This window comes from Schistocerca piceifrons, chromosome 2, assembly GCF_021461385.2.
Source record: "Schistocerca piceifrons isolate TAMUIC-IGC-003096 chromosome 2, iqSchPice1.1, whole genome shotgun sequence".
NCBI classification, from domain to species: domain Eukaryota; kingdom Metazoa; phylum Arthropoda; class Insecta; order Orthoptera; family Acrididae; genus Schistocerca; species Schistocerca piceifrons.
In genome coordinates, this window is record NC_060139.1 from 879,932,201 (window position 1) to 880,076,379 (window position 144,179).

Below are 144,179 nucleotides of genomic sequence, written 5' to 3' on the forward strand. Positions count from 1 at the left end.
CTGACGCGAAGACACACACGAGCAGTGCCGACGGCCGGCTGGGGTGGCTGAGCGGTTCTAGGCGCTACAGTCTGGAACCGCGCGACCGCTACGGTAGCAGGTTCGAATGCTGCCTCGGGCATAGATTTGTGTGATGTCCTTAGGTTAGTTAGGTTTAAGTAGTTCTAAGTTCTAGGGGGCTGATGACCTTAGAAGTTAAGTCCCACAGTTAAAAAACTGCCGACGATCTCCGGCGCACGAAGATGCACTGTTCACACCAGCCAAAGGGAAGAGGTGAGGGTATGAGGCAGAGGGGGAGAGTGTTGATGCCAGTGGCAGAGGAGAAGGGAGGCGGAGGGGAGAGGGCAGGGCGTGTGTGTGTGTGTGTGGAAGCCCAGGGGAGGGGGGAGGGGAAGGAGGGAGGAAGAGAGGAGGGAGAGAAGGGAAAGAGGGTGCCCTGGAAGAAAAACACATGGGGAGGGAGGGGAGGATCAAAGTTGGTAGGAGGGGTAAATGGAGGGGATGAGAGCATCATCAGGGAGGGGAAGTTGGCAGAAGCCAACTTGGGCAAGGGTATAGAGTGTGGAGAGATGGAGAGCGGGTGGGATGTGGGACTACAGGCACGGCAGCAGACGGGAGTGGGAAAGGATGGGAGAGACAAGGGGGATCGTGTCTGTTCGAGGAAAAGGAGGAGATGTGGGAATGGAATTAAGTCGTAGAGGATCCGAATAGGAGAGGGCAGGCAGATGCGATAGGCGAGATGGAGCAGATAGTGTTCCAGGATTTGAAGGGATTTGTAGAAGGTAGGAGGGGCGGCGATCCAGGCGAGATAGGCATAGCAGAGGACAGGGCAGATGAGGAATTTATAGGTGTGGAGGACAGTGGAGGGGTCCAGACCCCATGTGCGGCGAGAAAGGAGCTTGAGGAGGCAGAGTTGGGAGCGTGCCTTGGCTTGGATCGTGCGGAGAAGGGGGGGGGGGGGGCCCAGGAGAGGCGACGGTCAAGGGTGACGCCACGTTACTTGAGGGTGGGAGTGAGGCTGATAGTACGACCATAGATAGTGAGATAGAAATCGAGGAGTTGGAAGGAAGGGGTGGTTTTGTTTACAATGATCGCCTGGGTCTTGGAAGAATTGACGTTGAGCAGCCACTGGTTATACCAAGTGGTGAACTGATCAAGATGGGATTGGAGAAGGTGCTGGGAGCGTTGCATGGTGGGGGCGAGGGCAAGGAAGGTGGTGTCATTGGCGTACTCGAGAAGGTGTAAGGGAGGTGAAGGCGGCGGCATGTCCGCTGTATACAAAAGGTACAGAAGAGGGGAGAGGACGGAACCTTGGGGCACACCGGCGGATGGGTAGAAAGTGTAGGAATCCGAGTTATGGATGCTGACATAGGAAGGACGTTGGGAAAGAAAGGAGGCAATCAGATGGACGCAGTTAATAGGAAGGGCGAAGGTTTGGAGCTTGAAGGGGGGACCGGAATGTCATACACGGTCGTAGGCACATTGAAGGTCGAGGGAGAGGAAGATGGTGGAGCGACGGGAGTTGAGTTGTTTGGAGAGGAGGTGAGTGAGGTGAAGGAGAAGGTCATCGGCAGAGAAGGACGGCCAAAAGCCACACTGGGTAGCGGGAAGGAGGCGGTGCTGGAGGAGATGCTGGTGGATGTGTCAGATGAGGATGGATTCCAGGACCTTGCTGAAGGCCGAGGTAAGGCTGATGGGGTGGTAGGAGGAGACAGCAGATGGCGGTTATATAGTCTGGCCAGGGTGGAGAGGAAGGAGGCGGGAGCTTCATGGAGGTGACGACCGCTCGCTCACCGATAGATCTGTACCTACAGATTGGAAAATTGCGCAGGTCGCACCAGTGTTTAAGAAGGGTAGTAGGAGTAATGCATCGAACTACAGACCTATATCATTGACATCGGTTTGCAGTAGAGTTTTGGAGCATATACTGTATTAAAACTTTATGAATCACCTCGAAGGTTCAAATGGCTCTGAGCACTATGGGACTCAACTGCTGTGGTCATCTGTCCCCTAGAACTTAGAACTACTTAAACCTAACTAACCTAAGGACATCACACACATCCATGCCCGAGGCAGTATTCGAACCTGCGACGGTAGCAGTCGCACGGTTCCGGATTGCGCGCCTAGAACCGCGAGACCACCGCGGCCGGCTCACCTCGAAGGGAACGATCTGTTAATCAGCTTGGTTTCAGAAAACATCGTTCTTGTGCAACGCAGCTAGCTCTTTATTCGCACGAAGTAATGGCCGCTATCGACAGGTGATCTCAAGTTGATTCCGTATTTCTAGATTGCCGGAAAGCTTTTGACACCGTTCCATACAAGCGACTTCTAATCAAGCTGCGGGCCTAGGGGGTATCGTCTCAGTTGTGCGACTGGATTCGTGATTTCCTGTCAGGAAGGTCGCAGTTTGTAGTAATAGACGGAAAATAATCGAGTAAAACTGAAGTGATATCAGGTGTTCCCCAGGGAAGCGTCCTGGGACCTCTGCTGTTCCTGATCTATATATATATCACCTGGGTGACAATCTGAGCAGTTCTCTTAGGTTGTTCGCAGATGATGCTGTAATTTACCGTCTAGTAAGGTCATCCGAAGACCAATATCAGTTGCAAAACGATTTAGAAAAGATTGCTGTATGGTGTGGCAGGTGGCAGTTGACACTAAATAACAAAAAGTGTGAGGTGATCCACATGAGTTCCAAAAGAAATCCGTTGGAATTCGATTACTCAATAAATACACTCCTGGAAATTGAAATAAGAACACCGTGAATTCATTGTCCCAGGAAGGGGAAACTTTATTGACACATTCCTGGGGTCAGATACATCACATGATCACACTGACAGAACCACAGGCACATAGACACAGGTAACAGAGCATGCACAATGTCGGCACTAGTACAGTGTATATCCACCTTTCGCAGCAATGCAGGCTGCTATTCTCCCATGGAGACGATCGTAGAGATGCTGGATGTAGTCCTGTGGAACGGCTTGCCATGCCATTTCCACCTGGCGCCTCAGTTGGACCAGCGTTCGTGCTGGACGTGCAGACCGCGTGAGACGACGCTTCATCCAGTCCCAAACATGCTCAATGGGGGACAGATCCGGAGATCTTGCTGGCCAGGGTAGTTGACTTACACCTTCTAGAGCACGTTGGGTGGCACGGGATACATGCGGACGTACATTGTCCTGTTGGAACAGCAAGTTCCCTTGCCGGTCTAGGAATGGTAGAACGATGGGTTCGATTACGGTTTGGATGTACCATGCACTATTCAGTGTCCCCTCGACGATCACCAGTGGTGTACGGCCAGTGTAGGAGATCGCTCCCCACACCATGATGCCGGGTGTTGGCCCTGTGTGCCTCGGTCGTATGCAGTCCTGATTGTGGCGCTCACCTGCACGGCGCCAAACACGCATACGACCATCATTGGCACCAAGGCAGAAGCGACTCTCATCGCTGAAGACGACACGTCTCCATTCGTCCCTCCATTCACGCCTGTCGCGACACCACTGGAGGCGGGCTGCACGATGTTGGGGCGTGAGCGGAAGACGGCCTAACGGTGTGCGGGACCGTAGCCCAGCTTCATGGAGACGGTTGCGAATGGTCCTCGCCGATACCCCAGGAGCAACAGTGTCCCTAATTTGTGGGGAAGTGGCGGTGCGGTCCCCTACGGCACTGCGTAGGATCCTACGGTCTTGGCGTGCATCCGTGCGTCGCTGCGGTCCGGTCCCAGGTCGACGGGCACGTGCACCTTCCGCCGACCACTGGCGACAACATCGATGTACTGTGGAGACCTCACGCCCCACGTGTTGAGCAATTCGGCGGTACGTCCACCCGGCCTCCCGCATGCCCACTATACGCCCTCGCTCAAAGTCCGTCAACTGCACATACGGTTCACGTCCACGCTGCCGCGGCATGCTACCAGTGTTAAAGACTGCGATGGAGCTCCGTATGCCACGGCAAACTGGCTGACACTGACGGCGGCGGTGCACAAATGCTGCGCAGCTAGCGCCATTCGACGGCCAACACCGCGGTTCCTGGTGTGTCCGCTGTGCCGTGCGTGTGATCATTGCTTGTACAGCCCTCTCGCAGTGTCCGGAGCAAGTATGGTGGGTCTGACACACCGGTGTCAATGTGTTCTTTTTTCCATTTCCAGGAGTGTAGTACAATTCTCAAGGCTGTCAATTCAACTAAGTACCTGGGTGTTAAAATTACGAACAACTGCAGTTGGAAGGACCACATAGGTAATATTGTGGGGAAGGCGAGCCAAAGGTTGCGTTTGATTGGCAGGACACTTAGAAGATGCAACAAGTCCACTAAAGAGACAGCTTACACTACACTCGTTCGTCCTCTCTTAGAATATTGCTGCGCAGTGTGGGATCCTTACCAGGTGGGATTGACGGAGGACATCGAAAGGGCGCAAAAAAGGGCAGCTCGTTTTGTATTACCACGTAATAGGGAAGAGAGTGTGGCAGATATGATACGCGAGTTGGGATGGAAGTCATTAAGCAAAGACGTTTTTCGTCGCGGCGAGATCTATTTACGAAATTTCAGTCACCAACTTTCTCTTCCGAATGCGAAAATATTTTGTTGAGGCCAACCTACATAGGTAGGAATGATCATCAAAATAAAATAAGAGAAATTAGAGCCGGAACAGAAAGGTTTAGGTGTTCGTTCTTCCCGCGCGCTGTTCGGGAGTGGAATGGTAAAGAGATAGTATGATTGTGGTTCGATGAACCCTCTGCCAAGCACTTAAATGTGAATTGCAGAGTAGTCATGTAGATGTAGATGTAGACGATAGGTAACACGGTCGTGACCGGGAGCGGTGTTGCGTTTCATGCGGGGTGTAGATATGATATCTTGAATAGTGATCGGGGCATTGAGTTCAGTGTGTATTACGTTGTCCTAGTACTGGAAGCCAGGAGCGAGTGGAGGGGCAGAGGTGTCAGTTCGATTGCGGACATCAGGGAAGAGGGAGTAATCGAACTGGGGATCGTCAGGGAGGGTAAGGATATCGGGGAGGTAAGAAGCAAAATGGTTGGCCTTTCTAAGGTTATCAGGAAAGGAGTGGTCATCATGAAGGTAGGAGGGGGGGGGGGGGGGTTAGATCCGGTAAGGCGGCAGAAGGCTGAGCAGTACTTGGACGAGTTGATAAGTAGGGTAGCATTAAGACGGGTGCATGTCTGTCGCCAGTCCTGGCGTTTCTTGGCCGCGAGCAAGTTTCGGACGTGTCGTTGGAGTTGCCGATAGCGTCGTTTGTGTGTCCCGGCCACAAGTGTGAAGGAAGGCACGGTATAGACGGCGGGATTCACGTAGGAGGAGGATGGGCTGTGGGGGTAAAGTGGGATGGTGCGGGGGGATGGCGACGGTATGGATATGGGCCTCCATGGTCTCAGACAAGGTTTGCTGGAGAAAGGAGGCGGCACGGGTAACGTCATCAGGGTGGTGGAGGGCGAGGGGTGGCTATCGATCCGGGTGGTGAGGGTACCCAGGTAGGCATTCCAGTTGGGACGGGAAAAGTCATAGATTACTTCTTTATTTTTAATTTTCGGTTTTTTACGTTACCTGCATTGCAAATATATCGCAATAATGTTCAATATACATGATGTATCGGGCGGCCGGGGTCGCCGAGCGGTTCTAGGCGCTACAGTCTGGAACCGTGCGACCGCTACGGTCGCAGGTTCGAATCGTGCCTCGGGCATGGATGTGTGTGATGTCCTTAGGTTATTAGGTTGAAGTAGTTCTAAGTCCTAGGGGACTGATGCCCTTAGAAGTTAAGTCCCATAGTGCTCAGAGCCATTTGAACCATATACAGGATGTATCAAAAAGAATCATCCGATTTAAAAAAAATCATAACTATTACGTTAATTGAGATATGTGCGTGAACAATATACTGTTGGAAAGAGCAAACTCTCGAGCTTTACATGGTTCCCGCTAGGTAACAGCAGTGTGCGCCCACTTCTAGTAAAAATGGTGTCGGAACAACAGAAAGCGTTTTGTGTTTTACGTTTTGCGCAGTGCGGATGAGTAATAACTGTTCAGCGTGACTTTCGTACTTGGTATGGTGGAGATCTTCCTACAGCCCAGACCATTAGACGACGACATGAACAATTCCGACAAACAGGCTGTTTGTATAAAGGCAAATCGCCTGGCCGTCCCCTTGTGCCTGACACAGACATCGAACGCGTTCGCCATAGTTTCACAAGGAGTCCGCAGAAATCAGTTCGCCGTGCAGCTCGACAGCTCACCATGCTCTCGATGCCCGTCTGGCGTGTGTTGCGTCGACGTTTACACATGAAACCATACGAAATTCAGCTACTGCAAGCTTTTCGTGAAGGTGACAAACAACAACGTGTGGAGTTCTGTAATCTCGTTCTTGGCCAGATGGAGGATGACAGTTTTCTTCCACGCTTAGTGTTTAGTGACGAGGCAACATTCCATTTAAATGAAAAGGTGAACCGTAACAGTGTGAGGATATGGGGTACGGAACAACCATATTAACCTGTACAACATGAGAGGGACTCTCCAAAATTTAGTGTGTTTTGCGCAGTTTCACTGGAAAAGCTGTATGGTCCAATTTTTATTTGCCGAAAACACTGATAGAGGAGGCACATATCTCGATATGCTTGATAACTTTCTTTTTCCACAGTTGGAGACCGATTCGAACGGCTCCATTTACCAACAGGATGGGGTACCGCCACACTGGCATCTGTAAGTGTGGAATTTTTTAAATCAAAGGATTACTGAACAATAGATCGGTCGCACTGCACCAAATGATTCGGTCTTACATTACTAGCCGCCAAGGTTACCGGACCTGACTGTATGTGATTATTTCTTGTTGGTGTTTGTAAAAGACTCTGTTTGTGTGCCTCCATTACCAACAACAATGAATGAACTGAGACACAGCATAGCAGCATCTGTGGAAACTAACTCAAGACATGCTCGCTGCAGTGTTGGAACAATTTGAATACCGCACTGACATATGCCGTGCATCTCAAGGGGGGCATATTAAACAACTATGAAACAATATTTAAAAATATCTTTTTGAGTTTCCCGTTCATCAAAAAACAAAATGCATTGTATACCTTTATTAGTTTCAGAAATATGGACATGCCAGACCGGACGATTCTTTTTGATATACCTTGAATTGTACTTATTAATGTTTTCATAAAAGGCATAGAAAGAAAAAGCAAAGGAAATGGTGTGATTGCACGTAAATATCCAGGAAGGCATTGTAAGTCGTAAGCAAGAAGTTAATTCTTCTATTATTTTACAGATGGTGTCCGCCCGCGTAGCTGAGTGGTAACATGTTTGCCTACTATGCAGCAGTTGGGTTCGATTCCCGGTCAAATTGGAGGATTTCTTTCGCTCTTGGACTGGGTGTTGTGTTGCTCACGTTGTCATTCATCATCATCGACCCACGAGTCGCCCAATGTGGCGCCACATGCAACAAGACTCGCAACCGGCGCCCGAACTTCCCCGGATGGGTCCTCCCGGCAATCAGTGCTACACTACCATATCATTTTTCTTCACAGATGATTATTTATACGTGCTGGAATGATATTCATCGTAAAACACTGCTAACTACTGTTCACGTGCAGCTGCCGAGTGCTGCTCGAAGGTAAAAACCAAACTAATGGAATGTGAAGTCCTGAACGCTTTAATTGCATTCCCCTCTTGGAGAGTCCTCGTGGCCACTGTAAGTAAATTCCTTTTTTGAAAACTATTTTCAGTCCAAAACTTTCTTTTGCGCTTCCCCTTAATGCCTTTCCTGACTGTATTAATTAAACAGTATATTTAACATTATTTCGGTTTATTTACAGTGTAAGTAAAGGAAAAACTGAAAATAAAAAGTAAAAATATGTTCTAGTATCGGGAATCGACCCCAAGACTCTGGGATTACTGTGCTGTACACTCTTCACTGCCCCATCCGCCGCTTGAAAACTACAGTGCTACATACTGAGACAAAAACAGACATATCACAGAGAAGTTATACAAACAGGTCACAAATTGATATTCTTACCAGTATCGACGGAAAATGTAAAATACACTACTGGCCATTAAAATTGGTACACCACGAATATGATGTGCTACAGAGGTGAAATTTAACCGACAGGGAGAAGTTGCTGTGACATGCAAATGATTAGCTTTTCAGAGCATTTACGCAAGGTTGGCGCCGGTGGCGACACCTACAACTTGCTGACACGAGGAAAGTGTCCAGCCGATTTCTCATACACAAACAGTTGTTGACCGGCGTTGCAGGTGAAACGTTGTGATGCCTCGTGCAAGGAGGAGAAATGCGTACCATCACGTTTACGACTTTGACATTCTCCAGATCTCTCGCCAATTGAAAACGTCTGGTCAATGGTGGCCGAACAACTGGCTCGTCACAATATGCCAGTCACTACTCTTGATGAACTGTGGTATGGTGTTGAAGCTGCATGGGCAGGTGTACCTGTACACGCCATCCAAGCTCTGTTTGACTCAATGCCCAGGCGTATCAAGGCCGTTATTACGGCCAGAGGTGATTGTTCTGGGTACTGATTTCTCAGGATCTATGCACCCAAATTTCGTGTAAATGTAATCACATATCAGTTCTAGTATAATGTATTTGTCCAATGAATACCCGTTTATCATTTGCATTTATTCTTAGTGTAGCAATTTTAATGGTCAGTAGTGTAGTAAACTTTTGCTTCCGCTGGATGAATGTGTGACACTGCAGTGCAAGTTCGTCGCGCAGCTGGCAAGGATAGTGAATAGAGAACATTTAGTCTTTGCGAATTTCATTCAGTGTACACAGTTGGACAGTGACTATGCGTTTTATACTGGAGCGTCAAGAATATACACAGATGACAGCGCTTGAGAGAGGACGTGTATTTGGGCTCAAAGAAGCGGTCGGAGTAGTTAGCGAAACGCTCGACTTTTGAAAAGGAGTGATGCCACTATTCAACGATGCTAGCAGGAAAGGGTGAATCATGGCCGAACACAGCTTCAAGAAGGAAGCAGCCCATCTAGAGAGGACAGATCGTCAGGACCGAGAAATCCTCAGTGAGGCACTCAGAGTCCCAGATTCATCATTATCACCGACCACAATGACCACTAATAGGTGGTTCACAGAAAGGGGGCTGAGATCATATCGCTCCTGCACCGGGTACCATTGACCTCTGTACGCCAACGAGCCCTTTTGCAGTGGTGTCGGGCACATTAGGCCTGTAATCTCACTGAATGGAACAGATTTCTCTTCAGTGACAATTCCCCCTTCAAATTGAGCCCTGATGACAGGGTAAGACGTGTCTGAGACATCCCAGACATTTGTGGAATACCTGTCTGACTACCGCCCGCCATATAGCCCGACAACCACGAGTGGTGGCCCGGGGTATCATATTATTTCATAGCGAGACGCCTTTGGTTGACATCTGCGGCATACTTAAAGCACAGTGCTACATCGACGATATTCTGCGCCCCGTTTTGTTGCCTTCCGTAATATGGTCTCACATTTTAACGATATAATGCTCACCCACACATGGCGAGAGTTTGTACTCTTGTCTTCGTTGTAAAATTTAAAATTTTCCCGGCGAATCAACGGTTCAAAGTGATTTCGGGATTTCAGCCGGTCGTCGTAAACTTCATTCCACGATATTTCGTCTGGAGAACTGCCAGCCACCTACAGGTGAGCCGAACTAGGACTGACGAAGACATCCTCCGATCCGTCTTATATAGTGCGCTGATCGTACTGCCGCGCATGCGTTGAAGTCGCGAGTTCAGAAGGGCCACACCACCCAGCGACAGCGCCCTCGCTGTTGGAACTGCAGTAGTCCGCTGCCGTCGGTATTGTCGCTGGCCGCAGCTATCGAAGTCTTCTGGCGTCTTCGTCTCGAGCAAATTTCGGAGATGACGGGATTCCACGCGTTATTCAGTTGGTAACCACTGTCACGCTTCACTAGATTTTCCGCGATGCGTATTTCAACGAATTCTTTGATAATGGAGTCCCAAAAGGTTGTTACTGTGGGCAAAATCGAAGTTTTGTCATACTCCATTGACTGTCTATTGCAAATACAACGTTCCGCGCCGGCAAACTTACTGGGTTGCAGTAGGCTAGTGCAACGTTGATGTTCCGTACAACGCTCTTCCACTGTACCTGTTGTCTGTATAGGCCATACCATATTGACAAGGTATTTTGTAAATTCCTGCCTTTTGCAGTAACAGATCATCCTTCACCGATCCCAGCAGATCCGAAATCTTGGAAGGTGGACGAAAAACCACATTCACACGCAAAATTATTAAGAATCCTCGCTATTTTGAAAGAGATGTTTCCAACGAAGGGAAGAAAAGCTAGGGACTTGACTGGCGCATTCTCCTCTTTATCCACTTCCCGGTTCCTGGCTTTAGTTGAGAAGGCCCTATTAATTTTCCGGGTAGAGTATACATTGTCTCTGAATACCGTCCTTAAATGCGCAAGTTCCTTAAACATATTCTCTGCATCCAACGCCTTATGTGCCCTGTGCACAAAGGTTTTAAGCACACTCATGGTTTGGGATGGGTGATGGCAACTCGGAGAATGCAAGTACAAATCAGTGTGAGCGGGCTTACGATATACAGAATTTTCCAACGAGCAGTCACTCTTCCGTTTAACCAAAACGTCCAGAAATGGAAGGCAACCATCTTTCTCTAGTTTCATAGTAAATTGAATAATCTCATGGATGGACTAAAGATGATGAAAACACTCCATTAACTTTCCTTCTCCGTGGGGCCACACTGTGAAAGTAAGAGCACTTGAATCTGCGGTTTATAAACCAACTGTGTTTTGGAGATACATCGATGATACTGGCCATCCTGATTCACGTTTTCGGTGATTTCCCCAAATCGCTTCAGGCAAGTGCTGCCATGGTCAGTTCGTGAGGGCACGGCTGATTCTCTTGCCTATCCATCCCTAATCTGAGCTTGTGCTCCGCCTTTAATACCTCGTTGCCAATGGTATGTTAAACACTAATCTCCTCCGTCTCCATGAACTTCTTGCTCCCAAACAACGATGGAATTTTTATGGATGACGATGCACCATGTGACCAGGCCAGAATGTTCGCGACTGGTTTGAAGAACATTCTAGACAAGTCGTTCGAATGATTTTACTACCTAAATTGCCCTACTAAATCCCATCGAACATTTATGGGACACAATCGAGAGGTCAGTTCGTGCTCAAAATCCTGCTCACGCAACACTTTTACAAATATGGATGGCTATAGATTATTTACAGGGGACTTACAACGACTTGCTGAGTCCAAGCAACGTCGAGTGCAGTACTACGCCAGGCGGAAGGAGATCCAACGCTATATTTGGAGGTATCCCAAGACTTTTGTCACAGTACATCTTTGGGCACGCCCAGCAAGAAGGCGAGACTTTGAACATGTCATAATGCATGGCACAATGCTATTGTCCTGCTACACATACTTTAACGTCATAGTACTGTCCCTTCCTACTCACTCAAAAGTCGATCGATTACATCATAGGCTCTGCCCAGTGGTAACACATGTTGGCTACACACTCAAATGGCGCAATATGTACCATATCTCACAACATCTGGCATTATGTAGTAGCCCATAAGCCAGAGGTGCCTCGTGTCTTGCCAAATGTGGAGCATCTCTGTTGTTTATGTGAGAACCATTTTGGCAGCCTATGGAATACCTGTGTTAGAGACAGTACCACCAGTTTCCCTACAACCTTCAGCTGTGGGCTAGCTGCGAAGACCAAAATGCAGTGCAGAAGTGGAACGTTTGTTTCACAGGGGCTGTGAACAATCGTCCAGATTTCTTAGATGACACAAACTCCAGGGGTAACACTGCTGAGGCTTTCTGGATCCATTGTGGAATCTGGACGCCGGTCAGTCAAATATTTACCAAGGGAAATCGCCAAACAGCCGTACGTTTTCAAGTTATTTTATATAGACAAACAGTTTTGGCACTTCAATAATGACATCTTCCGTCCCATATGCACTCCACATACAGACGGGCAGATGTATCGATACTTGCTAATGGAGCCATCAGTATATGGATTCCTTGAGTAAATCTTTGCAGTTTTTTCTTCGGAGACTTGACAACAACTGAGCACACCTGAAGTCTCTTACTTACTCACCCAAGGCATAGAGAATGTTTCCAAGTCGAATTTTTCACTCTGCAGTAGATATCGTTTAATCTTCAGACAGTGGTTGGGCCACTCCCATAAAGTTGGATCCTAAGAAAGATGGTTCTTTCCAGCTCATGCTAGCTATCCTGTGGTGAACATCCAAGACTTCATGTGTCCGCTCATGGTGGAATTACTACTTCTAGTGAGATCGATTGCCCACAAGGCCTACGGTGAAATCCACATGCTTCTGGACGATTTCGCCAAGAAGGCTATTATTACGTCCTTTGGCCTGTCTGAGTTGCACTATGGTCTGAAGAATGCATCTGAAACGTGGTAGTGTTATATTGATGGGTACTTTTCGAGCTGGACTGCTGTTACATGTTCCTAGATGGTATATTAATTTTCTCTGCTGGCGCTCAAAGCTACAAACGACACCTCCAATTAGTTCTCGCTGCCTTCTGAGACGCAGGAGTGACCATCAATGAGGAAAACTCGCTATTACAGAAGCCAGAGGCAACATTTTTCAGCCACACCATCAACGTTAATGGGATCAAACCAACGCCAGACTGTACCGGCCTTGTTCATCAGCTGCCACCACCTTGAACATACCATGACCTTTGGTGGAGGCTCAAGTACCTCTCACCCCACACAAACACTTGAAATGCAATTTCTTCTGGACTATGGATATGCAAACAGCGTTCATCTACTCCAAGAAGTGTCTTGCGACAGCTATGAACCTGACTATCCTATACCAGATGTCCAGCCTACATTCACCATCGACTAAGTGATTCAGCCATTGGGGCAGTCCTCAGCAAGAAGTGACACACAATCCCTCTTTTTCTTCTACAAGAAACTAACTGCCTCTCAAACAAAATGGCCTGCATTCGACCACGAGATGCTCGCCTAATAAGAGGCTATGCACTACTTTCGGTAAAACAGTGAAGGTCGCCACATTGTCATGTACAGTGGCCACAAACGACTGGCGGAAGCCATATGTCACCTCTCTATGACTGTGAACGCACGACAGTTTTGCAATTTAGATCTCATTGCCCAGCACTCCACCAATGTCAGTCATCTGTGTCAAGTGGACAACATTGTTGCTGATTACCTCTCACACGTGATCACGATCTGCCTCATCTCAATCACAGCAGACTGACTAAGGAACAAGAACTGAACCTGACGATTTCTGTCTTTCTCGACAACAATTCTCGAATCTCAAGCCTGAGTGCCAATCAGTTCCCAGTTTGGATGCCAGCATCCTTTGCAGAGTGTCCCTAGAGTCCTCTGTGATGTGTCCCAGCACAGACTTCGACTGCTCCTCCCTACGTCGATGCAATGGCCAATCTTTGGCCGTCTACAGAACCTGGCTCGTCTGGGAGTTCGACAGACGATCCGGCTTGCCACCGAGAGCTTTGTTTGACCAAGTGTCAGGTACGACTGCCATGTGTGGAAGTGGGCATGCTTAGAGAGCCAATTCAGTAAGATGTGTCCCCATTTGCAAGCTACCCTTGGCAGCATCATGTATCACATGAACACTTTTCTTAGATACATTTCGCTCTTGTTGGATGTCTGCTGGAGTCAGACCAGTATAGATATCAAACTTCCTGGCAGATTAAAACTGTGTGCCGGACCGAGACTCGAAGTCGGGACCTAGGTTCGCAGGAGAGCTTCTGTAAAGTTTGGAAGGTACGAGACGAGGTACTGGCAGAAGTATGGCTGTGAGGACGGGGCGTGAGTCGTGCTTGGGTTGCTCAGTTGGTAGAGCACTTGCCCACGAAAGGCGAAGGTCCCGGGTTCGAGTCTCGGCCCGGCGCACAGTTTTAATCTGCCAGGAAGTTTCATATCAGCGCACACTCCCCTGCAGAGTGAATCATCATACCACAGCGTAACATCCACAGAGCACCAGTCTCGTGGAATGGTGGCATCTTACTATGAAGATGGCACTCATGTGCCACAGGAGTGCATGGACTGAAGCCCTTCTCTGTGTATTCCTCAGCGTCTGTGCAGCATTTAAAGATGACTTACATGCCATACTCGAAGAAATATTGTGCGGCAGAACCCTCACGCTACCAACTCCTATGACTGACTCGACACAACTCTTCATGTCAAAAATCACATCCTTAATTCGCTAGTGCCTATCCCGCCTGTTCACTTTGCCCCAACGGCATTCATCCACAGGAAGTTCACAGACTGCGTAATTGTGCATATGTCATGCTCTATGATGCCACTATATAGGTAGTCTTACAACCTCCCTATACTGGGCTGTTCCCGATATTGAAGTGGGGTTGTGAGGTACAGATTATTTCTACGATTGTCTCCATCAACAGATTGAAACCTGCGTGTATCTTCTGCACCTTGGATGACCTAACAGATATTCAAGATAATAACAGTTGTGACAACTCACCCACACTCAGCTCGTGACTCACAGAACCAGTGACTAATACACTCCATGTCCACAGCTTTTGACTGGAGAAAGTCAAGGTCAAAGTGGCCAACACAGAACTTTTGTTTAAAGTTAGTCATGAGGCTACAGACTCTAAAAAATGGTTCAAATGGCTCTGAGCACTATGGGACTTAACATCTATGGTCATCAGTCCCCTAGAACTTAGAACTACTTAAACCTAACTAACCTAAGGACATCACACAACACCCAGTCATCACGAGGCAGAGAAAATCCCTGACCCTGTACAGATTCTCCATCCATGCTAATCACTATCTGACTGACCCACACCTTCCACCTGTCACCAGCTGTGGATTTTGCTGCTGTATTCTCCCAGCATTCTCCAGCAGGTAAGCTCACTATCACCCTGCCAGCTAACTTTCTTCATCTCTCGCCACCCATGGCTACACCACTGCTATTGCCACCACTGACAACGTGTCCATCACCATCGATGGCAGATGCAGATTGCTCCCAGTACCTCATGCTATGACCCTCCCAAAAGTCTCCCCCTGCAGTTCATGGTCTACCATCTGTACTCAATATTCAGGTGAGAGCCATCAACAAGTATTGGTAGTGCTTGCTGCTCGCTGATCTCATAGCACACCCTCCAATGCTTGCACTCCAGAGGAGGTAGGAGGGGGGGGGGGGAATGGGCTTCTGTGGGACATCATCATAAATAGTATCACTGACCAGCACTCTCATGTGGAGGAGTGGAATATCTGTGACTGGGAATGGCAGTTCACTCTAAAATATTTTAGAAAGTGTATGCGTTTTATTGTGTTATCATGTGTGAATAAAAGCTTTACATTCTTACATTGTGTCCAGTGTATTACTGTTATATTACCCTATCCTATAAGAGGAACACTACCTAAATGTATTTCAAATGTTACACAATGAAGAAAATATGATTTAATGGAAGAATTACTAAATTTGGAAGTTAGATTCAATTAAAAATCAACACTTCCTTATAAATTGTACAAGAAATTAAAATTCAGCATTTTCTGCATTTAATGGAATGATTATGATCAACATCATTCAAGACCATTGAACAATAAATGTAAGTACAATTAATGTTTGGTTTTCTGCTCTTGACTGATTTTAAATATACTGCAAAATGCTCAAATATTTTGAGTTAATTTAAAGTACAGCTGAATTCTGTACAAATTGTACCTCATGATTAATGAGTTCATGAGTATTACACACTTTGGCTTGGTTGCAGGATGAGGTGTATACTGTTGCAATTATATACGTTTCCCTTAAGAAAATGCCTTTGTAGCTGAGGTTGCAAAAGGGCTCTTGCACAATGGTTCTCAACTCTGAGGTAGCTGCTTTGAATTCTGGCGGTGGAAAAAATTTCCACTGACAATATTTGGCTGACAAGGGGTGGCAGCAATGTCCTGAATTAAATTCCAAACCTCTTTGGAACATGCGACACTGTTGAGGGAATCTGTCCATTCATGAGGATGGTAAACTTAGTGGATCTCTTGGCTTTGACATTACACGTAATAATTTTGGGTGTCAAAGCCCAAAAAGCCAGTATGAGGATTAATAATGTTGGTAACTTTATTATTAATTACTCTTTCTGACAGTCACTTAGCATCTAGTACTTTTGCACCACAGATAATTTTGTGTGAGATTTCTTTTTGTATTAATGCTATTTACACAGCAGGTGTAACACATTGTTTGGATGAAAGGTGAGTTGGAATACTAACCATTACGTACTTACTTATAAATGATTTTCATGTTTCCAGAATTTCTACTATCAAAAGAGTGTTACTGTTTTTCTATTTTAAAATGTTATGACCAATTTAATAATAACGACATTAACAATATTGCTGCATTGTTCAGAAGTTTCCTCATGAATGACTTTCCCCACAGATGATACATGTAGCTCACCTATGCTCCCTGTAGTGCCTTCGAAATACCTCCAACACAGCCCAGTGTCATGACACTGGAAACCTTGTGCACTAACATATTCCCCCAATGCTCTTCCTTTCACAATTATCTTTGTCTCACATGTCAGTTCCAAACAACCATGCAGTAGTGATTCAACTCAGTGCTTGATTTGATTCTCTTTATCAGCTGATTTTGGTGTGGCGTCATTATCTGGGTGTTTTCTCTTTTCACTATTTTATCAATGATTTTGCTGTATCACTGTGTAGTTCAGAACTAGCTAGATAGATGTCAATTTAACCCGAGGAATAAATTTGTTTATGTTGGTTGATTGAATGACTGGTTGGAGGCAGGGACCAAACATTGAGGTCATTGGTCCCATTGGATTAGGGAAGGATGGGGAGGGAAGTGGCTGTGTCCTTTCAAAGCAACCTCCTGGCATTTGCCTGAAGCAATTTAGGGAAATAATGGAAAACCTAAATCTGGATGGCGAGATGCAGGTTTGAACCGATGTCCTCCCAAATGCAAGTCCAGTGTACTAACAACTGCACCACCTCACTCTTGGAAATTTGTTTATATGGAATTTTTAAGTAGTTATTTTGTGAGCTCTCCAATCAGATAGGTCACCTGGAATACCATTGTATCATGAAACTCTCTGTTGTGGATAGTGGTGGTGGTAGTTTACAGGAAGACTGCTTGTGCAGTTTTCCCTTGAAGTAGTGTGAACTTAAGTGTGGCTGTACTTCTCTTGTAGATGATTTATGTTTTTCATAAAATAAACTTTGTGATAGGAACATTGGGTGTAGCATTCACAACATACCAATAAGTGTTGAATGTACTCTATTTATGTAATGGAAGTTCCATCTTTCTGCTATGGTGTGACTTCTAACTGCGGTATTATGAGTGGGAGAAATGATGATGGGACATGAATCCAATTAAGGCTTGTGTGTGTGTGTGTGCTTGTGTGTGTGTGTGTGTGTGTGTGTGTGTGTGTGTGTGTGTGTGTGTGTGCATGTGTCATGTGTTCATTTGTGTATTATATCCTAATGTGTCTAGTGAGTCTTCTTAACTGCCATTTCCCAGAGATGTTTTTAAAGTAAATTACATGTTACTGGGACAGTGTATGTTATCTAAAATTCTAATCTTGTTTCATCTTTCTGAGATCAGCATTTCTTTCATTATGGTGGCTGTTGACTGTGTTTCAAACGGACAAATGGTAGCACAAAAAGGATATAATGGAGACACAGGGACATCATCATGGTCCTAATGTCAGCTGAAGTGATGTGTGTAGTGTGTGCAGTGAGTTTGATGTATGCAATTGATGTACATATATCATCTGAGGTTTTCCTAGAGCCAAAAGTTTTGAAATTTGATTACTCAAATGAGGTAACTTTTATAATCATGAATTGCTACATCAGGCAAAATAATTTTAGTTATTGGATGAAAATTCATGTGTTCTTTAGTCAATTTTCAGATGAAGTCTGCATGATTAATTGCCCAGCTTGTCGTTTCCTGTTGTATATTACTTGATCATACTTTGTATGGAAGCTTACAAGAAATACATAAAGAGTTCTACTTTCCTCATTTTGTCATTGTGATACACACACCCCATTCTGTACCCTACCTGTAAAATTTCACAATCACATTTCCCTCACCAACCAATGAAAACTGTAGTATTGTTATTGCATATAAAAATGAGTGAAGATTAACATAAATAATTTTCAGAGACTGTGAAAACAGAGTTTGAGATCAAATAATGCTCTTCTTTCTTATATTAGATTGTATGACTCGGAACATTTATAATGTAGCATGAGCAGTCCTAAGAACTGTTTTTCTTCCATGACCGTAACATTTTTCAAATGTTACAAACAATTTCTGGGTATTTCTTTTAGGGGGAGCTCACAAGCACATATTGTATTAATTCACAGTAAACAGTCACTGTAAAACAACTATACTCTTATTTTCTTTAAAAAACAACACTAACTTCAATCACAGAATCACAGTTCAGTCAGTGTTATCCTTTGCCAGCCTTCTTTAGATACTGAGTTAAAGGACATCCCACATACAATTTACTAGTTACAAGAGTTTGCTTTGTAGTAGTACAAGCAGAAAATATGTGATAAATTAACTAGTGTTTCATGTACCAATCCTGTATCTTACATTCCTTTGTTGTGGTCTTACAACTTAACCATTGTGTGGTACCAACATATAACCATACACAATACAAGAGAGGTTTATATTTCACAGTCTTGTATAAGAACATACCAGTTGACAATGGGATTTTATAATGAGAGTAAAAACTTGGAAATTGAACCCAGTTTCACAATAATATAACTGACATTTTTGGAGAAAAAAAAGTAAAATAGCCTTTAGCACATATTTCAAAGATTCACTATTCATATGAACATATAAATTTGCTGCAGGGGTTTATTTTTTTGCTACAGAATGAAAAGTTAAAATGATAGATTTGAATTAAAATAAATCTACTTATTTAAAAATATAGTTTGTCCCCTTTTTCCTTCAACTTCAAGAAACAAGCATGACCTCAAAGGTCTGATGCTGGTCTCCTGCTGATCCAGTCTTTTATGGCTGGTAGTTCACATATCTTCTTCTTAAGAGCAGCTAGATTTGGATAATCTTTTGTAATATCAAACTGAGCTACACAGTTCATGTATTCAGAGATTCCAGCAAAGAAGAAGTCTCCCCAAGACAACTGTAACAAAAGAAAAACATATGTATTAAGTGGTATTTCAGATTTCATATTAATCTCAACAGGACTGCAGTACAGAATGGCAAGCACCATAGGTCTAGAAACAAATCAGATTAATATGTTATAATAGTATAGTTTCTACTCTTCAAAATAATATCCCCATCCAAATATTCCAGCAATCTATTAAATAATTCACAGCTTCATCCTTTGAATTTTACTTATATAGAGCTATCAACATCGAAAATATTTAAATGTATCTTTCATTATTTCACTGCTAGAGTGTGATATATGTAGCTAGAAGATATACATGTATCTTTGCTGCCACTTAGAGAGACATAAATGAGTTAAGTTTTCTGATCAATGAAAAGTTTGATTAAGAAGGATCCGGGTGACATGAAACACAATAGATATATTTTTACAAAATTTGACACTTGCTGACTTCCCTGAACATTTGAGAACATTCACTCTCCATTGTATTTGTTTAGCAGTTAGCAGTGGCATAGCAAACACTGCTGGTGCTCAAGGTATGACACTTTATTGGTGCCTTCCTCCCCCCTCCCCTGCCACTTTTCTCACATTGGTACCTGGGGGCACAATACTTTTCTTTGAGAAAAATAAAAAAATAATCTTTAGCAAAAACCTCAGCACCCAGGGTATGACACTACCCTTCACTGGTGTCCTTCACCCTCCAGAAACACATATAGTAATGTAACATATAGAATTTAATAATAACATATTTTCCATATATTCTTGTTTTTAGTGGAGATTATTTTTTGCCACTCTGGAAGTGGTGCCTAGGAGATGATAGACCTCCTCATCTCCCCCCCCCCCTCCCCCCTTGCTATGCTACTGGTGTTTAGCTAGCAACAGCATATTGTATGATTCATTAATAATTACTATTGGAGAAAATAAGTAAACATTCAATAAAATATTACAGGATTCCACTTAAATTTGTGCATCATGATGATGCAGAAGGCAACAGAAACCACTGAATTAAAGACACATCCGTGTATCCGCAGGACATGGAACCTGTAATTGGAAAAGTGGCATGACGATCTCTCCACTGGCAAAAGATTCCAGAAAAGTCCCCCATTCTGATCTCTGGGAGAGGAATGCCAAGGGAGAGGTGACCATTAGAAAAAGATTGAATAATCAACGAAAGGATAACGTTCTATGTGTTGAGGTGTGGAATGTCATAACCTTCCATGTGGTAGGGAAGATAGAAAATCTGGAAAGGAAAATGCAAAGGCTCAGTCTAGATATAGTAGGTGTCCTTGAAGTGACAAGGAAAGAAGACAAGGATTTCTGGTGAGAAGAGTATAGGGTAATATCAACAGCTGCAGAAAATGATATAACGGTAGTAGGATTCATTATCAATAGGAAGGTAGGGCAGAGAGTGTGTTACTGTGAACAGTTCAGTGATAGGATTGTTCTTATCAGAATCGACAGCAGACCAACACCGACAACGATAGTTCCGGTATACATGCCGACGTCGCAAGCTGAAGATGAAGAGACAGAGAAAGTATGGTATATGAGGATATTGAAAGGGTAATACAATACGGAAAGGGAGATGAAAATCTGATAGTCATGGGGGACTGGAATGCAGCTGCAGGGGAAGGAGGAGAGAAAAAGGTTAGAGGAGGATGTTGGCTTGGGACATGGAATGAGAGAGGAGAAAGACTGAGTTGTGTAATAAATTTCAGCTAGTAATAGAGAATACTCTGTTGAAGAATCACAAGAGGAGAAGGTATACTTGGGAAAGGGCGGGTGATATGGGAAGATTTCATTAGGATTACATCAAGGTCAGACAGAGATTCCGAAAACACATTCTGCATTGTAAGGCGTATCCAGGAACAGATATAGACTCAAATCACAATGTAGTAGCTATGAAGAGCAGGCTGAAGTTTGAGAGATTAGTTAGGAAGAATCAGTACGCGAAGAAGTGGGATATGGAATTACTAAGGAATGACGAGATACGATTGAAGTTTTCTAAGGCTGTACATACAGCAATAAAGACTATTCCAGTAGGCAGTGCAGGTGAAGAGGAATGAACATCTCTAAAATGGGCAATCACAGAAGTTGGAAAGGAAGAAATAGGTATGAAGGAGGTAACGACAAGGAAACCATGGGTAATGGAAGAAAAACTTCAGCTGATCGATAAAAGAAGGAAGTACAAAAAAGTTCAGGGAAATTTAGGAATACAGAAATACAAGTCTGTGAGGAATGAAATAAACAGCAGGTGCAGGGAAGCTATGATGAAATGGCTGCATGAAAAATGTGAAGAAATCGAAACAGAAATGATAGTCAGAAGGACTGACTCAGCATATAGGAAAGTCAAAACAATCTTTGGTGAAATTAAAAAGAAGGGTCGTAAGAGTGCAACCGGAATTCCTTTTTTAAATGCAGAAGACAGAGCGGATAGGTGAAAATAGTACATTGAAGGCATCAGGGTGGAGATTCGTCTGATATGATAAAAATAAGAAACAGGAGTCGATTTATAAGATACAGGGGATCCAGTATTACAATTAGAATTGAAGAGAGCTTTGGATTACTTAAGAACAAATGAGGCTGAAGGGATCGGTAACATTTCAAAGAATTTCTAAGATCATTAGAGGGACTGGCAACAAAACTACTATTTACGTTGGTGAGTAGAATGTATGAGTCTGGCAATATACCTTCTGAATTTCGGAAAAAATTTATCCACACATTTCCGAAGACTGCAAGAGCTGACATGTGCGAAAATTATCGCACAATCAGTTTAACAGCTCATGCATCCAAGTTGCTGAAAATAATAATATACAGAAGAATGGAAAAGAAAACTGAAGACTTGTTAGATGACCATCAGTTTGGCTTTAAGAAAGGTAAAGGCACCAGAGAAGCAATTCTGACGTTGCAGTTGATAATGGAAGCAAGACCAAAGAAAAGTCAAGACACAGTCACTGGATTTGTCGATCTAGAAAGAGCATTCGACAATGTAAAATGGGGCAAGATGTTCGAAAATCTGAAAGAAATAGGGATAAGTTATAGGGAGAGACAGTAATATACAACATGTACAAGGCCCAAGAGGGAATAATAGGAGTGGAAGACCAAAAACGAAGTGCTCGGATTGGTCTTTCGCCCTTACTGTTCAACCTGTACATCGAAGAACCAATGATGGAAATAAAAGGAAGGTTCAGGATTGGAATTAAAATTCAATGTGTAAGGCTATCAATGATACGATTTGCTGATGACATTTCTATCCTGAGTGAAAGTGAAGATGAAGTACATGATCTGCTGAATGGAATGGACAGTCTATTGAGTGCAGAATATGGATTGAGAGTAAATCGAAGAAAGAGGAAAATAATGAGAAGTAGTAGAAATGACAACAGCGGGAAACTTAACAACAGCCTTGATGGTCACCAAGTAGATTAAGTTAAGGAGTTCTCCTACCCAGGCAACAAAATAACCAATGATGGACGGAGCAAGGAGGACATCAAAACCAAACTAAAACTGGAAAAAAGGCATTCCTGGCCGAGAGAAGTCTACTACCATAAAACATAGGCCTTAATTTGAGGATGGGATTTCTAGAACATACCTTTGGAGCATAGTATTGTATGGTAGTGAAACATGGACTGTGGGAAATCCGGAACAGAAGAGAATCGAAGCATTTGAGATGTGGTGCTACAGATGAATGTTGAAAATTAGGTGACTGATACGGTAAGGAATGAGGACGTTCTGCGCAGAATGGAAGAGGGAAAGAATATACGGGAAACACTAACAAGGAGAAGGGACCGGATGATAGGACATATGTTAAGACATCAGGGGCTGACTTCCATGGTACTAGAGGGAGCTGTGGAGGGCAAAAACAGTAGAGAAAGACAGACTAGAACACATCCACCAGACAATTGAGGACGTAGGTTGCAAGTGCTACTTGTGAGATGAAGAGGTTGGCGCAGGAGAAAAATTCATGGCGGGCCGTATAAAACAAGTCAGAATACTAAAAAAAAAAAAAAAAAAAAAAAAAGTTGAAAAGTAAAACAAGAAAATTCTCTCAAGCATTTCGTATTTCTTCTGTAATCTGAAACTATTCCAAAAATTAACTTACATAAAGATTTAAGGGTTTAACTGCCGAGGAAGTTATTATTTTATTTACTTTCTTGATTGCAATTAACGTTGCTATTTCTAGATCTCTTCCTTCTTCCTTTTTTTTGTCAGCTTTTTCTCTTTTTCCCACGTTTAAAATTTCTCCTTGCATCAATTTTCTACTGCTAACTGTCGTTACAGTGTGAATCCTCATCGCAGAACCAAAATAAACACAATTACATAATGCTACATTGTCGCATGCAAAACGACGCTCAGGAAAGCTCATTGTAAATGCCATAGACTAGGCACGAAGCTGCGTTGTTACTCGTTCAGTTGATCGCGGGTGAGCAAGAAAAATTTATAGGAGAAATTGTCCCAATTTTCATGAAGAACTATTTCTTATTTCCTTGTTATAAACTTTAGTACTTAAATCGCAAAATAGAACTCAACCAACAAAACTCTTTCTGTCTACATGAAAATTGTTTTTCCATGAGTACACAAATCTACTGGCCAATATTCAGCTTCTCTGGCACGTAACCACCCTAGTTGGTAGGGAAACTCCTAAACCCCCCATCCGAATCACACACACACATTCTTATCTAACAATTTGTGATTAACCAGTAGCATATGGTAATATTCTTGGTTGATGTACCAACTATATCACCTGATAACTGATACTACTCGTATAATCAACATTAAAAAAAATCATACTACTTTCTCTTGAAACGATTGGATATTTACACATGTTAAAATACCTTAGTCTTTAACTTTTAAAATTATATTAGATTTTTAATTACTAAAGTTTCTGAGTAATTACTGATGCAAAAATGACTTATCCAACAAATGAATGCATGAGTTTCAGTATTAGTAGCATTTAATTGCTACGAAGATCACAGGCTGCCACTTATAAGTTGAGACATAACAACATTAGCATCTGCAATTTCATCTGAAATCTGCACGTAAGCAAACATAACTAGCTTACCAAAAAAGAACAGAAAGGCATAGAGACAGCTGTGGTTTGAATATCTTGAAATGCGTCATCATTTATGAATTTCTCTCTTTTTCTTGGGAGGCAGGGGGAGGCGTTGGCACATCTACATCTATACTCTGCAGACCACTGTGAAGTGTATGGCAGAGGGTACGTTCCATTGTACCAGTTATTAGGGTTTCTTCCCTTTCCTTTCACGTATGGAGCACAGAAAGAATGATAGTTCGAATGCCTCTCAGTGTACAGTAATTATTCTAATCTTATCCTCACACTTCCAATGTGGGTGATACATAGGAAGTTATAATATATCCCTAGAATAGTCATTTAAAACCAGATCTTCAAACTTTGCTAATGGACTTTCTCGGGACAGTTTGTCTCTGTCTTCAAGAGTCTACCACTTCAGCTCCTTCAGTATCTCTGTGACACTCTCCCACGCATCAAACAAGCATGTGACCATTCGTGTTGGCCTTCTCTGTACATGTTCAATATCCCCTGTTATTCCTGTCTGGCACCGGTCCCATACACTTGAGCAATATTCTAAGATGTGACGCAAGAGTGATTTCTAAGCAGTCTCTTTTGTAGACTGATTGCACTTCCCCAGTATTCTACCAATAAACCGAAGTATACCAACCGCTTTACCCACGACCGAATCAAAGTGATCATTCCATTTTCATGTCCCTACAAATTGTTACATCCAGGTATTTATATGAGTTGGCGGATTCCAAACGAGATTCATTGATATTATTTTTTGTAAACCTCCGTCGTCAGTTTTGTAAATGACTCGTCGTTTCTGCTGTGGAGGTCTAGACGCCACTGCTGTAATGGTAGGCTGAGTTTGTGAGTTTGTGAAACGGCTTCTGGTGCAGAACACCGCTAAGACAATTTCTCCCTGTCTATTACACAGCTATGCTCTAGGGTCAAGTAACAGGATAGTAGAACGAAGACTCTACAACATACCAACAAATTAGTAACAAAGTCACAAAAATGTGTTAAAAGATTTACTTATTTTTGTGACTAGTTGAATAATGAAATCTTCAACACTGCATATAAATAACACAAAAAAAGCGTTCAACGGCTAGGTGCAAACATAGTTAAACTACACAGAATATAGCAAATGCAATTTACAACAAGTGTCTCTTCACTTCTAAGACTTCACTAACAACGTTCCCTGTCTAAGTCAGCCTTGAACGATGATTTGTGAGAAAATGAACAAGAGCTGCTCTTCTATCTTCTGAGTAGGCTTCTGTCCATTGTCCTCCCGTCATTGGCGGATTATACTCGGCTGGCAACTGGCCGAGGCGAAGTCAATATCTCCATCCTCAGCACCCCCCATGGCGCTGTCGGAACTTGGCAAGTGGCGAGTATCTATGGCACTGGCACAAGGTCATATCTTTGCGCCTGTAGTGATTTTGCCCTGACTGTGTCTTGTTCGGACGACACAGATTTATTGTCATAGCATAACACGGTTTTTTGTTTCGTGAAGTGCTAACTTTTACATTTCTGAACGTTTAGAACAATTTGCCAATCTTTGCACCACGTTGAAATTTTATCAAGGTCTGACTGAATATTTATGTAGCTTCTTCCGGATAGGACAACTATCCTATCAGATATTTTACTATTAATATTGTCTGCAAGGTCATTAATATACAACTAGAACAACAAGGGTCCCAACACACGTCCCTGCGGCATACCCGAAGTTACTTCTACATCTGACGATGACTCCTGGTCCAAGATGACATGCTGTGTCCTCCCAACCAAAAAGTCCTCAGACTAGTCACAAATTTCACCTGATACCCGATATGATCGTATTTTTGACAATAAGTGTAGGTGAGTCAAATGCTTTTCGGAAATCGAGAAATACTGCATCTACGTGGTTTCCTTGATGCGAAGCTTTCAGTATTCCATGTGAGAAAAGCGCAAGTTGGGTTTTACATGGTTGATGTTTTGGATATCCATGCTGGTTGGCACTGAGGAGGTCGTCCTGTTCAAGATAGCTCATTATGTTTGAGCTCAGTATATGTTCTAAGATTCTAGAACAAATCGATGTCAAAGATACTGGACAATAGTTCTGTGGATCACCTTTACTACCCTTCTTGTAGATCGGCGTGACTTGTGACTTTTTCCAAGATCTATGTTAGATTGTAGTTAGAAGAGGGGCTAACACCACCGCAGATTCAGTATAGTCTCTGACAGGGAGTCCTTCAGGGCCTGGAGCTTTGTTCAATTTTAACGATTTCAGCTGTTTCTCACTGACATTAATACTTATTTTATTCATCTTTTCAGTGGTATAAAGACGAAATTGGGTCAGTTGTCCTTTGTAAAGGAACATTTGAAAACGGAGTTAAGTATTTCAGCTTTTGCTTTGCTACCCTCAATTTCAGTTCCTGTCTCATTCACTAGGGACTGGACACTAACTTTGATCCTACCAACACCCTTCACATACGCCCAGAATTCTTTGGATGTTGTGAAATGTCATTTGACAGTTTTCTGCTACAGTGGTCATTGAAGGCATCACACATTGCTGTTTGGACAGTCAAACACGTTTCTTCAGCATATCCGTATCTGCAGCCCCATGTTTTGTTCTACACTTATTATGCAGTAATATCTGTTTCTGTAGAAGTTTCTTTACAGTGAGTGTATACCATGGAGGTTCCTTCCAATTATGAACTTTTCTACTGGACACATATCTACCCAGTGCCTCGTCAACTATTCTTTTAAACTTGAACCAGAGTTCTTCTACCTGATCCTAACCAGTGCTGATAGTTTCAAGTTCATCACCAAGATACACTATTGATTTTTTTATCTGGTTTAGTGAACATATACATCTTTCTGCTTGTTTTAGCCGTCGTTCGTATTTTGGTAATCATTGTTGACACAACTGCACCATGGTCACGGATATCAGTTTCGATGTGAACATCCTCAAAGACGTCAGGTCTATTTGTTCATATTAGATCCAATATATTTCCATCATGAGTGGGGTTCCAAACTATCTGTTGTAGGTAGTTGTCAGAGAAGGCATTTAGTATTTTTCGCAGGATGTCTTAACATGCCCATCACTAACAAAACTATAATTTTCCAAATTAATTGTTGGATAATTAAAGTCTCCACTGATGATTATAGTATGATTGGGGAACTTACAGACAAATGAATTGAAGTTTTCTCTAAAGTTTTCTGTTACTTCAGGAGATGATTCTGGTGGGCAATAGAACGATCCAGTTATCATTTTATGCCCACATCTGATACTTAGTGTTGCCCAAACAATCTTACATGCAGCTTCAATTTCTATCTTGGTGGATATGAGTTTCTTGTCTACTGTGACAAATACACCACCTCTATTTCGCATTTGCCTGTCCTTTTAATATACACTTCAATTCTCCCCCAGAATCTCACTGCTATCAGTTTCAGGTTTCAACCAGATTTCTGTACCCGAAATCATGTGAGCTCCACTGCGTTTTATGAGCACTTCAAACTCTGGCAATTTGTTGTGAAGGCTTTGGTAGTTTACCATTAGGATTTTAATATTGTCACCCGTGGGAGGTACTTCTTTCGAACTTACACTGATACTTCTGGGTTTCCTACAACTATTATCTGGACTGGATGGAGAGTCACCTAGTCTAAAAAAAAAGCCTTGTATGCAGTCCAAACACAGTCAGCTACATGAGTAGCAGCCTCTGGTGTCTTTATTTATGGGGACTCTACAGTTCTCAGCCCTAGGTCCAAATCCACAAGTCACAGGCCTAGCTTGTCACAGAACCTTCGAAGTCACTGGTTCAGTCGTTTCACTGTACTCAGAACCAGAGGGCCACGATCAGTTCTGGGTACGATGCCGTAAACTGTGAGCTTCATCGAAACTCAACGCGCAAGGCTGTCGTTCTCAACCTTCTCTGCCAGTCACTGGAATGACGCAAGAATAACCTCAGAGCCCAGAGGACAGGCATCATTTGTTTCAGCGTGCGCTACAATCTGCAGTATGCTGCACCCTGTTCCCTCAATGGCTGCCGGAATAGCCTCTGAAACATGTTGAATGAGGCACCCACGGAAAATCACTGAGAGCACGTGTGTCCTTCCTTGTCCCTTGCTGCCATCTCCCCAAGAGGTACCATCATTCGCTGAATGTTTGAACTGCCCACAATTAATAGAGCCCCTTTGTGTTTGCCTCCTCCTTACACCGGACAAAATAGGTTTTCTCAAAACAGGTGAAGTTAGTCTCACTGGCTCTGTTTCAGTTTCAGTGAAAGACAGCACCTCAAACTTCTTGGTTTGGGGGATCGGTTCAACACCCTGTTTCCCGTCCTCCCTGTACAGGACACCTAGATCTACCATTGATACGCCACTCTCAGTCAAGTGGACAGGTAATAACAGATCCTGTACTTCCTGCAGAGGAGACAGGGTCCACAGGAGAAGGTAGTACTTGAGGTACCTCTAGATACAGGAAACACAGGTACACGACTCTCGGGAGCTCTTCCAAAACACTGACTCGCAGCAGCTTATGGACGTCAACTAACTCCCGTGTTTGAGAACAGCATTCACAATTAGGCTGCATTTTGGCTGGTGCAATGTATTACAAGGCAGTGGACAAATAAATTTAAATAAAATCTGCTGATTATTTTTTAATCTGTTGAGGTAAAAAGTTGTGAAGTACCTGTAAGAATGAAGCAACACAAAAACATGATAAAAATTACTGGTTTCCTAAAACGTTTCGATGTTAATTACAGTTGTTAGCAAATTAGAAAATTACGATAAATGCGTATAATATATAGAGCTACTCCTCTTTAAGGGAAAACTAGATATAACACAATATCTTAGTTAGAAAATCTGCTACAGTAACTAAATCACATGCGCCGATTTGCTACAAATTGCTCGTAGATTATGCAAAGGACAATGATAGCTTCGAAAAATACTCAAGACGGACGATTGCTTGCTTTCATATACATGAAATTCAAGGGTGATGTATACTTTGGCTGAATTATGAACCACACACGCTGATATGCCACGAATTAAATTACGTATTCAAAACACTTGTACTGCTAACTTAAGAAAATATAGTTTTGTAAGCGCCCGAAGATAGTTAAGCTAACCTGATTCTCGTCTATTTGTACAAAGAAATTAGAGAAAGATTGTTTTGAACGAGGATAGGCTTACGGTCCTCAAAAATTTTAAAAGAGAACAATTTAATTTAACCCTTAATTTGACGATAACAGTACTAGCTTATCGCGGCACTCGCTAATGTTGGAAATTTTACGATATAGTCTATTACAATACAAACAGGTGTTCATACAATCAATGAAAGATTACGCAGAAGAAGCGGGCGAACAGTGAATTATGTGAATATAGAACTTTAAATCGACACACGATCTTGTACAAACTTTCACACCCAAGGGAAAATTCCTAAGACAGCTTATATATATATATATATATATATATATATATATTAACATCCGTACTTCGCGGATTTTTCACTTAATTGATTCTGCGCACGCTTCTATACTGGCTTGCAGAAGAACATTGCTGTGTAAATTTATCTCGATCAGAGTCGTTAAAATGTGCAGCACCAACAAATCGCGTCTTCTGCCTGTCGCAGCTAACAATGCAGCTAGGTAGCGAGATTTTGTCAGCTATTCTGATAATCAACCATTGTTCTTGTTTTGCCAGTGACTTACAAATAAACGCTACCAGCAGCAATGGACAGATGGGGGGTCTCATCTTGTATTGTAGGAAGTGTGATATTGACAAAGAAAGCAGTATTTGCAGAGCTAAGGTGAGAATTAGAAGGGTCAATTTGGATACTCTGTCAAGAGAAGCGTAAACCATAAGGTAGGATAAAGTTCATCCGAACGCACAGAAAATTTTAGACGATACTTGTTCTACATCCAAGTCTACATCTCTACTCTGTAAACCACCATGAGGTGCATGGCAGAGGGTACGTCCCATGCTACCAGTTATTAGGTTTTCTTCCCATTTCTTTCACGTACGGATTGCGGGAAGAATGATTGAATGCATCTGTGCACGCTGTAATTATTCTGATCTTATCCTCACGATCTGTGTGTGAGCAAAACGTCGGGGGTTGTAGTATATTCCTAGAGCCATCATATAAAGCCGGTTCTTGAAACTCTACTAACAGGATAGTTTACCTCCATCTTGAAGAGCCTTCTAGTTCAGTGCCTTCAGTATCTCTGTGACACTCTCCCATGGATCAAACAAACTTGTGACCATTCGTGTTGTCCTCTGTATATGCTCAAAATCCCCTGTTTGTCCTATCTGGTACTCGTCCCATAAACTTGAGCAATATTCTAGGATGGGACGCACGAGTGATTTGTAAGCAATATCTTTTGTAGACTGCACTTCCCCAGTATTCTACAAATAAACCGAAGTCTACCAACTGCTTTACCCCAACCAAACCTATGTGATCATACCATTTCATATCCTTACAAAGTGTTACACCCAGATATTTGTGCGAGTTGGCCAATTCCAACAGTCACAATTATAGTCATAGGATACTATGTTTTTTTACGTTTTGTGAAGTGCATAATATTACAACTCTGAACATTTGAAGCAAGCTGCTAATCTTTGATCCACTTTGGAATCTTATCAAAATCTGACTGAATATATATGTATCTTATTTCAGACAGTACATCATTACAGATAATTGCATTATCTGCAAAAATATGAGGTTACTATTAATTTTGTCTGGAAGGTCGTTAATATACAACATGAACAGCAATGGTCCCAACACACTTCCCTGGGGCACACCTGATGTTACTTCCACATATGACGATGGCTCTTCATCCAGGATAACATACTGTGCCCACTCTACTATAAAGTCGTCAGTCCAGTCACCAGTTTCACTCGATTTCCATATCATTGTACTTTTGACGATAAGCATAGGTGTTGCACTGAGGGAAATGCTTTTCGGAAATCAGGAAATCCTGCATCTACCTGACTGCCTTCATACAAAGCTTTCAGCACGTCACGTGATAAAAGTGTGAATTGGGTTTCACATACATGATGTTTTGGAAACCATGTTGGATGGCACCGAGGTGGTTGTTCTGTTCAAGGTACCTCATTATCTTTAAGCTTAGAATATGTTCTAAGCTTACTAAAAACTGATATCAAGGATATTGGACAACAGTTTTTTGGATGACTTCTACTATCCTTTCTGGAGATGAGTGTGACCTGTGCTCTTTTCAAAGAACTGGTCCAGGTTTTTTGTTGGCGGGATCTATGATAGATTGTAGATGGGCAAATTCCACTGCAGATTCAGAATTGAATCTGACAGGGACTCCTTCAGGGCCTGGAGCTTTGTCCAATTTTAACAGTTTCAGCTGTTTCTCACTGACATTAATACTTATTTCATTCATCTTTTCAATTGTATAACGATTAAATTGGGGCAGTTCTCCTGGGTGTTCCTTTGTAAAGGAACATTTGAGAACGGAGTTAAGCATTTCAACTTTTGCTTTGCCACCCTCAACTTTAGTTTCTGTGTCATTTGCTGGGACTGGACATTAACTTTGGTATCACTAACACCCTTTATATATGGCCAGAATTTCTTTCGCTTTTGTGAAATATCATTTGCCGATATTCTGCTACAGCAGTACTGAAGGCAATGAGCATTGCTCTCTTGACAGCAAATTGCATTCCATTCAGCATCGCTCTATCTATAGCCTTATGCTTTACTTTACACCTATTATGCAGTACTGTCTGTTTCTCTATAAGTTTGTTTAATGTGATATGTACAGTGGAGGTTCCCTCCCATTATGACCTGTTCTACTGAGTACATATCTATTGAGGGCATGGTCAATTATTCTTTTAAGCTTCCAAGTGTTTTCAGTGTGCCTTCTTTCTTTGGGGAATCTGAAATCTCTCACGTATGCCAACAAACCACAACCAGTTTAAAATAGTCACTTTTTGATTTTGGGTTCATCAAAATATGTGTGCAGCAATATTTGCAGATGACTGTTGTGTGATATCATATTTGAGATGGAATTCCTCTATATTTTGTGTAATATACCCTGTATTGATTATATCTGACAAGCTAGAACTGTATATCATACTGGAATATAAATCCAAGTTTCTGCCTTTTTTGTGAGTGCATATACAAAACTGCACTACTCAAGCAACGCCTAGAACTGATTAAAGAGGTAACTAGTTACAGCCTTCTTCAGTATATTCTAAATCTTGTAGACGCTCGTCAATGGTAATGGAGGGCTAGGATTTTTAAGAAAAGAGATTCTTCCCAGAGTTTCATCTACATCTACATTTATACTCCGCAAGCCAGCCAACGGTGTGTGGCGGAGGGCTGCTTACGTGCACTGTCATTACCTCCCTTTCCTGTTCCAGTCGCGTATGGTTCGCGGGAAGAACGACTGTCTGAAAGCCTCCGTGCGCGCTCTAATCTCTCTAATTTTACATTCGTGATCTCCTCGGGAGGTATAAGTAGGGGGAAGCAATATATTCGATACCTCATCCAGAAACGCACCCTCTCGAAACCTGGCGAGCAAGCTACACCGCGATGCAGAGCGCCTCTCTTGCAGAGTCTGCCACTTGAGTTTATTAAACATCTCCGTAACGCTATCACGGTTACCAAATAACCCTGTGACGAAACGCGCCGCTCTTCTTTGGATCTTCTCTATCTCCTCCGTCAAACCGATCTGGTACGGATCCCACACTGATGAGCAATACTCAAGTATAGGTCGAACGAGTGTTTTGTAAGCCACCTCCTTTGTTGATGGACTACATTTTCTAAGGACTCTCCCAATGAATCTCAACCTGGTACCCGCCTTACCAACAATTAATTTTATATGATCATTCCACTTCAAATCGTTCCGCACGCATACTCCCAGATATTTTACAGAAGTAACTGCTACCAGTGTTTGTTCCGCTATCATATAATCATACAATAAAGGATCCTTCTTTCTATGTATTCGCAATACATTACATTTGTATATGTTAAGGGTCAGTTGCCACTCCCTGCACCAAGTGACTATCCGCTGCAGATCTTCCTGCATTTCGCTACAATTTTCTAATGCTGCAACTTCTCTGTATACTACAGCATCATCCGCGAAAAGCCGTATGGAACTTCCGACACTATCTACTAGGTCATTTATATATATTGTGAAAAACAAAGGTCCCATAACACTCCCCTGTGTTATAATCAGGATAAAATTATTCTACACTTTGTAGAGCACACACTGTTACATACCTTTCCTGCAGCAAGGTAACCTCCATTTTCCTTCACCAATGCATCAAGCCTTCCAAGAAAGAAGGGAAGTGTTTCGTTTAAGGCAGTTGTTTTTTTTCTCTGTTTTACAGCTTCATCAGGTTCCCAGTAAAACTCAGTTAACTCTGCATCAAGATTAGAAAAATAATTTTCTTTTACCAACCACTTCAAAATGAATATACAGACTCATGAAAACAAAACTCATTATTTACCACCGACAGTGAAATTGTGGATGTTTGTAAATTGTGAGCTATTAGTCTTGGAACTTACATTTCCAAATAATTTGATTCAGGTATATGGAACATATCAGAAAGTTGGTAGAAATTTAACATTGTTGAAATGAAGCAAGTTCTGACAATAGTAAGGTAACATAAATGTAGTATACAGCAACAAATACAACTCAGAAGAAAGAATATGTTAATTATTATGTCAATTAGTGACTAACAAACAAAAATTCTTTAAATAAGCATCTGTAAAATGTACACACATAGCAACAAAATGGTTATACTACTATTTCAGAAGAAAATTATTGCCAGAATTATTATGTGTTCAGAGGATGCAAATTTAGCTCTAAAGCTACACTCTGTGAACCACTGTGAAGAGCATGGAGAGGGTAAATCCCAGTGTATCAGTAATCAGGGATTTTTCCTCATTCCATTCTTATGTAGTATCCAAGAAGGACAACTGCTGGAATTCCTCTGTATATACTGCATTTAGTTGAATTCTGTCTTCTTGATTGATATTGCAATCACACTAGAGTCACCATCCAAGTTGGTTCTGGAAAGTTTCTAAGTTGTCTTCCACTGTATAGTTTGTGTCTATCTTCAAGTGTCTACCAGTTCATTTTGTTCAGCATCTTCATAATACTCTCCCATGGGTCACAAAAATCTGTTATCATTTATGTTACCCTTCACTGATGATACTCTCTCATGGGTCACACAAACCTGTGATCATTTACATTATCCTTCACCATAGATATTCAATATACCCTCTTAGTCCTACTTGAAATGAGTGTAACACACATCACACAGTGACATACATGTTAATCATTGTAACACCACACTATGCCAGAAAGGTGTATATCATGCAGGAAAAACACTACACAACAGGTTACCAACTACAGAGCTTTAAAAAGTCTGTGACAGCCTTCCTTCTGAAAAACTGCTACTATTCGACCTCACAGTATCTCATGCAAGAAAAAATGTAATTTGTATCTGTAATTTTAGAAATAACTTAAAAATACACACTATTCAAAAATTGTAATTATTAACTGCATAGATCAAATTTGATATAAAAATTTAAATACTGTATGTTTGATGTTTGAAAAACCAATAGATAAAAAGGTTTTCCGTCCAATATACTGTGCATGATATATGTACTGAAAAAGAGACTTATATAGACAGATAAATACATAAAAAGCAAATAAACACTTGAGCAATGTTCTAATATGGATAGCATGAGTGTTTTGTATGCAGTCTCTTTTGTAGACTGGTTGCATTTTGCTGGTATTCTGGCAATGAAATACAGTTTTCCACCTTCTTTGCCTATGACTGAGTCTATGAGACTGTTCCATTGCATATACTTACAAATGGTTACATCCAAGTATTCGGTTGAGTTGACTTACAACTGTGGTTCACTGACATTGTAGTCATAGGGTATTGCTATATTTTTTGTTTTTCAAAGTGGAAAATGTTACACTTTGGAATATTTAAAGCACGTTGCTAGTCTTACACCATTTTTAAACCTTTCAAGATCTGACTGTGCAGTGTTTTTCAGAAAGTACAGCATTATAGATAACGGCATCGTATGCAAGAAGTATAAGATTACTATTAATATTGTCTGTAAGATCATTAATATACAACATGAATACCAAAGGTTGCAACACACTTTGTTTTCCTCACCAAGAAAATTTCAATCCTTTCACAAATCTCGCTATGTAACTGATATGAGTGTACTTTCAATAATAAGTGTATTTGTAACACCAAGTAAAATGCATTTTGGAAGTCAAGAAACACTGCAGCTGCCTGATTGCCTTGAACCACAGCTTTCACCATGTCATGTGAGGACAGTACGAGTTGAGTTATACATCATCATTGCTTTTGGAACCCAACCTAGTTCATATGGTATTGGTCAGTACACTTGAGATACCTCATTACATTTTAGCTCAGAAAATGTTTGAAGATTTTATGATGAATGTCACTGCTTTAGATAGGAAGGCAAGGACATGATGTCAAGAACACTGCACTGTTGTTTTGTGGGTCACTCCTGCTGCCCTTATTGTAGATGGATGTAACCTGTGATTTCTTCCAATGCCTAGCCACAGTTTTTTGTTTGATGCCTGTGGTATATTATGGTTACAGAGGGGCAAACTCAGCCACAAATTCAATACAGAATCTGATAGAGATTGCATTGATCCTGGATCTTTCTTCATTTTTAACAATTTTAGCTCTTTCTCAATGCCACTAATGCTGACATCCTTTTTACTCATCTCTACAGCAGTATGAACATTAGGTGGAGACAATACTCCTGGATTTTCCTCTGTAAAGGAAGTTTTGAAAATAGAGTTTAGCATTTCTGCTTATTCTCTGTCACCCTCAATTTCAGTTCCTGTTCCTGTCCATGAAAGTCTGGACCCTAACACTGATGCCGCTAACAGCCTTCACATATCACCAGAATTTCTTCACTTTCGTGAGAGAACTTTCAAAAATTTTCTGCTATGGAACTTGTTGAAGATTTTATGAATTGTCCTCTTGACAGCCAAATGCATTTCATTCAGCATCTTTCTGTCTATATTCTTATGCTTTGTTTTACATATGTCAAGCAGTATTCTCTCTTTCTTTAGAAGTTTATTTACAGTGACCTTATACCTTGGGGGATACTCTCATCACAGCAGGATGTTCTACTGGGTACATATCTACCCACTGGATGGTCAACTATTCCATTAAACTTGAACCTTCATTCCTCTACATGCTCCTGCCCTGAGCTAAATGTTTCAAGTAACACATTGAGATGAGGTAATACTGTTTCTTTGCCTAGGTTACTGAAAATATAAATATTTCTGCCTCTTTTAGTTGCCCTTTCTGCTTTGTTAATCATTCGTGCTCCCATTGCCTTATGGTCACTGAAACCGATTTCAGTGTATACATCCTCAAAAAGATAAGGTTCCTTCATTACCATTAGATATAATATAGTTCCATCACAAGTAGGGTTCTGAACTACATGTTCTAGGTAGATTTTAGACAAGGCACTCGGTAATTTTTCACACAGTGTCTTTTCATACTTATCACTAACAAAACTGTAACTGTTCCAATTGAATGTCAGATGATAAAAATCTCCTAGATGATTACTACTTTTAATACAACAACTACAAAGGCTATTTGTAAATAAATATGCTTGCCTGTATACTCACATAACTTTTATCAACTTACAGTAATCATGCCAGTATTACACATAATGACTATGTAATAGTAAGAATACCAGATAGGAATGTGGCTGAAAAAACAATAACCGTATTTTTTTAAAAAAATAGTAGTTCTACTGCTGATTGTGTACGCAACTTTGTAATCAACCATATGCCCAAGTAAATTTATGTTATTGATGAGTAATTGTTGATATTACTTTTTGAAGTAATTTTCCATAGGTGTTTCGGCATTGCCTTGATGCATTACAAATCCCTGGAGATTTTGCTTGATTATGGGATTAATGAAACGCATTGTATCAGTTTAGTATTAAACTGTTCAACAATGATTCTCTACATTTGTGTAGGGATACAGAAATCCAACTCACAAACATTATCCTCACATGAGAGAGAAAGCTATTGTTACAGGACTTCTTTAAAGGGGATAAGATAATGTATACATATCAACAAGAGAATAAAATTTAAACTGAGACATGACCTTATCACATTCAACATTTTGAAATATCAGGATTGAACTAACAGGTAATCAAATTTATATAAAAGAAAGAGTAAGTATTCTTTGTGTAAATTCTTAAAGCAGAAAGTGAAAGGAAAGCAGCCTGGAGGGGTGTATAGGAAAAAGCAGGAAAACAGAAAAAGAATGACCATAAATTACAGATAAAAGACAGGGGTAGGTCGATTATTGATCCACAGAAATTAGCAAACTGTTGGAAATATAGATATCATTCTTAATAAATTAATAAAGATTCTGAGTAAAGCTTCAGTGCCCAAGTGTAGTATAATCTTATAAGCAGACATAACTAAAAACACAGATACCATAGATGAAACCAGTAGCAATGTCATAAATATTCTTCACAGTTTTGACATGTCACAGTTGGTCAACAGAACAAGGACAACAAAATCTTTATCTTCAGTAATCAATCATGTTTTTTACAAATACAGTCACAGAATATTGCCTTCTACATGTAGGAATTCTCGGACCCTCAAGTCACTTCTAAAAAGTAACAAAAGTAAAAACTGTGTTGTATAAGCCAATCAGACTCCAGATCTAAAGGTCTCTTTCAAAACACAAAACTCAATAGTTTTCAAGGACATTGTTAAACAAAATCTGGGGTGAAGTGTATACAGAAAACAATATAGATACAAAATTCTCTAAGTTCCATACAATATTTAAACTAAAATTTGAACAGCCATTTTCAAAAAGTATCCACATCTATAGCAAAGCCCAATAAAGGCAGGTAGATAACAGCAGGTATAAGAAAGATCTCCCAAACATTGAAATATCAGAGTTCCATAAGAAAAACCCATAGTGCACCAGAGTTCAAAAACTATTGCCAGATGTACAAAAAGATTTGCAGGAAGATGTTGCTTTCCACAAAAATGTCAGCAAATGGCTAAACAATTCTAAAAAGCAAAAAGTGAAAAGAAAGCGGCCTGGAGGGTTGTATAGGAAAAAGCAGGGAAACAGAAACAGAATGACAATAAATTACAGATAAAAGATAGGGGTAGGTCGATTATTGATCCACAGAAACTAGCAGATTTTGAGAAGAAATATTTTTATGTATAGCAGAGAAAATACAACAAAAATTGCAAAAATTAAAATTTTGTTCTAGTCAAACTTATGCAGCGAATACAATGATGTTTCTACCCGCCATAGAGAAAAAGTGAGGAAACGAGTACAAAAATTAAGGAATAATAAGAGAGCAGGCATAGATGAAGAACCAACCTGCGTATTTAAAGAATGCATAGGCAGTAAAAGGACCCAGAGTATCTGAAACAGGCAATAGATGTGCCTCTGCTAAAGAAAAAAATGGTGATGCTCGAGATGCATAACTACAAGCCCATTTTATCATTTCTGAGAACGCATGCTGTTACAGCAATAAATGCTCAAAATGATGTCCGTCAACCTCAATGCATTTGGCAATACGTGTAAACGACATTCCTCTCAACAGCGAGTAGTTCGCCTGCCATAATGTTCGCACATGCATTGCCAATGCGCTGACGCATGTTGTGAGGCGTTGTCGGTGGATCACGATAGCAAATATGCTTCAATTTTCCCCACAGAAAAAAATCCGGGGACGTCAGATCCGGTGCACGTGCGGGCCATGGTACGGTGCGTCGACGACCAATCCACCTGTCATGAAATATGCTATTCAATACCGCTTCAACTGCACGCGAGCTATGTGCCGGACATCCATCATGTTGGAAGTACATCGTCATTCTGTCATGCAGTGAAACATCTTGTAGTAACATCGGTAGAAAATTACGTAGGAAATCAGCATACATTGCACCATTTAGATTGCCATTGATAAAATGGGGGCCAATTATCCTTCCTCCCATAATGCCGCACCATACATTAACTCGCCAAGGTCGCTGATGTTCCACTTGTCGCAGTCATCGTGGATTTTCCGTTGCCCAGTAGTGCATATTATGCCGGTTTACGTTACCGCTGTTGGTGAATGACGCTTCGTTCCTAAATAGAACGCGTGCAAAAAATCTGTCATCGTCCCGTAATTTCTCTTTTGCCCTGTGGCAGAACTGTACACGAAGTTCGAAGTCGTCGCCATGCAAATCCTGGCGCATAGAAATATGGAACGGGTGCAATCGATGTTGATGTAGTATTCTCAACACCGACGTTTTTGAGATTCCCCATTCTCGCTCAATTTGTCTGCTACTAATGTGCGGATTAGCCGCGACAGCAGCAAAAACACCTACTTGGGCATCATCATTTTTGCAGGTCGTGGTTGACGTTTCACATGTTGCTTAAAAAACACTTCCTGTTTCCTTAGATAACATAACTTTCCGGCAAACGGTCCGGACACATGATGTCGTCTAGGATACCGAGCAGCATACATAGCACACGCCCTTTGGGCATTGTGATCACAATACCCATATATCAACACGATATCGACCTTTTCCGCAATTGGTAAACGGTCCATTTTAACACGGGTAGTGTATCACGAAGGAAATACCGTCCGCACTGGCGGAATGTTACGTGATACCACGTACTTACACGTTTGTGACTACTACAGCGCCATCTATCACAAAGCGAAAAAAGTGGTCCAACTAAAACATTCATATTTCTTTACGTTCTACGCGCATATGTAATAAAAATGGGGGTTCCTATTTTTAAAAAAACGCAGTTGATATCCGTTTGACATATAGCAGCGCCATCTAGCGGGCCAACCATAGCGCCATCTGGTTTTCCCCGGCAGTTATCAGCGATGTGATATAAATGAATAGTGTGAAAGTATTTTTTTCGATGAGATAATATTACCACATGCATTAATTACTTAATTTGAAGCCCAGTGGCCATGGCATGGTGGGTAAACCAGTTCCCATCCTACCACCAGCCGTAAGCATCATTGGGCATGACCAGTACTTGCATGGGTGACCATCCATGTACACTGCTTGTAATCTTCCCTTTGTCTTCATGGTAGGGGTGGTGGCATAAAGTCCCTGATCATCAGTCTTTTGCACCAACGTCTTAGGAGGTGTCCTACATAAGCGTCAGAGGCGACCGACATCGAGCTACATCTGGATACGCGACACTGCAGCATCAAGCAGCAGCATCGGGCGAAAAGCTCGGGTGCCTGCATGCCAGCGACCATCTCTCTGCTTAGAGTCGACCACCTGTTTCTATAAAACGGCACCCCTAAACTGTAGAATACTGTAGCTGGAGAGTAAGACTACAAAATTAGCTTTACTTGAGAAAATAAAGCGAAATGGAATGCTGTGGATGAAAGTTACAAAGGGAGGGATCGTTATGGAGAATTTCATAATTTATATCATCAGTTAGGAAGATCACCAGACAAATTCTTCGAATACACGTGAATGAGCTGAGGAGCATTAAACATCTCATTAATAAATTAAATACGAATGTTTTTTACATGATTAAGAACTTTTAACAGCCGATAAATGCGGACGAATGACAGAGTATCGTAAATACAAAAGAATGAGCGTAGTTTTGCCACAGGATTTAATGAAAGATCGTGGGTTCGGTGTCGATTGCTATTTATATTTTAACTGACTACTCAGCTACAGTATTGCATACTAAATTTTACGTAAACTATTAGTATATTTTTAAGGTCTTGCCAAAATACTTCATCTTTAAGTGTATAAACACCTACCTCGTATACCACACATATTAAATTCCTAATAAAATACACTGAACAATCACGAAATTTTACTGATATTTGATGTTGAGAACGTAATTCATCAGCAGTCAGTCTCAAGCCCAAACTTTTCAGTTAATCTAAATAGTCTGTAAAAATAAAGCACACAAAAGTTTTGAAAAGGAAGTCAAACGTTTTGCCAATTGATTTGTCTAGAAGTTGTTGTTGTTGTTGTTGTTGTGGTCTTCAATCCTGTGACTAGTTTGATGCAGCTCTCCATGCTACTCTATCCTGTGCAAGCTTCTTCAACTCCCAGTACCTACTGCAACCTACATCCTTCTGAATCTGCTTAGTGTATTCATCTCTTGGTCTCCCTCTACGATTTTTACCCTCCACGCTGCCCTCCAATACTAAATTGATGATCCCTCGATGTCTCAGAACATGTCCTACCAACCGATCCCTTCTTCTAGTCAAGTTGTGCCACAAGCTCCTCTTCTCCCCAGTTCTATTCAATACCTCCTCATTAGTTACGTGATCTACCCATCTGATCTTCAGCATTCTTCTATAGCACCACATTTCGAAAGCTTCTATTCTCTTCTTGTCTAAACTATTTATCGTCCACGTTTCACTTCCATGCTTGGTTACACTCCATACAAATACTTTCAGAAACGACTTCCTGACATTTAAATCTATACTTGATGTTAACAAATTTTTCTTCTTCAGAAACGCTTTCCTTGCCATTGCCAGTCTACATTTTATATCCTCTCTACTTCGACCATCATCAGTTATTTGGCAAAACTCCTTTACAACTATAAGTGTCTCATTTCCCAATCTAATTCCCTCAGCATCACCCGACTTAATTCGACTACATTCCATTATCCTCGTTTTGCTTTTGTTGATGTTCATCTTATACCCTCCTTTCAAGACACTGTCCATTCCGTTCAACTGCTCTTCCAAGTCCTTTGCTGTCTCTGACAGAATTACAATGTCATCGGCGAACCTCAAAGTTTTTATTTGTTCTCCGTGGATTTTAATACCTACTCCGAACTTTTCTTTTGTTTCCTTTATTGTTTGCTCAATATACAGATTGAATGACATCGGGGATAGGCTACAACCCTGTCTCACTCCCATCCCAACCACTGCTTCCCTTCCATACCCCTCGACTCTTATAACTGCCACCAGCTTTCTGTACAAATTGTAAATAGCCTTTCGCTCCCTGTATTTTACCCCTGCCACCTTCACAATTTGAAAGAGAGTATTCCAATCAACATTGTCAAAAGCTTTCTCTAAGTCTACAAATGCTAGAAACGTAGGTTTGTCTTTCCTTAATCTATCTTCTTAGATAAGTCGTAGCGTCAGTATTCCCTCACGTGTTCCATCATTTCTACGGAATCCAAAATTGATCTTCCCCGAGGTTGGCTTCTATCAGTTTTTCCATTCGTCTGTAAAGAATTCGCGTAAGTATTTTGCAGCTGTGACTTATTAAACTGATAATTCGGTAATTTTTACATCTGTTAACACCTGCTTTCTTTGGGATTGGAATTATTATATTCTTCTTGAAGTCTGAGGGTATTTCGCCTGTCTCATACATCTTGCTCACCAGATGGTGGAGTTTTGTCAGGACTGGCTCTCCCAAGGCTGTCAGTAGTTTTAATGGAATGTTGTCTACTCCGGGGGCCTTGTTTCGACTCAGGTCTTTCAGTGCTCTGTCAAACTCTTCACGCAGTATCTTATCTCCCATTTCATCTTCATCTACAGCCTCTTCCATTTCCATAATATTGTCCTCAACTACATCGCCCTTGTATAGACCCTCTATATACTCCTTCCACCTTTTTGCTTTCCCTTCTTTGCTTAGAACTGGGTTTCCATCAAAGCTCTTGATATTCATGCAAGTGGTTCTCCTTTCTCCAAAGGTCTCTTTAATTTTCCTGTAGGCAGTATCTATCTTACCCTTAGTGAGATAAGCCTCTACATTCTTACATTTGTGCTCTAGCCATCCCTGCTTAGCCATTTTGCACTTCCTGTCGATATCATTTTTTAGACCTTTGTATTCCTTTTTGCCTGCTTCATTTACTGCTTTTTTATATTTTCTCCTTTCATCAATTAAATTCAATATTTCTTCTGTTACCCAAGGGTTTCTACCAGCCCTCGTCTTTTTACCTATTTGATCCTCCGCTGCCTTCACTATTTCACCCCTCAAAGGTACCCATTCTTTTTCTACTGTATTTCTTTCCCCCATTCCTGTCAATTGTTCCCTTATGCTCTCCCTGAAACTCTGTACAACCTCTGGTTGTTTCAGTTTATCCAGGTCCCATCTCCTTAAATTCCCACCTTTTTGTAGTTTCTTCAGTTTTAATCTACAGTTCATAACCAATAGATTGTGGTCAGAGTCACATCTGCCCCTGGAAATGTCTTACAATTTAAAACCTGGTTCCTAAATCTCTGTCTTACCATTATATAATCTATTGATACCATTTAGTATCTCCAGGGTTCTTCCATGTATACAACCTTCTTTCATGATTCTTGAAGTACGAAATAAGAAATTAAATATATTAGAGAAGCATTTGAAGCCCCTCATTTACTATTCATCATTTCGAGCATCATTGAAAGGCCCGTAGTGTTTCTCTGATCCACTTATTTCTATTACATAAATCATTTCACAAAGTATTTATTCAGAAAGCATGATCTTACTGACACCTCATTTGCCTTCCTAACGTCTTCTGTTCTCGAAAATTCTTAATTCGAAGGAAGCCTTTCCGGACATTTAAATACCGAACCAATGTATATTTTTATGCGCAAAATAGCTAGGCCTTGAACAGAGGAACTTTTTAAGACTTCGTTTACATAGATTTGCAGCAGCATTTCGTGAAATATTTAAATTATTCCTCAACTTAGTAATTAAGTTTTCCTTAATTATCGTGATAACTTTCAAGCAGTTAAATATTTTCCTGCAAAACTACAAGGTGTACAACTTTGCTTGCGCCGTTTGTCGATAGGTGGTGACAACGGTAAGTAGCGGTCGAAAGAAACAGATCACAGACGTCAGGCAGTTAGCTTGGACCTCGGTCACCATAACCTCATTTAAACATTAGTCGATTTGTGTCTGCATCATAATGTTGTTCTTGATTGAAAATGTCAGTTTACGAGCCTAATTCTCGTCATTTGCGGGAGGTGTTACTATTTCGTTTCAATATGAAGAAAACAGCTGCTGAGTCTCGTCGAATGCTCTCGAGTACGTATGGTAAGGACCCTATTAGTGAGAGAACGTGTCGTGAGTGGTCTCAACGATTCAAGAACGGTGATTTTAATGTCGTAGACCGGCATAGTGGTGGAAGAGAGAATGTTTGCGAAGATGCAGAACTGGAGACATCGCTGGGGGAAGACTCGAGTCAAACTCAAGAAGAATTGGCACGATTAGTGGGAGTGACACAGCAAGCCATTTCAAAACGTCTCAAGGCTATAGGCATGGTTCGGAAAGAAGGAACTTGGGTCCCGTGTGATCTGAAACCAAGAGACGTTGAACGGCGTTTTTGTGTTAGTGAACAGTTGCTTCAGAGACAAAAACGGAAGGGATTTCTGCATCGCCTTGTGACCGGGGACGAAAAATGAGTTCATTAGGATAACCCTAAACGCAAAAAATCACAGGGATATCCCGTCCAAGCTTCCACGTCGACAGCCAAACCGAATATTCACGGCTCCAACATCATGCTCTGCATTGGCTGGACCAGGTTCATGTCGTGTACTATGAGGTGTCAAAACCAAGTAAAACAATCAGAGGTGCTCGTTATCGAGCGCAATTAATGCGTTTGAGCAAGGCATTAAAATACAAACGGCCGCAATACAGCGAGAGGCACGATAAAGTGATTTTGCAGCACGACGACGCTCAACCCTACGCTGCAAATGAGGTGAAAACGTACTGCCCCACCCGCCATATTCTCCAGACATTGCTCCCTCTGACTACCACCTGTTTAGATCAATGGCGCAGGGCCTGGCTGACCAACAATTCCGATCTCATGAAGAAGTCACAAATTGGATCGACTCGTGGATCGCTTCAAAAGATGAACAATTTATTCGAAGCGGGATTCGTACACAGCCCGAAAGATGGGAGAAAGTAGTGGCCAGCGATGGAAAATACTTTGAATGATACATGTGTAACCAATTTGTTACATTAAAGCCTCAAATGTTGGGGGAAAAACGGCGGAAGCAAAGTTGTACACCTTGTAGAATTCACGTTGATCACCTTGATACACCTTTTGTCTGTTTTTCTCTCTTCGTTCGGCTATGAAAATTCGGACAAAACTCATGGTGTAATCTATAGGAAGTCTTGTTTTCTTTTCGCTTTGCTCACACGTTTGACAAAAACGTATCGAGTGTTAATCATACGATAAAAAAGTCCTTTCTGCGTACTATCATTTGCAGAAAACGTCTTTTCGATATCTTGAACCGTTTATGATATACGACGATTTTTACGACCACTTGATTCTCGAAGCGCAGGAAAGGATTCGGACGCGCCGCGAGCGATCTGTTCGCGGATATAACAACCAGTATCTCAAGAATGAAAAGAGATATCATTCCGCTCTCAGTTTTAAATACAGTTTAGATATATCGGTTACATTTCATATGCAATAATGTATGGCCTAGAATGAACTACACGGAAAGTCTCCACAATGTGATTTTACCTCTGCAAACTCTTAATAGTTTCGTGCAGTCATGTAACTCACAAGGGAATGGTCCCATAAGACATGTCGAAACCTACGCTGAAAGTTTCTACTCAGGAAGAACACAACGAAAGAAATGCACTGTCAAAATTGTAGCTGCTAAGAGGCACTGCAAGTATTTAAAAAAAGTACCTAAAAATTGCCAAAATCATACCGCGCCAGGCGGCGATAGAAATGAACACCCCTACTGGCGGTGTAGCAACTGCGCGTGTGCAACTAGGTACACACACACACACAAACACACACACACATACACACAGCCGAGGTCGGCGGTACATTTGTAAACATGAAAACCAAACAACCCGATCGTAATTTGTAAAGGACGTTTCAGGCTACCATTCGTTGATAGTTTTTCTGACATTACAGTACACAGTAACTATTCTCTCGAATTAATCACTCAAGTAACATCTATTACAAATTGTCAGTTGCTTTTCGCAGTATTGGTAAATATTGACAATACAGATAAGCTGAATAAATATTTATTGTGCGTTCGTAAGGCTAAGCTGCTAATAGTACCTTTTTTTTCTTCCATTTTCACAGTAATGTGGAACCCAGTTAACGTTCTCAGTTTAGCAATGATGAAATATGAAGAACGTGGTTTGCAGCCGAAGTCACCTACTCCTGAGGGCGTACATATGTGTCACTTATTAGTTGATTTCGTTGACATTCATTCGAATGATAACGACATTTCGTTTGAAATTGTGGATACGTTTGAAGAGATAGGAAATAACTGTGACGATTCCATGAATTATGGTTCGAGCCACGTCAGTTGTGCCTGTAACAGTTCAAAAGAAGAATACCTTCGAAGCCTCAAAAAATCATGTACTGCAACAGCTTTGTTCATGAGATCCAGAAAATATTGGATACACACTCCCAGGTAGATGCCATTTTCCTTGACTTCCGGAAGGCGTTCGATACAGTTCCGCACTGTCACCTGATAAACAAAGTAAGAGCCTACGGAATATCAGACCAGCTCTGTGGCTGGATTGAAGAGTTTTTAGCAAACAGTACACAGCATGTTGTTCTCAATGAAGAGACGTCTACAGACGTTAAAGTAACCTCTGGCGTGTCACACGGGAGTGTTATGAGACTATTGCTTTTCATAATATATATGAATGACCTAGTAGATAGTGTCGGAAGTTCCATGCGGCTTTTCGCGGATGATGCTGTAGTATACAGACAAGTTGGAGCATTAGAAAATTGTAGCGAAATGCAGGAAGATCTGCAGCGGATAGACACTTGGTGCAGGGAGTGGCAACTGACCCTTAACATAGACAAATGTAATGTATTGCGAATACATAGAAAGAAGGATCCTTTATTGTATGATTATATGATAGCGGAACAAACGCTGGTAGCAGTTACTTCTGTAAAATATCTGGGAGTATGCGTGCGGAACGATTTGAAGTGGAATGATCATATAAAATCAGTTGTTGGTAAGGCGGGTACCAGGTTGAGATTCATTGGGAGAGTCCTTAGAAAATGTAGTCCATCAACAAAGGAGATGGCTTGCAAAACACTCGTTCGACCTTTACTTGAGTATTGCTTATCAGTGTGGGATCCGTACCAGGTCGGGTTGACGGAGGAGACAGAGAAGATCCAAAGAAGAGCGGCACGTTTAGTCACAGGGTTATTTGGTAAGCACGATAGCGTTACGGAGATGTTTAGCAAACTCAAGTGGCAAACTCTGCAAGAGAGGCGCTCTGCATCGCGTTGTAGCTTGCTGTCCAGGTTTCGAGAGGGTGCGTTTCTGGATGAGGTATCGAATGTATTGCTTCCCCCTACTTATACCTCCCGAGGAGATCACGAATGTAAAATCAGAGAGATTCGAGTGCGCACGGAGGCTTTCCGGCAGTCGTTCTTCCGCGAACCATACGCGACTGGAACAGAAAAGGGAGGTAATGATAGTGGCACGTAAAGTGACCTCCGCTACACACCGTTGGGTGGCTTGCGGAGTATAAATGTAGATTTAGATGTAGACAAAGAAAAAGTGGTTAAATATTGGTTACACGATTAAATATTGGTTACACGAAGGAGGGAAAAGACGCTTGAAGTTAGGCAGTGCGCAAAGGCGTTTTCGTTTCGTAAAATCGGGGCTTGAACTGTACAAAAGAAAGAATGAATTACATGAAGTAACAAATTTACGTCAAACGGAAACCCGAAACCATCTGAACGAAAACTGTTCGAAACATTTAGAATTGCTCGTGAGAGACTATGCACTGTTACCGATAGAGATCGACGAGACTGGGCCTTCCGAATTGCATCTGACATGAACATTGCTGATTTCCAGACTTCGTCAACCTGGCTACGCAGATTCAAGAAATCGTACAGAATAGGAAGTCGCAAAACTACCAAGTTTACGTCACGTAAACGTGTAATAGACAATGCTATAGGGAAACTCATAGGTGACGTAAAGACGAAACTTGGTATTATCCCCGCAGCTGCTGCTTATAACGCTGATCAGCCAGGTTTCGTGAAAGAACTGCGTGCACACCGCACTTTACGATTTCGGGGTGTAAAAAAGACGGAGTCGGTTGCCCAAGCAATGAATGCAATGTCACACTAACATACGATTATGCCAGTGATAAGTATGAATGGTTTACTGTTCCCGCAGCTGTATATCTGCCTTCAAGAACCGCAAGGCACATTAGGACCAAAACTTAAAATAATGGACTGTTTAGTTGCAAAAATCTTGTAATCGACATATTAAAATCTGGAAAAATGGGAAAGAATAATTTTCAACATTTCGTTTGAAACGTATTCCTACCAGCTGCAGAAACTAATTCATTGCTTTTGTTGGATTCCTGGTCTGGACATAACGATGTCTCTGTTTTTGTGGAGGACACGAGAAATCTGTAATGTATTATAGATTCCTCCTGGAACTACTGGTGTCATTCAACCTCTCGATAAAGAATTTTTTTGACCGTGGAAAGCATTTTTCGGGAAATTATCAGACAACATAATCTCTGATATCTCTCTCTCATTCAGGTTTATCAGCGGAACTGTGTTCTTACGCTCCAGTCATTTGTGCATTACCAGTTGTCTTCGCCACGCATTACGAATTTGATCAAGTATGCCTGGTATGCGGCGCAATATGCAGAACAAAAGCCGGGACCGTTTCTGATTCCATCCCAGTTCTGTCTAAATAAAACCAGTGGTTATTCTTAAGTGAATGACTGCATCAATTTTTCCTTTGTCTGAGTGACTGGTGCAAGAAAAATGTTTGTTTTTGTCATTCAATAAACACTTCGCATTTTTGTGAAGGAATAAACTACTATCTGTTTCATTGACAGTCAAATGTAAAACATCCAAACATTATCATAAGGAACGGCCTATAGGAATTGTTATAAAATGTAGTACTATAAGACACATTTCGTTTCAACATATTACATGTCCTCATTGATGGAAGTCGTCTGTGACATCAAACACTGCTATGATTTTATTTTCTCTACTAGCCACTTTTATCAGAATTATATATGCAAGAATTGAACTGTAGATACGAAATTATTCAAAAAAATGTTTGTATAGTTTAAGCCAGGTTTTCACCGGAGCACACAAGCTAACAACCACGAGCAAAAGAGTATTCCGCCTGGTGTACCCGGTAGGCCTCTTGCAGGTGTTTCAACTGGACGCCACTGCAGCTGTTTACATGTCCGTAACCTTCCCCAGTTACCTAATCGGCAAATGAAGACCTGCAGTTTAACGTGGATTACGAACCACATGTCTTTCGTGGCCACTGCAACACCTGTGAGAAGTGAATGCTCGGTTAAAAATCACAGTGAAAAAGTTGCAGTCTGAACGAGATTTGATCGCGCGCTCTCTGGACCACGAAGCGCACGGTTTGCTACTAGACCATGCTGTTTTTTTTAAATGATCTGACCATTATCTCTTACACGCTAGCTGGCTAGCTGTGTCATCTCTTGAGATGATGCTCGACGTCGGTAATTAGTATTCTGTTTACAAATTTCCACCCAATGGTAATGAGAAGCCAGGAATAAATGGCAGCCGATATACTAGGAAAATTTTGGACCGGTGCTAAGGAGAGATGGAGATGCAATTTCGTGTAAAGTGCACGAATTCCAAGCATGTCACGCTTCCATAAAATATGAGACACTTAAATTCTTCCTTCGCAGCGCCATTTTCCATACTCTGTCAAGAACAGTGCGCTTTCCATGCAAAATAATCCTCAATCATTAGCGGAGTTTGGCGTTGTGGCACCGACGAGATGGAGTTGTATCCTGTATGCCGAATATTAGCTCTAAAAACTAAAAGCATAGCGTTCATAGGCAATGTTCACTACCTCATGTTCTCTTCGATTTCCTCTAGTGTAAGCGATTCTACCCATATACAAGCGAAGGATGAAACGATGATGAGGACAACACAACACCCAGTCCCGAGCGGAGAAAATCTCCAACCCGACCTGGAATCCAACCTGTGCCCAGTGCATGGGAAGCAAGCACGTTACCACCCAGCAAAGCAGGCGGACAGTGACAAGAGAAAACTGGCAAGACAGGAGCTGGTAACAGGGAATACAGAAATGGAGGAGTACTGGAGTGACAGCTACACTATGTGATAAAAAGTATCCAGACACCCCCAAAAACATACATTTTCATATTAGGTTAATTGTGCTGCCACCTACTGCCAGATATTGCATATCAGCGATCTCAGTAGTCATTAGACACCGTGAGAGAGCAGAATGGGGCGCTCCGCGGAACTCACGGACTTTGAACATGGCCAGGTGATTGGATATCACTTGTGTCATACGTCTGTACGCGAGATTTCCACACTCCTAAACGTCCATAGGTCCACTGTTTCCAAAGTGATAGTGAAGTGGAAACGTGAAGGGACACGTACAGCACAGAAGCGTGCAGGCTGACCTCTTCTGTTCACTGACGGAGACCGCCGACGTTGAAGAGGGTCGTAATGTGTAATAGGGTGACCTCAATCCAGACTATCACACAGGAATTCCAAACTGCATCAGTATCCACTGCAAGTACTATGACAGTTTGGCGGGAGGTGAGAACACTTGGATGGTCGAGCTGCTGCCCATAAGCCACACATCACGCCGGTAAATGCCAAACAACGCCTCGCCAATTGGACGATTGATCAGTGGAAAAACGTTGTGTGGAGTGACGAATCACGGTACACAATGTGGCAGTCGGATGGCATGGTGTGAGTATGGCGAATGCTCGGTGAACGTCATCTGTCAGCGAGTGTAGTGCCAACAGTCAAATTCAAAATTCAGAGGCGGTGGTGCTATGGTGTGGTCGCGTTTTTCATGGAGGGGCTTGTTCGCCTTGGTGTTTTGCGTGGCACTATCACAGCACAGGGGCACGTTCGTGTTTTAACCACCATCTTGCTTCTCACTGTTGAAGAGCAATTCGGGAATGGCGATTGCATCGTTCGACACGATAGAGCACCTCTTCATAATGCACAGCCTGTGGGGGAGTAGCTATACGATAATAACATCCCTGTAATGGACTGGCCTGCACAGAGTCCTGACCTGAATCCTATAGATAGATTTGGAGTGCCGACTTCATGCCAGGCCTCACCAAGCGACATCGATAGCTCTCATCAGTGCAGTACTCCGTGAAGAATGGGCTGCCATTCCCCAAGAAACGCACCTGATTGAATGTATGCCTGCGAGAGTGGAAGCTGTCATCAAGGCTAAGGGTGGGCTAACACCATATTTAATTCCAGTATTACCGATGGAGGGCGCTACGAGCTTGTAAGTCATTTTCAGCCAGGTGTCCGGATACTTTTGATTACATAGTGTATCTCTCGTACTAACTCAGAGGAGCTGGTGCTAGAGACGGCAGTAGCTGGGAATAAAGAGGAGTGGAGGAGGTTTTACATGATATAGTTATTAAAAAGATTCTCACTGTTTCCTCTGAAATGAATAAGCTCTTACTCAGAATCTTATACTTATTACACTTATCAGCTTTTTGTTGTACATCCAACATATCTAATACAAAAGTCACCTGTCCAGGCCTCTGTTGATTATCATTGGACCAGAGACGAAGATGACAAAATGAAAACTGAAATACTAAATTCATCCTTCTGATGAACTCGAAAGCCATAGTTTATGTCAACATGCAACACAATGGATAAAATCTTGTGTTACCAACAGAAAGGAATATCTGATGGCAGAATCTAGATGCATATCTGAAAGCAAGGCCATTAAATACAATGCGCCTCAGGGATCTGTACATAGTCCACTATTTCTGTACATCCATCCTTGTGATTAATGGTCTCTGTGACTTGGGCTGTTCACATACATACTGAAATGAACTGGTTGCTATATAATAAAATAACATCAAACAATCGCTGCAGGTATTTCATTTTATTAAGTATTGCGTGCTACTATCCAATCTCTTTCAAAACTACATCAAAGTCAGTGAGAAGGAACAAAAATTTTTGTATCATGGTGACATGACGGTGGTAAATGCAGAGAAAGAAACTTGAACATTCATTTTAGCAGATAACGTGGTTCAGCAGTTCTCACAGAATGACTGAATTAAAAAGCTACAAAAGGCAGTGTTCATGGTTTTCACTAATAAATAAAAGGAAGATCTCATAAATGTACTTATACAGGAAACAAGACTGGAAGAAATTACCTGCATAACATTTTTGAAAACTGTGCCAGATAATTAGCTCTAATGAAGACAACATATAGAAAGTGTTTGCTGTAAATTAGGCAATGTAATATTCATTATGAAACTAGCCACTTCAATGTACAGTGTGTCACATTCTTCTTCAACTCTACTTACAATATGGTATTGCTTAAAGGGAAGCTCTGGCAGAATAAATGCAAAAAATTCTTATATTGCAAAAAAGGCAATTGGGATTATTCTGAATAGCACCAAAGTGACTCCTGCAGAAATGACTTCCAAAAACCAAAAATACTGGTATGTCCATCTATTAACATACACAGAACAATAATTTCATTAATAAAAGATAGTAAATTACCAGAAGAAATGCAGATGCCCATTTTCATGAGACAAGAAAGAAAGACCAGCTAAGAAGTATACCACACAGACAGGGATGCTGTTAAATTTCTCAACAAACAGGTGCTCAACTGATAAAGTACCTTAGAATGTAAATAATAGGGAATGTTTTATTATGTGTGTTTTGCATTTACCTTTATATGATGTGCATGAAAACAATGTATACAACTGGATATAAAACCACAGCTAAATGTGAATTGCTGTATATATTATACACTGATTGAAAAAGAATCGCAACATCAAGAAGGAGGTCTGCAAAATAAACGAAAGCTGGTAGGTGTGTTTCCACATCTGAAAGTTGAATTCCGTTGGAATTTCGCACCAGTCGCGTAAGAGTGGCGTAGTAGCGCCACTATGAGGATGCAAATCAGGTTTGCTTTAAATACATGCTGTAAACCTCGTGGGCATTAGTATGAGAATAGACATGATGAGTTGACGTTAGTCAAGAGTGCCTTTAATACAACAAAGACCCCATTATCAACATCTCACTGTGTTTAAACGAGGTTATGTATTAGGGTTATGAGAAACTGGACGTTTCTTCCGTGATTCTGCAGAAAGCCTTGGCAGAAATGTAGCCACTGTACGTGTTTGCTGGCAGCGGTAGTCATGAGAACGTATGGTCCTAAGAAAAGTGGGCTCCAGGCTACCATGTGGCGCTACCAAGAGGAGAGCACATCATATTTGGCATATGGCTCTGGCACATAATACTGCATCTGCAGTAGCAATTTGATCAGCAGCTAGCATGACAGTTACACAATAAGCAGTTTTAAATCAGTTAGTTCAATGACAGCTCTGAGCTAGCGACCTGCAACGTTCATTCCACTATCCAAAACCACTGCTATTTGCGACTTCAGTGACATGAAGCGAGAGCTTATTGGAGGACATGGTGGAAGTCAGTTGTGTTTTCTGATGAAGGCCAGTGATGGCCTTGTGTTTGTTTGAAGGAAGTCAGTTGTGGGACTGCAAAAAGCTGTCTGCATGCTAGACACACTGCACCTACACCTGGAGTTATGATCTAGGGTGTGATTTCATATGACAACAGAGCACTCTCGTCGTTATCTCATACACCCTGAGATAAAACTAGTATGTTAGTCTGGTCATTCGATCTGTTGCGCTGCCATTCATGAACAGAAGTCCAGGAGGTATTCTCCAACAGGATAACACTCATTCACAGATAATTGTTGTATCCAGACGTGCTCTACCGAGTGTCAATACGTTGCCTTGGCCTGCACAGTCATCAGATTTGTCTCCAGTCAAGCACATACGGGACATTATCGGATAACAACTATAATATCATCCACAAACAGTATTAACCATCCCTGTATTGACCAATCAAGTGCAACAGGCATGGAATTCCATCCCACAAAGAGATATCCAGCACCTGTACTACACAATGCATTCACATCTGCATGCTTGTATTCAACACTCTGACAGCTGCATTGGTTATTGATGTATCAGCATTTGTGATGACACATCTTGTGCTTACATCAACCTGTGATCCTGCAGTTTTCATCACTCAAATATACCTAGACAAATAGATTCCCAAAATTTCATAAGTCTACATTAATTACTTTTTGGTGTATGATTTTATACGTGGGTGCTATAATCACCTAATTTAAACAACATTTAAGTAACTTTAAGACCTAAAATAAATATTGATGTAAATGTATCCACAAAGTTACTATCATATCCAGCACTTTTTGTTTCAAACTGTAGTTAATATGAAGATTAAATATTTTAAGACATTATATTAAGGTAATTTGTTCTTGCACTAAATGTAATCAAAAGGGACTAAATAAAAACCGATCAGTGAACCTATGTTTGTCACACAGATTTGAAAATGGTGATATGGAAATCAGTGAGTCAAGGATTGAAAACCAGGCCCTCCCAAAGATGAAAGCCTACTGGATATGATGTGGTATCGATTTAATTCTGGTTGAGCATGTGAGATAACTGCCTCCTCCACTAACAATAGCTCATGTTATTCAGGGAAATTGTAATTTTTAAACTGTGTATGTGATCATTATTTAATTTATTCCAAAAACTATATTTTTATAAGATCTTCACCTCATCATTTGTAACAAGCCATCCCATCAATTCACATATCAAATCACGTGACCTATAATTAAAAAAACTGATTTGTACAATATTGTATTGTACAAATTGTACAATATATGATCAAAAGGATTAACAGAGGCACAAATAGAGGTGCAAATAAATTTTTCTTGTTTATTTTGCAGTGTTATAGTGCAATTATTTCACATTTTTAATAACAGACTGGAGAATTTTTCAATATTGGAATTTATTACACCTTGTCTCTAAATTAGGTACGAAATTTCCCTTCATAGCACAAGATGTTTTTTATTCCGTGATTACCTATATTAGGTCCTAGCTTTCAGTTAATTTTACCCTCGTTTGTTTTAGAACCAGAGGGTTCAATCTATGCCCCACAGGCTGTATATTGTCCAAATTGTCCAAAGCAAATTTCAGTGTGTTGTCAGAAGTGAACATCTATCACAGGATCAGTGTTAGTGTTAATGTTAAGTACATTATATGCAGCGCAAAACCCCACCTCCTCTTCCAGTGTGATCCAGGTAAGCTAAAAGTTTGGACACCTTTCGTAGAGGAAAAAAGGTTGAATGCACTGTATGAATATCTTAAAGAAAGAGCTAAATTTTTCATCTACCTTTGTAAACCACTTAACTGTAAATTTTCTCTTAAAACATTGTTATCAAGTCATTGTTTACAATACTGTAATACAACACTTTTCTTCTGTGATCTGAAACTAACAGGTCAGTAACTACAAATCTTTCATGAGAATTATGGAAGATAACTGGATCTAAAAACAAACGGTCAATAGTTGCTACACAACATCCTTCATTTATCAGTGGGAAGATTGGAGTGGCAAATAAGTAAAACATAGTTAATCCAGTAAAATTATATTGCATCATTAAGTTCCAATGGCATTCTTGCTCAAGCAAGAAAGAGGAACAGCACAATATTCCACTGATGTGGTAATGGTGAAAAAATGTCCTGGCCTAACAGGACATATACCTAATTGAATAATTAGCCATTGTTGTTTGCTATACATAATGTAATTATTTGATTGTCACTATAGACACTGTTGCACTATTTGCTGTTACCTCAATGCCAGACACCTCAAAGCTCTGTTCAACAAAATATTTGCTTAGATCTAGAGATTCATATGTACATTATTTCTAAAAAAAAAATGGTGCAAATCCACCCTTTCTCATACTAGATCTTCAACAATAGCAGCTAAACAAATGTTTTCGGTCTTTAACATGATAATTCTGTTTGTAACAGAATTGTTCTAGTAGATTGTACAAATGTAGAACTAAATAACTGTTTTCAGAAATATGCTTCAAATACTGCTAAACACAAAACTTACTTGTTCTTAAGTCTACTACTGAATCAACAGCCATATCAATCTGAGCAGATTCCCAATCATTTTCACCTGCCAGTCCAAGCTTCCTGCCTAAGTAACGGCATATGGCTATGGACTGATGCATCTTCTTTCCATCAATTTCAAGAAGGGGAACTTGTCCAAATGGTGTAGCTGCAAAATTGGAAACAATTATTTACCATTTCCATATAAACACAGAAAAATTACATAAATGCTATAAATATAGTTCTAGATATTTCTCCAGTAATCAGAGTTGAAGATTATGAAACACAAATTCTGTTGTAGAGTAGCCATTCACATCGTAGCTTTAACTTAAATCCTTGTGTACATGTGCCACCTCAAGGTATGATAATGCAACTTTTTGTCAAAATTAAGTCCTGCATCCCTGTCTCAACATTTTTTTTCTCTAAATAAAGTTGTAACAGAGTTTTTAAAGTCACTTCACATTTAAATAATCTGATGTGTAGAGGTAACAACTCACTGAATAGTTACAGTGCTGAGCTGCAGATAATACATAAATAAGACAAAGGACTTAGTTACTTTTTGGATGAATTCTGCAGCAGATCTCTTGAGTACAGATGCATACACAACCATAAAACTATACCGTGAGTTGTTATGAGGGCATGCTGAAAAGTAATGCCTCTGAATTTTTTATATAAATACTGTTAAAGCGTTTAACATAAAACAAACACTATTAACATAATACTTCTGTTCTTCAAGTCAAGGTATATGCACCCTGTTGCCACAACTCCAACAATGTGTAACATTGTGGGCTGTAATGTAACTATGTCAGTGGGTGAGAAACAGCATGATGTAATTGTGTTATAAATTCAAAGAGTCATCCACACATGGGCCACCCTGTCCTTCAGCAAGACAAAGCCAGACAACATACTTATGAGTGCTGTGATATCTGCAAACAATCCAATGCTTTGCATTCACTGTCATCAGTCGTTCTCCATATAGTCGCAACTTGGTTAACAAGTTGGGCCAAAAAATGAAGGTAATGTAGACAAAAATTTCAACCAGTTCTTTCAATGGATTGTGAGTTTTTTGATCTGCAGTGGTAGCTGATCTACAAACTTACTTCCAATTACCAGTGGGGTCCTTATCAGCTTCCTGTTTTCTATTCTGAACTGGTGCAAAGCTTCTCAGATAAACAAATTTGCCACGATTTTATTCTGTTGTGAGGTTAAATGACCTCTTTGCCACAATTTTACGTTCTGGCTGTTACAAGCTTGACACAAAATCAAGTGTGTAACTCATTCTTGGTCTGTTTAATCACTTCCAGATCCAGTGCAGTAACTATTATGTCACCTACAAACATGAGTATGAAGGCTGGCTGGTGTCTTTGATTGGCTATATAGACATGGTGATGACTATTTTGGATGCAACACAATTGACTTCACAGTTGCATTTACTTAGACCACTGTTGTCTGGCCAACTGAGTTTATAACTATTTTTTCTGGATTAACAGACTGTACACACAGAATGCAGTCACATTCACTAACCAATTTGGCTTTTACATAAATGTTAGTTTGTCTGTGTCTACAGTGAGAAATTCCCTTAGAAACAGAAAAGTCAAACCTGTTTAACTGAATCATTCATAATTGAAATACAAGTCTAAATTGTTTGATACAGTCATACACAGTTGCAATGACTCACACCAATCCCATACCCTTGATTAACCCTTGTTTTTATCGACATTAAAGCTCCCCTACTACTCTGTTTCTTTCAAAAAATGGTTCTTCAGTCCTTTCATTGGTTTGTTGACAATGTGCCATGTATGATTTATAACCAGCTCCCCCATATCATTGCTTAAAAGCTAAAACAAAACTCTATGTAGTTTTGGCCCCTTTAATGTACGAATGATACAAGTGTATTAAATTTGTGATGATGCTGAGACCGTGAACTGAAGTATCATCTTGAGGCAAAATCCTCACATGAAATATGAGGCATCAACAACTCAGTAAGCCTAAGTCACAATACACACATTTTAGCTATCTGTTAAATGATAGGCATAACTGAATACTTAGCTGTTTAGTCCCCCTTAAACATCCTAACAACCACCACCATAACTGAATACTTTACATTTGGGGCAAGAAAAAGAATTGGAATACATACAATTACATAATGAATATTCAGTGAAAGGGCTACACTCTGTAAGAACACCCATGGAAAAAAGTGATACTACAAGTAAAATGCAAATATTGATGATTTCTGAGCTGTCTACGATTTATTATATAATAAATACATGAAATGAGTTAGTTTGTATCATCATTAATGTTTACTGCCAATTGTCCTACTACATTCCTCCTATGGGAATCATCACATTAGGTCCAGCAGAAATAAAGAGAGTGAGATTGATAAAAATAAGGAAAATAATATTGCTAGATTTCATTAAGTAGTTCACTGTTAAACACAGTCTGATCTAAACTTGGTTTTTATGAAGATGTTATAAAGTCAGATTAGCTACACATATAAAGTACAAGGACTAGTAAGGTTTAATACTCTGGTTCTGGAATTTCTTTAAAAAACTCTTTTGGCTAGTAAAATTCAGCCATATTATTCAGTCGATATGCCAATAAATATTAGAAGACTCTTTGAACTGCTTCATGGAATACTGCTAATCCTCAAAAACCAAAATCTACAGTACAACTCATATCAACAGCTGAACGACTGTTACATATGAGGTATCTGTTTCATATAAAAATGCTATTTTTAGCTTTTTTATATAACTAGAAATGGGAAAGGTAACCATTATCTATACAGGCAACATGCTGAGCATCAAAATACAGATGTAGCTGAGCCATAGAACTAAAATTCTTCATCAGAGCATGCACTAACACAATCTTGTGTGTTCAGTATCTTTGTTACAAGGATTAAGAGTATTGTGTGAGACAGTATGCTGCTTGATGACTTGCTCTGATTGTGAATATTTCTCCTTTCTCGAATAATTTCAGCATATGTAAGTTGCTTAGATACATTTGATTAAATGGGATGTGTTTGCTTTGTATGACTTTATGAACACAGAAAAGAAATGTTGCAAATGATGGATGCATTAATTCAGATATCATACTTACAAGTTTTCATTGAGCTCCACTTCTCCGGAGATTCAATACGGACTTCCTCAAACTCTATCTTTCCGTAGGACAAAAGAAAACGTATTGGTTCAGCAGTTCCCTTAGCATTGAAGTAAGTTAATTTACATTTTGGTGCCATCTGGAACTAATTCATATTTAAAAATAAAAAACTGAAACAAACGATTGTATGAGCATTTAACATAAATAAAAAACAGTAATATTTATTGTTATTTACATTGGCTATAATTCATATCTCTCCATATACTATCTACCTCACCTATCTTAATGAGAGACAAAATTCAAACTATAGCAATGACTAACATAATATGTAAAAACGATTGATATTCTTCTTCATCATAACCGTTTCTGAATACCTATTTGCATTGTTTAAAACACCTTTTTTTAAAAATTACTCAAACTGACTCACTATCATACTTATGATCATGGACATTCATGTTCTACAATAACTACATTTTGTTACCTGAAGCAAAGTGAAAATATATTTCAGTTACATAGACTGTAGTCAAGTCAGTACACGAAGGTCCCTGACAAATGCAATGGGCTGGGCATGGTAGCTTTGCAAATGTACCTTAACCAGCTGTGCAACAAAATTTTGTAAATGTGTCTATGGCACTGCCACAGTGTTGGGGGCAGCTCTATAGCTGAGCGCTGTTTTCACCTGCAGCCACTTGCAGTTTGCTGCTGAAACTGCCAACAGTTAAGGCGTCTTCTTACACTGACTCAATTATAAGGATACTGCCTAAGTGACCACCTTGTAAACAAAATTGTTTTATTATATCTCAGACCACACAAACTACACTCCTGGAAATTGAAATAAGAACACTGTGAATTCATTGTCCCAGGAAGGAGAAACTTTATTGACACATTCCTGGGGTCAGATACATCACATGATCACACTGACAGAACCACAGGCACATAGACACAGGCAACAGAGCATGCACAATGTCGGCACTAGTACAGTGTATATCCACCTTTCGCAGCAATGCAGGCTGCTATTCTCCCATGGAGACGATCGTAGAGATGCTGGATGTAGTCCTGTGGAACGGCTTGCCATGCCATTTCCACCTGGCGCCTCAGTTGGACCAGCGTTCGTGCTGGACGTGCAGACCGCGTGAGACGACGCTTCATCCAGTCCCAAACATGCTCAATGGGGGACAGATCCGGAGATCTTGCTGGCCAGGGTAGTTGACTTACACCTTCTAGAGCACATTCGGTGGCACGGGATACATGCGGACGTGCATTGTCCTGTTGGAACAGCACGTTCCCTTGCCGGTCTAGGAATGGTAGAACGATGGGTTCGATGACGGTTTGGATGTACCGTGCACTATTCAGTGTCTCCTCGACGATCACCAGTGGTGTACGGCCAGTGTAGGAGATCGCTCCCCACACCATGATGCCGGGTGTTGGCCCTGTGTGCCTCGGTCGTATGCAGTCCTGATTGTGGCGCTCACCTGCACGGCGCCAGACACGCATACGACCATCATTGGCACCAAGGCAGAAGCGACTCTCATCGCTGAAGACGACACGTCTCCATTCGTCCCTCCATTCACGCCTGTCGCGACACCACCGGAGGCGGGCTGCACGATGTTGGGGCGTGAGCGGAAGACGGCCTAACGGTGTGCGGGACCGTAGCCCAGCTTCATGGAGACGATTGCGAATGGTCCTCGCCGATACCCCAGGAGCAACAGTGTCCCTAATTTGCTGGGAAGTGGCTGTGCGGTCCCCTACGGCACTGCGTAGGATCCTACGGTCTTGGCGTGCATCCGTGCGTCGCTGCGGTCCGGTCCCAGGTCGACGGGCACGTGCACCTTCCGCCGACCACTGGCGACAACATCGATGTACTGTGGAGACCTCACGCCCCACGTGTTGAGCAATTCTGCGGTACGTCCACCCGGCCTCCCGCATGCCCACTATACGCCCTCGCTCAAAGTCCGTCAACTGCACATACGGTTCACGTCCGCGCTGTCGCGGCATGCTACCAGTGTTAAAGACTACGATGGAGCTCCGTATGCCACGGCAAACTGGCTGACACTGACGGCGGCGGTGCACAAATGCTGCGCAGCTAGCGCCTTTCGACGGCCAACACCGCGGTTCCTGGTGTGTCCGCTGTCGTTCGTGTGATCATTGCTTGTACAGCCCTCTCGCAGTGTCCGGAGCAAGTATGGTGGGTCTGACACACCGGTGTCAATGTGTTCTTTTTTCCATTTCCAGGAGTGTATATTATTACTGGTTTTGAGTTCTGAGAAAGCCAAAATCAGACTTGCATGTTTACCGAAATATTGCGTTACTATATAGCATATTCTAAAAATCTGCTAATAAATTTCTAAGAAGTCAAACTTGTAATGGCACCATTAGCATCACCTGATTTTGGAGATGTAGGATAAAAGATATTCCCTGTGTTATGTGGCCACTATCAGCTAATGAATTTTTTTAAATGCTTATAATATCCAACTGATTAAAGACAAATGGCGCCTTCCATTAGTTACAACTATTCACAACCTTATCATACATATTATTAATTGTGAGTAACAGATTTTATTATTACCACAGTCAGTAATAAAAAGCAGTTTTGTAAATACTTCATAAAAAGTTAGTTACTGAAAACGGAGGGAAGCAATGATACATGCTAAACCTTAGTGCACAATATGACATTTCCAAAACTCCTCACTTGATGACTGTACGCAAAACGAAATGTAAATAAAAAGTACAGTATTCCAAAGAACATTTCCAGTGCAAAAATTTGTTGAAAATAAAATAAATAATAAATAAAAAATTGGTTGAAAATAATATGATAAATTTTGTTAATGCCTGCTCGAAAATTTATGAGGATCTTCACTTGTTGTATCCCCTAGAAACAATTTCATGTGACATGGTATGGCGTTTATTCTTATTGGGCCAGCTCAGATCAAATGGATCCAATTATTTCAAATCTGAATGTTATCTTGCATGGATGGTACATATATTATAAAACTAAATTTTAAGTTCCAAATGCAACTAACTCAGGGTTTTGATGGAGGGCTGTTAAGGTCATGCGATCTCAAGAATATTTTTGGCAAACTTTAAGAGAGCTTAAAACTGAAACTAGAAGCAATGTAAACGAGATATCTGGAGTAAGTGGACAACGTTTTGAGCTCTTCGCACTGTTAGAGTTTCAAGTTTGTGTCATATACCATTTTTGTGCTGCATGAGTTCAAAATTTGGGTAAAGCAGTTGTGACGATTTTGTTAACCATGTTGTGGTTGCATAATTATTAAATAAACAACGTACATTGAGCACTATTTAATAGTTCTGTAGAGAAAGCTGCTTGCTATCAATTCTGCCAAAACGTATGCCTGAGTATGCTAGAAATTAAAATGTAAAAACCTCATAAAATGTGTACATAATTTGATGTTGTATTGCTAACTGGTACCAACACCTTTTTAAAAAGAGATAATATATATACCCCCTGTGAACCATGGACCTTGCCGTTGGTGGGGAGGCATGCATGCCTCAGTGATAGAGATAGCCGTACTGTATGTACAACCACAATTTGATGACAGGCCAGACAAATGTGTGGTTCCTGAAGAAGGGCAGCAGCCTTTTCAGTAGTTGCAGGAGCAACAGTCTGGATGATTGACTGATCTGGCCTTATAACACTAACCAAAACAGCCTAACTGTGCTGGTACTGCGAACGGCTGAAAGCAAGGGGGGTAATTTTTCCCAGGGGCATACAATTTACTGTATGGTTAAATGATGATGGCTTCCTCTGGAGGCAAAATAGTCCCCCATTCGGATCTCCAGGCAGGGACTACTCAGGAGGACATCGTTATCAGTAGAAAAAAAACTGGTGTTTTACGGATTGGAGTGTGGAATGTCAGATCCCTTAATCGGGCAGGTCGATTAGAAAATTTAATAAGGGAAATGGATAGGTTAAAGTTAGATATAGTGGGAATTAGTGACGTTTGATTGCAAGAGGAACAAGACTTCTCGTAAGATGACTACAGGATTATAAATACAAAATAAAATAGGGGTAATGCAGGAGTAGGTTTAATAACGAATAAAAAAGTAGGAGTGCGGGTAAGCTACTACAAACTGCATAGTGAATGCATTATTGTGGCCAAGATAGACACGAAGCTCACCCTACCACAGTAGTACAAGTTTATACGCCAACTAGCTCCGCAGATGACGAAGATATTAATGAAATGTGTGATGAGATAAAAGAAATTATTCAGATAGTGAAGGGAGACGAAAATTCAATAGTCATGGGTAACTGGAATTCGACAGTAGGAAAAGGAAGAGATGGAAACGTAGTAGATGAATATGGAATAGGGGTAAGGAACGAAAGAGGAAGCTGCCTGGTAGAATTTTGCATAGAGCGTAAATCATACCTAACACTTGGTTCAACAATCATGAAAGACGATTGTATGCATGGCAGAGGCCTGAGGATACTGGAGGGTTTCAGATAAATTATATAATGGTGAGACAGAGATTTAGGAATCAGGTTTCAAATTGTAAGACATTTCCAGGGGTAGATGTGGAGTCTGACCACCATCTAATGGTTATAAACTGTAGATTAAAACTGAAGAGACTGCAAAAAGGTGGTAATTTAAGATGAGAATTGGATAAACTGTCAGAACCAGAGGTTGTACAGAGTTTCAGGGAGAGCATTAGGGAACGATTGACAAGACTGGGGGAAATAAATACAGTAGATGAAGATGGGTAGCTTTCAGAGATGAAATAGTAATAGCAGCACAGGATCACGGAGGTAAAAAGACGAGGGTTAGTAGACATCCTTGAGTAACAGACGAAATATTGAATTTAATTGATGAAAGGAAAAAATATAAAAAAGCATTAAACGAAGCTGGCAAAAAGGAATACAAGCGTCTCAAAAATTAGATAAACGGGAACTGCAAAATGACTAAGGAGGGATGGCTAGAGGACAAATCTACGGATGTAGAGGCATATATCACTAGGGGTAAGATAGATACTGCCTACAGGAAAATTAAAAAGACCTTTGGAGAAAAGAGAACCACTTGTATGAATATCAAGAGCTCAGATGGAAACCCAGTTTTAAGCAAAGAAGGGAAAGCAAGAAGGTGGAAGCAGTATATAGAGAGTCTATACAAGGGCGATGTACTTGAGGACAATATCATGGAAATGGAAGAGCATGTAGATGAAGATGAAATGGGAGAGGAGTTTGACAGAACACTGAAAGATCTAAGTCAAAACAAGGCCCCGGGAGTAGACAACATTCCATTAGAACTTCTGATAGCATTGGGAGAGCCAGCCCTGACAAATCTCTACTATCTGGTGAGCAAAATGTATGAGACAGACGAAATACCCTCAGGCTTCAAGAAGAATATAATGATTCCAATCCCAATCAAAGCTGGTGCTGACAGGTGTGGAAATTACCGAACTATCAGTTTAATAAATCATGGCTGCAAAATACTAACACGAATTCTTTATAGACGAATGGAAAAACTGGTAGAAGCCGACCTCGGGGAAGATCAGTTTGGATTCCATAGAAATGTTGGAACACGTGAGTCAGTACTGACTCTACAACTTGTCTTAGAAGATAGATTCAGGAAAGGAAAACCTACGTTTCTAGCAATTGTAGACTTAGAGAAAGCTTTTGACAATGTTGACTGGAATACTCTTTTTCAAATTCTAAGGGCGGCAGGGGTAAAATACAGGGAGAGAAAGGCTATTTACAGTTCGTACAGAAACCAGATGGCAGTTATAAGAGTCGAGGGGCATGAAAGGGAAGCACTGTTTGAGAAGGGAGTCAGGCAGGATTGTAGCCTATCCCCGAGGTTGTTCAACCTGTATATTGAGCAAGCAGTAAAGGAAACAAAAGAAAAATTCGGAGTAGGAATTAAAATACATGGAGAAGAAATAAAAACTTTTTTGGTTCGCCGATGACATTGTAAATATGTCAGAGACAGCAAAGGACCTGGATGAGCAGCTGAACGGAACGGACGGTGACTTGAAAGGACGATATAAGATAAACATCAACAAAAGCAAAACGACGATAATGGAACGTAGTAAAATTAAATTGGGTGATGCTGAGGGATTTAGATTATGAAATGAGACATTTTAGGTAGTAAATGAGTTTTGCTATTTGGCGAGCAAATGATGTTCGAAGTAGAGACGTAGAGATGATATAAAATGTAGACTGGCAATGGCAAGGAAAGCGTTTCTGAAGAAGAGAAGTTTGTTAACTTCGAGTATAGATTTAAATAACAGGAAGTCGTTTCTGAAAGTATTTTTGTGGAGTGTAACCATATATAGAAGTGAAACATGGACGATAAACAGTTTAGACGACAAAAGAATAGAAGCCTTCGAAATTTGGTGCTACAGAAGAATGCTGAGGATTAGACGGGTAGATCACGTAACTAATGAGGGAATACTGAATGGAATTGGGGAGAAGAGGAGTTTGTGGCACAACTTCACTAGAAGAAGGGATCGGTTGGTAGGACACGTGTTGAGGCATCAAGGTATCACCAGGTTAGTATTGCAGGGCAGCGTGGAGGGAGAACAAGGGATGAATACACTAAGCAGATTCAGAAGGATATAGGTTGCAATAGGTACTGGGAGATGAAGAAGCTTGCACAGTATAGAGTAGCATGGAGAGCTGTATCAAACCAGTCTCTGGACTGGAGACCACAACAACATACACAGGGTGGTTCATCTGAAGTCTCGGATGAGATTATCTCGAAAACTATGCACTGGGTCTAAGTAGTGGGTAAGACAAGTTCGTAAGCTCAGAGGGGACATCAAATGATACTATGTGACCTCTAGCGCCCGCCCCCTTGGGTGGGGCGGTGAGTAACTTTTAAATCTTAAACGGAAACACATATTTTTTATTGCAGATTCGGATTCTCCATAAAAAGTAATCAAATTGTGTCTGAAACATTTTTTTAAACGATTGACAGGTGGCGTTGAAGTTGAGAAAAATTAAAATTGGGGAAGAACTCATATTTATTTAGAATGATCCGAGACGGACGCATCAAAATGGTACAAAATGTGCACCAATTCTTTCGTTACGCCAAATTAAGCTATTTTTGTACAAAATTTACTGTATCCTACTTTCGCGTTACCCAGGAACAACGATATGGACGCAGTAGAATGATGTTCGTATGGGCTGCTTCATTAATGTGATTCCCCTTGCATCTCACATGTTGGGGTGCTTCAATAGTGTTAACCCCTTGCCTTTAACATGTTGGGGTTCTTCATTAGAATGAGTTCCCTAGCCTATCATACTTTTGGGGTGCTTAATTAATGAAATCAGCCACGAAGAAATTGTTCAAAATTGGCCCCATTTGCTTCAATGCATAAAGTCAATGGACCTCCCTATACATATATATAGCAGTGAATCTTCTCATTATTTGCCTTATCAGTCCACCCAGTTTTCAAAATTCTTCTGTAGCACACTTCACAAATGCTTCACTTCTCTTCCGTTCCAGTTTTCTCACAGTCCATGATTACTTACTATGCTGTGCTCCAAACCTACATTCTCAGAACGTTTTCCTCAAATTAAGGCTCATGTTTGATACTAGAGGGCTTCTATTGGCCAGGAATACCGTTTTTGCCAGTGCTAGTCTACTATTCCCTCCTTGCTCCGTCCATCATGTGGTCTTTTGTTGCCTCAGTAGTAGAATTTCTTAAATTCATCTGCTTCAAGATCATTTCTGATGTTAACTTTCTCACTTTCCCCATTTCTGCTACTATTCGTCTATCATTAATTTTCTCTCAGTCCATATTCTGTACTCATTAGGCTCTTCATTCCATTCAAAAAATTCTGTAATTTTTCTTCATTTTCACTGAGGATAGCAGTGTAATCAGCACATTTTATCATTGATATCCTTTAATCTAAAATTTTAATCAGGCTAATGAACCTTTCTTTTATTTCCGTCACTATTTCTTAGATTTATAGCTTGAATAGTCGGAGCGAAAAACTACATCCCTGTCTTACATTGCTTTGAATCTGAGCACTTAGTTCTTGTTCTTCCAGTCTTACTGTTTCCTCCTGGTTCTTTCACATGTTGTGCTGTATATTATCTTTCCCTAAAACTTACCACTATTTTTTTTATAATTTCGACCATCTTGCACTATTTCATGAGTACACTGTCGAATAATACTTTCTCCAGGTCGGCAAATTCTATGAATTTGTCTTGATTTTTCTTCAGTCTTCCTTTTTACTAATAGTCACAACGGCTGAACTGCCTCTCTAGTGCTATTACCTTTCCTAAAGCCAAACTGATGGTAATCTAACAGATCCTCAATTTTCTTTTCCATTTTTCTGCATATTTTTCATGTCATCAACTTCGATGAAGGAGCTCTTAATTTGACGGTACGATAATTCTCCCATTTGTTGGCTTTTGCAGCCTTAGGAATTGAGTGTATGATGTTTCTCCGAAAGTCTGATGATGTATCGTCAGTCTCACACATTCTACACCAACGCGAATAGTCATTTTATTACCAATTCCCCCAATTGTTTTACAAATTCCGAGGGAATTTCATCTATCTTTTATGCCTTATTTGATCTTTAATTGTACAAAGCTCTTTCAAATTCTTATTCTAATACCGGATCCCCTCTCTCTCCTCTGTCGACTCTTGTTTCTTCTTCTGTAACGATGTAACGACATCCCCCGTAGAGGCCTTCAATGTTCTCTTTTCACCTATCCACTCTTTCCTCTGCATTTAACAGTGGAATTCCCATTGCACTCTTAATGTTACTGCCATTGCTTTTCATTTCACCGAAGGTTGTTCTGAGTTTTTAATATGTTTATTCAGTCCTTCCAAGCACCATTTCTATTTTGATTTATTCACATTTTTCGTGCAGCCAATTTTCCTTGGCTTTCCTGCACTTCTTATTTCCCGGTACTTCATTCCTAAGTGACTTGCATTTCTGTATTCCTGAATTTCCATGCACATTTTTTTTTACTTCCTTCTTTCGTCGATCAGCTGAAGTATTTGTTCTGTTACCCATGTATTCTTTGCAGTTACGCTACTTGTACCTGTGTTTTTCTGTCCAACTTCTGTGATTTCCATTTTTCGAGATGTCCATTCCTCTACAGCTGAACTGCCTGTTGAGCTATTCGTTACTGTAGTATCAGGGAACTTCAAGCGTAACCGTTCATTCCTTGGTCCTTCCATATACCACTTCTTTGCTCACTGATTCTTCCTGAATCGTCTCTGAAACTTCAGCCTACTCTTCATCATTACTAAATTTAGATCTGAGTTTATATCTGCTCCTGGGTATTCCTTACAATCCAATATCTGATTTTGGAATCTCTGCCTGACCATGATGTAATCTAAATGAAATCTTCCCGTATCTCCCAGCCTTTGCCAAGTTACCTCCTCCTCTTGTGATTCTTGAGTAGAGTATTCGCTATTACTGACATTTGTTGCAGAACTCAGTTTTAGCCCTCTCTCGTTCCTACTACCAGGCCCATGTTCTCCCGAACTCTTTCTTCTACTTCCTCTCCTTCAACTGCATTCCAGGCCCTCATGACTATAAGATTTTCATATCCCTTTAGTTACTGAAGTACCTGTTCAGTATCCTCCTACGTTTTCTGTATTACTCATCCTCTGCTTGCAACCTCTGCATGTATACCTGAACTGTAATTGTAAGTGTATGTTTGCTGTCGATTCTGATGAGAACAACCCTATCACTGATATGTTTACAGTAACTCCCTCTCTGGCCTACTTTCCCATTCATAACGAAACCTACTCCTCTTACCTCATTTTATGCTGCTATTGATGTTGCCACATATTCGTCTGACCAGAAATCCTCATCTCCTTTACATTTCACTTCACTGACCCCACTGTATGTAGATTGAGCATCTGCATTTCCCTTTTCATATTTTCTAGGTTATCTAGCAGGTTCAAACTCGTTACAGTAGGTCGCCAGCTGATGACTCTCAGTGGATAGTAGCTTCAATGACAGTATATCGCTTAGTTTTAATCTTCTACGTATTGCTAAATACCTCACTTGTTTTTTTACTACAGAGGGCAACCGCCGCATAGACATAAAATGTTGAGCTACCGTGCCAGCACCCCTAGACCACGGGTACCATTTCATAAAATGAACTATAAAATACTAATGTCAGATACTTGCAAATTGTTTTCGTATTTAATGCTATCAAACGCGACAGTGCTTCACAATTGCTAAATACGTTTGGGAACTAGATATACAACCCAAACACCTTCTCCGAATCTCTGTCCATCTCCTCCCCACTGCCACCCCCAATTTCTCCATCTCCTCCTCCACCCGTCTCTCTGTGTGCCACTCCCCCCCCTATCTCTCCTCCCCCCTCCATTTCTCTGCCCTTCTGGTCCATGTCCATTTCCTTGACCCTTCTTGTCCATCTCCTCTTCTCTCCTCTCTCTGATGAGCCTTGTTTGTTGTTGATTGGGAACTGAAGTTGGGATCACTGATATACAGGATATGAGAGAGACCTCGCCAGCTGATGACTCTCAGTGGATAGTAACTTCAATGACAGTATATCGCTTAGTTTTAATCTAAAAATGGGTAGAATTACAAAGTTTTGATGATTCATATTCCATTGTATTCTTCTAATCAAAAACCCATAAGCCATAAATACAACTTTCCCGTTTTCTGTAAAACTGATGGTGATGAAGAAAACGAAACAGAATATTACTTTGTATACACTCTGTGTTGAAATTAAATGCAAGGAGAAAGAATGTATATGGGAGAAACAATTTGTCTAATGGTTTACATGCATTGCAACTGGAACTCGCCACTGTGCTCCTCGAACCACTCCATCATGCTCCTGTCCTTGTGACGTAGCCCTTTATCTTGTTGAAAAATGCCACTGCCATAGGAAAACATGATCGTCATGAAGGGCTGTACGTGGTCTTCAACCAGTGTACAATACTTATTGTCAGTCATAGTGCCTTGCACGAGCTTTACTGCAGCATTGGATGCCCATGTGAATGTTTCCCAGAGCCTAATGGAGCTGCCGCCAGCTTCCGTCCTTCCTGCAGTACAGGAGTCAAGGAGCTGTTCCCCTCAACGGATTCGCGCCCTCCTACCAGTATTATGAAGAAAGTATTGAGGTTTATCAGGGCTTGCAACGCTCTGCCACTGCGCCGACGACGTCCAATGCCAGTGGTCACGTGCTCATTTCATTCGTAGTTGTCACGCATGGGTCGTCGGTTGCGGAGGCTCATTGTTAGGAGTGTTCGGTGTACTGCGTGTACACACACGTACTCCTCCCAGCATTAAAGTCGGTGTTAGTTCCACCACAGTTCGCCACCTGTCCTTTTTTACCAGTCTGCCCAGCCTACGACGTCCGACATGTGTAATGAGGGGTGCCCGGCCAATCCCGCAACGTCTGGACGTGGTTTCACCTTGGTTTCGCCACGTGTTGAAGACACTCATCACAACACTCCTCGAACGCCAGACAAATCGTGCAGTTTCCGAAACGCTCATGCCGAGCCTGTGGCCTTCACAATCTGCTCTCGGTCAAACTCAAATGGATCCCGCTCCTTCCCCATTCTACACATGGACAGTACGCTCACTGATACAAAATGCACTGTACGTGTCTGACTAGCAATCATTCCTCGCCAAGTGACGCCGCTTTCCCGTAGAAGTGTTTATATCGACAATAGGTCGGTGGTCATAATGTTCTGGCTGATCAGTGTATATAGACAGTTCGTCCAATTCGAGAATCGAGGCCCTCGATAATTTTTGTCTGTTATCGACATTGATACTTGCAAGATATCAGTCCAAGGGATTCCAAGATTTTGGAGAATGTTTTAATGTCAATAACATAAACGTGACAAAGGACGCAGGCGACCTTTATTATAATAATCAATAGTTCCGAATTCAGGCTGACTGGATGGCAATGACAAAAGTCAAACATCAGTCAAGGAATGACTTTATAGCTCATGTGAAGCGCTTTGGACTTTATTTATCGTCAGATATACAGGAGCGATTGCTACACGTAGGTATAGCGTTTCAAGCTGTCTGTGAGTGTATTTTTCACACACGGCTTGAAACACCTTATCTATGTGCATTAATCGCGCCTGGATATGTGACGATGGATAATTTCCGAAACGCGCCATATGAGCAATAAAGTTATTCCTTGCCCGATGTTTGTCTTTTAGCATTGCTACCCAGTCAGCGTGGATGGAGAACTCCTATTGTTTAAATTTCAAGTTTGACATTGAATAACAAACGACGAAAGAAACTTTTTTCTAGTGATATAATTACAAATTAACAATTTTCGAATTTTTTTCCTTTACTTGTAGTGTGACACCTTGCTTCTTGCCGAATTTCATGATTCTAGGTCAACGGCAAGTACCCTACAGGTTTTGACGAGTGAGTTTGTATCAAAATATGTGACCTAAATGGCCGTATCGTTTGACTGTATTGACTTAGAAGCTGCAATGTTTTACTCCACGAAGGAACCGTAGACCTTAGTACTTGACATAAATTTCGACGTGATACTTTTACCCGTTCCTGAGAGAAAGGGGTTTCAACAAACAGACGGACAGACAGACAGGGCGACAACAAACGACAAAAATTTTTTCCGAGCGATATAACTAGAAATTTGCAGTTTCTGGATTTTTTCCTTTGATTTTACTGTGAAACCTTGCTTCTTGCCAAATTTTATGATTCTAGGCCAACGGGAAGTACCTTGTAGGTTTTTGATGAGTGAGTTTGCGAGTATAAAAATACGTGACATAAATAGTCTGGTTTTTTATTGCATTGACTAAGAAGCATCAATATTTTACACCGCCAAGGGACCATAGACCTTAGTAAGTAACGTCAATTTGAACGTAATACGTCTAAGGGATTCTAGGAAAAAGGGTAGGACAGACAGACAGGTAGACAGACGGACAAAAAAGTGATCCTACATGCGTTCCGTTTCTACCGACTGAGGTACGCAATCCTAAAAATATGTAGTCCATGTCCGTCTGAACGATTACTAGAGTACTGTTTTAAAAAACTGAAGTAAATTGGTCAAGAACCTTTCAAGATTTTTGTTGAAAGTGTTCCACATTTATCTATTATATATACATTTAAATATCATATACTTTTTAAAAATAAGTAGCTGACGTCCGTCCGACAATTTATTAGAGTATCGTGTAAAAGTTCGAAGTAAATCGGTCAAATACTCCAGAATGAGATTTTCGCTCGGCAGCGGATTGTGCGCTGGTATGAAACTTCCTCGCAGATTAAAACTGTGTGCCAGACCGAGACTCGAACTCGGGACCTTTGCCTTTCGTGGGCTACTGAGTACTTTCCCGTTTCATAGGTCAAATACTTTTCGAGGTTTTTGGTAACAATGTTAAACAACTTGTCTTTAACGTATTAATATAGAGTATAGATGTCAGAGATTTTAGTGTTTTTAGATTTTGTAATTTTGTTTGTTTGCTAGTATTTTTACTTTTCATTTGCATCTATTCATAACCAAAATATTACACTGTCTAGTCACATTAATGTGACCGTCGCCATGTTCGACATCAGTGTGCCATACTGTAATCGCTCACAGACGACTGGTGGCAGCACTAACAGTTGAGGGTATGTTAAGCGTGTCGGGCGGATGCGTAAATCAGTGAGGTCGTTGTCATACTGTGGCCAACGTCCAAAAGGGCATGATAATTGTCTTTTGGACCAAGCGTGGAAGAATGTCTGAAGTGGCTAACTTTTTAGACTGTTTGTGTGCCGCCGTGGTTAAAGTATACGGTGCACAGCAAAATGGCGCTATCGAAAACCAGCGCCAAGTAACTGTGATGCACTACGGGCGACGGATGGCAGGGGTGAATGATGACTGCGATGCGTTTGGGCGAATAGACGTGACAGCCCATATGAGCCCTGGGACTACCAGCAATGTCTCCTCAACAACAGCAACGGGACATCGACTGAATCGCGACAGGTGGCATTTTCAGACGAATCACGTTTTGTGCTCCGTCAGACAGATGGCCGTTGTCGTGTACGGCGTGAAACGTCTGGAAGCAAACACCCTGCAACATTCGTCGCAAGGGTCCAGGTCGGAGGTGGGTGCGTTAGGGTATGGGGAATGTTTTCATGGCATTTCCTGGCTGATCTCGTTATTTTCGAAGCCACAATGGATCAACGCATGTGTGCATCTATCCTTGGGGACAATACCCAGGCTTCTGACAAGTGGTGACATTCGTGTGACTGTGTATTAAGGCAATGGGCATCCAGGATGGAAATAGTTAAAAAAAGAACGGGATATCACTCACTAACAGATTATTATACAAGTATACTTCTTCAAGTATTCGACATTCGTACGTTGTGGATTACATATCTCCAGACATACTCTGGCTGGATGCACGAAGTTTAGAGGTAGCTTACACCCACCAAAAGATAACATCTGTCAGTGTGTTATTTGATTAAAAAGTGAGAAATATTTTGGTTAAAATTCTCGGAGGTTCAAAGGGTTCAAATGGCTCTGAGCACTATGGGACTTAACTTCTGACCGCCGGAGTGGCCGTGCGGTTCTAGGCGCTACAGTCTGGAACCGCGTGACCGCTACGGTCGCAGGTTCGAATCCTGCCTCGGGCATGGATGTGTGTGATGTCCTTAGGTTAGTTAGGTTTAAGTAGTTCTCGGTTCTAGGGGACTGATGACCTCAGAAGTTAAGTTCAAATGGCTCTCAGCACTATAGGACTTAACTGCTGTGGTCATCAGTCCCCCAGAACTTAGGACTACTTAAACCTAACTAACCTAAGGACATCGCACACATCCATGCCCGAGGCAGGATTCAAACCTGCGACCGTAGCGGTCGCGCGGTTCCAGACTGTAGCGCCTAGAACCGCTCGGCCACTCCGGCAGGCCAATTCTCGAAGGAGAGCAAGCTTCCAGTCACCTGTAGATAATTGTACAGACGTACTTCTTCAAGTACGACACACATTTGTTTCCAGACCCCCCCCCCCCCACCCCAATTGTCTTTTAATTGTCGACGGCAGCGTGGTCATTAGGGGTATAATTGTTGTGAGTGTTAGCCCTTCTTTACAAATTCATCCGTCAATGAAACACATTGTTCCCCACAGCTGTATGTGTCTGCACTTTTGTGTTCAGGAAATGTTCCAGCATGAAAATCACCTCTTTGTCGTTCTGGAAATGCCTGAACGCAATGGTTCCTCCATCTGAAGGAAACGGAAGAAGTCACTGGCTGCCATGTCAGAAGAATACAGGGAAGTGAGGCAGAACTGTACAGCATAAAGAAGTAACGTGTATGATGAAATCCAGTGCGTAATGAGCTGGTATGCTTCATGAAGCAAATATACCGTTTTGGAAAGTTTCTTGCACTTCATCTTGACAACCTCCCACAAACTCATCAGCTGATTTTAGTAGTACGCTCCGCTGACACTTTACCCCAATGGCAGTCACAAGAAACACTCATCACCTTGCCCATTGATGGTTGGGTCCTTGCCCTCCTCGGCCACTTTGTTCTTTGCCATTCAGACTTGTTCTGCTACACTGCAAGTGTTTGTGTCACCGAAGCACTGACCCATTAATGGTGGATTGTTGCCATACACTTTCGCCATATGAGCATGGATTGTCGCAGTATTGTTCCCCCTCAAAATGAGGAAAACAAATTACGACATGATACTCTATCAGTGGGATGCTCCATGTTGTTCTGGCTCCTCTAGTAGCAAGCTACAGCGGTGCGGATTTCAGTGTGTAGCAAGACTGCAGTGATACACCTTGGTCTTCAGGGAGATACTGGTTAATATGTTGCCAACTTATTTCTCAAGCATGCAATAAAATGGAATTGATTTGTTTACTAGGTAGCTTAAAGGCTTTGGCCCTGACTTCCTACATCACACAATTAGTTGTTTTCATGGAGTCTTAATTCTCATTATTTTTTTTTTTTCAAATTCACTGTTGGAACCATTTCGAATTAAAAAGGGCTTACATGCACCAGAAAAAGGAAGAGCAGCTGAATTAGGAATATTTCAAGAAAGTACTCAATATGTCAGAACGAGTTAACGAGTTCTTAAAAAATTAAAGATTCTGTTATTCTTATCAAAGGTTTCAGATGCTGATGGTCATGAATAACTAGAAACCGAAGAGAATTTTAATTCAAATTTGTCAAATCTTGGCTATTCTCCTTTAAAATAAGAGAAAGTTTCGAAATTAGATTCAGAAATTTACATAAAGCTTAAGTTTTGTCCGGTACATCCCGAAATTTGTAGACAGTTTTCAGTTCCTGGTGGGGTTGAGACAAAACATCTCTAGAGAAAAATTCTAGTGATCAACAATTCCAGTGCTGCGCTGATTTCGATGACCTACTGCTAAGTAAGTTGAAGAAAAATATTTGAGGTTTTTCAAGTACTGAGATTTGAAAATATTAATACTCGCTCCAAAAAGTTGGCGTTTGCCGCAGGTTTCTTCTGACTTCACAATTTCAGTCAGAATGCTCAAAACAAGCTTTACACTTAAACAGTAAGGAGTTACATTAGCGATGCCTGGCAGGAAGAAGAACAAGTTATTTCTGCAAGCATAGAAAGAAGGGTTTGTGTTTTGTTGAGAATAAAGGAAGTTAGTTGTGATGGAAATCTATCAAGTGCACTGTTGCACGCATAAACACTATTACTAAGTTTGTTATATGAAATATAATTGTCTAATTGATGGTTTGTGAGTGTCTGACAGTAGTATTTTCTAGAATATATTTTTAATCTTGTCCATAGGGTCTCCAAGACAAACAAAATCTTTTCTAGGAGAAAAACATTTGCACTTTCTCATGAAATAAAAATAACTAGACAGAAATATAGCACATGACATCAATATATGCACAATATTGATGGTATGTGTACATATTTATTACATCTAAAATACACTTATCAAGTGCAGTTCGGTAGAACTAGCGACAATGAGATCTCTGTGGAACTACTAAGAGGGGCTACCTAATACCTTATTTGTGCAAACATTACTAAAACAACAAAATGGTTGAAAAATCGTCACAATTGATTTTATACACAGCTCTAACCTAATATAGCACGAAAATGGTGAATGACACGGTAAGTTGTGCATCAGATTCAGGTATCTCCTGTGGATTGGGCCTGAGGGGACTCGAGTAATAACACCGCTGCCACGACAGAAAAATACGTCTCTCGTTCCCGGCAGCTGGTTATTGTGTGGGCTCTTTGGTTTAACAGTCTGCTCGATGACTTGTAACGTGTCGATCGCATTTCATGCATGCTTTTACGCTCGATAGTAAATCGTCATCTGTATCATTCGTACGTATATTAATTACGTTTCTTACCCACCACCGTGACTAAGAACTAGAAGCCTACTACTATAAGGCGTCTTGTCACGGTCCGCACGGCTTCCCCCGTCGGAGGTTCGAGTCCTCCCTCGGCCGTGGGTGTATGTGTCGTCCTTGTCGTAAGTTAGTTTAAGTTAGATTACGTAGTGTGTAAGCTTAGGGAGCGATGACCTCAGCAGTTTGGTCCCATAAGACCTTACCATAAATTTCCATGTTTTACTATTATAAAATTTCAATTTTAAGTAAAGTTCTGGATGATACCTAAAATTTGCCCACTTCATGTGGAATGACCCTATTATTAACCAGATTGACATTCGTCATGATGGCTGATCGGAGCGACTGTGAATGGAAAATATATTTTACGATCGCTCGTATCAGCCTTCGTGGATACTGTGAACTGGATTTGCGCAAATAGAACAAGACACACAGGGATATGACAACTAAACTCTGATGTAACTGTTTCATTCTTAGAAGGTTTTTTAATCCAAATGGTTCCTCTAGAGATCTATTTAATTCGTTGAATGTGCTTTATTCAAAAACGTACCCTTTAGAGACAACGCACTGACCTGGCGATACAGTACGCATCCAAACGAGCTGACTTCAGCAGATCTTGCGCCGAAACGTTTTATTTTGCGTACCAGTATACATTATGTTGCCTGCCACTGTGGCCGAGCGGTTCTAGGTGCTTCAGTCCGGAACCACGCAGCTGCTACGGTTGCAGGTTCCAATCCTGCCTCGGGCATGGATTTGTGTAATGTCCTTAGGTTAATTAGGTTTAAGTAGTTCTAAGTCTAGGGGACTGATGACCTCAGACGTTAAGTCCCATAGTGCTTAGAGCCATTTGAACCATACATTATGTTAATATGTGAAGCTCAGCTGAGGGGCATAGCTATAGTCATGGAATCATGAGCCAAATACCATTGATTCGCCACTCATAACGTGTGTTCCGTCTTAGCCTTTGCCGAAACATATTTCACAGGTAATCCTTTTAATTTCCCAGTCTTAATGCAGACTGACCTCTGACCTGGTTAAAGAAGTTAAACGATTCGCACCTATGAAGGATTTCCAGAAGTCTTTCATTACTTTAACATCGTGGGAGATTTCTCTTAACTGCTCGATTTTATTGCTTCCAAATTTCCTTCACATTTTGTCAACTTATTTTTTTCTTCGAGTGCCAAGGGTAGCCTGACAGGATGAAGGAGTGTCCAGAACACCAATCACATACTCTGATGTGCGGTAGTTCGCTGTTATCGTCTTTATGTTAGAAATGGCCTCTTGCGGCGCTTATTAAGTTCTTCCGTGAAGCTGAATTCCTATCGATGTTTTCTCTGTTGTGACCGTTTCCATAACAACTTCTTAAGAACAATACGGCCCATATGCCCGGAGGGCTTCGATCAGTAGTGCCATTAACAGTTAATATCGGTCTCTGAACAGCAGGCACTGGTAAAGAAATAGCCAAAGGTTTTGCAATGGAAATGGAACTGACAGAATTAACAGAGTTACAGAAGAAGCAGTGAAATGACACAGGACTGGAAAATAGCGAGAAAGGGCGAGCGAGGGAGTAACGAAGAGGAAGATAACTACGCATACACACACACACGCGCACACACACACACACACACACACACACACACACACACATTCTCTGATCAATATGATTACTTAATCAAGGCTGACTGTGAGATGTATAATTCAAAAAATAGAATCAAAGGTTTGAGATGCAGAACTTCTCAGGAACTGTGATGTAACTAATGCTCATCTTTCGTAAGAGCGTAGTACCTGGACGTAGTGACCGAGCGAGATGGCTCGTGGTTAGCACACTGGACTCGCATTCGGGAGGACGATGGTTCAATCCCGCGTCCAGCGATCCCGATTTAGGTTTTCCGTGATTTGCCTAAATCGTTCCAGGCTAATGCTGGAATGGTTCCTTTGAAAGGGCGCGGCCGACTTCCTTCCCCATCCTTCCCAATCCGATGAGACCGATGACCTCGCTGTTTGGTCTCCTCCCCCAAAAAACAATCCAACCCAACCCTGGACGTACTTAACAAGTACTGCTCTAGTACGATGTACTTGTCAAGGGTTTCCGAGAACTCTAGGTTCAAAGTTTTACGAGTCGTTGAAGGTCAAGCTTGATCAGTGGCGTCAGCAAAAGATTATGTCTGACGATACTGCGTTCAAGTTTCGTCATTAATTTTTTCTAATCATCCATCAAAGACTGGTATCATTACAACGAATTATCTTGCTTCAGAGAGCGATAGTAATAATCATAGCGCTAGGTATGAGGCAAAATATGTTAACGAATCGTGATGAAAAGAATATTTATTTATCAACACATTTATGCAAGTATCGCAATGAAGGCATACCGACCTACACCTCCTTCAGATAATGTACATTGTAATTATATTGATTCTGAAGCATTAACAGAAAGCAGCTGTGTTCCCTATTTGTGGGACGGGCCATGGTTCGTATCTGCTGTGTTAAAGATAGCCTCATTTCGATTGCAGAAGTGATTGAGTTTTTAATCAACAGGTCATAACCGGTCAGGACCTTTCATTTCTGTACGTTTACTGTGTTTTTGAAATGGAAATGTTACCAAGACCTTCTAGGGGGATTGGACAATAATCATACTAGTGCTTCATGGTAGAGTGGGAAAAAAATAACGGAATTCAAAAGTAATAAATGCATATTGGCCCGTTATACCAACGCCACGGCTCGGCGGTTGGTGCTCTCGTAAGTAATTCAACAAGCTCATAAAACTTAGAACCTCTGTTTCCAAAAATGCTCGAGAAGCATCGTTCTAGAACAGCATTTGTTACATCCACCTGCTCATCCCTTAGTGCGGCGGGTCCAGGAAAACTGCCACTTGCTCCCACTTGGTGGAGCCAATGTCGTGTTTCTGTGGGTCCCTGGTCACGACGGTCTGCCAGGAAGCGAGGCCGCTGACACTGCTGCCAAGGCTGCGGTCCTTGTACCTCAGCCCGCGAGTACCTCTATTCCCTCCGATGATCTCTGTGTTACCGTCTGTCAGGAGGTGGTGTCCCTTTGGCATCGCCAATGGTACTCCCTTCACGGCTTCTGCTTATTAAGCCTCTCGCGGCACCTTAGACAACCTCCTCTCGGCGCTCTCGCCGGGAGGAAATTATTGTAATTCGGCTGCGTATTGGGCACTACCTTTTTAGCCGTCGTCATTTGCTCAGTGGCGCTGCCCCACCACCTTGTACGCATTGCGCCCAAATTTTAACTGTTCGCCACTTCCTGCTGGAATGCCCTTTTTTTTAGCAATTTACGTTCCAGCTTGGGTTTGCCATCTGGTTCATCAACCGTTTTAGCGAATGACGCGCGGGCTGTCGACCGCGTTTTACTTTTTATCCGCCGAAGCAATATGGTGAAGGCCATTTAATTTTCAATTTTTGATCTCCATTTTTGTATGGTTTTTTTTTAGCCCTTTTTCCACGTTTTAGTTGTCTCCTATTCTGTCCATTGGGACTGACGTATAGTCAAAAATGGTTCAAATGGCTCTGAGCACCAAGGGGCTTAACATCTGAGGTCATCAGTCCACTAGAACTTAGAACTATTTAAATCTAACTAACCTAAGGACATCACACACAGCCATGCCGGAGGCGGGATTCGAACCTGGGACCGTAGCAGTCGCGCGGTTTCCCTTGTCTCTGTGTTTGTGTTCTATAGTTCTGACTTGTGCCCTAAATAAAAAAAATCGGTGACCCGTTGGCCGTATGCTTCCCTTATTTTTAAATCTTCTTTCCATTGTTATTGCTGAGAGAGACTAAAGGCATAGTCGAAGAGTTGACGTGATCCACGTATGTCCTGTCAGCCATATGCTTGACGTGTGATGTGTGATAGTGGGTAAAGGATGAACCGTTTCTCCTTGTGCGGCTAGGAAGGCACAGATGATGTGGTTGTGTGTAGAAATGTAATTTTTCGCTAGTACTGTGGTAAAGGAAGAGTATGGCGTCTACAATGTCCTTCTGCTACTGATCACTCTTAGAGTCGTCCTCAGTCTGAGACTTGCTGGTTGAAAGAGCCAGAGGTTAAAAGTAATTTCGTGGAGCTACTTGGAGCTCGTGAAACCAAATGTCGTCTACCAGTAGCCCTCGTGTGGAAGTAGGAGGCAAGCCTTTTGCGCTAGGGTGTGGAGTTGGTGTTTCGACGTGTATTTCTTAAGCTGGCAGTCAGAGACCCATAACGATGAACCGAGTTATTTTTTAAGAATCAGAAAGCCAACAAGAATCTAAACGCATTCCCGAGTGCGGTCGAGGAATTCTGATTAAATCATTTCTAGTTTTGTAGGCAAAAATTCGAGCTAAATACACAGAACACGAGATATCGTTCGGTTCTGGGTCCGTTGCTTTTCTTGATATACATCAGTGATCTGTCGTTAAACATGACAGACGACAGGAAAATTGTTCACTTTGTAGATGATACAAACAGTGGCAACTCGTAGCTATACATTCTGGGTGTTCACAAACTTTTAAATTCAGATAAATGTGAGAGCGAGAAATTAATAGCATCTGCTGTAAAACAGTTATGCTTATCAGCATATTTATACAACTTCAGCCATCGTCAATAATAATAATAATAACAATTATGTGTATAACTTACCTGAAAGAAAGAATTGTTTTTGTGAAATTTTGTACATAATTACGTACAGTTTATGGCAAGAACGAAATAATGTTTAAGCTTTCGCTACTCTCTGTTTCGAATTTTTTGTAAGTGGGAGCTTTCGTTCTTTTTTATTTTTATTTATTTTTTTTTTTGACAAATTTACAAGATCCAAAATATTCATGTATTAGTTAACGAATTCACCTCTGAGCTGAAAATCGGGCATTCTTACTTTGCACGAACAAGACAGCTTACGCTTATTATATATTTCTTTGTTAAATTTTCGCATGCAGTTACGCTTAATTGATTTTGTCACTTTCTGAGACAAAAGACCTGATCTGGGAGCCCCTACTTCCTTTGTGGATTACTTTTTCCGGTGATTTCCTATTCTGTTAGCGCTTAAAGCAGATTCAACAGAGTTCATGTTGAAACTGCATAGGAATGCCTATTCCCACACAGTAGGCAACCAGCTCCAAACAGAAACAGCCTTTTGTGGAAATTATTAAATTCAAGTAGTACTATCTACCAACAAGGTCACTTGACTAGAATACAAATGAGGTGCTGACAGCCAGAAGGGCCAAAAGCGCACCGGCTTCAACCCGACATTTATGTGAATATCAGAGAAACCGGTGAGTCAGCTTTTCGTGAATGTTCATGTATACAGTGTGAGCCTACAGCACAGATAAACCTGCCCCACCGTAAGGTCAACAAATGTCAGAAGCGTCGATAAACGCTACAGTCTCACAATCGATGGTGATGTGCTTTATGGTTCTCAGTGCCTCAACTGGATTACTATATGATAAAATTCAGAACCTAGTGTACGATATCTCACTTACAATCGCACAAAACAGGTTTTCGTATCACTTGTAACATATACTGATATCCGATTTAATTGTACAATATAGTGAGTGAATCGGCGTATTTGTGGAGTGTGCTGCCGCCTAGCACGATTTATGCCAAACAGACGTAGATAACAGCCTGCTGCAGTGTGCTACCACCTGGTGGCATTGACGTAAACTTGTAGTTGAGTGGTAACGCTGAGCTGTGAACCGTGCACATTGTTTATCAAACCCGTATGTATTTGGCCTCTAAGGCAATTACGTCACACCAGTTGCGCATGGGCAGAAGCTCCTTAAAACGTTCACAGCGGAAGATGTGCTTGCGATCCTGATGCCAAGTTCCACTTATACAAATAGTCTACAGGAGCAATGTAGCACAGCATTACGTTTTATGGCATTCAAAGAAAAATAGCGAATACATCCGCAATGTATAAAAAATGGCTCTGAGCACTATGGGACTTAACATCTGAGGTCATCAGTCTCCTAGAACTTAGAACTACTTAAACCTAACTAACCTAAGGACTTCACACACATCCATGCCCGAAGCAGGATTCGGTCGCGCGGTTCCAGACTGAAGCGCCTAGAACCGCTCAGCCACACCGGCCGGCAATGTATAAAGCTTGAGTGTGCAAGTGCTCTTGTGCTCTTACACAACAGCCGCCACTGGACACAAATATTGTTGTGAAAGACTTGGGGCGTAATATAAGTGATGTAGCTCATACGACTGTCAGTAACATCTGCACGTGGCATTCGGAGAACAGATTAACGCTTAATTGCAACAGAACACAATGCATAAAGTTTCGGACACAGAACTCTTGTAAAATCGAAATTTTGTAGTCCGAAATGTGGTCAGTCAGTGAAACCGGTTATCTTAAATTCTTAGGACTGAGTGTAGACGGACGGCATTCCTGGAAGTATCACATTCAAGATCTTGTGCAAAAACCGAAAGCTGCTATCTTCAGAATAAGGGAGCTCTCTCCTGTCTCTGACACTGAAACACAAACTCATGTTTACTGTGCTCACTTTGACTTTATATTATATTTTGGGGCAATTCTGTACATTCATCAAGAACATTCTTAGCCCAGAAAAGGATGTTCAGACTGATATACCGTGTCAGTTCGCGAACTTTGTGTACACTGTCGTTCAAGTGTCTCTGAAATCTAACGCTGCCGTCCCTGTTCATATATTACATCTTCCAGATTTGTTGTTGACAATATTGACTCTTCAGAAGAAACTGCAACTTACATGCCGTGAAGACTAGACTGAAAAATGATATGTACTTGGATCACACTTCCTGAATAAAAGTTTGCACTAGTCAACAGGTTTCATGTTCAATAGTCTTCCGTAAGAATGATAACATAGCGTGATAAACCGGAAATACTCAAATCCAAGTCGAAAGTTTCGTTGAGGCTCACTCCGGTTCTTCCCACGCCCGGGTTCCCGGGTTCGATTCCCTGCGGGGTCAGGGATTTTCTCTGCCTCGTGATGACTGGGTGTTGTGTGCTGTCCTTAGGTTAGTTAGGTTTAAGTAGTTCTACGTTCTAGGGGACTGATGACCATAGATGTTAAGTCCCATAGTGCTCAGAGCCATTTGAACCATTTGAACCACTCCGGTTCTGTACAGAAGTTGAACGCATTACTTAAAAGCCTTTCTCTATAATGTTTTTTTTTTTTTATTAGTATAGTCTGTTTCTGCGTTGTTGACAGGTTATTTAAATCTTTGTTTATATATATTTGAATCTTTGTTTATATATATTTTGTAAGTTGCGCACTGTCATGTTCCATTACTAATTAACTTTGGCTCGCATGGTGCCACTGAACCTGATAAATAAACTATAGAATATCACGTGTGTCAGGGGTTTCTAGTCTGTCTTTGCGTCTCCCGATTTTCGTGTTCTGCTTTAAAGGCGTTAGGAGATTAAGGAAAGTATTTAATCGCATATCTGATTAGGACAACTAATGACATTTTGGAAAATTTGGAAATTTGTAGAAAGGTCTTATGGGACCAAACTTCTGAGGTCGTCGGTCTCTAAGCCTACACACTACTTAATCTAACTTAAACTAACTTAGGCTATGGACAACAAACACACCCATGCATGAGGGAAGACTCGAACCTCCGACGGGGGCAGCGGCATGGACCGTGAGAAGGTGCCTTAAACCGTGCGGCTACCCCGCTCGGCTATGACATTTCTTGAGCCTCCCAAAGAAGTGCGTGTTTGGGATAAGCGTACGAGAATTTTTGCCTTCATAGCGACAATTGTTGTGGGGAAATGCAACGACTGTTAGCGAAAATAGAATTTAGGTTTCTGATAGTGCCTTTTATAATTCAAATTAGCAACAAGAAATTTTATCGCGTCAGAGCATTGTACATCTTTTCTACTATTATTTTTCTCTAAAATTTATTACGTTGAGAACGTATTGTATTTTACAAAAACATTAAAATTGGCATTTCTACGTGAGGTGACCTCTTCAGATATGAAAGTAGCTTAGGGCATATCCCAATGGCGTGTCAAAGGAGTATTGCTGCAATTCCGTTCATGATATGCACTGAGTTGACAAAAGTCGTGGGATAGCGATACATACACACACAAATGGTGGTAGTATCGCGTACTTAAGGTATAAAGGGCAGCACACTGGCGGTGCTGCCATTAGCAGTCACGTGATTCTTGTGAAAAGTTTTCCGAGGTGTTATGGTCGAACGATGGGAATTAACAGACTTCGAACGCGGGATGGAGCTAGATGCATGAGACACTCCATTTAGGAAATCGTTGGGGAATTAAATATTCGGAGATCCACGGTGTCAAGAGTGTGCTGAGAATACCAAATTTCAGGCATCACATCTCACCACGGAAATGAAGTGGCCGACAGCCATCACTTAGTGACTGAGACCAACGGCGTCTCATAGCCATGGAAATCAATATCAGACGAACGTACCCGTTAGAATAGTGCGGAGATGGCATTAATGGGCTATAGCAGCAGACGAGCGACGCGAGTGCCTTTGATAACAACACGATATCTCCTGCAGCGCCTCTTCTGGGCTCGTGACCACATCAGTTGGACTCCAGAGGACTGGCCCGGTCAGATGAGTCCCTATATCAGTTGGTAAGAGCTGAAGATAGGGTTCGAATGTGGCGCAGACCCCACGAAGCCATGGATTCAAGTTGTCAACAACGCACTGTGCAAGCTGGAGGTGGCTCCATAATGGTGTGGACTGTCTTTTCGTGGAAAGGTCTGGGTCCTCTGGTCCATCTGAACCCATCATTGACTGGAAATTGTTATGCTCTGGTTCTTGGAGACCACTTGTAACCATTCATGAAGTTCATGTTTCCAAACATAGATGGACAATGCGGCATGTTACCGGGCTACAACTGCTGAATAATTGGAGTGACATGAATCCCATCGAACATTCACGGGACATAATCGAGAGGTCAGTCCACGCAGAAAATCTTTCCAATTACGGAAAGCTGTAGAGGCAGTACGGCTTCATATTTCTGCAGGAGACTTCCTACGACTTTCTGAGTCCATGCCATGTCGAGTTCCTGAATTTCGCCGGGCAAAAGGAGGTCCAGTACGATATCCTATGACTTTTGTTACCTCACTTTATATGATACATTGGTTAACGAGACAGTCATATATAATTTTTTGAAAGAAATTTCGGCCATTTGACTGTCAATTGTTCATTTATTTTACACAGTCATAGAATGAGATTTTCACTCTGCAGCGGAGTGTGCGCTGATATGAAACTTCCTGGCAGATTAAAACTGCGTGCCCGACCGAGACTCAAACTCGGGACCTTGGTTTGGAAGGTAGGAGACGAGGTACTGGCAGAAGTAAAGCTGTGAGTACCGGGCGTGAGTCGTGCTTCGGTAGCTCAGTTGGTAGAGCACTTGCCCGCGAAAGGCAAAGGTCCCGAGTTCGAGTCTCGGGCGGGCATACAGTTTTAATCTGCCAGGAAGTTTCTTACACAGTCATGATATCTGCTTTATAGTTATTCTGAAGTGCATGTTGAAAAGTTAAAATATATCTGACCCGTCTCTGACATGTCATCGTCATTGTCAGGAAAGATGTTTTCTTAACCATGACGTGTCGCAGACATATTTTAACTTTTCAACATGCACTTCAGAATGGTTATGACGCCGAAAACATGAGTGTACAAAATAAATTAACAATTAACAGTCAAATGGCAGAAAATTCTCGCAAAAAAGAAGAAAAAAGAAAATTAATCAAGACATTCTTGTATTAAGCTTCTTCTTTGGCTGTTGTAATGTCCGCTCCGATACCTGAATGGTCAGCGCCTTGGAATGCCGGGTTCGATTCCCGGCTGGGGGGGGGGGAGATTTTTTCCCCTCAGGGACTGTGTGTGTGCTGTCCTCCCATCAATTCATCCCCATTACCGATGCGCAAGTCGCCCACTGTGGCGTCGCACTCACTAAGAATTGCACTTGGTGGCCGAACTTCCTGTCTGGGAACTCCCGACCAATGACGCCATACGCTCATTTCCATTTTTATGTTGTAATAAGTCGAATCACGGACACACACTTTCGGGAGTGAAGATCTACATGTAAAGAAGCCGAATGTGCGGTTGTCCACTCCAGACCGAAATCGCTGTAAGAAGGACATTCCTACATAGTGTTTATTAAAGTTCAAGCATAATCTGTTGTACGTCTGGGGTTATTATGTGATGATGATTCGTGGAACCACCGTTACATCCAGAAGAAAAAAGTGTCAAGTCGTTGGTGGCCGTGCAAAATATACGGAAGTAGTGGGAAAACAGGGGAAAGTAATGGCAACTGTTTCTCTTCTTTTATGGGCACGTGGACAAAAGTTGACCAGCTATCATTGACCAAGGCTCTTGGGTTAATTGCATAATGCGTAGGGGTGGGTGGCATTTCTCGGTCCAGGTTACTGAGCCTGTCCACACATGGGTGATTGGGATGGTAAGTTTTGTTCACAGAAGAGAAGTAATACGCAGAGTTACAAACACATTTCTTGTCTACCGGAACTCAGATAACGGACCCCTGTTATATCGAACGAACTGAGGTCCTCGAGGTTTAGGCTGAAAATCCTTTTCTTTTTAAAAAAATAATAGTAAAGTTGGTCAATCCACTCTCACGATTCTACCGGAGTGAATAACTGCAGAAGTTCGAGTTCCAAACTGCAGTGCACCCTTGGACTAATGACCTCCGCAGTTCAGTCCCATAGTGCTCAGAGCCAGAGCAGTGCACCCGCAATGAATTACATTATACCAATGAGCGATAAAAATGCAACGATTTAGTCATTTAGAAAGTGAGTCCTATCTAGATCTGTTGCTGAGAGAATTACAATTTCGTCTGGCGGTTTCAATTTTACAAGGATTTTCTTTCCTATTCAGGGCATTTTTCTGTAAAAGATCTCCTAAATGCCTGCCGGGGTGGCTTACTTTTCCCGGTGATTTTCTTTCCTGTTAGCGCTTAATGCAAATTCAGCAAGCCGGCCACGGTGGCCGAGGGGTTCCAGGCGCTACAGTCTGGAACAGCGCGACCGCTACGGTCGCAGGTTCGAATCCTGCCTCGGTCATGGATGTGTGTGGCGTCCTTAGGTTAGTTAGGTTTAAGTAGTTCTAAGTTATAGGGGACTGATGACCATAGAAGTTAAGTCCCATAGTGCTTAGAGCCATTTGAACCATTTTTTATCTACTAAATACGATGCCTCAATATTTCCATCTCTAATGAACTCGTCGCCAGCGAAACGTTAAACCCTTATCTTACATTTCGTCAACAAATAAGCCTGCAGTCAAGGGTTGAGTATGCTTTTCTGGTTACTGAACCCGCAAGGATATTCCCGTAAATAAAAGATTTGCCACAACTCCGAGACTAGCTGCTAGCCAGGCACACAGTTATTCATATCATGCGGTAACGAGTATTAGTGTCGGTGCATTAGATACCAGATGTGAAGTACAGTCGCAATAAGCGGGGCGTAACGCTGCTGGGCGAATCGCACGTGTCTGTATCGGAATGGGCGGCTACAGCCTGTTTTGTAACCCTGCAGGAGCTGCGTCATGCTGAGAGCAAACAAAAAACACATTGACGAGATAAGAGCGTCGATACCGCCGACTCATACTGACTCGCTTCACGTTTCTAGAAAGTTAGTAACTTGTCTCGTCATTTACAGCATCATTTTAGAAGGCTCTGCAAAACATAAGGACGAGATGGGTAACGTTACATAACATATTAAGCACTCGGTAAAAAAGTGAATGTAAGTGCGGCAGCATGTTACCAGACGTTTTGCAGTCATGTTGGGCGTCACACGGCATGATGTCAGCGTCACTGTAGCGTCAAATTGGGCTGGTCTCTCAACGTGATGCAATAGAAGGAACGGGAAAAGACAGCGTGTGTCAGTCAGCGAGCGTTTGCAATTCGCTGTGGTGATGTTCTCCATTACACGGGGTGGCGACAATATTTAGATGTTTTCACAAGGGGATGAATCATCTGGAAACTGGAAGAGGGACGAAGTGCCCCGTGCGTAGCCCAGGACTTTTGTATAGCTCACAGTACTGTCCCACCTGCATAGGAAGTGTGCCGAACCACAAGTACTTGTTCGATCCCCACCTCTTTCTGTGTACCCTTCTGAGTGTCCGAACGAATAAATGGATCTGCACTGTAAGATAAAAAAAAAAAAAAAAAAATACGGCTCACCACGAAGGAGATGCGCAGATTGGTCACATACTGGTATTCATACAGGTGTCGACGGAAAATGCAAAACTGTAAACGTTGGCGGCCGATGGATGAACGTGTAACGCTGCAGCACAGCTGGTAAGGATAGTAAACAGGGGACGTGTCGATACCAGGATGCCATGCACAAAGGACAACTTCAAGGTTTGCGCACAAGCTCAGTGATACGCAGAAACACATGCACCGGTACAATAGGTATTATTATAAATTGACTTCATTCCCAGTCTAAAACTTATGTTGGAATGGATTGCATATACAGGTATCATATAAAGATGAGGATCGGTAATCACAGAAAATGGCAGTGTAATTACAGTTAAAGTACAGGGTTACAATGGACATTCACAAAGAAGAAGGAAAACATCTTCAGCATATGAATACACTGTTAACAAGAGTTATGATGCAGTCTTAATTAAACAGTCCCTTAACGCAAGTAAGACGCCATAGTGACAAAACAAACATTAAATGCTGTAACTGAACAAGGCGAAAACTTCTTAACATGTGCCGCTACTCGTTCTGCCTGTAACTCAACGTATTTCAACATGGAATACATCATTACTTGCTGGCCACAAAACAACGGACACTTGGTACAGTCTGTTCACCACGACTGTATTCAACATAGCTTAGCCCACATATAAAACTCAGAGGAATAGAGGCGCGAAATCACTGAACTCCATCGCTGAAGGTGTAATCTTTTCACTTAATTAGTTCAAATCACTTACTTAGTTCAGAATTAACTTTGACTGACTGTGGTGCCACGTAGCATGACTACAAATCGAACGAATTCCGAAAGTAAAATGACCAAAAGCATTTGAATAAACGCGCGTTTAAATTACAAATGAAGCAGCTCACGAGAGACTATATTTGCAGATCTGTAGGCACTTCTAATTACGTTTCAGCACGGACAAAGCTTGCTACGCGAAACTGCACTCTACTCATAGTATCTCAATATAAATAACCAAGAAATACTATCGTAAATTTATCTATTCAATTACAATTCCGATCGTAATAGATGGAAACCCGTTACGTCTTGAAATGAATCAAACCGAACTGTACCAGTATTCTCAAAAGAGCCACCGTCTTATACTCACCTGTCCCAGAAGCAAACCTGTCGCCTCAGTCGCGAATTTCGGCCGTCCGCGTCCTCTCGGAAGAGTGGATGGGCGCACAGTATCTTTCGTCAATGCCAGCCACAGCTCAGGGGCGCTTAAGGAAAAACGGAGTTTCTGTGGGTTTTCCCTGCGTTCATTGCTGTCCCCAACTACCATAAAAAAGTTATGTTCAAAAATCTCAGGCACATACAGTGGTTACCTCTATGCCACAGCGTGGAACTCATAAAAAAGACAGAAAATGACACACTACGAAGGAATTATACGAATGTAACCAAAATAGATGGATGAGATGTACATGTACAGACAAACAAATTATTAAAATTTCAGAAAAATTGGATTATTTATTTAAGAGAAACACTTTCACAAATTGAGCGAACTAATAACGCACTGGTTCTCCTCTGGCCCTAATGGAAACAGTTATTCGGCTTGACATTGATTAATAGCGGTGTTGGATGTCCCACTGAGCGATATCATGCCAGATTCCGTCCAAATTGTGCGTCAGATCGTCAAAAGCCCGAACTGGTTGGAGGGCCTGCCCATAATGTTCGAAACGTTCTCAATTGGGGAGAGATCCGGCGACCTTGTTGACCAAATAAGCGTTTGGAATGCACGAAGACAAGTAGTAGAAACTGTCGCCGTTTGCAGGCGGGCATTATCTTGCTGAAATGTAAGCCCAGAAGGGCAATAAAACAGGGTGTAAACTGTTGTCTAGGTACAACTGTTTCATAAGAGTGCCGCGGATGAGAATGAAAGGGGTGCTGCTACGAAATGATATGTATACCAGACCATCATTCCTGGTTGCCGGACATATGTGTTGGCGACAGTCAGATTTATGTTCCACAGATGTCCGGGACATCTCCAGACGCGTCTTCGCTTGTCACCCGGGCTCTGTTCGAAGCGGGACTCTTCACTGGAGACAATTCTACTCCATTCAATGAGATTCTATGCCGAATGTACCAGATACCACTGCAAAGGGGCATGTTGGTGTACAGAGGTCAAAGGTAGTCGCCGCAAGGGGTACTGTGAGCTCAGCCGCCTTTCTCTGGGCCGCCCGCCGGCCGCTGTGACCGAGCGGTTCTCGGCACTTCTGCTGTGATCGCAGGTTCGAATCCTGCCTCAGGTATGGATGTGTGTGATGTCCTTAGGTTAGTTAGGTTTAAATAGTTCTAAGACGAGGGGACTGATGACCTCAGATGTGAAGTCCCATAGTGCTTAGAGCCATTTGGAACATTTTTTTGTTGGCCGCCTATTAATGGTTGTTGAGGCAACTGAAGCACCAGCTGCACGTCGGATCGATGATAATAATGAATCCGGGTCTCTGAGTGTCTCTCTGGCAATTATTCGATCCTCGGTTTATGTCATACCTCTAGGTCGGCCGCTCCCTTCTTGATGCTTTTTTCGTCCATGAGTCACCCATTCCTACCAACATCGTAAACAGTGGCATCGCTCCTATTCCGATGTGGGGCGCTTCGCTGAATTCTCCATTCAGCTTCTTTCAAATACATCTAAATGACTGCTCTGCAATTTATAATTAAGTGCCTGGCAGAGGGTCCAACTAAACGTCCTCTCTAAAACGTTGACATCTGTCCATGTTATTCACGCGCCTGTCTATGAGGCACAGTTACTATGCGGTGAAACTACGTTGAAGCGTTACACATTCATCTATCGGCCGCCAAAGTTTACATTTTTGCATTTTCCGTCGATACCCGTATGAATATCGGTACGTGACCAGTACGTCTTTTTTTTCCCCTTAAGCCGGCCAGAGTGGCCGCGTGGTTCTAGGCGCTACAGTCTGGAACCGCGCGACCGCCACGGTCGCAGGTTCGAATCCTGCCTCAGGCATGGATGTGTTTGATGTCCTTAGGTTAGTTAGGTTTAAGTAGTTCAAAGTTCTAGGGGACTGATGACCTCAGAAATTAAGTCCCATAGTGCTCAGAACCATTTGAACCATTTTTCCCCTCCAGTCACTCGTTCAGACAGTCAGAAGGGTACACAGGAAGAGAAGTGGATGAAACATAAGAAATTAACTCAGTTTCGTCGCATTCTTCCTCCATAGGCTCGTCACTACAGTAAAAGAGTGAGATTGGTGTGACTCACACGTTAATAACACGCTCGTTAATGCCAAGTGACAAATCCATTGAAACAGAATAACAGTACCGTTTCAGTTGTTCTTTTGGAACAGTGTAATCGGCCGTGGAAATGATTGTAGAAGCAAAAATATAGCGCAATAAAATGATTAGAAAAAGTAAAACAATTAATCAGTTTCGCTTGGCGTGAATGTATGGTAGTAGGTGTAGAGATGGAGGACATTCAAAAAATTTGACTGGTTGGTGACCGGAAAACAATAGGATCAGTGGCACCTCGTAACAAGAATGACGCTGGAAGTGGAGAGGCAAGTTGGGAGCTTTCTAGAAACGCGAAGCGAGTAAGCATGATTGGACGATTTCAGTGCATCTTATCACGTTAATATGTTTGTGTTTGTCCCGATGACTTTGGCAATTTTTATCACTGTGACCACAGGTGTACTTGTAATATACATAAAATTTTTCAGGTCGTGTCAGAATAAAATAAATTACATAGTTTTATTCATGAATTAAGATAAGAAATTTTGTAAAGTACCGTATAATTAATTTCATGAAACCAAAAAGAAAGCGCAGTGTTGAGAAAACCACTAACGATTCCGTACATACAAAAGATGAAACGTATCGGCATTAACATTAACTGCTTTCCAGAACGGAAATAATAGATTTATTAATTGCAGATGAACGTGTAGCATACGAAAGCTGCTGCAAAAAACGGTTATCCTAACGTAGAGTTCTATAGGAATAGTGAAATTGACTGGTGAAGTAAACATAGAAGTAAAGTTATTTGCGTGAGACGATGATCAGAAAATTGAAGACAAGTTACCAGTGTTGCTCGTTGTGATTGTAGTAGATGAAGATATTGAGGACGCCATCAAAGAAGTTGAAAGGCTGATGACTGGTAAACGATGGAGTCAATAGCTAGCTGTGTGACAAACATCATAACTGCGCTGGAGAGCAAAACTTAAGGAAGAAAGTAGCTTTCACGTGATGTGGCTCAGTCAAGTAACATGACTCGATGATATTTGGACTATACGCAGAAAGAACTACTGCAGTAAATCCAGAAGGTAACTGAAAGAAATAGCCAATGCGACGAACAGATGTTGTTGTTGTTGTTGTGGTCTTCAGTCCAGAGACTGGTTTGATGCAGCTCTCCATGCTACTCTATCCTGTGCAAGCTTCTTCATCTCCCAGTACCTACTGCAACCTACATCCTTCTGAATCTGTTTAGTGTATTCATCTCTTGGTCTCCCTCTACAATTTTTACCCTCCGCGCTGCCCTCCAATACTAAATTAGTGATCCCTTGATGCCTCAGAACATGTGCTACCAACCGATCCCTTCTTCTAGTCAAGTTCTGCCGCAAATTTCTCTTCTCCCTAATTCTATTCAATACCTCCTCATTAGTTATGTGATCTACCCATCTAATCTACATCATTCTTCTGTAGCACCACATTTCGAAAGCTTCTATTCTCTTTTTCTCTAAACTGTTTATCGTTCACGTTTCACTTCCATACATGGCTACACTCCATACAAATACTCGATTTTAACAAATTTCTCTTCTTCAGAAACGCTTTCCTTGCCATTGCCAGTCTACATTTTATATCCTCTCTATTTCGACCAACATCAGCAAAACTTATTTACTACTTTAAGCGTCTCATTTCGTAATCTAATACCCTCGGCATCACCCGATTTAATTTGACTACATTCCATTATCCTCGTTTTCCTTTTGTTGACGTTCATCTTATACCCTCCTTTCAAGACACTGTCCATTCCGTTCAGCTGCTCTTTCAAGTCATTTGCTGTCTCTGACAGAATCACAATGCCATCGGCGAACCTCAAAGTTTTTATTTCTTCTCCATGGATTTTAATTCCTATTCCGAATTGTTCTTTCGTTTCCTTTACTGCTTGCTCAATATACAGACTGAATAACATCGGATGACACTTTTACTCAAGAACAATAGTTACAGTGAAGCCACCGTGATTTATTATTGCCCCCTGGACATGGCAAAAGGCGGGACACGGTTCTTAATAGCCTGTGTGATCACCAAGGACGACAGCGCATGCTGTGAAACGTGCTACCATGCTGGCTGCAAGGTTGGTGAGGAATTCTTATGGTAGAGCGCTCCATTCCTCCATCAGCGCGGTTGACAATTCCTGGATGGTCTTTGGTGCAACTGCAGGTGCTGCGACATGTCTCCCCTATATATCCCACACGAACTCGATGGGATCTACGACGGGGTAACGGGCAGGCTAGTCCATTCGTCAAATTTCGTCTCGTTCCAAGAGACTCACCACCAGCACACTTCGATGCGGTCCCGCTCGGTCATCGATAAGAAAGAAGGCAGGGCCGAATGCAACCAGGATAGACCAACATGGGGAAGGAGTCCAGCGTCATAATAACATTGACCAGTGAATGTACCGTGTTCACATACAATGAAGATCCAAAGAAACTGGCACACCTGCCTAAAATCGTGTAGGGCATCTGCGAGCAAGCACAAGTGCCGCAACACAACGTGGTATGGACTGGTGGACTCGATTAATGTAGTGCTGGAGGTAAGTGACACCATGAATCTTGCACGACTGTCCATGAATCCGTAAGAGTACGCGGTAGTGGAGATCTCTTCTGAAGAGCACGTTGCGAGGCATCTTAGATTTGCACATTCGTGTGTGGAGAGTTTGGTGGCCAGCGGAAGTGTTTTATACTCAGAAGGGTGTCTTTGGAGCCACTCTGTAACAATTATGTACGTATGGGGTGTCGCATTTTTCTGCTGGGATTGCCTAAGTCCGTCAGAAAGCACGAGGTACGCCAATGGATGCAGGTGATCAGACAGGATGCTTACGTACATGTCACCTGTCAGAGTCGTATCTAGACATTCCACATCACTTGAACTGCACACGACCCACACCGTTACAGAGCCTCCATCATCTTGAACAGTCCGCAGCTGACATGCAGCGTCCATGGATTCATGAGGTTGTCATCCGCTCGATACAATTTGAAACGAGACTCGTCCGACCAAGCAACATGTTTCCAATTATCAACAGTCCAATGTCAGTGTTAATAGGCCCATGCGAGGCGTAAAGCATAATCAAGGGTACACAGTCCGCGGCTCGTGGTCTTGCGGTAGCGTTCTCGCTTCCCGCGCACAGGGTCCCGGGTTCGATTCCCGGCGGGATCACGGATTTTCTCTGCCTCGAGATGACTGAGTGTTGTGTGTCTTTCATCATTATTTCGTCCTCATTCACTCGCAAGTCGCCGTAGTGGCGTTAAAGAACTTGTGGAGCGGCGGCCCAACCGCCCTGCGAGGGGTCTCCCGGCCACCAATGCCATACGTTCATTATTCATTAAGGGTACACAAATCGATGATGTTTCATTGATTGATTCTCACGCTGACACTTGTTGATGGCCCAGCATTGAAATCTGCAGTAATTTGCAGAAGGGTCGCACTTCTGTCACGTTGAAAGATTCCCTTCAGTCGTCGTTGGTCCCATTCTTGCAGGATATTTTTCCGACCGCAGCGATGTCGCAGATTTGATGTTTTACCGGATTCAAGATATTCACGGTACACTCATGAAATAATCATAGATAAAATCCCCATTTCGCCGGCCGAAGTGGCCGTGCGGTTAAAGGCGCTGCAGTCTGGAACCGCAAGACCGCTACGGTCGCAGGTTCGAATCCTGCCTCGGGCATGGATGTTTGTGATGTCCTTAGGTTAGTTAGGTTTAACTAGTTCTAAGTTCTAGGGGACTAATGACCTCAGCAGTTGAGTCCCATAGTGCTCAGAGCCATCAAAATCCCCATTTCGTCGCCGGCCGCGGTGGCCGAGTGGTTCTAGGCGCTTCAGTTCGGAACCGTACGACTGCTACGTCACAGGTTCGTATCCTGCCTGGGGCATGGATGTGTTTGATGTCCTTAGGTTAGTTAGGTTTAAGTAGTTCTAAGTTATAGGGGACTGATGACCTCAGATGTTAACTCCCATAGTGCTCATAGCCCTTTGAACCATTTGAACCCATTTCGTCGCTACCTCGGAGATGCTGTTTCCCTTCGCTCGTGCCCCGACTGTAACACCACGTTCAAACTCACTTAAATCTTGATAACCTGCCACTGTGGCAGCAGTGATCGCTAACAGCTGCGCCATACACTTGTTCTCTTATATAGGCGTTGCCGACCGCACTGCCGTATTCTGCCTGTTTACATTTCTCGTGTCAAATCGTATCGAGCGGATGGACGTGTACGGGTATGAGAACAACCGAATGGATCCATGGACCCTGCATGTCAGCAGGAGACTGTTGAAGCTGGTGGAGGCTCTGTAATGGTGTGGGGCGTGTGCAGTTGGAGTGATACGGATCCCCTGATACTGTAAGTAGGCTGTTTATGTTTTCTCTATGTAAGTAGGCTGTTTAGGTTTTTTTATTGGTAACGCCACCTCTGTATGAAAATCACTGGCTGTGCTGTGGGCAGTCTGTGGCTGCTTTGCATTGTTGTAATACTCGCCATTGTAGTGTTAGGCAGCTGGCTGTGAACAGCGCGTAGCGTTGCGCAGTTGGAGGTGAGCCGCCAGCAGTGGTGGATGTAGGGAGAAGAGATGGCGGAGTTTTGAAATTTGTCATGAACTGCTATATTTATATATGATGATATCAAGGTAAATACATTGTTTGTTCTCTATTAATATCTTTCATTTGCTAACTATCCCTATCAGTAGTTAGTGCCTTCAGTAGTTTGAATCTTTTATTTAGCTGGCAGTAGTGGCGCTCGCTGTATTGCAGTAGCTTGAGCAGCGAAGATTTTTGTGAGGTAAGTGATTTGTGAAAGGTATAGTTTAATGTTAGTCAGGGCCATTCTTTTGTAGGGAATTTTGAAAGTCAGATTGCGTTGCGCTAACTAAATATTGTGTGTCAGTTTAAGCACAGTCGTGTATAATTGTTCAAAGGGGACGTTTCAATACGTCTAGATACGACTATGACAAGTGACATCTACGTAAGCACCTGCTGGCTGATCACCTGCATCCATTCAGGTTTATTGTGCATTCAGACGGACTTGGGAAATTTCAGCAGGACAATGCTACACCCCACACGTCCAGAATTGCTACAGAGAGGCTCCAGGAACGCTCTTATAACACTTCCGCTGGCAACCAACTCTCCAGGCACGATTGAGCATGTCTGGGATGCCTTGCAGAAGAGATCTCCACCCCCTCGTACTATTACGGATTTATGGGTAGCCCTGCAGGATTCATGGTGTAAGTTCCCTCTAGCACTACTTCACACATTAGACGAGTCCATGCCACGTCGTGTTGCGGCACTTCTGCTTGTTCGCGTGGGCCCTACGCGAATTAACCAGGTGTACCAGTTTCTTCGGCTCTTAGGCGTATAACGCTAATTACACTATGTGACTTTTGCGACTGTCCTCCACAGCATAGATACACGGTAAAATATTTTAAATTTTTTGAAAAAATACTATTAAAATCTTCTAAAAATTTTTTGGTAGCCACATTAGCTGTTAGCGTATCCTTTATTACTGGATCATACATAACAGGTTTCTCAGTTCATTCTCAATAAATTTCATTCTACAGGTAACTATTCCGTTTTTTGTAATGACTGTCTGGCGCCCTACATTGGGCAAACACAGCGTAGTTTCCGAATTCCGTATGGGAAACATTTGAGCCTTAAGTGTTCTAAATCAACGCTTATCATTCACCTAGGTGAAACCGAGCGTACTATTTCCGACCCGGCCACTAATCTAAGAATTTTATGTAACGGTAACAAAGAAAATGTCTTCAACGTACTCTGAATGGCCAGTTGGAACTCAGACGTCGTAGCATGCCCTCAACTCTGATTGCCTGTGCCCTCCCCCCTCCTCCAGTTTCTCACCATAAGTTCGTCCATTAGGCACCGGTTTTCTTTTTCTTTTTGCATACTAGTCGTTGCAGTTTTTAGTTCAGTTGTCAATCTACCTCTGTATCTATTGCACTACCTAGTCTGGACTTAAGGTGTGACTATGGAGCGGTTACTTGTCTCCATTTAATTGTTCCATAATGGGTTTTGTTACAGTTTAACCATTTACCTATATATAACTATGCAATCTCCTTTATTCATGTTTCACTACAAGAAGTTTAAGTTTTCTTTGACACCCCGCTATGTATGCATTTATACTATCTACGCCTAGCATTAATGTATGACTATGGAGCGGTTATTTCTCTCCATTTAACCGTTGCCCTAATGTGTTTGAACCGTTTAATGAATCACTCTGCGATTTCAAATTACTCATGTTGTACTACAGGAAATTTTAGTTCTCTTCCACAGCCTACCATCGTATGTTTTTGAACTACCTACAGTTTGTCTAGTGTTATTTTATGACTGTAGAACGATTACTTGTCTCTACTTCATATGTTACTGTAATGGGTTTTGTTGCAATCTTATCTATTTTCATAGGTGACTTTGTAATCTTTCAGGCATAGTCACGTCTCCATCATGTGGCTTTTCAGGCATCTGTTGAGGTTTCATCACTGGTGAGTCGTTATATTTTTCTACCCAAACACGGGTTTATTCCGCACGGTTTTCCTCTGCAGTCTTATTGCTACTCCTTTTTAGGTTCATACCTGTAGCTCACAGTGCTCATGTACATGACCTGCGCCTGCTACCCACAGCAACTTTCGATGTTTCATCTTGTAATCATACAGTTTAGACGATTCTGGCAATTCGAATGGCATTCGAACGGTTGGGAGACCGTGTATTCAACGAACCAATGTTAAATTAGTTATGTATCTGCAGGACTGTGTTTCTTGTTAATTGCTTTATTTTTAGCATTTTTATAACTTGTAATTGACATTAAATTTTTTTCATAAATGTATACATCTGAGAATGTGATTAGCTATCGCGAAATCGGTCGTGTATGATCCTGTAATAAGGGAACTACTAACAGTTAATGCAGCTACCGAATAGTTTTTGAGAAGATTTTAATAGTTTCCATATTACACTAGTCAACAAACAAACACTTTTTCTTCGTGTACTTTGTAAATAGGTGGATATGTTCAGTTTTGGAGAGCTAAATTCACTGGGAAAATCAGTTTTTCTCTATCATATCACAATTCCCAGATACACAGTATAATCACAAAAAAGTGCTGGCGAACACTGATAAACTTAAAACAAACAATAAAAGCACGTTCATAAATAAAGAACTCAGTACTATTTAATATGGATATGACACCAATAGGAAGTCTAAATTATTCCACAACATATTTACAGCTTCAATCTCCGATATTCGTTTCATCACTCTTAGTAATACCCCAGCAGTCATCGCCCATCAATGAGGTGTTCCAGTCACTTTGATAACGGTGCTTCACCGCACGGATATTTTGGTAGAAGCGTTCACTCTGATCATTACTTACGGCTCCCAAATTTTCCGGGAAGAAATCAATGTGGGAATGTAAAAAGTGAATTTTAAGCGACATTCTACACCCATATTCTTGTAACAACGTAACAGATCATTCACAATGGAAACATAGGTATCATCTTACTGTTGCCCAAAAGGCCCAGTCTCAACTCTTTTGCAAGAAGACCAAATAGCTAATTCGATATTTTTGAGTTTGGTATTAAAAGTTGGATCTTTTTATCAATTTTCTTACTTTTGGTTCAACAAATATACCTTCTGTTGTGTCGGTAGCTGGACCGACACCGTGAAGTTGATTGCTGAAAAAGGAATGCTAGACTAACGCTGTGGCCGATAGTGCACGCACGGCATAAAGCAGAAGGGCGTGAAGTCTGGAACATGAGAACTTATAAATGAATAAGAAGAAAAGTATGTAGATGCTTAGTACTTATCTTTTAATGGTTCTTTGGAATACATCTCTCTTGAATACTCGTAAGCTATAGGCACTGATACAAATGGCGCCTTGCTAGTTCGTTGCCATTAACTTAGCTGATGGCTATTCTGTCTCTCGGCTAATGAGAGAGAAAGGCTTCGTACAACTTGGCGGTATGGTTCTCGTACAACTGGGCGATAGCTAGGTTCGCGTACAACTGGGCGGTAGCTAGGTTCTCGTACAACTGGGCGATAGCTAGGTTCGCGTACAACTGGGGCGAGTGCACTCTCGTATCACGAGACCTGCCTTGGTGGTGGCGCTAGGTCTGCGATCACAGTGGCGACACGCGGGTCCGACATGTACTACATGGACCGCGGCCGATTTAAGCTACCACCTAGCAAGTGTGGTGTCTGGCGGTGACACCACATTCCTCCCCCGCAAATCGGCGAACGGTCGTGTTATAAGGCTTCCGCCCGCCGTGGGGAGGACCACATGTTGACGTATGCGATGAGGTGGGGAGCCTAACAACAGGCGAGGCTGTGCCACCCGCACCCGGCCATCCGGTCCGAGGGGAGCTAGGAAACGCCTGCAAAACTAGTCCAGGGTGCACGTCAACATGCGGTGTATGCGCCCGTAAAGAGACAGGAGGTACTGAAGGGTCGACCTCCATTGCGTCGGGGTAGCCGACGCGCGATGACGTCATGTGGTCCGGAGCGGGCTGGAGTTCCATGGCGGAGGACAGCTGGTCACGGGAAGCGATCGGCGGCGCGTGACCCTGGGAGGCGCCTGGCGGCTGCAACGAAGCGTCGAATGCGGTCGGCGCCGGCGGGAGAACAAGCGGCGGCGGCGGCGGCTGCTGCTGCTGCTGCGGCGGCGGCGGCGGCGGCGCGTCGCCATGGGGCAAAATGGAAGGCATCGTCGGTAACACCTGGGGATGAGGCGAGCCAGTAGATGGGTCCCCAGGGCGCTGACCGGACGGCACCGTCGCTGAAAGCAGACGGGGAGCGGCAGAACCCGAGCGACGACAGAGGCGCAGCTGATTGAGATGCCGACGCACCTCACCAGAGGCCCCCAAAACCAAATACATCGCGCGGCCGAGGCAGCGAAGAATGCGCCCTGCGAGCCAACGCCGTGAACCTCGATAGTTGCGATAAAATACAACGTCGCCTGGAGCAAAAGCAGGAGTCTGCCGCTGCGCAGGAACCTGATGCGGCGGATGCAGCAAAGACATCAAGGTGCGATGAGGACGACCGTGGAGCAACTCAGCCGGCGAGCGACCATCTCGGGGCTGAGAGCGATACGAAGACAAAAAGAGCAACAATGCGTCCTCCCGAGAATGCGACTCTTTCAATTTCAACATCTGTGACTTGAAAGTCCGGACCAATCGTTCAGCGGCACCGTTGGACTGAGGCGAAAACGGCGCGGATGTCAGATGTTGAATACCATTGGCCTGGCAGAATGACTGAAATTCTGCGGACATGAATTGTGGGCCATTGTCGGAAACAATAGTCTGCGGAAGACCTTCAATGCAAAAGATAGCAGACAACGCTTGGATGGTGGCGGAGGACGCCGTGGAAGACATCCGGACAACAAAAGGAAAATTACTGAAGGCGTCGACCAGAACCAACCATCGAGCATTCCAGAATGGACCAGCAAAATCAATGTGCAAGCGTTGCCAAGGGGAAGTGGCTTTTGGCCACGCAAAGACTTTCCGCGGCGGTGCGGACTGTTGTTCGGCACACGCCGGGCACGAAGAACACATATTCGTAATCGCAGCATCGATTCCGAACCAAGTACAGTGCTGACGAGCAAGTTGTTTCGTTCGCACTATACCCCAATGTCCTTGGTGAAGAAGCCGTAAAACAGAGGACTGTAACGAACGTGGGACCACGACTCTGGACTGATCATTATCAGAACGCAACAACAAAACACCACGTCGAACAAAAAGTCTCTCCTTGTGAGCAAAAAATCGGCGAACCAACGGATCCTCGATCCGAGACTTTGACAAAGGCCATTGCGTAGCAACAAAACGTAAAACAGTAGCAAGGACAGGGTCAGCAGCTGTGGCTGTAGCGACACGACGAAAATCAATCGGAAACGATTCGACCACTTCATCGGTTTCCGAATCAATGAACATGCAAGCAAGTTCGGAAGAATCGAATGCTTTATCCTCAGCAACAGGCAAACGGGACAACGCATCGGCGTTTCCGTGCTTAGCAGTGGACCGATACAAGATATCGTAGCGGTACTGCGAGAGGAAAATAGACCAGCGAATGAATTTCTGCGCTGTACGTGGAGGTACAGGCTTGGTCGGATGAAAAAGCGATGTCAAAGGTTTGTGATCTGTGATGATGGTAAAGTGACGACCATACAAGAAATCATGGAACTTAGTAACACCAAACACGAGAGCCAAAGCTTCTTTCTCTATCTGTGAATAATTTCTTTGCGCAGACGAGAGCAATTTGGACGCAAAGGCAATAGGGCGATCATGGGAGCCAACTTTGTGCGCAAGTACAGCACCGATCCCGAAATCTGATGCATCTACCATCAACAAAAGGGGTTTCTGAGGATCGAATGGCGTAAGGCAAGTATTAGAAAGCAACGCCGATTTCAACTGGCGAAAGGCGCGTTCACATTCCGTCGTCCAGACGAACGGAACACCTTTACGGCGTAAGCGATGAAGCGGAGCTGAAATGGAAGAGGCATTGCGCACATATTTATGGTAATAATTAATTTTACCCAACACACTCTGTAGCTGTTTCAGATTTTGAGGGGAAGGCAAATCGTGTATGGCACGGAGGTGCTCTGGACTTGGATGTATGCCTTGGGCATTAATGACATGTCCCAGGTATGGTAAGTCACGAGCAAAAAACACACATTTGTCCTTCCTCAAGCGAAGACCATTTTGCCGCAAGACCTGAAATAATGTTCGTAAATTCGCAAGATGATCTTCTTCTGTCTGTCCGGAGATCACTATATCGTCCAGATAGTTTGCTGCAGTAGGGACCGACGCACAAATAGTTTGTAAATATTGCTGAAACAAGGCAGGGGCGGATGCACACCCGAATGGCAGTCTTTTGAAGCGGTACAATCCAAGATGCGTGTTAACCACCAATACGCGCTGTGATTCGTCGTCCACCGGTATTTGCAAGTACGCATCGGCTAGGTCCAACTTTGAAAAATATTTTCCAAGGCACAGTTTAGCAAAAAGATCTTCCGGGCGGGGCAAAGGAAAAGTAGCAGTCACTAGCTGTGGATTCACTGTGGCCTTGAAGTCCACGCAAAGTCTCAATTTTCCGGAAGGTTTTGGCAAAATGACTAAGGGTGAGGCCCAGAGAGAAGCTTGCACACGTTCAATTACACCCTGTGATTCGAGATCGTGTAACGTTCTTGCGACCTCATCACGCAATGCGTGGGGAACATTGCGCGCCCTGAAAAATTTCGGTTGCGCGTTTACCTTCAGTTCTAAATGTGCTTCATAGTTTTTAGCGCAACCTAAGCCCGGTGCAAAAATGTCTGCAAATTCGTCACACAGCCGAGAAACACTGTCTGTAGGCACAGTCTGATTCACTGATAGGACCTGATTTACAATAGACATGTTAAACAACTTAAATAAATCTAGACCAAACAAGTTCACTGGCGTAGAAGAACGAAGAACGTAAAATGACACAAGTTTTGTTTGTCCCTGGTATGTCGCAAGAAGGCTGCACTGTCCTAACACAGGAATTTTCTGTCCGGAATATGTAGTTAGCTTAACATTTGCGGAACGCAACGGAGGTTTGCCCAGTTGTTTGTACGTGTCGTGATTGAGCAATGAAACTGCAGCTCCGGTATCGAGCTGGAATGGTATCACTTTGCCTTCAACGTCTAAGTCCACAAAAAGTTTATTGTCCTGCTGACGACAAGAGCGACTGTTTTGTGCAATTGGAACAGACACTGGTACAGAATCACTTGCTAATTGACGTGATTTCCGGCGACGTCGACGCACAGTTTTTGTGGGACGAACACAGTTACAGTTAGAGAAAGTGTCACTGGACGAAGTGGAATTAACGACATGAATGTCCATAGGCGAAGGTCCACGAGCCTGAGTGTCCTTGGTTCGATTCCGGCGCGAAGCAAATGGCCTGGAATGATTGTGATTGTCTGATCTGAGCTTTTTCTGGCAAACACTTTGAACATGTCCTTTCTTATTGCAGAAAAAGCAAATAGCTTGGCGTGACGGGCAATGTTCACGCGAATGTCTAGTAGCACACCGCGGGCACGATTTCACTACATGTGTGTGCTGGCGCGGCACACGTGGCTTAGCACGCGGCGGTCGCTGTGCATCCGTGCGCGAGGCCCGGTTACCGGGCCGCGCAGCGCGTCCAGCGGGCCGGTTAATGTTACACACGGCTGGCGAAGTTTCAAAAGATTCCTGAGCACAGTCAAGTGTGTCCTGTCTATCCAATATGTCTATCACTTGTTGAAGGGAGGGATTAACTAGTTTCAAAATTTGCTCCCGTATGCGAACATCAGAAACGTTCTGTGCAATTGCATCACGCACCATTGTATCTGAATAAGAAAGACCACAGTCACATTCAAAGGCACAGTCCCTAGTAAGTCCTTGCAATGTTGCTACCCACTCCCTATTAGTTTGACCGGCCGTACGTTTTGTACGAAAGAACGTATATCGTTTTGCAACCACATTAACTGTTTCTTTGAAATAGGCATCTAATGCAGACAAAATTTCCTCGTAGGACAAAGTTGCTACGTCGCGTCGGGGAAACAATTTCACTATCACACGGTATGTGGACACACCGACACAAGAAAGCAAAAACGGCTGCCGCTCATTACCTTGAATTCTGTAGGCAGCAAGGTGAAAGGTGAACTGACGAGACCACTCTTGCCAGGTCTCGTGGTTCGGGTCGTAGTGCCTAAAAGGCGGTGCAACGGCAGGTTGTGGCTGCGGTAGCGAAGAAGCGGCGGCGGCCGCATCGGTGTGCAGCGCACGTTGACCCTGGACGAGCTGTCCAAGGGCATCCAGTAACGCCTGCGTCTGCTGATTCTGCAAGCGATAAAATTCGGACAGTACATCTGGAGAATGTGGCGAAGCCATGACACAATTAAATGTAAGCAATCAGAAAAAGTTCACTTTTCCCTCGTCGCCAATAAATGTTGTGTCGGTAGCTGGACCGACACCGTGAAGTTGATTGCTGAAAAAGGAATGCTAGACTAACGCTGTGGCCGATAGTGCACGCACGGCATAAAGCAGAAGGGCGTGAAGTCTGGAACATGAGAACTTATAAATGAATAAGAAGAAAAGTATGTAGATGCTTAGTACTTATCTTTTAATGGTTCTTTGGAATACATCTCTCTTGAATACTCGTAAGCTATAGGCACTGATACAAATGGCGCCTTGCTAGTTCGTTGCCATTAACTTAGCTGATGGCTATTCTGTCTCTCGGCTAATGAGAGAGAAAGGCTTCGTACAACTTGGCGGTATGGTTCTCGTACAACTGGGCGATAGCTAGGTTCGCGTACAACTGGGCGGTAGCTAGGTTCTCGTACAACTGGGCGATAGCTAGGTTCGCGTACAACTGGGGCGAGTGCACTCTCGTATCACGAGACCTGCCTTGGTGGTGGCGCTAGGTCTGCGATCACAGTGGCGACACGCGGGTCCGACATGTACTACATGGACCGCGGCCGATTTAAGCTACCACCTAGCAAGTGTGGTGTCTGGCGGTGACACCACACCTTCTTTCAGCTTTGATTCGGCCAGTATAGCAAATTTTTCTTTCTTCATCCATACGTTTTACAAAATTCTTCATAAGCCCCAACCTGACGTGAGGATGAACAAATATGCTAAAGCTACGTTTGAAACGTCACAACTTTTTACTATTTCTCACAAGAAACATTAAAGTGAACGAAGTTTAGAATTTTTATCAGTCTGCCATCTCGCGACGATTTGCAGATCTCCTAGCATTCCTGTACAAAAAAATTAAAAATTAGACACACAAACAAAAGAACAGCAAACAACAAAATACGGAAAATAAACAATAAAAACCTTCAAACAGTCAAAAACCTTATGGTAGAATACTTTTGAAAGGTAGATTCGGATTCTACATACAGAAATAAGCTGTAATTAGTACATCACATTCCAAATACCAAATAGCTGTTGAGTAGTGTTACTTTTTCAGTGGTTCCACAATTTTTGTGTTTTGGATCGGCAGCGTGCAACAATATTGTGTCCGCTTTGTAAAATGTTCTGTTTATTTTGGGGAAATGTGTATGTGTGTGTGTGTGTGTGTGTGTGTGTGTGTGTGTGTGTGAGTGTATGTGTTCTCTTGTGTGTGTCAAAGAACGGGTGTTATCATGTTCATAATTTTTGAACAGGTCATTAGGTTTTTCTTTTGTACTTAGTAACAGAACTGCTTGTCTTTGTTTCATGCCTCAAGGAAGTTCATTCGACAAGAGGAAGTTTTCATTAAACAAGAGGAATTATCATTATTCATTCTAGGGCAAAGAGTTTTTTAATCACTAGTGAAGTGCAGGACATGGTGTCTGAACGAGATGTGCTAGATAGTGGAGCCGCCTTAGCAAGCCAGGAGAAGGTGAATAGTTGCAGGCAGAAGAATTCGCAGGAACCGCAATGCTGGGTAGTGCGAACGACCTTCCAGACGAAACAAGAGAGGCGGAAACAGGTTTAACGGCCCCTTCCACGTCCCTGGTAAGCACAAACGTGTGTCTGGAGCCCAGAGTGGACAATGTTATTGTGGGGTCAACCAACCCAGATTGGTACAATTGAGATGTGGGCCACACTGGCACACATGGAAACCAACATGCTCGCACTAATGTGACGGATGGTTCAGGAACAAAAAGGAGTTGCTTCATAGGAACTCGTAACAGTGGTGACCAATCTGTGGTATGTGACGAGTGACATGAGGAAATTAACGAGCAAGCTGAAGGCATGTTAAGCAATTCAGTATCTTTGATGGCAGGAAGCCACTGCACTGCGGAACATATTCAAAAGTAAGTATTTGAGAGTAGAATAGAGAATCCTGACAGCGCAGTTGAGAAACGTGACGAACCTAATGAGGGACCAGATGCTCAAACGCACAACATGCAGAGTGCATCTGAGCCTACAGCCGTAGGTAGCGGCAGGTCCATAGAAGATGTTCAAGATGAGGTTCACAAGAACGAAATAGTCAGTCATGAATTACACGTAACAAGTGTGGATGAGAAAGTGGGAGAAGAGCTGCAGTTAGAAGATGTGTGCATGTTATTGATAGAAGATGCGAACAGACGAAGTTTGAACCACATCACGAGAATAGATCATAGTGGAGAGAGATGTTTCCAGACTACATATTTAAAAGTTCAGGTTAATTTTGTGGCACTGCACAAAGCAGAGGCGCAGTCTGAGTCAGACACCAAGATTAGTGGCAGTTATAGTGGAATCTGCTATGTTCTGAGTTTATTAGATAACTTGTGTGATTTGGAAGGTTGCAACAGCATGAGGCCACACGCTCAGAGACGACATCTGTTCAGGGTTTGTGCCGCTAAGATAGACAGGGCCTTTTATGTTGATTGGTGACGTGCAGGAGAAGGCGGAAAACGAGTGGTTACACAAATATAAAGTGTGAGAGACGTAGGCGCAGCCCACTCCGAAGCAGGCGCGGTTGCATCAAGAATACCAGGATGTTTATAGGAGTAGGAGCAATGAGTTTGATGCAAACTGCATGGTCAGACGTAGGCTCCGTGGCTAAAACTATGACTTGTGCCCACACCTGTTCTCTGGCTGACAAAATTTTGACAAGAAAATGAAGTCAAGCATGAAAATGATGCAACTGTTGTGTTATTTGTAAGTGCAGATGTAGTAACACGTAGATAATTTGAGACTAGGACAGAAAGTTCATGAAATCATGTTGGCTGGCAAAAAGGCATAGATTTTTGTGTAATAATTTTTTTAACATATGTTTGGTCCTTTCTGTGGCAGTAGAATAGTTCGTCAAAACCCCAACTAAACTGAACCCTGTGAATGAGAAGCCTTGCAGAATACAATGCATCCCCAACCTTAAAGTTTTCATAGAATAAGATTCGTTATTAACTTCAACATGACTCGTTCTTAGGTTTTTCATCGCTATCTGCATTAGTATTGTTTAGGTTTTCTTTTGCTCTCATCTCTCGTTTGTTGTACCTGCTAACAAAGTCATTATAACACGTTAGTTGTATTTCGAGTTGGAGAATGGTTCATTAGAACAGTGTGTTTCTTAGATAACAACACACGTTGCGGAACAGGAAGAAACCTAAGATGGATGAAACTTCATGAAGACGTGTCGCCATTGTGGCGCACCAGGTAAGTTAGCAGTAGATTCATACCATAGATTCAAAACAGGTTCCAAACTAGCTGCAGTAAGAGTAGTAGTAATAGGTTCTTACCAAAGATTCAAGTATATTCTCAAGTAGCTGTTTCACAATGACCACATACTTTTTTGACAGATGGCAGTGTTACCGAACACTAATTTTCTCCATAGGTCGGCTACAGTGTGATAGAAATTCATTAGTACTCATCGGACCTGTCGTGGTCTACGCTACAACTCTTATGCTAAAACATGGCGATGTATAGAGGCAATTTGTTACAATTTTTCTGTAAAATGACAGAGTACGTGAGCTTGTTACAAGTCTGGTGTAACATAGTGGCGTATGAAACAGTCTGATATAATTTTGCTGTAACCTGGGGTGATTTGTTACAATTTTGCTGCGACATTCTGATGTATGGAGCAATTTAACTGTGGTCTCAGCCCGGCATGACATCTTCCCTGATGATGTAATACTTTAAGTCAGAGAAGACAAGATATTTCAACAACACATTCATCAGACTGATATGAGATATTCACACTTCAGGCGCTGCTGAAGCATTCTCTTTAAAGTCGCCTACTTTATGAGGGGTCTTGTATGACCAGCACTACAGTGAATATATGATTTCTGCTGTTCCTGTCACACTGTTTCTGCTGACACTGTTTAGTAGACACATATTAATCCTAACTGTCCCCGTTATGGCAAAGATTGTACGTATCTTCCTTAAACCAGTCCTATTATTCGTATATTACGTTTAGAACACGAAATTTTCCTGATGAACCAACGATAGTAGGTCTGCAACAATTGTCTTCTATTTCTCCTCGTTCAAGGTCTGTTAAGTCCAATATTATGGTTTATTGACAGCGCCATGATAATTACACACCCACTGACAGCTATATGGGCAAGTCTGAGCCTAATATGTAATAGGAAATTGTACTCCAGGTCCGCCATCTATGATTAAGTACGTAGCACTATTGAGTCTGTGGAACTGCACATGGATTTTGGAATTTCGTTCCATTTTCCGAATTTTAGTGATCGATGATGATGACGACGACGATGTCGACATGGAATGGATGACTGGGAGGCCCCACCAGGGGAAGTTCGGCCGCTGAGTTGCAAGTTCCTGCAGTTGATACCACAATGGGTGACCAACCGTCGATGATGATAAAATGGTGATTACAATTCAACACGCAATCCTACAGTGGTGAAAATCTCTGATCCAGACGAGAATAGATCCCGGGCTCTCCGCATGTCAGTCAGATGTGCTGACAACTCAGCTAAGGAGGCGAACCGAACTTCGGTGCTTAAAACTGACCGAATAGTTATATTTAATGATCATTCATCTGCTAAAGTGGTACATGTAGCTATTATTTGAATGGAAATTTATAATGCAAACACCAACGTAAGTATTACATGAGCGGATTTTGACACAAAAATAACTGGTTCTACACAAAATTCGGTGATTTCTAACAAAATCCTGGCAATTTGTCACAATTTTGTTGTAAAATGGGAGCAATCGGTTTCTATTTCACTGAAACATCGGCTAGTTGATACAATTTTATCGTAACCTTCGCAGATCGTAACTACTTTGGTAAAATATGAGCGGTTTATTAGAACTTTACTACAACGTGGACAGTTTGTTATAATTTTCCTGTAACGTGGAGGCAGTTTGTCACAATTTTGTTGTTACACGGTGAGAATTGTTGAACTATATTAAATAAAATAGTCATAACTTGTGAACGGTTTGCCTTAGGACGTTAAAACTGTGCTGTTGGCCGCAAGGCATGACGGGAATTAGTGTGGGCATTACGCTTTGGTTTAGCGACGAACCCCACTTTCATTTGGATGGGTTCGTCAATAAGGAAAATTGGCGCATTTGGGGGACTGAGATTCCGCGTTTCGCGATCGAGAAGTCTCTTCACCCTCAGTGTGTGACAGTGTGGTGTGCAGTGTCCAGTCACGGAATAATCGGTGAGATATTCCTTGATGGCACGGTGACTCCTGAACTGTACGTGTAGGTTTTGGAAGATGTTTTCATTTCCATTATCCAAAGTGACCCTGATTTCGACAAGGTGTGGTTCATACAAGACGGAACTCGACCCCATAGAAGCAGGAGTGTGTTTTACGTCTTGGACGCACACTTTGGGGACCGCATACTTGCTCTGGGATACCCAGAGGCCTCGATTGGCCACCATATTCTCCGGATCTGAAGGCATGCGACTCCTTTTTGTGGGGCTATATTAAAGACAAAACCATCGCTGAGCTGAAAATAGCCATTCAGGACGCCCATCAACAGCATTGATGTTCCAGCACTTCAGAGGGCACACAGAATTTCGCTTTTCGTCTGCGCCGCATCATCACCAATGATGGCAGGCATACCGAACATGTCATAACCTAAACCCTAATATCTGTAGTGACGTTTGCATGTTGGATAAAGTGTGTCGACGCCGAAGTTTGTAACTAATTTACGTTTTTTCATATAGTTCAGTAATTGTCACCCTGTATATGAGTCAGTCTGTTACAATTTTTGCTATGACATGATGATGCATGGGAGATGAAAAAGCTTGCACAGGATAGAGTAGCATGGAGAGCTGCATCAAACCAGTCTCAGGACTGAAGACCACAACAACAACAACATGATGATGCATGACGTATTTTGTTGCAACTTTGATGTAACATGTTGATGTATACGGCGAAGTGTTACGCAGTTTCCAAAGTGCATTAGAGTAATTTAGAAACTCCCACGCACTTGAAAACTATGTGCCAGACTTAGGCTCAAACTTGGGAACTTTGCCTGTCACAGGCAAGTGATCTACCAACTGAACTACAAGAGCAAGACTCATGATCCACCCTCACAGCTGTACATCCGGCAGTACCTCGTCTCCTATCTTCCAAACTTCACAAAAGTTCTCCTACGAAGCTTGTGGTACTGGCACTCCTGGAATAATTGCGGAGAAATGGCTTAGCCACAACCTTGGCAATGTTTCCACTCTGTAGCATACGATGCTCTGTTCAGTACTCTTCTAGAGGAGCGAAACTCGCTGGAGTGAAGCATACATTTTGCACTAACAACTGTTTATGACAGATGAGCAACAGGTGCTGCGATGATATGGTCCTGTGAGGCTGAGAGCTGGTAACAACACTGTCTCTGAAGGCAATGAGCAGGTGGGCAATCACAACAAATACTTCGAAGAGGAGCCCTCAGCGGCTGGTGGAAGAGCAGCCTCGGAGGCGGCTCAAGACAAGTCACTCTCTGTGCACAGAATGCCAACTTAAGTACACTCCTGCGGAAGGATACATGTATGGTACCATGTAAGCATATGACCGTGCAGACGTAAATTAACTCCTGTGACTGTAGTGCTGTGTGCTACCCGCCAGGGTAGCCGAGAGCGCTAACGCGCTGCTTCCTGGACTCGGGTAGATGCGCCGGCCCCGGATCGAATCCGCCTGGCGGATTAACGACGAGGGCCGATGTGCCGGCCAGCCTGGATGTGGTTTTTAGGCGGTTTTCCACATCCCACTAGGTGAATACCGGGCTGGTCCCCGTGTTCCGCCTCAGTTACACGGGTCACAGGCATCTGAACACATTCGCACTATTCCATGGATTACACTCGATGCAGACAGTTGGGATACACTAATTCTGTCCCGGGGGTTATGGGGTGGCGGCAGGAAGGGCATCTGGGCACCCCTTAAAACATTAACATGCCAAACCCGATTAACAACGGCTGACCCTGCTTAACTGCGGGACAAGGCTCAAGCGATGGATAGATAGATAGATAGAACTGCAGTGCTGTGTGCTGCATGCCACTTGGTGGCGAGAGTGGCGTCCCCAGGACGCGCGGTGTGGCCGCATTGTCTGAGGCGCCTTATCACGCTTCGCGCGGGTACCCCCATCGGAGGTTCGAGTCTTCCCTCGGGCATGGGTGTGTGCCTTGTCCTTAGCGTAAGTTATTTTACATACGATTAAGTAGTGTCCAAACTTAGGGACCGGTGACATCAGCAGTTTGGTCCCATAGAACTTATCACAAATTTCCAATTTGGCGCCCTGGATACTGTGTTGACTGCTGCCAGTTTGACTGTTCACAGTAGCTTGCCTCTTCTGTTTAAATGTAGCCTTCTAGGTAAGGCAGGGGCTGTACTGGCCTGCGAAACATAACCATAAATGTGGTGGCCGAAATATCGCACAGAGCAGTCCTACATACCCACCATCCATCGCTCCTTAGAAAGAGATGATGCATCAATCTCAAAGGAGCGCCATACAAGGAAAGAGGCACACAATAGCAGCCAGCACTGACTGTCCAACCAATACAGTAAGACAATGTGTAAACATGTGCCTGAGAAATGAGCAACATGGGGATAACGAATTTAAGACAACCCTGCATCCCACAAGCACTGAATAGAACGTAAACATTATATAGTAAAAGAACCCCAGACCAGCCCCGGCTCTAACATATTTCCGAACCGGGGCAAAAACTTGATAGTGGTGCCCCCAACCATGCCCTTCCCCTCCAGCGTCTGAGACACCTCAGACATTAAAAAAAGAGAAGTATATTTCATTTTTGTAGACTTGTATTGTTGGTACACTTCACTCTCATTACGGTCGAGTTTTTGATAATTATTCTGTCCGTTGATCTTCTGAGTTAATTTACTATACCATGGAAGTTATTAGATTAAATGAATTTTCGTATTAGAGTCTATACTTTTTTCTATAAGTTGAAGATAGAGTCAATGTGTTCCATAGGCATTTTGTGTCAAGATTATGAACCCAATTTTCCTGCGCAGACTGTAGTTAGCTTTTAGCAGTAATTTTTTTTAGCTGTTTCTGGTAGTGCTTCATTTTGCATGTGACATTCATAATACGTGATTGTTTTGTTTCCTTTGCGCAGTCTGGGTTCTGGCAGTTTCTTTATTTTACCAGGGCCATATGTCAGTGCAGAAAATTTTCGTGTGTTTCAGGTTACATTCTTATACAGGTCGAAATCACAGTTTTTTTTTTTTATACAGTTACGTTTTTTTCAAATAGTTCGCACTGACCAAGTGTACTGAGCCTGAAATTATTGGTTTCCTTATTTATTTGCTTATGAATAAGAACGGTTGTCACACACACACACACACACACACATACACACACACCAACACACACAGGAATCTTTTCAATTTCTTGTAAGTGACGTAGCTTTGAGCTCAGTAGCACATTTAGATTGTCAGTTCACATTCCCAGGTTTGTATTTACAATAACACACACACAAGTAATAGGCAATTCACTTACAACGTTCCACTAACATGTCATAATCCATTTCACCGGACGAGAGGCTTGAAAAATCTGACAACACAAACGGAAATTTCTACACCACACTGAAAAGAAAATTGGCAATGCGTTGATTAAATCGTGTACCGTAGGCCATGAACCGCAGCTGTTGACAGTACAGGTCCCAGCCCTCTTTCTGACCGTCAAACACACAAACAGTTCGCACAGGTGCAGGAGCGGCATGTCAACACACGGCTGTAGAAGACAGAATCTGAGCAGTAGTTTCTGTTATTTTCTCATCCTCTAACTGAACTTGAGACAAACATAGCTCAGATGACATGACGATTAAAAGACAAGCAAACGTAACGCGAAAATACGCAGCAGAAAAATGAAAGTTGAACCTTAAATACTGAAAAAAAAACTCGAACCAATAGTGGTAACTGGGAAATTCACAGTCACACAGTAAGTGAACCGACCGCCTGTTCTATGCTGAAGAGACAACAACGATTATGAAACTTCGTTCGGCAATGTGCGTAGACTGGGGAACTTGTTCCGTGGTAGGAAGTGCAAAATTCGATGGACGCCACTGCCTCTAGACTACAGCAACACAAGAAGCAAGAGATGTTGCCCTGAATCAGAGGTTGATTTCTGAATGCGTCCATAGTGTATTTGATGTCCTGCCAGGGGAATCTCCGTTACATCTACGAATAAAAAACTTTCCCGCAGACGAAAGAGGACGGGGCTGTACGAACTTAGGCGAATAAACCCAAACGGGTTCAAACCAGCTGTTTGTTTACGTGGTTGCCTGGGTGCGAGAATGATAAACGTTGCTTTAATTATTAGTGACATCCATACATTCAGACTGCCAGAGTAGAAATAAAACGACTAAGTGGAATAACAAGTAAGAAAGATTCCATATTATCTTCTCGATGCATAAAAAAAAAATGAAATTTTAACAGAAAATTTTTGGTAGAGCGCTACACTGCTAAGAGCCAGTTGTACAGTTCCCGGTTAGCAGCCTATTAACTTATATTCTAGGAATGGCGCGGAAAACGCGAACTTTCACACAAGCAAAAAGCCACTTGGTTCTAAAACACACGAACAAATCTGAAAACGAACTCTGCTGCAGGAAACGAACTAAGGCGCATCAAAACACGAAAAAACACTTCGAAGAACCAAAACGCTAAGCCTTTTACCTTGTCTCCAATGTTCCATCCTTTGGCTCTGAGCACTATGGGACTTAACATCTGAGGTCATCGGTCCCCCAGAACTTACAACTACTTAAACCTAACTAACCTAAGGACATCACGCACATCCATGCCCGAGGCAGAATTCGAACCTGCGACCGTAGCGGTCGCGCGGTTCCAGACTGAAGCGCCTAAAATCGCTCGGCCACACCGGCTGGCTTCCATACTTTCCTACAGGAAAAAAAAGTTCAAATGTGTGTGAAATCTGAAGGGACTTAACTGCTAAGGTCATGAGTCCCTAAGCTTACACACTACTTAACCTAAATTATCCTAAGGACAAACACACACACCCATGCCCGAGGGAGGACTCGAACCTCCGCCGGTATCAGCCGGTATCAGTCCATCATTGCACCGTCTTACGTGGTCGTGCGGTAGCGTTCTCGCTTCCCGCGCCCGGTTTCCCGGGCGGGGTCAGGGATTTTCTCTGCCTCGTGATGACTGGGTGTTGTGTGCTGTCCTTAGGGTGGTTGGGTTTAAGTAGTTCTAAGTCCTAGGGGACTGATGACCATAGATGTTAAGTCCCATAGTGCTCAGAGCCATTTTGCAGCGCCTTAGACCGCTCGGCTAATCACGCGCGGCTTTCGTGCAGGAGCAAGATTCGCTGAAGTGAGACATACACTTTGCAATAACTACTGTTTATTACAAGACTAAGCCAAATACAACCTCTGAGATTCACGTACATAAAACTTGAGAACAACAATGTGTTGAGGAGCACGGAACACGACACAGTCCCATGAGGCTGGTAACTCGTAGGCACTCTCCTGATGAGCAGCAGGTGCTGGGACTACATGTCCCATGAGGGTGAGAGCTCGTAGGCAGTTTACTGGTCTACATCTACATCAACATAGACACTCTGCAAATTACGGATAAGGGCCTTCACCTTCACAATAATTCTCTATTATTCCAATCTCGAACAGCGCGCGGAAAGAAACGAACACCTATATCTTTCCGTGCGAGCTCTGATTTCCCTCATTTTATTATGGTGATCATTTCTCCCTATGTATGTCGGCGTCATCAAAATATTTTCGCATTCGGAGGAGAAAGTTGGTGATTGAAATTTCGTGAGAAGATTCCGCAGCAACGAGAAACGTGTTTGTTTTAATGACGTCCACCCCAAATCCTGTATCATGTCAGTGACACTCTCTCTTCTATTTTGCTATATACAAAACGTGCCGCTCGTCTTTTCTCGATGTACTCCGTTATTGCTGTGTTTTAAGGATCCTAGACTGCGCAGCAGTACTCTAAAAGAGGATGGACAAGTGTAACGTAGGGAGTCTCTTTAGTAGCACTGTTACATTTTCTAAATGACTTACCAATAAAACGCAATCTTTGGTTTGCCTTCCCCACAACACTTTCTATATGTTGTTTCCAAAAAATTTTTCTTAATTGTAATTCCTAGGTTGTTGTTGTTGTGGTCTTCAGTTCAGAGACTGGTTGATGCAGCTCTCCATGCTGCTCTATCCTGTGCAAGCTTCTTCATCTCCCAGTACTTACTGCAACCTACATCCTTCTGAATCTGTTTAGTGTATTCATCTCTTGGTTTCCCTCTACGATTTTTACCCTCCACGCTGTCCTCCAATACTAAACTGGTGATCCCTTGATGCCTCAGAATATGTCCTACCAACCGATCCCTTTTTCTAGTCAAGATGCGCCACAAATTTCTCTTCTCTCCAATTAAATTCTATTCAATACCTCCTCATTAGTTATGTGATCTACCCATCTAATCTTCAGCATTCTTCTCTAGCACCACATTTCGAAAGCTTCTCTTCTTGTCTAAACTATTTATCGTCCACGTTTCACTTCCATACATGGCTACACTCCACACAAATACTTTCAGAAACGACTTCCTGACACTTAAATCTATACTCGATGTTAACAAATTTCTCTTCTTCAGAAACGCTTTCCTTGCCATTGCCAGTCTACATTTTATATCCTCTCTACTTCGACCGTCATCAGTTATTTTGCTCCCCAAATAGCAAAACTCATTTACTACTTTAAGTGTCTCATTTCCTAATCTTATTCCCGTAGCACCACCCGATTTAATTCGCCTACAGTCCATTATCCAGGTTTTGCTTTTGTTGATGTTCATCTTATATCCTCCTTTTAAGACACTGTCCATTCCGATCAGCTGCTCTTCCAGATCCTTTGCTGTCTCTGACAGAATTACAATGTCATCGGCGGACATAAGTTTTTATATTTCTTCTTCATGGATTTTAATTCCTAGATATTTAGTTGAATTTACGGCCTTTAAATTTGACTGATTCATCGTGTAACCAAAGTTTAACCGATTACTTTTAGCACTCATGCGGGTGACCTCACACTTTTCATTATTTAGGGTCAATTGCCAATTTTCGCACCATATAGATATCTCTTGTAAATCGTTTTGCAATTTGTTTTGATCTTCTGATGATTTTACTAGATGATAAACGACAGTATCATTTGTAATGAACCCAAGATGGCTGCTCACATTGTCCCTTAAATCGTTTGTATAGATAAGGAACAGCAGAGGGCCTATAGCACTACTTTGTGGAACGCCAGAAATCACTTCCGTTTTACTCGATGACTTTCGGCCAGTTACTAAGAGCTATGTCCTCTCATACAGGAAATCACGAACCTAGGCACGTAACTGAGATGATATTCCAACAGCACGCAATTTGACTACAAGCCGCTTGTATGGTACAGTGTCTAAAGCCTTCTGGTAATCTAGAAATACGGAAAACCCTGGTCAATAGCACTCAACACATTGTGTGAGTAAAGAGCTACTTGTGTTTCACGAAAATGATATCTTCTAAATCCGTGTGGACTGTGTGCCAATAGACCGTTCTCTTCGAGGTAATTCATAATGTTCGAACGCAATATATGTTCCGAACTCCTACTGCATATCGACATCAATGATATGAACCTGTAATTTAGTGGATTACCACTATTGTCTTTCTTGAATGTTGGCGTGACCTGTGCAACTTTCCAGTCTTTCAATACGAATCTTTCGTCGAACGTTACTGGTAACGACATGGTCCTACAAGGCGAGCCGCACGCGGGGTAGCCGCGCGGTCTCGGCCGCCTTGCCACAGTTCGCACAGCTCCTCCCGTCGAAGCTTCGAATCCCCCCAAGGGCATGGGTATATGTATTGTCCTTAGCGTAAGTTTACATTAGATTAAGTAGTGTGTAAGCCTAGGGACCGATGACCTCAGCAGTTTGGTCCAATAGGAACTTACCACAAATTTCGCACAAGGCGATGATAACATGAGCAGTCAAATCAAGTACTGCGAGGGGGTGGAAGTGCAGCGTCGGAAGCTGAGCGGATGAGGGTAGCACGGCACGTTGGCAGGCAGAAAGTGGCAGCAGCAGGAAGTGTCCGCAGCGGAGACTTGAGACTGTTGCTAGGAGCTTGGGATGTAGCTGACATAAATGCCTGCGGAAGTACACGTGCATGTTATCACGTGAACATGTGACCGTGTGGACGTAAATTAGTGCCCGAGACTGCAGTGCTGTTAAGTTTGCACGCCACTTAGTGGCAAGAATGGCGGCACCGGACGCTATGGCGACTGTTGGCGGACTGACTGTACGCACTACCTTGCCTCCTCTGTTTACAAATAACCTCCTAAGTGAGACAGGGGCCTGCGAAACATACACGTGAATGTGATGGCTGAAATATGCTGGGAACAGCCCTGCATACTCAATAAGCGCTAATATAAAACTTCCTGACAGGTTAAAACTGTGTGCCAGACCGAGACCCAAACGCTTGAACTTTGTCTTCCGCAGGCAAGTGCTCTACCACCTGACCTGCCTAAGTACGCCTCTCTGACCGTCCTCACAATTTTGCTTTCACCAGTATCCCATTTTCTTCCTTCCAAATTTCACAGAATTTCTTCTTCAAAACTTGAAGGAGTAGCTTCCCTGGAAGAAGGATGTTGTGGAGATATTGTTTAGCCGTAGCCTGGGGGATGTCTCCAGAATGAATTTTTCAATCTGCAGCGGAGTGTGCACTGATACAAAACTTCCTGGCAGATTAAACCGTATTTTGGACTGAGACTCAAACTAAGGACCTTTTTCTTTCGTAGACAATAGCACTACCAGCTGAGATACCCAAACATAACTCATTACCTGCCCTCACAGCTTTAATTCCTACTTTCCAAACTGCACAGAAGTTCTCCTGCGAAACTTAAAGGACTAATTTTCCTGGAAGAAAGATTATTGTGAAGATATGGCTTAGACTGAGCCAAGGGGATGTTTCTAGAATGAATTTTTCACTCTGCAGTGGAGTGTGTGTTGACATGAAAATGCCTGCCAGATTAAAACTGTATGGCAGACCGAGACTCGAACTCGGGACTTTTGTATTTTGAAAGCAAGTGCTCTACCAACTGAGCTGCTCAAGCGTGACTTACAACCCGTCCTCACTGTTTCAAAGTGAATAATGCAGTCTGGAAATATCCCCACAGGCCTTGCTAAGGAAATATCCTTTCTTCCTGGAATGCTAGTCCCATACGTTTCTCAGGAGAGCTTCTGTGTCGGTGAATGTAGGAGGTAGGCTACTGGCGGAAGTAAAGACATGAATACGAGTCATGAGTCGTGCTTGGTTAGCTCAGTTGCTAGACCATTTGCCAGTGAAAGAGAAGATTTCGAATTTGTCTCTCGATACTGCAAACAATTTTAATCTGCCGTGAAATTTCATAACAGTGCACACTCTTGTGCAGAGTGAAGATGTCGTTTCAGTACAAAGCAGCATTATCAGCCCATTGCATTTATTAGTCCTCAACACAGTCACATAATGCAGGTCACATGTAGTTCAAATTTGTCCTGCTCAGTCCATGAACTGTTCATGTCATATTCCGCTTCACATAAAACATTGAAAATTTGGCATTCATTCAAAACGCAACAGTGTGTCCTTCATAAAATCAAAGTCCCCACGACCTTGAATACCTCTTAGCTTGACGAATGTCGGGAATATTTCAAGTCTCCCTATAGTCGAATATACACACATCAAAAAAGTTTTGCATCACTTCGCGTCAAAGAATTCCAGAACCTGTACAGAAAATTGGAATTTTCACCCTTTTTATTGCTCATGAAAACCACACATTGCATGTTGTACCACCACGTAACGAGACCTTCAGAGGTGGTGGTCCAGATTGCTGTACACACAGGTACCTCTAATCTACATCTACATCTACATTGATACTCCGCAAGCCACCCAACGGTGTGTGGCGGAGGGCACTTTACGTGCCACTGTCATTACCTCCCTTTCCTGTTCCAGTCGCGTATGGTTCGCGGGAAGAACGACTGTCTGAAAGCCTCCGTGCGCGCTCTAATCTCTCTAATTTTACATTCGTGATCTCCTCGGGAAGTATAAGTAGGGGGAAGCAATATATTCGATACCTCATCCAGAAACGCACCCTCTCGAAACCTGGCGAGCAAGCTACACCGCGATGCAGAGCGCCTCTCTTGCAGAGTCTGCCACTTGAGTTTATTAAACATCTCCGTAACGCTATCACGGTTACCAAATAACCCAGTGACGAAACGCGCCGCTCTTCTTTGGATCTTCTCTATCTCCTCTGTCAACCCGACCTGGTACGGATCCCACACTGATGAGCAATACTCAAGTATAGGTCGAACGAGTGTTTTGTAAGCCACCTCCTTTGTTGATGGACTACATTTTCTAAGCACTCTCCCAATGAATCTCAACCTGGTACCCGCCTTACCAACAATTAGTTTTATATGATCATTCCACTTCAAATCGTTCCGTACGCATACTCCCAGATATTTTACAGAAGTAACTGCTACCAGTGTTTGTTCCGCTATCATATAATCACACAATAAAGGATCCTTCTTTCTATGTATTCGCAATACGTTACATTTGTCTATGTTAAGGGTCAGTTGCCACTCCCTGCACCAAGTGCCTATCCGCTGCAGATCTTCCTGTATTTCGCTACAATTTTCTAATGCAACAACTTCTCTGTATACTACAGCATCATCCGCGAAAAGCCGCATGGAACTTCCGACACTATCTACTAAGTCATTTATATATATTGTGAAAAGCAATGGTCCCATAACACTCCCCTGTGGCACGCCAGAGGTTACTTTAACGTCTGTAGACGTCTCTCCATTGATAACAACATGCTGTGTTCTGTTTGCTAAAAACTCTTCAATCCAGCCACACAGCTGGTCTGATATTCCGTAGGCTCTTACTTTGTTTATCAGGCGACAGTGCGGAACTGTATCGAACGCCTTCCGGAAGTCAAGAAAAATAGCATCTACCTGGGAGCCTGTATCTAATATTTTTTGGGTCTCATGAACAAATAAGGCGAGTTGGGTCTCACACGATCGCTGTTTCCGGAATCCATGTTGATTCCTACATAGTAGATTCTGGGTTTCCAGAAATGACATGATACGCGAGCAAAAAACATGTTCTAAAATTCTACAAGAGATCGACGTAAGAGATATAGGTCTATAGTTTTGCGCATCTGCTCGACGACCCTTCTTGAAGACTGGGACTATCTGTGCTCTTTTCCAATCATTTGGAACCCTCCGTTCCTCTAGAGACTTGCGGTACACGGCTGTTAGAAGGTGGGCAAGTTCTTTCGCGTACTCTGTGTAGAATCGAATTGGTATCCCGTCAGGTCCAGTGGACTTTCCTCTATTGAGTGATTCCAGTTGCTTTTCTATTCCTTGGACACTTATTTCGATGTCAGCCATTTTTTCGTTTGTGCGAGGATTTAGAGAAGGAACTGCAGTGCGGTCTTCCTCTGTGAAACAGCTTTGGAAAAAGGTGTTTAGTATTTCAGCTTTACGCGTGTCATCCTCTGTTTCAATGCCATCATCATCCCGTAGTGTCTGGATATGCTGTTTCGAGCCACTTACTGATTTAACGTAAGACCAGAACTTCCTAGGATTTTCTGCCAAGTCGGTACATAGAATTTTACTTTCGAATTCAATGAACGCTTCACGCATAGCCCTCCTTACGCTAACTTTGACATCGTTTAGCTTCTGTTTGTCTGAGAGGTTTTGGCTGCGTTTAAACTTGGAGTGGAGCTCTCTTTGCTTTCGCAGTAGTTTCCTAACTTTGTTGTTGTACCACGGTGGGTTTTTCCCGTCCCTCACAGTTTTACTCGGCACGTACCTGTCTAAAACGCATTTTACGATTGCCTTGAACTTTTTCCATAAACACTCAACATTGTCAGTGTCGGAACAGAAATTTACGTTTTGATCTGTTAGGTAGTCTGAAATCTGCCTTCTATTACTCTTGCTAAACAAATAAACCTTCCTCCCTTTTTTTATATTCCTATTAACTTCCATATTCAGGGATGCTGCAACGGCCTTATGATCACTGATTCCCTGTTCTGTACATACAGATTCGAAAAGTTCGGGTCTGTTTGTTATCAGTAGGTCCAATATGTTATCTCCACGAGTCGGTTCTCTGTTTAATTGCTCGAGGTAATTTTCGGATAGTGCACTCAGTATAATGTCACTCGATGCTCTGTCCCTACCACCCGTCCTAAACATCTGAGTGTCCCAGTCTATATCTGGTAAATTGAAATCTCCACCTAAGACTATAACATGCTGAGAAAATTTATGTGAAATGTATTCCAAATTTTCTCTCAGTTGTTCTGCCACTAACGCTGCTGAGTCGGGAGGTCGGTAAAAGGAGCCAATTATTAACCTAGTTCGGTTGTTTAGTGTAACCTCCACCCATAATAATTCACAGGAACTATCCACTTCTACTTCACTACAGGATAAACTACTACTAACAGCGACGAACACTCCACCACCGGTTGCATGCAATCTATCCTTTCTGAACACCGTCTGTACCTTTGTAAAAATTTCGGCAGAATTTATCTCTGGCTTAAGCCAGCTTTCTGTACCTATAACGATTTCAGCTTCGGTGCTTTCTATCAGCGCTTGAAGTTCCGGTACTTTACCAACGCAGCTTCGACAGTTTACAATTACAATACCGATTGCTGCTTGGTCCCCGCATGTCCTGACTTTGCCCCGCACCCGTTGAGGCTGTTGCCCTTTCTGTACTTGCCCAAGGCCATCTAACCTAAAAAACCGCCCAGCCCACGCCACACAACCCCTGCTACCCGTGTAGCCGCTTGTTGCGTGTAGTGGACTCCTGACCTATCCAGCGGAACCCGAAACCCCACCACCCTATGGCGCAAGTCGAGGAATCTGCAGCCCACACGGTCGCAGAACCGTCTCAGCCTCTGATTCAGACCCTCCACTCGGCTCTGTACCAAAGGTCCGCAGTCAGTCCTGTCGACGATGCTGCAGATGGTGAGCTCTGCTTTCATCCCGCTAGCGAGACTGGCAGTCTTCACCAAATCAGATAGCCGCCGGAAGCCAGAGAGGATTTCCTCCGATCCATAGCGACACACATCATTGGTGCCTACATGAGCGACCACCTGCAGATGGGTGCACCCTGTACCCTTCATGGCATCCGGAAGGACCCTTTCCACATCTGGAATGACTCCCCCTGGTATGCACACGGAGTGCACATTGGTTTTCTTCCCCTCTCTTGCTGCCATTTCCCTAAGGGGCCCCATTACGCGCCTGACGTTGGAGCTCCCAACTACCAGTAAGCCCACCCTCTGCGACTGCCCGGATCTTGCAGACTGAGGGGCAACCTCTGGAACAGGACAAGCAGCCATGTCAGGCCGAAGATCAGTATCAGCCTGAGACAGAGCCTGAAACCGGTTCGTCAGACAAACTGGAGAGGCTTTCCGTTCAGCCCTCCGGAATGTCTTTCGCCCCCTGCCACACCTTGAAACGACCTCCCACTCTACCACAGGTGAGGGATCAGCCTCAATGCGGGCAGTATCCCGGGCAACCACAGTCGTAGTCCGATCAGGGGGATGCGTGGGAAGAGCTGGCCGTCCCCGACAAACCCCCATCCCGACCCCCACAGTGATGCCCATTGGCAACAGCCTCAAGCTGTGTGACCGAAGCCAACACTGCCTGAAGCTGGGAGCGAAGGGATGCCAACTCAGCCTGCATCCGAACACAGCAGTTGCAGTCCCTATCCATGCTAAAAACTGTTTTGCTAAGAACGTCTGAACTAATCTACAGAGAGCGCAAACAAATCGACAAAATTTAAACGGTTATTAAAATACAAGATTGCCTAGTAAATGCAGTAATGCTGCTACTTGCGCACTGCTGACACTGCTCGGCGGCGGAAGGAGACTAAGCGAAATTACACCATTCAGGTACTAAAACACGATGCTACACTCTCAAATACTATAATACGCCCGAAATTTATGAATTAAACAATGCAACAACCAAAAACACGCAAAGAAATTAAGAATTAAACTATGTAACAAATGAGTGAGCTAGGAGTATACGACTTGCTGCTCAGCTGCTTATCCAACGGCGGCAGGGAGCACACTCCCAGTTGCACGTCCTCTTGCATTGATGCATGCCTGTATTCGTCATGACATTATATCCACAAGGTCATCAAGGCACTGTTGGTCCAGATTGTCCCACTCCTCAACGGCGATTCGGCGTAGATCCCTCAGAGTGGCTGGTCACGCCGTCCATAAGCAGCCATTTTCAGTTCATCCCAGCCATGTTCGATAGGGTTCATGTCTGGAGAACATGCTAGCCACTCTAGTCGAGCGATGTCGTTATCCTGAAGGAAGTCATTCACAAGATATGCACGATGGAGGTGCTAATTGTCGTCCATGAAGACGATTGTCTCGCCAATATACTGCCGATATAGTTGCACTATCGGTCGGGGGATGGAATTCACGCATCGTACAGTCGTTATGGCGCCTTTCATGACCACCAGCGGCGTACGCTGGCCCCACATAATGCCACCCCAAAACAGCAGGGAACCTCCACTTTGCTGCACTCGCTGGACAGTGTGTCTAAGGCGTTCAGCATGACTGGGCTGTCTCCAAACACGTCTCCGACGATTATCTGGTTGAATACATATTCGACACTCATCGGTGAGGAGAACGTGATGCCAATCCTGAGCGGTCCATTCGGTATGTTGCTGGGCCCATCTGTACCTCGCTGCATAGTGTCGTGATTGCAAAGATGGACCTCGCTAAGGACATCGGGAGTGAAGTTGCGCATCATGCAGCCTATTATGAACAGTTTGAGTCGTAACACGATGCCCTGTTTCTGCACGTAAAGCATTATTCAACATGGTGGCGTTGCTATCAGTGTTCCTCTGAGCCATAATCCGTAGGTAACGGGCATCCACTGCAGTAGTAGCCCTTGGGAGGCCTGTGCGAGGCATTTCATCGACAGTTACCGTCTCTCTGTACCTCCTCATGTCCGAACAACATCGCTTTGGTTCACTCTGAGACACCTGGACACTTCCCTTTTTCAGAGCCCTTCCATGCATAAGGTAACAATGCGGACGCGATCGAACCGCGGTATTGACCCTCTAGGCATGGTTGAACGACAGACAACACGAGCCTTGCACCTCCTTCCTGGTGGAATGACTGGAAATGATCGGCTGTCGGACCGTCTCCTTCTAATAGGCGCTGCTCATTCATGGTTGTTTACATGTTTGGGCGGGTTTAGTGACGTCTCTAAACAGTCAAAGGGACTGTGTCTGTTATACACTATTCACAGTCAACGTCTATCTTCAGGAGTTCTGGGAACCAGGGTGATGCAAAACTTTTTTATGTATTTGGATGGCCCACAACCTCGTAATTTTTTCAGAATTTCTTCCAATACTGCATTTGCAACTGTTTCACCACGTATCTTCACCTCTGGAAAAGTGGAAGAGTCCATTGTAGCATTGTTTTCCCAGTACTCTTGATCTGCTGACGATTCTATATCACTGTGTGGAGCACAATGTAACCCACAGTGGTCCTACTTCTGTACACCAAGTGTCATTTTTGCACACAAGAGGATGTAATTTCATTGGCTAGCCATGTAGTTCTTACATGTGATCGCTCTTACAATGGAACAACACAGTGGTATCTAGAAAGAATGATGTTTTGGTAACACGAAACGAAATTGAGATTGCTGACAAATTATTGTAGGCATTAATACCAGAACCTGTCTACTGCAGAGTGCAGTGGAGTTACGTTAAGTGTCACCTGTTACGTAGCTCTAATTTCAGAGGAAAGCATCCGGTGTCTATACAGCACTTGTACATGCGTCTCCGGCAGCCCAGTGCAACATTGTCCAGACGATTTTACTTTAAAATAAGGACTGTGGGATTGAATTAAATCATCGTTTCATTCATGCTGTGAATTCTGACACATGTTCAGCGCCAATACAAAATGGATTGCTGGACTGGGGGCTACGGAATGGATGGTCTGCAGAGGACAGGATTTTTGAAAGGCTATTACGATGTATATATTAATAGTGGGCTAGATACCAAATGAAAAATATAGATACTCCTGTCCACTTAGAACTCTTCTTGCATATGAGTACTGACAAATTTATATCACACTGATGCCTAGCTATTGCGTAAATCAGTGTTTGTTAAAGAATAATAATGTCATCTGCGAAGAAAATCTCTTACCACTGTGGTACAGTAGTTGAGGATCTATATGTTTTGTGTATTGTTTGGGGGAAGAGGCCAAACAGCGAGGTCACTGGTCTCATCGGATTAGGGAAGGAAGTCGGCCGTGCCCTTTCAAGGGAACCATTCCGGCATTTGGCTGGAGCGATTTAGGGAAATCATGGAAAACCTAAATCAGGATTGCCTGACGTGGGATTGAACCGTCGTCCTTCCGAATGCGAGTCCAGTGTGTTAACACTGAGGATCTGTATGTATCTGTGTAAGAACCTAGAACTACACTTTTCACAACTAGCTGGGAATCTATTTTGAATCGGTGTGATGAACCTATTACTGTCTTACCGAGTGCACCTCAATGACCATGCATCCTTATGAAGCTTTATGAACATGTTTCCCTTATGCAACTACTGTACTGGAGTTTCAGCCGTCTCAGGTTTCCTCCTATTCTGTTGTCTGTGTTGCTCTCCAAAAAAACACATTTCACTGACGATCCATTCTTCAGTCCTTTGAGGTTACAGTGCATTTTTTCAGAATCATTGGGAAAAATCGCAACTGCCGAAACAGAATCTGTCAGGTGTTTCATAAATACTTGGTGCCATATACCAGCAGATGTGTGGCATGCGAAATTTCCGCTGTATTGTGTGCAGAAATTTGACATTACAAAATGGCCATTTCCATTGTCAAGCAGTTTCATCAGTCTGACGAATATAAGTCTACATCGCTAATGCTGGTCGACTGTATGATTTGATAACATGCATTATGCTCACATATTACAAACTTTCTTGACACCGGATGTCAACATGCATTCCCTAAACAATGATCATGTAATACTTGGCTTGCTCTGTTCAACCACAGAACCACGGAAGAAGTAAATACTGATATCTAGGTTGATGCTCAAATGGTTCAAATGGCTAGATACCAAATGGTTCAATAGGACTTAACATCTGAGGTCATCAGTCCCCTAGACTTAGAACTACTTAAACTTAACTAACCTAAGGAGATCACACACGTCCATGCCCAAGGCAGGATTCGAACCTGCGACCGTAGCAGCAGCGCGGATCCGGACTGAGGCGCCTAGAACCACTCGATCACAGCGGCCGGCCAGGTTGATGCCATTTCCTTTGTGGTCAGCACTCGATACAGTTTTACACAGTCGCCATATGAACAAAATACTGAATATCAGAGCAGATTTGTGACTGGACTGAAGAGTTCGTAGCAATTAGCATGTTGTTCTCACCACAGAGAAATATTCAGAATTAAAACTAGTTTCAGGCGTTCCTCTAAGGAGTTTTATAGCATCCAGCAGTGGCACAACGCAGCGCAATGACCACAGTGATGTCAGCCAAGTCCAACTATGAAGGTCTGTTGGCATGCAGCCTGTAACAGCAGCGACCTTGATATAATCTCCTGCAGCACAATAGGAAGTTGTCCAGCTATAAAATTAAAGCAGCATTAACTGTGAAATTGTGTAGTCTTACAGTGCCCCACCTGCTGTGTGTGCACACAGCGTGGCAGCACAGTAGACAACAGGCGTTTGTTCCTATTCCAAGCAGCATGACATTGCACATTGTCCTATAGGTGTGCCCCATTGGTGGAAGCAACTCATTGAGATGTCGACATGGACGATATCACACTGTGCATCGGCTGCTCCCATAGCCTTACAGCTAGTCTGCACTAGGCGGCAGGCTGCCAAGACATTGTGCCAATAGCATGCAGTCAGCTGCCAGCCAGCAAAGTTGTCCAGCATTAGTCCCCTGTGTGTGTCAGACGTTGGCACTTGGCCAATGGAATTGCACATGAGTGTGGGAATCACAAACATGAACACACTGATCTTCATTGTGCATGGTACCATCAGCAACACAGCACAATGCTCACTGACTTTTCTGACCATGGAAGGGGCTCTTCCACATTTTGTTTAAATAAAGATGCAATTGTCCCCGTCCTGATCTATTGTATATGTTTAAACTCAACAGCGTTCTTAAATTAGGGCATCTTGGCTTGGTGAAACCCTGTGGGGTGTTAGAATTTCCCACCATTTTAAACTTAAGACAAGGAACACAAGTGACCTGGCAAGAATGATGGCTCCACCAGTGAGGTTAGAAACAAGGCAACTGTGCAGACTGCCCCAGTACAGATCCGCTGTCTTGGATTCTGGTATCATCAGTGATGTCTTCAGTAATCCGATAGGCTGCACCACTATCGTCAGGACCACCATCTTGGATTGTGATTTCATTTTGTTGGGCAAAACCCACGGAATCTTGCAACTAAGCAGACTGTGCCAGTATCTGTAGATCTGGCATCTTGGATTTAAGTGCCCTGGCAACCATGTAGGCTGTGCCAGTGTCCCTAGGTCTGTGATCTCTGACTGTGAACCAACGTTTTCAAATGATCACCAAGAGGCTATCTGCCCGTCTCAGATTTTTGTATTTCCCACCATTTTATGCTTACTACAAGTGGTTTGTGAAATGAGAGCTGGGGGTGGGGGTGGGGGGGAATCTGACAACAGTGCATAGTGTAGTGTCGCAGAATAGTAAAGAGTTGGAAACGTGGAATATTGCCAAAGTTTTCGTTGCCTATGCCAAGAGTCAGAGTCAGTAGATTGGCCAAGAAGTAAAAGAATTGCACATATATCGGAATATGTTGTGACGCAGGAGCAATGGCATGGCTACACACAACAGGCGAGAGAGAATTGCTTAGCACGCGGGTTTGTGTTAGACGGAGACTTTCATAGAGTGCAAGACAGAGGTATAGCGTCAGCTGTACTGCATTTCACAACTTCGCGTAAGTCTGCCGCAAAAACACATAACTCTGTCGCAAGAACACCTAAGGGGCGAGTACGACAGATGAATCAGCAGTATAAGTGGAATGAATGAGGTCATTACAAACGAGCATGACGTCAGGACGTCGCTTGTGCTTCCTTTAAATACGCCAGCTTTGATAGCAACAAGGCACTCGCACTCGCAGTTAGACATGCAGTTAGATGTGTACTGGGTCGCTGCATAGCGCTCAGCTCGGTGATCGACACGTTAATCATTATTAAGGAGATGTTGCAGTTAGGGCGGTCCATCCAGCAGCAGATGTGAGGGGACAATATCAGCTCTGGTCCTCTCTGCTGCTGCTGTCAATCATCAACGTAGGATTAGCGACTCGCTCGCCGCCAATGCTGGCCACATCAGTGAGCCGTCGTCGAGATCGTTCGGGGCCCAGGCCCTGTGCATCCGCCGTCACAACCGGGTGAGCCGACGGCTCTGGGGGACTGCAGCCCGTTCCGCCCGTCCACCGCAGACGAGCCACCAGGAGGAGCAGGGAAGAAGACGGGGTGGGATAAAGTACACTCCGCACTACGAGAACGCCTCTCGTGCCGACAGCGTCGGGACTCCAACCCAGAGCCACCCACGCGCAGCAGCTTGCTGTCTACAGCCGAGCCGGCCGCCGCCAAGCCCGCGCGGCCGAAGTAAGGGCATTCCTCCGCTACGTCACAGCACGCTGCGCTGCATTAGCAAGACTGCGCAGCCCGGATCTGGTGTCATCGCTACGAGTCAGCGAGGACTCTGGGAAGGTCGTTGATACCACGAAGCCACATTGTACTCGGCAAGAATAAAGTTGTTATGAATGAATAATGTTTCTTTGGCGTTTCTGACGCTTCTACAGCCATTTCCTAGCATTCTGACAACTGGAGAGGCCAGCGCTCGGCCATCCAGTCAACCGTAGGCGACCGGTACCACCGGAGCGCCTACAATAGTAACATCATCGAAAATCTGGCAGCAGTGCAGACTGTGCCAGAAAATTGGTAGCCCCACTACTGGATAAGCCTCGCCTTTGTTGGAGAGTTATTTGGAAGGATAGTTTTTTCTGTTTTTTATTACCAAAATACTTTTTAGTGTGACAAGAGGTCACTCAGCAACAAACTGTATGCTATGTAGCAGAAAACATTTTACTTTCAGAACGTATTCGTACCTGGGGTACCTTCCGAGGTCAGAAGCTCCCGCTGAACTGAGTCAGCAAGACCAAGTAGGTGACTGCCGCAGCTAGGGCGGACACCAGCAAGCCGCGGTCGACGTTGACGAACCCGGCGGCGGTGAAGCGGAGCCGTGGACTGAGTGCGACCAACCGCAGCAGCGCCGCCATCTGGGGACTCGGTGTGCGGTGGAAGGCGAACGCCCTCTGCAGCAGCAGCCGCGTGGCCGCCGCCTCCGTGGAAACAGCCGAGCAGCACAGCGTCAGCGCCGACAGCTTCCACACGTGCAGCACCAGCCACAGCAGTGACTGGCGTGTCGCCCCGACGTACAGGATGCCGACCACCTCTTTTTGGCGGCTCATGGCTACGACTATCTCGTGCGAGCTGCAGATGATCCCAGATATGGTATAAGAGAGATCCAGTGCTAGTGTCATTCCGAAATGATCCTGTAGAACTTCCGCAGCCCTGCGTAGTAACAGATGTGTCCATCGCAGATTGTGGAGGTTGCCCGATGTACTACCTGGTGGTGTACCTGAGAGACCCAGAAGTGTAGCCACCACACATGCGCTATTTTCTGTCGCGACCGTCTGAAGAACAGCACTGTTCAGTGCCTTGAATCCAGCCCACAGTTCCAGCATGAATACTACGAATTGCAGCGTTACTAGAGGGTCAAGTATCACGAGATATACAGTTATTACAATTTTGAGTATGTCAACGAAACTACTCATTACATCAGGAAGGTTTTCTACGACCGTATTTACAATCAAAGCAGTGCATAAGATGCAGAGGAAAATGCACAGTGCTACTCTCAGTCCTTTTGTTTTGGTACTTGTGCCACTGGGTAGCCAGATCGCTGCGTGATTTAATGAAGCGAAGAATAAACTGAAATGTTTCACTCCCTCTTTTCTGTTCACTGCAAGCGTACAAAGTATCTTACCTGCTCCTATTAACGACATGGCTTTGTAAACTAGCATGCTCAAGAGCGATGTGTAATGTTGGAATGGACTGAAGACTGCTAACCCGAACACAAACATCATGGTGACACACAACAACCAAATATTTGAAGGACTAACAGCTTTCTTCCAGTGCCATTTATTGACTTCTGTTCTGCGGTATGTATGCTGGGGAACCACTTCTAACGGCGCCATTCCGAACACTTGCCATACCTTGTATATGAACATTGCCGAAAAGAAAGTGGAAAGTTTCCTCAACAGTGGACTCGTTTATGACGTCGTCTAGACGAAGGAAATGTGGGGGTTCAATAACGCCTCTAGCGCTGCAGTCCTAAAATTTTCCACTGGACTGTCGAGGTGAGTACTGCTGCTCTTGAAGTGTTTCCACGGTAAGCTTTTCACAGTTCACATTGGCTACGTCCACATAGCACTTTGTGGAATTAAGTCCCTTGCACCACATAATGAAATCTTTTCGATTATCTGTCATGTACGTGAGCGATAATGAGATGGTATCTATCATCATGCTTCTAGTCCTTTCTAGGCAAACGCAGTATGAAACCTCTAAAGGAAATGTAGTTGCCACTAGAGAGGAAAGTTTTTCAGAAAACAGTGCACAGTATGCAACCAAATAATCTGTATAAAATGGCATTTTCATTTGGCATAATGCTAAAATTGGTACTTCTGATACAGTAGTGTGCTATCTTAATAATCCTTTTTTCATTTACTATCAATTAATTTATCTTTCCCTGAAGAAAGCAACTTGCCTTTTAGTCTGTTACGTTTCTTTACTAGACAGCCATGAAGTATGACAATTTAAGTCAAACAATAGCCCTCTTTCAACTGAACCAGCAGATAACGTTGTTCCATGCTGTACTCCTTTCAAACGGACAAATTTTCGGTTAAAGTGAATATATGAGAAGACATTACAGAATATATCGGCAGCACCGATGTGTCAAATTCAAATAACTTAATTTATTGGACACTTCCGGGTTTAATTTGAATAACATCCACGATCTGTTCTGATAAAAGCAATTTTCTAGTTTACTACACTTTATATGTTAAACTATGCAGTAAAAATCTTACGAGTCCGGCTGAAAAGTACTACGTGTAATTACAAGTTTGAATTCGTAAACAAGAAAGGAAATATTACGCATAAAAGTCTACATGAAAAACGAAAATATCGTCCCTGAAGCAATGAGCCCACATAAATGAAGTTTTTCATCAACTACTACTAAAATTATAATCATAAAGCTTCCCAGGAAGCTGGACTCTCACAGGACTTACAAAAAGTGGACTTTCGTTATCAGAGGGTGCTATGATAAAACTTTTCTCTCTGTATCTGGTTTGTTCGATACTAAAAGATTTTTATAAATTATTTTGAAAGATAAAATTTTTATTATAATGATGAGACTTTGAAATTTAAAAAAATTGAAACTATTGAGGTAGCATATCGAGGTAGCAAGCTGACACGAACAGTTTGATACGGGACACTTATGGTGTATGAGGTCGACAAAAGTGATATTAAATGTAATCTACCCCGGAAACCATTTGGAATAGGACATGCGACAATATGAAGTTTTTTGTTCAGAATCACTAATACTATCACCCCTCAAAGCATGTACCTTTCCTCCTCACTCACCCTATACAGGGTGGTCCATTGATAGTGACCGGGTCAAATATCTCACGAAATAAGCAACAAACGGAAAAACTACACAGAACGAAACTCGTCTACTTTGAAGGGGAAAACCAGATGCCGCTATGGCGCTATGGTTGGACCGCTAGATGGCGCTGCCATAGGTCAAACGGATATCAACTGCGTTTTTTAAAAATTGGAACCCCCCATTTTTATTACATATTCGTGTAGTACGTAAAGAAATACGGATGTTTTAGTTGGACCACTTTTATCGCTTTGTGATAGATGGCGCTGTAATAGCCACAAACGTATAAGTTCGTGGTACACAACCCGTGATACATTACCAGTGTTAAAATGGACCGTTTACCAATTGCGGAAAAGGTCGATATCGTGTTGATGTTTGGCTATTGTGATCAAAATGCCCAGCGGGCATGTGCTATGTATGCTGCTCGGTATCCTGGACGACATCATCCAAGTATCCGGACCGCTCGCCAAATAGTTACGTTATTTAAGGAAACAGGAAATATTCAGCACATGTGAAACGTCAACCACGACCTGCAACAAATGATGATGCCCAAGACGGTGTTTTAGCTTCTGTCGTGGCTAATCCACACATCAGTAGCACACAAATTGCGCGAGAATCGGGAATCTCAAAAACGTCGGTGTTGAGAATGCTACATCAACATCGACTGCACCCGTACCATATTTCTATGCACCAGGAATTGCATGGCGACGTCGTGTACAGTTCTGCCGCTGGGCACAAGAGAAATTACGGGACGATGACAGATTTGTTGCACGCCTTCTATTGGGCGACGAAGCGTCATTCACCAGCAGCGGTAACGTGAACCGGCATAATATGCACTATTGGGCAACGTAAAATCCATGATTGCTGCGACAAATGGGACATCAGCGACGTTGGCTGGTTAATGTATGGTGCGGCATTATGGGAGGAAGGATAATTGGCCCCCATTTTATCTGTGGCAATCTAAATGGTGCAATGTGTGCTGATTTCCTATGTAATGTTCTACCGATGTTACTACAAGATGTTTCACTCCATGACAGAATGGCGATGTACTTCCAACATAATTGATGTCCGGCATATAGCTCGCGTGCGGTTGAAGCGGTACTGAATAGCATATTTCATGACAGGTGGATTGGTCGTCGAAGCACCATACCATGGCCCGCACGTTCACCGGATCTGACGTCCCCGGAGTTCTTTCTGTGGGGAAAGTTGAAGGATATTTGCTATCGTGATCCACCGAAATCGCCTGACAACATGCGTCAGCGCATTGTCGATGCATGTACGAACATTACGGAAGGGAAACTGCTCGCTGTTGAAAGGAATGTCGTTACATGTATTGCCAAATGCATTGAGGTTTACGGACACAATTTTGAGCATTTATTGCATCAATGTGGTATTTACAAGTATTCACGCTGTAACAGCATGCATTCTCAGAAAAGATAAGTTCACAAAGGTACATGTATCACATTGGAACAACCGAAATAAAATGTTCAAACGTACTTACGTTCTGTATTTTAATTTTAAAAAAAAACTACCTGTTACCAACTGTTCGTCTAAAATTGTGAGCCACATGTTTGTGACTATTACAGCGCCATCTATCACAAAGCGAAAATAGTGGTGCAACTAAAACATTTCTATTTCTTTACGTACTACACGAATATGTATTAAAAATGGGGGTTCCTATTTTAAAAAAACGCAGTTGATATCCGTTTGACCTATGGCAGCGCCATCTAGTGGGCCAACCATAGCGCCATCTGGTTTCCTTCTTCAAGCGAGACAAGTTTCGTTCTTTGTAGCTGCTTCGTTTGATGCTTATTTCGTGAGGTATTTGGCCCAGTCACGATCAATAGACCACCCTATCTATCTATCATGAGACCTTTCTTAAAGTTTATTTGTGCTTAATGTAGCTCCGGAGTGCTGGTAACGTATTCCCGAGTCAGAAATGCAACATCTCACACAATCTTCCACAAGTAGTAAATTGCTCACTGGATATCGTTCAGGTAACCGAAATAGTTCTTTCAGAGATAGCAGTTTAACCTAATGTTCGACCCTGCCTAGGTCCAAATCATCACTTTCACTAACACGTCAGGTAGGCACTCACAATCGCTAAATGATTTCTTACAGTTTTCACTCTAGTTCCCATATAGTACTTTAACTTTGTAGCTTGTGACGGTTTTTTTACATGTCACAATAACACTTCAGATATTTGACCCTTCAGATCTCGGCAAGGAACAAATTTACTTATTCTGTATGTTATACTTAGAAACATTAAAAATTTTCGTTTATATTTACAAATCGGCCTTCGTCCTTTACAAAAGTGTCTAATTTTTTATCTCATTACATCAACTACAGGCAAGTAAATAATAGTTGGGCCGAGACAGTTTTTTTAATACTCAGTACGATGCCGGCGCTACACTATTTCAAATTCAGACTTAAGTTATACTCTATTATCAAGTAAGATAGCTGCACACGGCAGAGCAAGAAAACCGAAAATGTGTTTAAGTTACACGTGAGCTAAGTCAAGGCAAAAATAAGCTCAAACATGGAGCACCACTGGACAGTGCACATACAATTAACTTCATCAAAACTTTCGTCCACTAGATACTGCTACTTTCTTATTCTACATAAAGCTATGTGAATAATACGTTAAATAGGCTTCAAAGCTTCTTGTTCGAATTACCATGAGAACAAAATACATGCACTTAAAATACAGCTTCAACGAAAAATGTTTACATAAAGAGAATCCCTTCGTTGCTAGCTGTAAAAGTTCATGTCATACGTATTCATGGGTGTAGAGCAGTTTAATCAGCATTACGCTGCATAGAAAAACCTATAAACTAGTATGTACAATTAAATTCATATTACTCATTAACATAACATCGTAGTAGTACCTAAAGACAGTATAGTTCATGCCTCTTCCACTTGTTCCTAGAGCACAGTAGTCACCTATTATTCAGATAAATTGTTTGTTCACAGTTATACATTAGTATCACGGAAACAATAAATCATTTTCACATAGAAATCTTGCTTCTTTCCAATATTAGTTTCTTGATAACGCAGAAAAACAGGTAAAATGAGGCTGCTATCTCAGGACATAACTGAATGTGTTATCATGCTAAACAAAATAATGGAAATACATTATAGTTGTGTAGACAACAGATCACTCTTTAGTCTTTCATAGAGGTATTACTTTAATCGAGTATAATCCGTGTACTAACATTAATGACTTTTCATAGAATGTAGTTACATATACAAAATCATGAATACGCTATACCATTTCGTAATCTACCGGTAATAAACAGATGCGTTTTAATAATGATTCTCAGCCTGAAAACTTCGTAGCTAACTTTGTAAATATCTCTTCAGATCTTGGTGGGCATGTAAAACTTTAATTTTCTCTGATCCTAAAAATGTCTAAGGTTAACAACGAGGGTTAGGTATGCTAATGATTTATATGGTCCAGTATAAAGCAGTTGCCATTTACTATTGCATCTATACAGAGCAGAAGATTACGGATATGATTTTAGCAAAACTGTCTTTTCAAATGTATATGTTTGAACTCATCCTAACTTTTTATAGTGCGTTTTCTTTCTAATTCTGGTGTGCTCTACTGTGGGATTGATATGGTTCATGTCTTTTCCTGTAGAGTGATTTATTCTTGAAAGATATTTGTTATTTGCTCGAATGGTTCAGTCAGCTCCACCCAGCGTGTGTGTTGTGTCTTCGTACAAGTTCTTACAAACTGGTTAAATTTCCTAAAGATATGTTCAAAGGGATTACTTTTCGGATGAAAGTGGATATCAAAACATGTTTAATGTCATTGTGTTTCAGAAAACCTTTCCATTTTCTACATGTAAAGATCGATGCGCCTTCCGCAAGGAATGCAACAGGTTTGCCAACTGTGCGTATGTGGTCATTATGAATCCTTCTTAATATAGAGGATGCTGCTGTTAACTTCAAGGCATATACTATAACATACACTACTGGCCATTAAAATTGCTACACCAAGAAGAAATGCAGATGATAAACGAGTATTCATTGGACAAATATATTATACTAGAACTGACATGTCATTAGATTTTCACGCAATTTGGGTGCATAGATCGTGAGAAATCAGTACCCGGAACAGCCACCTCTGGCCGTAATAACGGCCTCGATACGCCTGGGCATTGAGTTAGAGCTTGGATGGCGTGTACAGGTACAGCTGCCCATGCAGCTTCAACACGATACCACAGTTCATCAGGAATAGTGACTGGCGTATTCTGACGAGCCAGTTGCTCGGCCACCATTGACCAGACATTTTCAGTTGGTGAGAGATCTGGAGAATGTGCAGGCTAGGGCAGCAGTCGAACATTTTCTGTATCGAGAAAGGCCCGTACAGGACATGAAACATGCGGTCGTGCATTATCCTGCTGAAATGTAGGGTTTCGCAGGGACCGAATGAAGGTTAGAGGCCGGCCGTTGTGGTCAAGCGGTTCTAGGCACTTTAGTCTGGAACCGCGCGACCGCTACGGCGGGGGAGAGCCACGAGTCGTAACACATCTGAAATTTTACGTCCACTGTTCAAAGTGCCGTCAATGCGAACAAGAGGTGACCGAGGCGTGTAACCAATGGCACCCCATACCATCACGCCGGGTGATATGCCAGTATGGTGATGACGAGTACACGCGTCCAATGTGCGTTCACCGCGATGTCGCCGAACACGAAGGCGACATCATAATGCTGTAAACAGAACATGGACTCATCCGAAAAAATGACGTTTTGCCATTCGTGCACCCAAGTACGTCGTTGAGTACACCATCGCAGGCGCTCCTGTCTGTGATGCAGCGTCAAGCGTAACCGCAGCCACGGTCTCCGAGCTGATAGTCCACGCTGCTGCATACGTCGTCGAACTGTTCGTGCAGATGGTTGTTGTCTTGCAAACGTCCCCGACTGTTGACGCAGGGATCGAGACGTGGCTGCACGATCCGTTACAGCCATGCGGATAACATGTTGTCATCTCGACTGTTAGTGATACGAGGCCGTTGGGATCCAGCACTGCGTTCCGTATTACCCTCCTGAACCCACCGATTCAAAAAAATGGTTCAAGTGGCTCTGAGCACTATGGGACTTAACTGCTGAGGTCATCAGTCCCCTAGAACGTAGAACTACTTAAACTTATCTAACCTAAGGACATCACACACATCCATGCGCGAGGCAGGATTCGAACCTGCGACCGTAGGGGTTGCGCGATTCCAGACTGTAGCGCATAGAACCGCTATGCCACTTCGGCCGGCCCCACCGATTCCATATTCTGCTCACAACAGTCATTGGATCTCGACCAACGCGAGCAGCAATGTCGCGATACGATAAACCGCAATCGCGATAGGCTACAATCCGACCTTCATCAAAGTCGGAAACGTGATGGTACGCATTTCTCCTCCTTAGACGAGGCAGCACAACAACGTTTCACCAGGCAACGCCGGTCAACTGCTGTTTATGTATGAGAAATCGGTTGGAAGCTTTCCTCATGTCAGCACGTTGTAGGTATCGCCACCGACGCCAACCTTGTGTGAATGCTCTGAAATGCTAGTCATTAGCATATCACAGCATCTTATTCCTGTCGGTTAAATTTCGTGTCTGTAGCACGTCATCTTCGTGGTGTAGCAATTACGCTCGTATAATGGGCAGTAGTGTATTTAGAGAAAAGAGCATAGAAAGCTAGTAAACATTTGACACTACCTCATGCAGCTGGTGCTGGCCCAGATGTAACGACAGATATTAAATGCATTCGTTGTGGTGATAGTATTGGGTATAGTTCAGTGTTACAGAATTTATTTGTTGGGTTAGCCTTCTAACACGTGAGACAGGTTTTTAAAAGCTATTCAGTGTATCTGCGTATATTTGTAAAATAGTAGTAAAAACTCTATTTTCTCAATCATTTATAGCACTGTAGTGACTCCAGACATAGTATGGCGAATTAAAGATTCTTTGCATTTTCTAGGGATGCATACATACCAGTTCTTACTATTTACATTGCACCGGTAGAACGATATGTGATTGTGAATCTTGTAATGTTGCTGAATTACCTCAGACGGGTTGTTTGATAGAAGTATTCTTACCTTATGCCACCTAGGATCTGAATCCTGCATTGTTACCGTATCAGTATACATGTCTAAATAGGACTGTGTGTGGCAGATGTCTTTCATCAGAAGTATTCTGTACTTTGAGACTTGTTCAGTGGTATCACAAAGTTCATTTACTCCTTGTGGCAGATACGATAAAGCCGTCAGTCACGACATTATCCGTACCTTATACACGTATTATTTCGAAGTCCTATTCCTGAAGAGATGGTGTCCATTTAGCAGTTCCAAAGTGCAGTAACTTACATGTTAATAGGAAGCTAAGTTCCTCGTGGTCGCAGTACACGTTGATATGTTTACCATAAATGTAATAATTAAATTTCTTAAAAGCGCAAATGACAGCTACAACTCCAAGACCAGTAGCTGAATATTCTGTCCACTCTCAGACTAAGTCCTACTTGCAAAGATGATCCTGTCAGTCTCTAGTTACTAAACTACTGTACCGTAGAATTATGCTATTAAAATTATCAGTTAAAGTCGCTAATTCATTGGATTGTTTCTTCTGTCCGATTTGAAACATCTTAAAATCTTGACATAACTTCTGTTGTTCAGTCTTTAAATCTTTTCGTGTTGTTCAATTGACAGTTTTTGCAACACTAGCATTATCGGATCAATATATGGATTATCAGTTTGCAAATCAGACTCACGGGAAGCATTGTCCATCGGAGCATTTTCTTTGCGTGAAACGTCATCAATTTCAAAGTCAGCATTTAGCGTTTGATTGTCTGCCTGAATATCGTATTCGCACAGAAGATTTTCAAATAAAATATGTACCTTCGTTTCAGAGCTCGGTTCCGGTTAGACGTAGGAAACATGAGAATTTTTTACATACATAGTGTCAAGTTCGTTTAGTTCAGCGTTCATTTCAACATCATTTTAACAATGGCGTACAGCCATTTTGTTCACTTTTCCTGTGTACATCATAACAAATACATTTAATAAAATATTTTCCAAAAAAATTGCGGAAACCAGGATCTGAAGAGATATTTACAGAATTAAGCTGAGAATAAATAGTGACTAGCACAAGCAATTTACTTCAGGGCACACACTACGAAATTGGACATTCGCAAAATTATAGGCCATACATAAGTTAAGCAAAGAGTGGCCATATTGAAACACATATTTCATGAATCTTTTGTAGATATAAATAAATTCAATAAAGCCAAATTTACATTTATCAGACAATTGTGGACGAACGGTCTGATAATATCAGTTGCACGCACTGAAGCCGAAAGTTTGCCATGCCGAGTGTCTGTACCTGAACAGCGATGTTGTCCGTCGTCTTAAACCTTGGCTTCCTCATTTAAGGTTGCTTTATACATCTGTGTCCAATTTTGTTCATAAACTGTCTTTTCCTTCAATTCCAAAATAACAATGTTTTCGTTCCACACCGATGAGGCGGAATTCCATGAAACATTAATGAAAGCAAAACTCATTTTTACTGAAGTGGCCATGTTTGACCACTGAAAAGCAGTCGCCGGTCGCTACGCGGTTTGGCGGGAGCGGCAATACGGTTTCCTGAGCGGATGTGCGGTCTGTCGCCGAAGCTGGCCACTGTGTTTCGCACGCCTCGCATTACAAATAACGGGCACCAGTGGTGCCGTCTGCGATCGTGTTCGTGATCGCACCTTAACGCGACGCCGTATGTTCAGTTATGTTGAAAGCTGGATATTCAGATTTTTTGGAAAATTGGCTACTGATTCTGCTATTGCGCGCATAGACAAACTCTGAGTCTGAGATATTGTTATCGCGACTGGTAACGAGCGAACAGTTGTTGAGAGTAGTCTGACGCAACTTGGCGTTTGGAGAAGCTGCGCGTCAGGCTAGGCGCAAATTGAGACGCGTATAGCGCGTGTGGCGTAACGCAGCGCAGCGCGCGTATTTGTAACTTCACAGGTTCAAGTGGGACCGCGCAAATTGCGACGCGACGCGACTGGGACGCGACACGCGCCTGCGCCAGGTCGCGTGGCGTTGTGGTTGAGGCACAGTTTCTCGCGCTGCGCGTCGCGTGTGCATCGCTAGCACCGTGGGAAATTTGAGGAAGGGTCCGGAAAAGTAGCTCGGCCATATGCTCACATCGGAATGGCGCATACAAGCAGTGGTAGTACTGTCCATACCATAAATTTTGTCTTACTGTGTACTAAATTTTATTGCCTTTGGGTAGTGTTTCGTTTATCGCCATTTAGACGCCCCAGCTTTCTTCGTTAGTACATTATACTTTTCTGTTATTTATATTTGTATAGTTTTGTTTCGTTTTGTTTTTCTTCTGCCAAGAAAAATGCATACTTCAGTAACTGATGGGCCATTGGCCGCTGGAATTGTATCATATGCCTCCCCGATGTTTTCAGATCGCAAGAAGGGACAGAGGGTAGTGAATAAAGAAGTAAAGGATATTATAAAATCATATGATTAAGAATGAAGGCAGGAAAGTAAAATAGGGTTATCTTCTCGCTGCCTAGTATGTGGCCTACCTGTACGATCTGTTACAAAAATTTAAGAATAGACAACTCTCCTCCTGTGCTATCATTCGCCAAATTTTCGTTTCTATGTCTCTAGCGGTTTAGGAGATATGAGAGATGTTGCGAGTATTACATTCTGGAGGGCGTGAGATCGGAAGTGAGCGCCCTACATGGGATTCATTTTCTCGAGATCGGAGGCACATAGAGACCTCCTCCCAAGTCTAAGCAAATATTCAACATGTTAACTAAATTTCATACGCAGCAACATATGGTGTAATATGCACCAAACGCAAAATCATAGCGACCTCTAATTTTCGTTGCAAACTTTTTGAGTTTTGCGTAGTGTCTTACTAAAATAGGCACATCACGATAAGAATGGTCATCGAGGTCATGGGCACTTCACCACGAAGCTGACATATAACGCTAGAAGTAAGGCAAAAATCATATATTTTCAGTGAATAGTTTCTGTAAAATCGTTTGAGAAAGATAACAGGTTGCGCGCGCTTCTGTTCTGTCAGCGAGGAGCGTCGCCAGTCGGCGCGTGCGAAGTATTTATTGTACGCGTCGCAATATGCGCTGGACCCGCGCGACTAGTGCGGCACGTGCGTGTCGCGCTGTAGTGTCGTGTCACGTCACACGTGCTATACGCGTCTCAAATTGCGCCTAGCCTGTTCGAGTCCTCCCTCGGGCATGGGTGTATGTGTTGGCCTTAGCGTAAGTTAAAGTTAGACTAAGTAGTGTGTAAACCTCAGCAGTTTGGACTCATAAGAACAATCCTGCCCAGACCGTGATAGTAGCGGCGGAGGATATTTTGGGATTAATCGAGGACTTCTGGTAATTTGCCTTTTTGCTACACGTAGTTATTGCTTGCTTTCGCAATGGACGGATTCTGTCAGATTTGTGTATCCATACTTCGAGAGTAATATTCGTATCTTCGTTGTGACCAGCTGCGTGATTATTGATTATATACGTTGTGGAATAATTAAACTGTGGAATAATTAAACTTTTCAAACTGTTCAAGGAAAAGGAAAGTCTGAGTAAAGTTCGTCAATGTATGAATCTTCGTTTTCAATTTAAAGTAAATCAAAAGTTTTTAGTGGTTGCTTCCATTTTTTACACCGCCTAAGGCTTGTTGACCAAACTCCTGCTGATCACTCAATTTCTGCGTCTGACGGGATGCGTGCTAGGTTAGTACATGCAGCTGCGATGAGGACTGTGTCCAGACGGCGCAGTGGCCAGTGCACCTGCCTAGTGAGTAGGAGACCTGGGTTCGAATCCCAGTGTGGCATAAGTTCTGAACGTTAAATGTTAAAGGAACATGACGGGAAACCAGCGTATTTACCAAAATCTTGTGCAATGTTGGCCCAAGGCTTCAAAGAGAGTGCAAGAGTGACTGATGTTTACAGCACTCGCACCCTCTTGCCATTGATGTGAGAAACCAATTCGCATCTCTGAGAGTGGACTGCCAAAGGGGAGGTGACCATGTAAAAAGACTGAGTAACCAACGGAAGGGTAACATGGTACCTGTCAGAGGGTGATATGTCTCAAGTCTGGACGTGATCGGGAAGCTACAGAATCTAAAAATAGGAGTGCAAATGCTGTCTAGGTGCAGTGGGAGTCATTGAAGTGAAATGGAAAGATGATCTGGTCGATAAATATAAGATCTTATCAGCAGTTACTGTGAACAGTTCATCAGAGTTGCCAGCAAACCAATAATTTCTTTCAACAAATCCTGCAATTCTTCGTCAGTTTCACTGATGATAGTAATGTCATCAGTGAATCTTATCACTGAAACACAGTCACCTGTATTTTAACTCCATTCCCGAATCTTTGTTTTAAATGGTTCAAATGGCTCTGAGCACTATGGGACTCAACTGCTGAGGTCATTAGTCCCCTAGAACTTAGAACTAGTTAAACCTAACTAACCTACGGACATCACAAACATCCATGCCCGAGGCAGGATTCGAACCTGCGACCGTAGCGGTCTTGCGGTTCCAGACTGCAGCGCCTTTAACCGCACGGCCACTTCGGCCGGCTCTTTGTTTTATTTCCTCCATTGCCTCCTCACCTCATGGATTAAACAATAGGGGCGAGAGACTATATTCCTGGATACTTTCACCTGTATTTTAATCCCACTCCTGAATCTTTGTTCTATTTCCCTCATCGCCTCTTCACCGCATGGATGAAACAGTAGGGGCGACTACGTTCCTGAATCGTACCCTTTATGATCCGAACACTTAGTTCTTAGTCTTGCATTCTTATTTCTCGCTGTTGGTTCGTGTACATATTGTATACTTCCCGTTATTACCAATAAACAAGGTGCTATAAGTGAACGAATAGCTCCAGCAACCAAATTGCCGTTTACTGTAGAATCACCACTGCGATGGAGGCCCAACTACAAAGGAAAATATCATCTTTAAAATGATTCCCGAACATTAATGGGTTAAAAATTCACGCGGATTACTCATATATAAGACTGTTGGTACATGGAAGACCCTTGCATCTTTGCCTGCAACGAAAGACCCATTTCAAGGAGACTGACAGCCTTACTTTAGGGCGTTATATCCTCCACAGATAGGACGACTTCACAACAGAGAGGGGTAAAGGTGACACAAACACCTTTAGACCACAGGCACTTTTAGAAACGACAATTACCGCAACTTATCTGCCACCCTTAACATTAACTTACAAATAGTTGATGCTATAGCTCACGTGACGCATGAGGTGACCATACTTATTTATTTGCCACTTAACGATACTCTTCTGCTGACAATGAGGCCTTCTACAGTCCATTACACCTCTGTCCCACCCGTTCGACTTATCAGAGAACTTCGATAACACACACAATGAACTGTGGAGATTCACTACCAACTGCCCTCGGAGTGGAGCTATCGACAGCCTCACACTGATAGATCTTTGTCTTCTGAACATGAAACAGAGCACTCATTTCAATACTATTGCATAGTTTCTTTCTGTCATGCACCTATCGTAATGCTCTCCTGCCCTCACACATACTGCCCAAGGAGTGGTTGATGATCTGCGTTCTAGTAACCACTTCCCGAACTGATTGCACCTATTAGTCTGGGTAGTGCGCGATAGAAAGCTGCCGCCATG

At 42.7% G+C, this 144,179-nt stretch overlaps 1 protein-coding gene and 1 non-coding gene across 2 annotated transcripts; one reads left to right on the top strand and one right to left on the bottom strand.

Moving 5' to 3' along the window:
• Positions 1-18,797: 18,797 nt before the first annotated feature.
• LOC124777602 (glutathione S-transferase-like) lies at positions 18,798-87,908 on the bottom strand. The gene is made up of 5 exons (XM_047253065.1): positions 87,839-87,908; positions 59,181-59,325; positions 56,086-56,253; positions 33,404-33,546; positions 18,798-19,157 (listed from the first exon to the last, which is right to left on the bottom strand). The coding sequence occupies exons 2-5, from the start codon at positions 59,317-59,319 to the stop codon at positions 18,990-18,992; spliced, it is 618 nt and encodes a 205-aa protein (XP_047109021.1). The 5' UTR covers positions 59,320-59,325; positions 87,839-87,908; the 3' UTR covers positions 18,798-18,989.
• On the top strand, positions 85,775-85,849 carry Trnas-cga. The gene has a single exon. It is a non-coding gene; the product is annotated as a tRNA-Ser (tRNA).
• Positions 87,909-144,179: the final 56,271 nt, after the last annotated feature.

Excerpts from the sequence above, each read along its gene's own strand:
- LOC124777602 (XM_047253065.1), bottom strand. The coding sequence starts at position 59,319 with ATGGCACCAAAATGTAAATTAACTTACTTCAATGCTAAGGGAACTGCT. Across the intron at positions 56,254-59,180 it reads GTGGAGCTCAATGAAAACTT|CTACACCATTTGGACAAGTT; the intron begins GTAAGTATGATA and ends CCAATTTTGCAG. Across the intron at positions 33,547-56,085 it reads AGTAGTAGACTTAAGAACAA|AGTTAACTGAGTTTTACTGG; the intron begins GTAAGTTTTGTG and ends ATCTTGATGCAG.